The 144,179-nt window shown below is 45.9% G+C and overlaps 1 protein-coding gene across 2 annotated transcripts; it reads right to left on the bottom strand.

Moving 5' to 3' along the window:
* Nucleotides 1-690: 690 nt before the first annotated feature.
* CDK8 (cyclin dependent kinase 8) lies at nucleotides 691-55,722 on the bottom strand. 2 transcript variants are annotated; one of them, XM_077298310.1, is made up of 13 exons: nucleotides 55,420-55,722; nucleotides 32,886-32,961; nucleotides 29,208-29,318; nucleotides 23,499-23,639; nucleotides 11,735-11,792; nucleotides 10,597-10,728; nucleotides 7,596-7,739; nucleotides 6,292-6,361; nucleotides 5,407-5,479; nucleotides 4,516-4,613; nucleotides 3,769-3,847; nucleotides 3,402-3,560; nucleotides 691-1,952 (listed from the first exon to the last, which is right to left on the bottom strand). In XM_077298310.1, exons 1-13 carry the CDS (start codon nucleotides 55,545-55,547, stop codon nucleotides 1,827-1,829), a joined length of 1,395 nt encoding a protein of 464 aa, XP_077154425.1. In that variant the 5' UTR covers nucleotides 55,548-55,722; the 3' UTR covers nucleotides 691-1,826. The 2 variants fall into 2 exon arrangements, with proteins under 2 accessions (XP_077154425.1, XP_077154426.1); XM_077298311.1 differs by having other exon boundaries at nucleotides 55,530-55,691.
* Between the last annotated feature and the right edge of the window lie 88,457 nt (nucleotides 55,723-144,179).

Consider the following 144,179-nt stretch of genomic DNA (forward strand, 5'->3'; position numbering starts at 1 on the left):
TGTTATCCGCCATTCTTGGGTGCTAACTGAGTATCTTCGGCGAGCCCAAAAAATATGTTCGAGTCCCAGCGGCTGCATATCTCATGGCTTTTCGACAGCCGCAACACATGCAGGGACTGCCTGTTAGCTATGCAATCTCTGTATGTGTTGCGGCTGTCAAACAGGACGCCAGACATGCAGTTGCAGGGACTCGAACATATTTTTCGAGCATGCCGAAGATACTCAGATAACACCTTACACACACTTTTGAGATTAAAAAAAAATTCATGTTTAAAAGCAATTTCTAGGACTTCAATATTAAAATGAGATTGAGGGGCTTTTTTTCTCTTAGTGAAATTAAGGGATCGTTTGGCTTGAAATGATTGTAATTCAGTTTAAACTTTTGCACTGGTTGCTTTCTTTAGGACTTGTGCACACCAGCGTATTATACGGATATACGCTGTCCAAAGTCAAATAGGACAGCACATTGATCAATGCAATAGGATGGTGCCTAAATGTGCCTGGTCAGGAACAGGGCGACACCGATCCTTACCGCAGGTCATCAATATTAGAGAAGTCTGGGTGTGACACTGATGTGAGCGTTCTGTCCAGCGCTGCAAACTAAACTACTTTGTGATAAACACACAAATAATCCTTTTATTTTATGAAAAATAAATTTATTACTTAACACCCTTGCTTTAACAATGTTGATTTTTCTTTTTTTTAAATCAGAATACTTGTCTTTCATGTAAAATAGTTTGATACAGTACATTATAGGTTACAGTTGGTTTTCCTTGTAAATTCTAAGGCTTTCCTACCCCCATGTCTTCCGCTGTAACAATATTCACCCCAAAATAAGGTGCCGACTAAATAAAAACAAATAGGAACTGATTTGAAATCCACTACACCAAGCCAGCCGAGAGAGATCCGAACAGACGCAGCGTCTGAACACGAGCAATTTTCACGCTCCTTGTTTTGGCTTTAGAAAAAAAAAAAAAAAATTATATAAAATTAATTGCATGCTCGCAAGTCATCAACAGGAAAATAACTAGGACAATTGATTTTTTATTTTTTTATTTTTTAAATTTTTATTTTTGCTTGTTTGCTGGAGCAAACGGATTCAAATCAGTTTCAGACACTTTACTATCGTATAGCAGCTTTAATACCAGTCAAGTTAAGAAGTTATTCAAAAAGAGTCAGGTTATCATCTTTGGGAGGCTTGTGTTGAAAATGAAGGAAAAAAAAAAAAAAAAAAGTTTAAAAATGGGAGCAATATGTAACAAAATTGCTGGTTAAAAAATAAAAAAAACAACAACTGATCACCGTGATAATGTGGATCATCACACAGAGTATACAATGCAAACGGAAAATGTAAAGGTATGATGATCTGGAGAAGTTTGTTCCAGCTTTGTGCGTTGATGATGATGGTGGTAATTATTTCGAAAAGAAAAAAAAGAAAAAATTGGTCAATTCATAATATTCTTACTGTCACCACATACAATAACGAAAAAAAAACAAAAACCTTTTTGTTCCAAGCATACTTCACAGCTTCACCTGCTAGCATCACTGAAAGAAATGCATTGGTCGATTTAAACCATTTTCAAGTATACTATGGAAGTAGCAAATTCACAATATCGACTGTGCTAAGATTTGCGCGCTCGCGCATCGGCCCTACATTCGGCGACATGTTGTGTAACGTGGCTTCTGGACATTTTTTAATATATTTTTTTTTCTAAGGTGTAAATGTACAGTACATTCCAAAGCCAGGCTCCAGGCAGGTGGCTACCAGCTCAGTCCTGTCGGCCCAAGCAACAGTGCATTGACGTTTCCTGGGGTCTGGGTACGGCTCAGTACCGATGAGTCTGATGGGAGTATTGTGGAGGCTGCTGGGAGGTAGTCGAATAGCCCATGCTGCTCTGAGGTTGTGATGTGCTTGGTCCAGGGTTTGGATAGGCAGCATGTGGATTGGAACGCTAAAGAGAAAGAAAGGTTTAAAAAAATTTTTTTATCTGGTTTATATACATTTTTTTCTTTTACAAAAAAAGTTGTTTTTTTCCTCCTTCAGCATTTTCTCATGTGTTTGTTTTTCCTCCAAAATATATTGTTCCAAGGTATTAGTTTAAAAAGGAGGAAAATAGAAAATGAACAAACCGTATGATGATGTTTTTTTGTGCTCCCCCCACTTCAACTTAGCCTTATTGTGTGAAATACGCTTATGTTGGCCTAAGTTCACACTTGCGTATGGCTGGTCTGCGGATGGCTGCATACGTCCTCCCTACTTCTTCCGCATGCGTCCTGTGTACCCATCTTTAACACTGTATGCGGATGCGGCGTTTTGACGTGCCTGCCGAAAAGTTGCGTTCCCGTGCAGTCGGCGGGCACATCAAAACACCACATCCACATACAACGCATGTCCCTGCGTACCCAATTTTAAAGATAGGTACGCAGGACGCATGCGGAAGTAGGCGGAGCTTAAGTGAGGATGTACGCAGGCATTCGCAGACCAGCCACACGCAAGTGTGAACTTAGCCTAACTGAACTGACCGGGGGTCTCCAGATATGAATCCACAGCCAGAGGGCGCAGTGAGAACGTTGTATAAAACAGAGAGATCGGACCACAGTGCACGGGCTGGCCGGTGAGGCTCCTGGCCCGAGCGTGACCGCTGCATAGCAATACATGACGACTGGGTCGGAAGAGACGCCGATCAGTCCGAGCACCGCATCTCAATCTGATTTATATGTCCGTCTGACAGGGCAGTGAGTTTGGGGAGGAAGACCCACTGCCAGACCAAGCATTGCTGTCAGTACACAAATCATGAAATCGCGGTAGGAATCTGGCTTTTTTTTCCCCCATAGGCTCTGCTCTAGGACATACAAAATGTCTGAATAATAAAATCACAATCCAAAAACACAAGATGCGCATAAAAAAAATGAAAATGAATGCTACTGTCCTAGTATAAACAGAAAAACAGACTAGAAGGGAAAAAAATAAAAATTAAAAATAAGTAAAAAGTCAGATCCAGCACCAGAGGAAAGTATAGGTGTTATTTTTTAATGGAGAAACAGGTTAAAACTGAGAAATGTGGCACAAAATCGTTTGCGAAAACTAGGTCATACATGTTCCTAATTGTCACTATCCTGTGCTTGACGATAATTGCTGCAGCAGGAGCCTCCCCCCATCAGTAGGACAGACTGTTAAACCTTGCCCCCTTAGCCAAGCTTCACCTTCTACCATTTCACAGGCATACATAGAGCATCATTTCTACAAGACCATTTGTCAGTTTGCAGAATGTACGCCATAATCCTGAGACAGTGGGGGTCTACATGACAATTTCCACTAGAAAAACAAACACTGTAGTAGGCAGACCCTTCTATTCCACGTGTGAGTACGACCCAAGAAGGGAGAGCTGCAGAGCCGTTACCTGATAGTCTGAGGTCATGATGAGACCACCTGAGGTAGTGGTAGGGGGAACAACCCTCACTTTCTTCAGCGGTGGCCCTTGTGCGTGGCTGTTATCTTGGTTTCCTGGGTGCCCGGTGCCATTTGTATGGTTATTGCCTTGCTGCTGCTGTTGATTTTTCTATAGGGATTTAAAACAGAGAATTATTATAGCGAAGGAGGAAAAAAAAAAAAAAAAAGTATAGTTCGTGGCGAAAACTCTGCGGAGAATCACTGACACTTTACAGTATTTATTAGTTGTAAACACATGTGCCGAGTTTTTCGGTGGGTTTATGAGTATGGATGCATTGGTGTCCTCAGTAGAGTGCTGGCATTTCCATGAAACGTACCTTGTCCCCCTTATCATCAGGCTCCTCTTCGGTGAGGAACTCCCTCTTTGGGTACGGAATTTGGCAGCCTGCAAACACACTGCAGCAGAACAACTGGTCAATGCCACATTAGATGGGTTATCGGGGTTGTCTTATTATAAAAAGCCCCGTCCATGTGTCCTAATCCCAACTTTACAGTGGAAACCTCCCCCCACCCCCCGTCACTTGATATCCTACCCAAGGTTCACAGACCCCGCTAACAGTGGCTCAGCTGGCTACACATTTCCCCCATCAGTTGCTACAAGCTTAATCCAGTAATAAAGAGGCTGATCACACCTAGATCATGGAGAGGGGTAGTCATGGGAAATCAAACCCCTCATTAGTTAGGAGGTCTTCCCATTTATAAAGCGATGGTATACTGCTAGGATAATCCATTACTTTATAACCAATGGGGGTCTGGATTCTGGGCCTCCCACCTATACTGAGAATAAAGGGTGGGTGGTGAGCGCCGCTGTAGTGCTTCGCTCCGTCACCATTTTCCCCTGCAGCATGGCCCAATAAAGGAGAACTATTCAAGCTGCCATTATTCCCCCCACCTTCCTATATCTTACCGGAGAATCGGACCCTAGAAACAAGACTAGAGCAGAATACGAATTACTGGTTGGTGGATGCGGAGATCTGGGCATCGTGTATATACCGCCATTACCTGCCACAGTGAAGCATGCACTATACGGAGAGAAGAAAATGGGCTGATGTCGAGTCACTTACTCTGATGTAGGGAGAGGGTCTTCTAGAAAATATGGATCCTGCATAGCTTGCTCAGAGGAAATTCGTTTTATCGGGTCCATTGTCAGCAATTTCTGAAGCTTTGAAAATAAACAACATCTCACTATGCTTCACCGACCTACAATCCCCCTGCAAACCTGCCTGTACTCTGCCTAACCTGTGTCCTTTACACAGAGCGTAAAAAAAGCCGTGACCCCAAGATACAGAGCAGTACTAGAAGACATTTTAGGGAATTTTCCCAGACCTGCATCTGACGCACAGAGCAGCAAAGCAAAACAAAGGAGTATACTTTTTATTTTAAGTTACGGTAGTTTTCTGTGAATAATGGCATATAGGAACCCAGGCTTAAAAGGGTTGTCCACTCCTGTAATACTGATCTACTACAGTCACCAATCAGCGGTTCTTGGTGCCGCCGGATGTGATCAGCGGATGACACCAGTTGTGCAGCGCCATCAACTGCACAGTGGCCACGACTGGTACTGCACATCGAATAAATGTGATTGGATCTGCAGTACTCGCCGTGGCCACTACACAGTTAATGGCGCTGTGCTGCCCTGCTAAGTAACCGATCACACACGGCCGGCGGCGGCACAGAGCAGTTGATCGGTGGGTGTGCCGGGTGGGTGTGCCGGGTGTCTCACCCGCTCCGATCTGATATTTATGACCTAACTTGAGGATAGGCCATCAATATACTGTAATTAGTACACAGACCCCTATAAGCACATGGTGCTTTGTAAACCCCATGATACAAACTTCACCTGTCAGCGTAGGTCAATTAGATCTGAAACAGTCAGAAGGGGCTCATTTATACAATATCTTCTAAGGAAAGACCCCCCCTTCAATGGGAACATATCAAGCCAATATAACACTTACCAGGTGGAATGTTTTGCTGTCTGGCTTAACTTTATGCTTCTCCATATATTTAATAAGGCTGCAGTTGGTATAACTGAAACATTAACAGTGTAAGTGGTCATTACCATCTGTATCAGGAAAACATGCAGAAATGCCCGGACCACCCATACACATAGCACAACATGTACAAGGGCAGAAGAGAGACTGGCCTCCTCTGCCATGTCTGGCAGGCCCATATACCATGACTGGAGCAGGCACAACTATGTCGCACTTAATACGGGGCCCTGTTCTCAGGATCACTGTCAGACCCCCAGGGGTTAATCCATAGGACTACAACTCTGGGCATTACCTTTTAAAAGGGAATCTGTCAGCAGCTATTTGCCAGCTAATCTGAGAGCATCATGATCCAGAGACCCAGATTGCAGCGATGTATCACTTACTGGGCTGCTTGCTGCAGTTTGTTTTTTAATAGAATCACTATTAATAAATCTCCTGCTTATTAAATAGAGGACTCCGTGTCTTGTGCCATGCAAGTCATCCTGTGGTGTAACACTGCCCCCAATATGGATCGGCAGCATCCTGTGTACACTGTGCATAGGCAGAAAGATGTCAGAGGTGTGGGCGAAGTTATACACAGCTCAGCATTCAGAGAACTGGTAGAGAAAACAGGGATTTTTAGTAAAACTGCACCAAGCAGTCCAGTAACTGACATCACTGGAATCAGGGTCTCAGCCCCTACATCCTACTGCTCGCTGATTAAGTAGCAAAATCCTAATGATAGATTCCTTTTAAATCGGTGTTGGATGCAGTGAATATGACTGAGTGTACCACAAACATACGATACGCAATGTACAGTAAACTGGAAAGCAAAAAAAAAATAAAAAAAATTACTATATACCAACTTACGTGTTTCTGCGAAAATCCTTCATAAGTGTAGAGTGTTCAGGCATCTTCTTGATGTCTTCCCAGTCTTTTTCTGAAAAAAGTCACCCAGCATATTACAATATAACCAGGAACTTCATACTTTAAAGACCACACGATTCAACTGTGAAATTGCAACACTGGGAAGGGAAAGTGGCGCAGTTCTGGAATTCTCACGAAGAACAGACATGTTACTGATATGCAAGTGATAAAAAAAGAAAAAAATGGAAACCTTATCAAAACACCCAGATTTATTCAGTATAAATATTCTGCACCACGTGCAGAAATCCTGGCACTTACAGCCTCAACTGCCATCACTGAGGTCATTAATGGCTGTCTGTGGAATGTTCTGTCTCACTGAATGCACTTGGACAAGTCATCAAGATCCGCTGCTGGCAGCTTCCTTTGTAATTGATGACCAACGACGTCCCAGAAGTGCTCAATGGGACACAGGTCAGGAGACGCTGCAGGCCATGGTAGCGCGTTCAGGTCATGTAGACAGCTCACAGTAGCACAAGCAACATGCGGCCTGGTGTTTTCGTGTTGAAAAATGGCTCCTGGGATACTTTGGAGAAATGGTCGTACCACTGGTTCTACGACCAAATCCATGCAATGCTGAGCTGTTCGTGTACGTGGAATGAACACTAGAGGGGTCCGGCTACGGTATATTATACCACCACACATCATAATTCTAATAATCAGACCGATGTTTTGTTCCCTCATGAAGGCGTCTTCATAGCGTTGCCCATGTGGTCTCCAGATGGAGCCAAGAGGCTGGAATGGAGCAATGGACGTCTGTCCTCTTCAGCTTCTGGGAGCAGACTGCGTGATTTAAAGTGTGCCAACGTGGCCTGCAGCATCTCCGGGCTTGTCTCACATCTACGTGAAAATCGGTCAGCATCATTGAGAAGCTGCCAGTGGTGGATCTTGATGATTTCTATGGTGGCAGAAGATTCCTCAGAGAACCATTAATAACCTCACTGAAAGCAGCCAATTTGTGTAGGTGCGGGGATTTCTGAATGTGGCGCTCACACTGGTTATTGACTAAATTGAGAACTTTTGAGATTTTATTTCCATCTTTTCATCATTTGCATATTATTAACATGTCTATCCTTCCTGATATTTCCATAATTCCACGCCTTTTCCTTCTGGGTGTTGCAGTACTAATGCTGTGGAGCGTATATTCTTCTTGTGTCACGCTTGTACACATCAGTAAGCCGTCAGACGTGTAACGTTCACAGTATCACAATATCAGATCATGGATGAGCGATACAGTCCAGAAGCCGTACCTGCAGGGAACCCCATCACATTAAATATTCTATCTAGCTGGTCGTGGTGGTAAGGATTACTAGTCTTTATATCTTCTTGACGACAATGAAAAATTGGTTCAGATGTTAGAAGTTCTGCAAATATACATCCTATAGCCCATATATCTGCGGAGAGGGAAAAAAAACAGCAAAAATTCATAAAAAGCAGAGTACATGCCGGCCACTCACATAAATGCCAAATAAATGAGAGAAACTGAGGGGTTAATACGATATCAGTGCATGTATCAGGCCTGGAGTCCACAGATGGCAGACTAGATACACTGTAGCAAAACCTCAGCTGTGTGAAGCATTTCATCTTTACATATTCTCAACCTCCGAGTGTTTCCAGTCACATACAACAGGCAGAAGTCTCAAATGGAATCTGTCAGCAGGAAATCACACCCCAAACTCTGTATGTGCATGTAGCTCCTTCCAAAGAGGAGTGCAGCAATACCTTTACATGGCCAGTCCGTCCCTCTGCTGAGGAATCAGTGTTGGAATTAATAAGCAAATGAGGCTGAAGAGCTATGGTAGATCTGAAGCCTCCGTCACTCCAGCTCTACACCCCACCCAGTGCCAGTTCCTACGATAAGGATAAGAACGCTGTAAAACGCTGTAAATGAGAAACATGTGGATAAGGGTTCGTTTATTATACTACGCGTTTTGACACCGATCTCCACTTATCACTACACCAATTCTTTTATTTTTGCTTCTTCTCCCTTTCTCCACTACTTCGCTCTCAATAATTTTTTTCATACATCTCTCAATTTCTGTCATTACCAACATTACGGTTAGGTTTCTTCACCCATTCTCGTCCCATCCCATTCTCCTTTGTGTTATCGGTTCACACGCACATTTCAGGATTTACATACTTCTACGTGTCGGTATGTTTTATCTGTGCTTTTCTTCCAAAAAACAAAAAACCAGACACTGGTATGGTGTCGAAATGCGTAGTGTAATTAAAAACCAAAAACACATTATCCACATTTTTCTCAGTAGGAGACTTTCCAGTCTAACTTTAGGCTGTGTGCACACGTTCAGGATTTTTCGCTATAAAAACGAGATAAAACCGCGAAAAAAACGCATCCATTAAGCATCCTATTATTAGAGTGCAATCTGCATTTTTTGTGCACATGTTGCGTTTTTGCAGTGTGCATGCGCTGGAGCTCCTTGACCTTTCCCGGCGCCTGCGCACTGCAGAACTTTATACTCAGAAGTACGCCTGCGCAGGAGCGCGATGCTGGGGAGATGGTGTGGATAACGTAGGGACAGGTCATCCACATGGAGCAAGAAGAAGGGAGGCATCGGACCAGGATCAGCGTCACCCCTCGGACCGCCCCGCAGGTGAGTATAAGAAAAGCTCTTTTTCTTGTCTTACAGGTGGGGTTGGGGGCAGATGTATAGCATTATCGAATTCTGTATATCAGCCCTGAAAGGTGGCGGCCATAACTCACATCTGCCCAACCTGGTGACGGGTTCCCTTTAAAGGTAAACACTATATTAATGAGAAACGTTCAAGGAAATCTCAAATCTATTAAATGTAACCAACAATAATGTAATATTCATGAAATGCATCGTTTAGAATTTGCATTTTGACATTTCAAAGATGATGATAATTAAGGAGGAAATTCCCCAAGAAAAGAAACGCGAGGATTCTTCTGACCTTTTGAGTTTTTGCTTGGCAGAATCTCTGTGTGGCAACAACGAAAACCGAAGCAAAGTAATCACAGTCATTAGTGAAGATTAAAGTGAGCCCACCCTTCAAATACGCACCTAAGTGTATAGAAATGGCCGTCTGTACGGCGATCAGTAGGGAAAACGGTCTAAGGGACAGGCCCAATACTTCTCACAGCTCAGGCTTTCCTACCTGGTCTAGAAAATACGCTATAAGGAACTGTTCACATTTCTATCCTGACTTTCCATTTCTTCTGTTACGATTGCTTTTCACAAAGTATCGGACTCAAATCCAGTCTGCTTACCTAACACAGATACTACTGTAACAAACTGTCAGCTGTAAATAGTACTATGAAGGGGAAACTCAAAATAAGAGAAATTTTATGTCATCAATCAGCAGGTTTTTGAAATGTAATCTAACAGCAGCATGATGTAGAGACAGAGACCCTGATTCCAGAGATGTGTCACTTAGTTTACTGGGTGCAGAGTTTTCTCTGTTGCAGATCTCTGAATGCTGAGCCTTTATAACCCCGCCCACAGCACAGCCTTCTGTCAATATAGTGTACACAAAGCGGCCAATCAGTGGTGGGGCGTGGCTGGACCAGGAGGCAGGAGACACCTAGTCCTCTAGTGATAATCTCCTGCTGATAAACACTTTTTTTATAACAAAAAAAAACACAGCAGAGCGCACACAGTATGTGAGGGGTCCAGTCATGGCACTGATGCCGCTTCTACACCCAGAAGTGAAGACGAAAGCAGCTTCAGAGGGAAAGAGGTGGAATCAGTTTCTTTCTTCTCCTGTCTCCAGTGCAGACCTACTGTGAAGCACTGAAGACAGGAGAGGACACAACTGATCAAATTCAGAACATATGCCGGTGTTTCGTATGACAGAAATGCTACTTAGCCCCTGGCTGGACCAGCCAGAAGAGGCGCCAAATTCTTAAGTGGTGCACACCTCCTAAGGAAATTGGCGCCTTCTGCTCCAGCAAGTCTGATGTAGCGAGAGTCCTGATGAATCGGCCCCTAAGTATTAAATAAGTTCCGGAACTTACTTTGCCTTGTGAATGCTGGTGATGGATGCACCTTGGACTCAGTGGATGTCCTACCGTCATCCATCTTTGCAGAACAGTATTGGCTATTCGGTGTAAGACAGTCACCATATGTAAGACTTTATTTTTTTTATATGTCAACCAGTTTATTTCTGTCCCCCCAAATATCACACACAGTTGTCCAAATGTGCACAAAGACTAATACAGTGAAAGATCTGCTATGTGAATGATGTTAGCCCACCACCGTCTTCTCTACTCACCAATAGCTTTGGTATAATGTCGGGCCCCGAGGAGCAGCTCCGGAGCTCGATACCAGAATGTAACAACTACGGGATCTAAATCAGCTAAAGGCTTTAAAGGTGAATTAAATAATCGGGCGAATCCCATGTCCGCTGAAAAGAGAAAAGGAATCGTGTGTTAAGAAGCAGCAGATTACACCACTCATTCGCTCCTACTTGTGCATTGCTTTTTGTGGATTTTAGATGCACACTAATCAGACCCAGCCTTGAGGTCCTTGTGTTGGCTCTTCCTAAGAGATTTCTAACAATTACAGTCAGATACCATCAATGCCACTTTAAAAAGGTCAGACCGACAGGTTCCATTTAAAGATGGAAAACGGATTTTATTTAGGGTTACCTTTAATTAATAAAATTGCACTAAGCTCAGGTTGGCAATTTTCAGATCCCCTGATCGTCAGCCTGATACTTTTCTTCCCCTTTCAGTAATATAGGTTGGATGTGAGCTCTGTGTGTATCCAAGGTGCTGCGGTTTGAATTCGCTCTCATCAGCACAGCTTCTAACCTGCACCTACTTCATGTGCTTTCCTCCATTTCTATAGCCTGTTTACCCTCACTGAGACTGTAGATGCTTTCTTCTTTCTCCGCTGTAGATCTGAGTACAACCCCCTACCTGCTGCGATCTCTAACAAAGAGTAGGCCGATGGGTGCACACAGCTGCCAGAATCAGGAGTTCTGATGGATTGCTAATATTTTGCAAAAAAGCACTGAACTAGATGAAGGACTTGAATTGTTTCTAGCAATTGGATGCTGCAAAATGTGAGAAAAGTTGTTTAAACGTTGTAATTAAAAAAGAGAAAAAAAAATTAAAAACAAAAACCTTCTGTGCAAAGGTGTACTAAGCTCAGACTAACCCCGTAGGCACTCCCTGCTAACCAGGAGAGCATGAGAAACTGCAATAACCCCCAGGCCGTGCCCTTTATAAATTCTGTATCGTGACATTCACACACGTCAGTAATCCAGTTATTAATAGCAGAGCTTTGCTATCAGTGTGACAGTCCAGTAATCTGATAAATGGATATACTAGGGTACAAAGGAAAAGCTATTCCCTACAAAGTCTCCTTGGTCATTTTCAGGTATGAAACAAGACTTTTTTACAAACCTATTTTTACTCGTCCTCGTTCCGGACCTTCACCCATGACTAAAATATTAGCGGGTTTCTGTGTAAGAGAAGGAGAACATGACACGATCAGTGCTGCAGGTAGAGAGCACAAACGAGCAGATTTCTACTACAATAACTCCAGCATTTCTCGCATTATGACATATGATACAATTAGAGTCATGTGTGCAGGGATCGTCTCCCGAAGAGTCATGAAGTCACAAATCATTACAGTCCTGACATGCCAGAGTAAGGAGGCTTTTAGGCCACACAATGCACCTCTGGCTTATAAAAGTCTCCTTACAGTCTCGCATGTTGTCACTCCTTGCGGAGAGTGACATGCCAGTGTTAACCCCTTTACAGCCAGAGCTTTTTTCGGTTTTGTGTTTTCGTTTTTATCTCCCCTCCTTCCCAGAGCCACAACTTTTTTTTTTATTTTTCCATCAATATTGCCATGTGAGGGCTTTTTTTTTGCGGGACGAGTTGTACTTTTGAACGACACCATTGGTTTTACCATGTCGTGTACTAGAAAACAGGAACAAAATTCCAAGTGCGGTGAAATTGCAAAAAAAGTACAATCCCACACTTGTTTTTTTGTTTGGCTTTTTTGCTAGGTTCACTAAATGCTAAAACTGACCTGCCACTATGATTCTCCAGGTCATTACGAGTTCATAGACACCAAACATGTCTAGGTTCTTTTTTATCTAAGTGGTGAAAAAAACATTTCAATAAATAAAAAAAATTTGTGCAATTTTCCGAGACCCGTAGCGTCTCCATTTTTCGTGATCGGGGGTTGGGCGAGGGATTATTTTGTGTGGGCCGAGCTGACATTTTTAATGATACTATTGTGGTGCAGATACGTTATTTTGATCGCCCGTTATTGCATTTAAATGCAATGTCGCGGCGACAAACAAGTAATTGTCGTTTTGACTTTTTCTTGCTACGCCGTTTAGCAATCAGGTTAATCCTTTTTTTTATTGATAGATCAGGTGATTCTGAACACGGCGATAACAAATATGTGTAGGTTTGATATTTTTTTCTAACTTTTATTTTGAATGGGGCAAAAGGGGGGTGATTTAAACTATATTTTTTTTTTTCATATTTTTAAAACTTTTTTTTTTTAAATTTTGGCATGCTTTAATAGCCTCCATGGGAGGTTAGAAGCTCAGATCGCACAGGGTGGCGCTCACAGCAATCTGGCAGCAACAACCATAGAGGTCTCAAGGAGACCTCTGGTTGCCATGCGGACCCCAGATCACGTGACTGGGGTCACTGGTGCGTACATTTCCGGTCGGATGGCCGGAAGCGCTTGTTAAATGCTGCTGTCAGAGTTTGACAGCGGCATTTAACTAGTTAATAGGCGCGGGCGGATCGCAATCCCGCCAGAGCCTATTGCGGGCGCATGTCAGCTGTTCAAAACAGCTGACATGTTCCAGCTTTGATGCAGGCTCACCACTGGAGCCCGCACCAAAGCGGGGGTTCTGCTATCAGACGTATTATCCCGTCCAATGGCAGAAAGGGGTTAAGGAGACTTCTACACCAGAGGAGCATTGTGACATGCCAGTGTAAGGAGACCTATAGGCCACTTCTCATACAGCCAAATCAGAGCTTTGCATTGAAGAAGGGAAACACCCTGAATCCTGTTTCTGCAAATTGAAATTCCGGTTTCACTTTTATCTCAAGTCATATGGCTCGTTAAAGGGTCGATACTGACTTTTAAGATTGCTACATTAAATATGTGGAGCTAGAGTTCAAGTCCTCCTCTCTGAAAAGACAAACAAAAAAAAAAAAAAAATCACAAATGACAAGGCCAGCAATGCTTGCTTCATTGCACGCGTGTTGCATGCCGCATGTGACATATTCTTGCCGGTGGCAGTCGATCAAGCCATTAGGGTGGACTCTACATGACTGTGGGAGACCGTGACAGCCCACTGGACTCTTGCATTTAAAAACATTTTTCCATCAAGTAGAACGCTATGGTGCAGATTTTTGCCTGTGTAGGAGATGAGAGGTTCACGTTAATCTAACATCTTTAAGCTTCTACACCTGCAAAAACATTTAAAATTACAGGACAAGTATTGGTGAACTACCACAAAAATCCTGGGAACAGGGAAACCAAGATTCCCTACAGGTAAATGCTGAATCTCTGAACGTCAAAAGCCAAGGTTTCCCAATAGGCCAATGACAGTTTATATATGGACTCTTTCACTGATGGGTGCGAGAGCTGCCCATCTGTATAACAGACCGACCAGACAAATGATTGCTGCGATTGGACACAATTGGTCCATCGGACGGACCACATGCTGCTATGAACAAGCCTTTAGAGGTGAGTGGTGTCAAAAAAGGTACACCACCTTTTATTTATCCCTATACAGAAATAACATGGCCGTCCAGTTTACTTGAACTGGCACTTCATTGGCCGGCTTAAAGAGAACCTGTCAACAGGTCAAAAGTGGACAAAATTTGGTATTTTAATCCCTCTGCTCCCCTGAGGGTTTTATTTTTTTTTAGATTTCAAATAAGTCACAGGGTTCCATAAATGTGGGCTTTTTTATTTTTTATTTAGCGCTAATTTCTATGGCCTTTACTATATGGATTGCTTCACAGGATCCTCAGGGGCGTGTCTTTAGGCTGCTCTGCATAACAACCCTTTGGTAAAAAGCAGTGAAAAAAAAACAAAAAGTAGCACTAACAAGAAAGACCCTACTATCTGAAACAATGTCAGATTGTAAAAAAATAAAAAATAAAAAGAATGCTCAAGGGAGGAGGAATAAAATAAGAGCAAAAACTGCACTTGACCTGGCGACAGATCCTTCAATGAAATGCAAGAAATAAGAAAAAAAAATAAAAAAAATCATTAACCCTTCACATAAATGGGGCACGGCAATAGCCAACCATAGTGCCAGTTACAGATGCATATGGTGTAACTCCTATGGACAATTATGATAAAAAAAACAACTTAAACCAACTATACGTTATGGAATAAGTCGGCCCCTAATATGATCTTTTCTTGCTCCCACATTAGTAAAGATTAGGGAATATACAAGTTCCATAAAACTACCAAGTGCATAAAAATAAAATTGCCACATACAAAAGTCTGACCTGATATGAAGCACAGGTGCAGCTCAAGTGCTCAACCCTAAATCACAAGGCCAAGTACTCCAGCACCACAACCAGAGGCAATAAGCCGCTCCACTGCTAAATCGGATTCATTCTCAGTACCAAGATAGCAGCACATGGTCTGAGCGGGGTCTTACGGTCGCACAGGTCGGCACCGCTGCGAGTCCCATCTGCCCATGGGTGGGAGAGGTGGCATGTCTGGTTAGCCTTGTGGAGGGTCTTACAGGCTAGCTACTCATCGCTGGCAACGCAGAAAGAACAGATTGTCTGATGATCATACAACAAAACTAAATATAATAAACAAAATAAAGTACTGAAAACACCAAGGTGCGGGACGTTACATCAGTGAAGTATCTCATTTACCAAATTTAACACATTAAATACTTTTGAGCAATATGGAATTCTTATTTTCAGAAGCATTATACAGATGATCGATGAACTGGGCAAATATTTAAAGAGGTTCTCTGCGGAAATACAAAAAGATTGTGAATTCTTTAAATACTTTAGCAAATCAAACTTTATTCTATGAAAATCAAAGTAGAACATTAAAATGGCCGCCATACTGTTATCCTGACAGAAACCTTCCTAGAATGTTAATAGCCCAGGTGCCTGTGAGCATGTGCAGTAGATGCTCTGCCCCGTCCCTTCATGTGATCAGGAAGTTTTGCTATCAGTACATAGTGATATAATACTGGAGATACCAGGGGTGCTGAAGTAAGAGGCTGCTCACACTGCTGTATCCTGTCTATCTGATCTAATGCTGGAGATATCAGGGGTGCTGAGGTAAGAAGAGGCTGCTTACACTGCTGTATCCGGTTCATCTGATCTAATACTGGAGATACCAGGGGTGCTGGGGTAAGAAGAGGCTGCTCACACTGCTGTATTCTGTCTATCTGATCTAATACTGGAGATACCAGGGGTGCTGAGGTAAGAAGAGGCTGCTTACACTGCTGTATCCTGTCTATCTGATCTAATACTGGAGATATCAGGGGTGCTGGGGTAAGAAGAGGCTGCTTACACTGCTGTATCCGGTCCATCTGATCTAATACTGGAGATACCAGGGGCGATGGGGTAAGAAGAGGCTGCTCACACTGCTGTTCACCATGTCTATCCAATCTAATACTGGAGAAACCAGGGGTGCTGAGGTAAGAAGAGGCTGCTTACACTGCTGTATCCTGTCTATCTGATCTAATACTGGAGATACTAGGGGCGATGAGGTAAGAAGAGGCTGCTCACACTGTTCACCATGTCTATCCAATCTAATACTGGAGACACCAGGGGTGCTGAGGTAATATGGGCTGCTCCACTGCTGTCCACCATGTCTATCTGATCTAATGCTGGAGATACCAGGGGTGCTGAGGTAAGAAGAGGCTGCTCACATTGCTGTATCCTGTCTATCTGATCTAATACTGGAGAAACCAGGGGTGCTGAGGTAATATGGGCTGCTCACACTGCTGTCCACCACGTCTATCCAATCTAATACTGGAGAAACCAGGGGTGCTGAGGTAAGAAGAGGCTGCTCACACTGCTGTCCACCATGTCTATCTGATCTAATGCTGGAGATACCAGGGGTGCTGAGGTAAGAAGAGGTTGCTCACATTGCTGTATCCTGTCTATCTGATACCAGGGGTTCTGAGGTAATGGGCTGCCCACACTGCTCTCTACCCTGTTTATCTGATCTAATACTGGCGATACCAGGGTGCTGATTTAGGAAGAGGCTGCTCACATTTCTGTCCACCCTGGTGATCTGGGTTTGCTAGAATCTAGCAGATTTGAAATGCCAATGCTTTTTGCTGCATGGTGCTCACTGCATGCTTTGTAGCAGTCAAAAAAAGCCTACAGAAGTGTACAGAGTCATAGGCTTTGTTGGCAGCTGGAGGTTCAACCTGCTTCTGCAGGACAGCAGGAACTTTATCCCAGCGCCACTAATTTACCATGCTGCAAGTTTAAATCCCAGGACAAAAAGCCGTACATTTAAGACACTTGGTTGTTATTGAGATAATTTTTCTCTTTTTAGAACATTTGCAGAACTCTACAGACATGTTGATGCCAGATTAAATTATTATTTTTTTTTTACATCTTGTTTAGCAAGGGTGCGATTTTCATTTCAGTCTAATATGCATGAGGACCTTACGTTGCAGATTTCAACGGAGTCAGCCGACAGTAATGGTTATGGATGGCGGTCTCTGATAACTGATCATCTGGGAAGTTGTCGATTGGCATCTCCGATTTCAGATTGCAGTCATTTGGGGGGAAAGTAACAATTTAGCTGTTCTTCAAGCAACTTTTGTTATTTTTCTACGGAAAGCATTGTGTACAAAATTCAGAAACAATTAGGAACATTTTTACCACTGGTTCAAACTTATGAAAACAACCTCAGATAAGAAAGAAGCATCGATTGGGGGCCCCCCGCATCCCCCAAAACCAGTCACCCCATTCTCATCTTCAATCTTTAGGTGCCAATAAATGCGTTCCATTCAGATGAACAGGCGGTAAGAACAAGGAGCGTCATTGAAAGTTTGTTAATTTCTTCATTTCAACGTAATAGAACATCACATGAGTGGCCACCTCAGCGTGGGTCTCGGACCTCACAAGAGAAAAATGGCTTCTAAATACCATGCTTCAGAGACGATTTATATACATGGGAACTTATTTTATCATGCACATTTTCCAATACAAAATTCTCAAACCAAGCCAACACATTGCAATGCACCCAAGAAAATAATACAAAGCAGGCAGTAAATATGTCCATTATGTACGGCGTATACATGCCAAATGAATAACAGGCCACTCCGATGCCCCCACTCCTTTTCCCAATATGCCAGAACTTGCTCTTCTTGAGGTCTCAACGTTTTAAGTGACCTAATTTTCTTGGAATTTTCTACAAATTACCATCTCACAGGAATCTGGAGAGGATAATCAAGCCACATTGCTTACACAGACTGAATACTAATTTGCAAGGACCCCTCCTGAAATTTAAAAAAAAATAAAAAAAATCAGAAGAGTGAATTGCTGGGTCCGTAGACATCCCAAACTGCTCCTAAAGCAGAATCCACCCAGAAAAAGCACTATTCTCATCAATGGGCTGTGTATTGTAAGGATGCTGAGTAATTGGAGCTGAGCTGCAATGTCGGACGTCGGCCATAAACACGAGTGGCATTATTTCAGGTTTTTTTTTTGTTTTTGTTTTTTTTTTTACAGTTCTTGCTCCGGCTATTGAGCCATCACTTCTCAGCATTTCATTATCATCAAGGACAGCATTACAGACAGGCAACACCAATGTATAAATACCAGGTTTCACCATAGGTGAGGTCACAGCTCACCTCCTCCACTCTCTCTGCACGATGACCTCTGCACAGGTAACAGAGCATGCCTACACTTTGCTAGAAGGTCAACGGTTCCATTTCAGTTTGTATATTAAAGAGAATCTGTCACCTCATTTTCCGTATATGAGCTGCGACCACCGCCATCAGGGGCTTATCTACAGCATTCTGTAATGCTGTAGATAAGCCCCCAATGTAACCGGATAAGAAAAACAAGTTAGATTATACTCACCCGGGGGAGGCGGCCCGGTCCGATGGGCGTCGCGGTCCGGCACCTCCAATCTTCATGCGATGACGTCCTCTTCCTTGGATCTGTTGCGGCTCCTGCGCAGGCGTACTGATTTGCCATGTTGAGGGCAGCGTAAAATACTGCAGTGCGCAGGTGCTGGGCGCCACTGACCTTTCCCGACTCATCTCTAATTATCATCACTGTCCCCATTGGGGCTCACAATCTACATTCCCTATCTGTATGGTCTTTGGAATGTGGGAGGAAACCGGAGAACCTGGAGGAAACCCAGCAAACACGGAGAGAACATACAGAATACTTGCAAATGTTCTTGCTGGCATTTGAGCTCAGGACCCCAGCGTTGCAAGCAACAGTTGCATGGGGAAAATGCAGACTACTGGCAGATTGAGAAATCTCATGCATGTGACAGGTTACCTTTATAAAAAAAAAAAAAAAAACTGACCGGAGGCTACAGACACGAGCTGAAGATCCGCACTTCACATGTGGTGGCAGAAATCGTTTTAACAGTAAGCAATGAGAAAATGCAGGTAAGATAAGAATAAAAGGTTAGGTGGGCGTCCCGCTGGGTGGTTCCCAGTCGATGAACAGAGGGGCTTCCACTTAACAAGGACACGGGGTGATTAAGACAACAGGGGCGCCGGCTCTGCAGAGGGTACTGCTGTGCAGCAAGGCACATGGAGGCCTCCGCTCGCTCGCTGTAATCTAGTGACAGTGGGGAGCTATTGATTGTGGCTTTGTAAACTGGGACACATTGAAGAGACTTGGCACAACGAGATCTGCAGCAAATATGGATGATGGGATCCAATTGTGAGCTGCAAACCGGTCTGCACACAAGCCAGGGCTGTAATCAGCGCGCGAAAATAAATGTGCCGCTTAACGCAGATCACACGTGCGCTTCTCTTTCCCGATCATGTCCCAAACATGATCCATTACATAACTGATGTAAAGGGAAGAAGGGACTTATGGGGTCCATCATGTGTCAGATTATTTATCCATTTATATACAGGCTCAGAATAAAGAGAATCAGCCGATAGTATAAGACAACTCCCTACTGGAGGCGCAGCGATCTCCACTGACCGCTGCATGGAGGGCATGGAAGCCATCAACCGAGCGCTGTGCCCATCTCCTCCGATAGAGAAGCAAAACCCTAAGAGTGCAGAAGACGGACTCTCACTTCCCAGCTCTGTATATGGATTAGCTTTTTTTTTCCTTTTTACAAGTTTTAAAATGTATGAATACTATGCAGTCTTTAATAGCTCAATCGTATAAGGTCCAATGAGCGATCACATTTCTCAGGGCTTCATTACAGTAATCTACAGGGAATTTGGGAAACTACCACCACTGACATGTAAAAAGTTTGAGGAAATAATTGGCACCCATTAAAATATGCTCCGTGTAATGTCACACTTTCCATATAGCAGTGACAGTGTGCTCTATAGTGTGGACTGGGATAAGTGATCTGGACCTCACCGTCTGACCCCAGGTGATCAGCAGAACCTGTTACAAAATGTATTATCCAGATGGCTCAACCCATTCACCAGGACTAACTTAATATCTTTCGGATAAAAAAAAAAAATGGCCTCAAACACTCACAGGCTGGGATGGACAAGTCCATGTAAAGGCTGTGAGGCCAGGAGAGGTTTGGCCATTTGTTGTTAATGCTCTAGAGAACACCATTAATTAAGAATTAGACCTCATTTCCACAAGTACATTAAACCATTGGCCTCTTTATAATATTTTTGTGTCGCTTCAGCATTTCCATATGTATTTACCGTATAGATTCTACTTCCACGTTGCACATAAGTGCAAAATGAATGAAGAGGTGAACCGTCAGACTATTTATTTTTATTAGCTTCCAAGAAACCATCCTGCGGGCAGTGTATGAACAGCGGAGGTCAGCAGCTTGCCAGAGGGCAGTTATGCACGAGTACATTAACATAAAACTAAATAAAATAAAAAGAGAGCGAGAAAAGGGAGAGAGAGCGCAAAACAAAAAAAATAAAGGGAACACAAACAACACAATGTAACGCCAAGTCAATCACGTCTGTGAGATCAAACCATCCCATTGTGAATCAATTTCTCCTGCTGTTGTGCAAATGAAACAGACAACAGGTAGAAATGATCAGCAATTAGCAAGAGGAGTGGTTCAGCAGGGGGTGACCACAGACCATTTTTTTTGTTCTCATCCTGTTTGGCTGCTTTGTTCACTTTTGCATTTTGTCATTGCTAGAGGTACAGTAGCATGAGGCGGTGTGTACAACCCACAGAAGTGGCTCAGGTAGTGCAGCTTATCGAGAATGGCACATCAATAGGAGGCAACAAGGGCAGCTGTGTGACAGTACAGCATCCAGAGCATGGAACAGAAACCAGGAGACAGGCCAGTACACCAGGAGATGTGGAGGGGGCCATAGGAAGGCAACAACCCAGCAGCGGGACCGTTACCTCCTCTTGTGCAAGGAGGAGCAGTGCCAGAGCCCTGCAAAATGACCCCCAGCAGGCCACTAACATCCATGTGTCTGCTCACACTGTCAGAAACAGGCTATGAGGGTGGTATGAGGGCCAGACATCCGCAAATGGGTGTGTTGCTTACAGCCCAACACCTTGCAGGCAGATTGGCATTTGTCAGAGAACACAAAGATTGGCAGACTTGACAATGGCGCCTGTGCTCTTCACAGATGAGAGCAGGTTCACACTGAGCACATGTGACAGACGTGACAGAGTCTAAAGACGCTGTGGAGAACGTTCTTCTGCTGATCCAATCCTCCAGCATGACCAGTTTGGCAGTGAGTCAGTAATTGTGTGGGGTGGCTTTTCTTTGGAGGGCCGCACAGCCCTCCATGTGCTCGCCAGAGGTACCCTGACTGCCATTACTTGCCAGGATGAGATCCTCAGACCCCATTGAGAGACCATATGCTGGTGCACTGGGCCCTGGGTTCCTAATGCAGGACAATGCCAGACCTCATGTGGCTGGAGTGTGTCAGCAGTTCCTGCATGGTGAAGGTATTGAAGTTATTGACTGGCCCGCCCGTTCCCCAGACCTGAATCCGATTGAACACATCAGGGACATCATGTCTCTTTCCACCTACCAAAGTGGTCACGTTGCACCACAGACTGTCCAGCAGTTGGCCGATGCTTTAGTCCAGGTCTGGGAGGAGATCCCTAAGGAGACCATTTGCCGCCTCATCAGGAGCATGCTCTGGTGTTGTAGGGAGATTATACAGGCACATGGAGGCCACACACACTACTGAGCATCTTTTTCTTGTCTTGAAGCATTTCCACTGAAGTTGGATTAGCCTGTAATTTGATTTTCCACTTTGATTTTGAGTATCATTCCAACTCCAGACCTCCATGGGACATTAATTTTGATTTACATTGACTATCTTTGTTTTATTGCTCGCAATACATTCCACTATGTAATCAATAAAGATTTGCAACTGGAATATTTCAATCAGTGACATCTAGGATGTGGAATATTAGTGTTCCCTTTATTTTTTTTTTAGCAGTGTATATTACCCTCTGCAAAGCAGAGCATATAATCTACTGATAGATCTGTGACCTATGTATAATTTATGTACGTTTTGCAGCTGATTTTCCATCCTGTGTGGATGTACCCTAAAAGGTGCCTTCCTACCAAAAGCATTTAACCTACAGTTGATAAAGGTTAGACAATAAATAAATAGATCTTAGACCTGATGAGGCTTCTACATTTGTTTTGAAAATCCACGTCAGAATGACTTTATAACCCTTGTTGATTAACTCAATCTCCACCCACCTGGCCTGATAGTCAGGTTCTCAGTGTCCCTCCTACCTGCTGAGTCATCACACTGCTCAGTACAAGCAGCAGCTGTCAGATTGGGTGAGCAAAACCTGAACACACTTTCATGAGATATCTGGTTCCTTACCTGAACTCAAAATTCTCATTTTGCCAACAGGATTATAAGGCTATTCTAACATGGATTTTCAAAGTAAGTTTGCCAGCCTCATCAGGTCTAAAAAAAAAATCCATTTAAATCTATGCAGTATGTGATGTGAAACGTGGTGACAAATACCCTTTAAACCTAAATATAAGTTTAATAATTAGGTCTTCGACCCCACTTTCTTAGGACTTTTACTTTAACTGACATTGTCATCAAGGGGTGAAGACTTACTATAGACTTATCCCCATGCTTGCCAATACTGGCCCTATGTGACCACCCCAGAACAAATATTACCCAACAGCTATTAATTTCAAGGATTTTTCCCCTCTGATCGTTTAGAAAACATTCCACACGTACTTGAAATCGCAAAAGCACTTAGAAATGTTTGGATAACATCTCAGAATCAGGTCAAATCTAAAAACTTTATTATTATGAAGAGTTAATTCTGCATAATTTATTTTATCCTTCTCTTGGGGGATTAAAAAAGTTCAGTATAAAAAAAGACTAAGCCCTGCTTAAGAAATTGTGGCCACTAGGGGGCACGCTATTTACATCACTAGAATAGGGAGGGCCGCTACTGCACATGGCGTTGTTGAGGATATATATAAGAAATATATAAGATGGCTGAAATCTGATGAGGCTGGTGTACTTGCATTGAAAAAAATCTAAAATTAGAGTACCACTATAGTCCTGATATTAAGATTAGCATTTTATGAATATGGCTAGAGATGGACTTTAAAAAAAAAAAAAAAATGCTCATTTTAACATTACTTAGGAAAATCTTTCACAAAGGATTCTACAGCTGTTCTGACATGGATTTTTAAAGTAAATACATCAGCTTAATTTTGCATTGTGTAATATGATGACAGATGAATCATTAAAAAGGTAGATTAAAACTCAAAAAGCCTTTAGACTATTTGTAAGTAGCAAAAGATATTAAAAAAAAATTTCTTCCCAAAAATCATCTGAAATCTGTTTGGAAACACAAGGCACCAGACCCTCCAGTAACCTTATTACTAGTTATTGGCATGACCTAAAAAGGTAGTTTCCTTCCAATAATACAGGAAAACTCTATAAATTGGCCACACTTGCTTCATGCAAGGAATGATTAGAGCCGAGATACAACCCCTACTAGCAGAGTATGCGGCTGACCAACTTACCAAGTCTCTGTGTAACACCCAGTTGGCGTGCAGGTAGTGAATCCCGTCTAGGATCTGATACAGTAGTGACTTCACCATTCCCCGAGGTAACTGCACTGGCTTCTTGTTGGCTTTCGACGCTCTGTGAAATTTGATTATGTGCTGAAAGAAGCAAAAACACATTTGGCACTGAGACGAGACATGGGAAAGGCAATTTCCATTCAGTTGTGCAGTCTCTGACTTTCCTGGAACCTTCTCTGCATGAACCTGCGGCTGAAGGTCAGAGAGCAGTAATAAAAGGAAGCAAAGACCACCTGTATGGCCAACTGGTGGGAAGAAAAAAAAAAACAACACAAAAACAGACACGGCTGATGACAGATAAGATGTCCAGCGACTTGTGACAGCCGGGAACACCCTACAGAGAGTCTTCACCCGCCAGCACTGCGTCACATTTATTCCCGACATACTTACCAACATTTACATTTGGGGCCAACCACCTAAGAAAGCCCCAAAAAAAGGCCTTTGCTTTGTGCACGTTTGCATAACCTTGTCCCTTTTACAGTCCAAATTACAGGGCTATCCTGCCAACCAACATGGTAATTAGTATTAAGAGGCTCTTGGAGGAAGCAGGTGTTGATGGCATGATAGTGATCCGGTGGGGGGCATATCCTATGCAGACCCCGGGGAGGCTCAAGGCTGGTCCCTCTAGATGGATGTCTGTAAACGGGTTAACACAACACCCATTATCGCGTTCTTAGACGTTCTAGAAGCAAGAACATCTTAATATCAGAGTCCTTCCGCCATGAAGTGCCCTAAGCTTCTGGAAGTAAATCCTCCAAAACCCCTCTGCTGTGACAGCTATGGTGGTCTCCTGTGTCATTCGATGTGCCATCCATGGGACCAATATAGGGGTGCCTCAAGAAGAGAGGAGGAGGTCATACTAAAAGAAGCTCCAAGCCCTTCACCGATTAAGGAACGCCCAGTGGAGACTTGAGGGAACGGATTAAGACTTAATCAGTTATGCCACTACTATGGACATCTATGTTTAGAGAGAACCTAAACTTTTGGATAATATTTTATATGTTGCAGGCCCATTGATTCTATGCAGAACGTTGGGAAAACTGGGTCCTGAGACCTCCACAGTTGGCTCAAAAGACTCCATACAAGGGCTCCGACAAAGACAGTGTGTGTGTGTGTGTGTGTGTGTGTGACTGTTTCCAACAGTTGGAGTCTCAGACATAGCCAAAAGTACCAAACAAAATAATGCAGCACACTGGAGTCTGTCAGACTCATTGGTCTCTGTCTGTGACTAGTCCAGCGACATTGTTAATTGTGCTCTTCTGCCTATACAATGCAAAGGACAGACCAAATAAGCAACCTTGAGGTGAACCAAGCCAAAAACTGGTTTCCGAGTCATACATTTGGCACTGACAGCATTTTTAAAGTTTGTTTTTATTTTATTTATTTTTTTAATCCAGGGCAAGGCAAGGGGAGAAAGGAATAAATTCCAGCACCAAAGGAAATATATTAGTGGTTTAAAAAAAATAATTCCATTTTATTGGTGAAGCTTACTTCATTAAAAAAGTATGTCGAGAAAAAACAATGAGAAACGCAAATAAACCTTATGTGTTTCGGCCTATAGCAACTACAACCATCTAGTGCTATTTTTATGGTCTTTACAAGGGGGCGTGGCTCACAGGATCCTCTGGGGCGGGTCTAGGCTGCTCAGCATAATTCCCCGTGAGCACTGCCCCCTTGGCAAAGGTCATATAATTAGTCACTAAATAAAATATCCCACATCTCAAACTATACAGCAGATTTAAAAAAAAAAAAAGAAAAACACTTTTACTAGCAGAAGGAATAAAATAAAGGCAAAAATTGGCCACTTTTGATCTGGTGACATGTCCGCTTTAAAATGCTAAGCTTTTATGTTATATATTTGTCAATAGGGTGGAGCTAAAGAGCTCCCTGGTACAAGGTGAAATCAGCTCTAAATGACAGCCTTTGTAGAATTAGCTTTTGCCTTTGCACCTATTCTGCCCTCAATGCAGAAAAAGTGCTGACATTATTGGCAGTAGTTAAATCTACAAGTCACATTTGCTAACTCTCTCCCTTCATAATACGCTAAGAGGAAAAGAGAGAGAGCAGCTAAAATGCAGTTTCTGAATTGGACACCTGATTGTGCCGGACACAAAAGCTTGCATTTAGGAGGCAGAAGTGGCAAAGAGTCCTTTCTACTTGTAGCCGAGGCCGGTGAAAGGCGAGATGCTGGAACCTTGCCGGCTCTGGAGTGCACTTTCTCAGAATCCCAGCCAGGTCCGGAAGCCTGGCCGTGGCGTCGTGCGGTACAGTGGATCAGTATACTTCTCCTGAAAGGAGAGCCCCGGCCCATTGAGTTCATTCTATGACCCGCTCCACTATCTTTTCTTTGGTATGAAAAAAAAACAGGAGCCAAAAAAAAAAAAAAAAAAAAAAGAAGGAATAAACTCTTCCCAAGACTAAATGGAAAGTGGATTAAAACCTGGAATCGAACCAGAGAGGCCGAGCAGCGGGGCGATTCTCAGGGCTTAGCATTGTGCAGACACCTGTAATAACACCGCTCCGGCCACACATGTCACCAATTAGCCCAGAGCTGTCAATCAAATCACACACCTCTTAAACTTAGGAGTGCGAGATCCGGAAGAGATTTATAAAACAAATCTCATTACACCGCCAAGTGCATCATAAGGCGGCAACAGGCTACAGCAGAGGCCGTTACATTCAGGCATATACACGCCGTCTTCTATGCAGCGGCCGCAGACCTTCTGCATTCTGATGGAGCAACTGCGAACCTGTGTGGGCAAATATACCCAGAGGAGGCCATACACAGCAGAGAAGGATTGGGATGGTTGAACAAGCACTGAATTAATTAAATAAGTAGATAATTCCAGCAACTGCAATTGAAAAAGTTTTTTGTTTTTTTTTTAAATGTTTTTAAAATTGAAGGAGTGATCACATTTTTAAGAAACCGCCTAAGCGCTTCAAGCCCAAGCTGGGCCCTCAGTGACTGAATGAACGAATTAATCACCGGCGAGCGATTGTGCCACTGATTAAGCCATTCAGATTTTAGTCTATAGCAGCCAATTTAGTGCAATCTGGCCAAACAAGCGCAATGACATCAGACAACAAATGATCAACAGGACAATACTCTTTCAATAAAAAATAAATAAATAAAACAAAAAAAAAAAAATACCACTAACATCATTTTACAAGATGCCAGTCTGTTCAGCTATAAACGCTAGGACATAACAGATGATTATTTTGGTTATCGAGAAAAAGCATATATAAAACATTTTGTATTATAGAATATAAAGTGTGTGTGTGTGTGTGTGTGTGTGTGTGTGTGTGTGTGTGTGTGTGTGTGTGTGTGTGTGTGTGTGTGTTAGATAGACACATATATATATATATATATATATATATATACACATACATATACATACATACATTTTACACACACTGCTCAAAAAAAAAAAAAATAAAGGGAACACTTCAACAACAGAATATAACTCCAAGTGAGTCAAACTTTATTGAGATCAAACTGTCCACTTAGGATGCAACACTGATTGACAATCAATTTCACATGATGTTGTGCAAATGGAATAGACAACAGATGGAAATTATTAGCAATTATCAAGACACCCTCAATAAAGGAGTGGTTCTGCAGGTGGGAACCGCAGACCCCATCTCAGTACCAATGCTTTCTGGCTGATGTTTTGGTCACTTTTGAATGTTAGTTGTGCTTTCACACTCGTGGTAGCCTGAGACGGACTCTACAACCCACACAAATGGCTCAGCAAGTGCAGCTCATCCAGGATGGCACATCAATGCGAGCTGTGGCAAGAAGGTTTGCTGAGTCTGTCAGCGTAGTGTCCAGAGGCTGGAGGCACTACCAGGAGACAGGTCAGTACACCAGGAGACATGGAGGGGGCTGTAGGAGAGCAACAATGCAGCAGCAGGACCGCTACCTCAGCCTTTGTGCAAGAGGGAATAGGAGGAGCACTGCCAGAGTCCTGCAAAATGAACTCCAGCAGGCCCCAAATGTGCATGTGTCTGCTCAAACGGTTAGAAACAGATTCCATGAGGATGGTCTGAGTGCCCGACGTCCACAGATGGGCTTGTGCTCACAGCCGAACACGTGCAGGCATTTGCCACAGAACACCAGGATTGGCAAATTCGCCACTGGCGCCCTGTGCTCTTCACAGATGAAAGCAGGTTCACCTTGAACACATGTGACAGACGTGACAGAGTTTGGAGACGCTGTGGAGAGCGATCTGCTACCTTCAACATCCTTCAGCATGACCGGTTTGGCAGTGGGTCAGTAATGGTGTGGGGTGGCATTTCTTTGGAGGGCCGCACAGCCCTCCATGTGCTCGCCAGAGGTAGCCTGACTGCCATTAGGTACAGAGATGAGATCCTCAGACCCCTTGTGAGACCATATGCTGGTACGGGTTGGCCCTGGGTTCCTCCTAATGCAGGACAATGCCAGACCTCCTGTGGCTGGAGTTTGTCAGCAAGACGAAGGCAATGAAGCTATGGACTAGCCCGCCCGTTGCCCAGCCCTGAATCCGATTGAGCACATCTGGGACATCATGTCTCGCTCCATCCATCGCCACGTTGCACCACAGACTGTCCAGGAGTTGGCGGATGCTTTAGTCCAGGTCTGGGAGTTGATCCCTCAGGAGACCACCGGCCGCCTCATCAGGAGCATGCCCAGGGTTGGAGGGAGATCATACAGGCACGTGGATGCCACACACTACTGAGCATCATTTCCTTGTCTTGAGGCATTTCCACTGAAGATGTATGAGCCTGTAACTTAATTTTCCACTTTGATTTTGAGCATCATTCCAAATCCAGACTTCCGTGGGATATTAGTTATGATTTATGTTGATCATTTTTAGGTTTTATTGTTCTCAACACATTCCACTATGTAATGAAGATTTACAACTGGAATATTTAATTTAGTGACATCTAGGATGTGGGATTTTAGGGTCCCCCTTATTTTTTTGAGCAGTGTGTGTGTGTGTGTGTGTGTGTGTGTGTGTGTGTGTGCGTGCGTGCGTGCGTGCGTGCGTGCGTGCGTGTGTGTGCGTCCATCTGTCCGTGTAAATAACCAAAACAATCATCTGTTATGTCCTAACTAGTGATGAGCGAGTGTACTCGTTGCTCAGGTTTTCCTGAGCACGCTCGGGTGACCTCCAAGTATTTGTTAGTGTTCGGAGATTAAGTTTTCATCGCAGCAGCTGAATAATTTAAAGCTATTAGCCAGCTTGATTACATGTGGGGATTCCCTAGCAACCAGACAACCCCCACATGTACTCAGCCTGGCTAGTAGCTGTAAATCATTCAACTGAGGCGATGAAAACGAAATCTCCGAACACTAACAAATACTCGAAGGACACCCGAGCATGCTCGGGAAAACCTGAGCAACGAGTATACTCGCTCATCACTAGTCCTAACATTTATAGCTGAACAGACTGGCATCTTCTAAAATGAGGTTGGTAGGAATTTTTTTTGGAGTACGAAAGTCCGTTTTCTCATTGAACAGTCTTCAAAACGTAAAAAAAAAAAAAAAGTACTTTTGGAAACATTGGAATCTGTTAGCTTCCCGACTCTGCGCCAGTTTTTAGAAATCTCCATCGGCTTCATTTTATACAGTTTTCACCGAAGAACAGAAATGCGCGGCGCTCTTACCCATAGGTCGTGCTCTGCAAAATCAAATAGAAGATACACCTTTCTGTCCGCGTGGGAGAGGAACACTTTTTGCAGCGAAATGACATTCGGATGTTTCAGCTCTCGTAGAAGCTACAAAATAAAAAGTAAATACTGCTGCGGGGTGAAATGTGGATGGACACAAGTCATGTAAAACAGTGAAAAAACAGGATTCTAATTTAAAAAGGTGTTTTAAAGGGATCTGAACTATGGGGACCCCCACTGATCCGAAGACTAAAGGGGCTGCAGCAACGATTTAGCAGTGTGCCAGCTCCCATATTCTTCCCTGCACCGGTGGGGAAAGGGCTCCGAAATGATCACTCAGGATTGCAGGACATCCCACTGATCATAAAGAATCGGTCAATGGGAATATTCTTTAAAAGAAAAGCTCCAGGAACTAAATATTACAGAAGTTCCCCTCTACATTGCCAAACCACTGCACTGGAGGGAGGAAAATCCAAAAATGGTTCTTGGAGCTGGGAATATACCGTATATATAAATCCCACAGAACAAGTCTGCAGGTAACACTACGATTTCACTACAGAAACTTGTTGCAGGTTTTTACTGCTCGAGAAGATGAAATTAAAAAAAAAAAAAAAAAGTTTCACAATTTGCAAAAATTATCTGAGTTTTCATTAACTAATGGATATTTCTTTATTAATTTCTTTTCAGTTTTGAGCTAATGATATGCCTGTGCTCTGGGGCGGCCTGTGGGGTCTTCATGTGGTGCCCTGATTAGGTATTCACCAGTATGGCTGCTCACAGCTGTCTGATCCATCACGGACCTGCCGCCTAGCTTACATAATGAAAAAAATACATACATTTAAATATAAATATAATATATTATCTCTCTCTCTTGGGAAAAGAGACCTGCGCTGCAGCTTGTTTGCAAATGTAATGACTTATACACAAATTTAACGCAAAACTGAAAATAAAGAAAAAACAACCACAAGACGGATTTCATCCCCAGGTATTATTGCAATCAGTATAAGGCCGGGGACACACTTAACGTATAAAAAAACGGTCCGTTTTTCACGGCCGAGAATCGCACAAATGTTTCAAAAACAGTGATCCGTGTGCAGTGCGAGGATGCGATTTCCTCGCATCAAATGATCCGTGTGACATCTGTGTGACATCCGTATGCCGAGATTTTCTCGCAAGCTTGCAAAACCGACATCTAATGGATTTATGTGCTCAAATGTTCGGGAAAACATATATACAGTATATATACAGTATATATACATATATATATATATACATATATATATACATATACATATACATATACATATACACATACATATACACATACATATATTTACTTCAGCGCGATCTATGTGAAAAGCCGGTAATTCAATTGCCGGCTTTTCATTTCTCCTTCACAAACCCGACAGGATATGAGACATGATTACATACAGTAAACCATCTCATATCCCCCTTTTTTTTTGCATATTCCACACTACTAATGTTAGTAGTGTGTATGTGCAAAATTTCAGCGCTGTAGCTGCTGAAATAAAGGGTTAAATGGCGGAAAAAATTGGCGTGGGCTCCCGCGCAATTTTCTCCGCCAGAGCGGTAAAGCCAGTGACTGAGGGCAGATATTAATAGCCAGGAGAGGGTCCATGGTTATTGGCCCCCCCGTGGCTAAAAACATCTGCCCCCAGCCACCCCAGAAAAGGCACATCTGGAAGATGCGCCTATTCTGGCACTTGGCCACTCTCTTCCCACTCCCTGTAGCGGTGGGATATGGGGTAATGAAGGGTTAATGCCACCTTGCTATTGGAAGGTGACATTAAGCCAGATTAATAATGGAGAGGCGTCAATTATGACACCTATCCATTATTAATCCAATTGTTTGAAAGGGTTAAAAAACACACACACACATGATTTAAAAGGATTTTAATGAAATAAACACAGCGGTTGTTTTAATATTTTATTGTTCTCTCAATCCATTTGCAATCCCTCGCTTGGATAAAATAATAAAAGCACAAGATACATACCCTCAGGTGAACCGTCACGTCCCACGCGGTAATCCATCTGAAGGGGTTAATTATTTTACAGCCATGAGCTGTGCTAATGCACTCGCTCGTGGTTGTAATCCCCGGGTTAATGAAGGAAAGCTGAGTGATCTGTACTCACATTGAGTTGCGGTGAGGCGCCCTCTGGTGGATGAACTCATGAACTGCAGCCTTGGAAAAGTTCCCACGCTCGAGTTCATATGAGTTCATCCACCAGGGGGCGCCTCACCGCAACTCAATGTGAGTACAGATCACTCAGCTTTCCTTCATTAACCCGGGGATTACAACCACGAGCGAGTGCATTAGCACAGCTCATGGCTGTAAAATAATTAACCCCCTTCAGATGGATTACCGCGTGGGACGTGACGGTTCACCTGAGGGTATGTATCTTGTGCTTTTATTATTTTATCCAAGCGAGGGATTGCAAATGGATTGAGAGAACAATAAAATATTAAAACAACCGCTGTGTTTATTTCATTAAAATCCTTTTAAATCATGTGTGTGTGTTTTTTAACCCTTTCAAACAATTGGATTAATAATGGATAGGTGTCATAATTGACGCCTCTCCATTATTAATCTGGCTTAATGTCACCTTCCAATAGCAAGGTGGCATTAACCCTTCATTACCCCATATCCCACCGCTACAGGGAGTGGGAAGAGAGTGGCCAAGTGCCAGAATAGGCGCATCTTCCAGATGTGCCTTTTCTGGGGTGGCTGGGGGCAGATGTTTTTAGCCACGGGGGGGGGGGCCAATAACCATGGACCCTCTCTAGGCTATTAATATCTGCCCTCAGTCACTGGCTTTACCATTCTGGCGGAGAAAATTGCGCGGGAGCCCACGCCAATTTTTTCCGCCATTTAACCCTTTATTTTAGCAGCTACAGCGCTGAAATTTTGCACATACACACTACTAACATTAGTAGTGTGGAATATGCAAAAAAAGGGGATATGAGATGGTTTACTGTATGTAAACCATGTCTCATATCCTGTCGGGTTTGTGCAGGAGGAATGAAAAGCCGGCAATTGAATTACCGGCTTTTCAATAGAACACCGCTGCGTATTTCTCGCAATGCACACGCATGGTCCGTGTGGAATCCGATTTTTTCTCGCACCCATAGACTTGCATTGGCAAGTCTCGGCCGAGATACGCTGACAATCGCAGCATGCTGCGAGTTCCCTCGGATCCGAAATACGGTGGAGAAAAAAAATCGGATGATGGGAGCTGCACCATAGATTAACATTGGGCCGAGTGCTATGCGATTTTTTATCGCATAGCACTCGTCCGTATTACGGTCTAGTGTGACCCCGGCCTAACGGCCCAGACCTGACACTGTAGGGTACGGAGCACAATCCTGCTGACAGGTCCCTTTAAGCTCGCTTCCCTAGTAGCAATCATTATGCAATGTGGCCTAGAAACACGTGCAGTTCACAGCAATAACGTCATGTGCAGGTTTGTGGCATATTGTGGGGTGCTGCTGTACTGGGCTGCAAACACCACAGGAAACCCAGCATCAAAGCACGACACCCGGTAAAGCACTGACGGCGCAGCTCTAGCATATAACAACAATGACAACACACAAGGGGACGTGCCGGAAAGTGACCACAATAAAGGAGCGCGGACGCCACCCACGATTGTGCTTACCGCGATCTCTCGGCACGCAGACATAGATATCCCAGTACCTTCTATTTGTTTCAGCGCATAATCTCGATCATCTTTCCTAAAACAAGGTAAAAGCAGGACAGGATTAGAGCGGCGGCTACAAATCAGTCAGGACACGACCAAATAAAAAATGTCATCTGTGAACAAGCGATGGATCACAGAGGTTCTTCTCCAGGACAGACATCAGAATCTAGAAGTATACAATCCCGGATTTATCCATCAATCCATTCATCCACCCTTAGGATGGGCCGTCTATACATGACCGGTGGTCCCACACCCGGCACCTATCAGCTGATTGCATACATACAGAGCCATCTTTGGAGACATTTCCACCCTGCATTCAAACAAATGCAGTTATATGGAGTCGGACGAACACTCCCTGAATTTCCCTTTTTAAGGGAATCGGACACCACGTTTTTGCAATGTAATCAGAGCAGCATTATGTAGGGGCAGAGACCCAGATTCCAGCAATGTGCCACTTGTTGGGCTGGGTGCTGTCATTCTGATACAATCACAGTTCTATCTGATTCCGGTCTAGCAGTGCTCTGAATGCCGAGCTCTGTATAATCCCGCCCACAGCACTGATTGGCAGCTTTCTGTGTACACTGTGTATAGGCAGAAAGATGACAATGTGTGGGAAGGGTTAGACAGAGCAGATTTTTTAGGAGGCAGGAGACACCTAGTCCTGCAGTGATAATTTCCTGCTGATAAAATGCTCATTGTATTGAAATAAAAACACAGCCTGGTAAGTGACATATTACTGGAATCAGGCTCTCAGCCCCTACATCATGCTGCTCTCAGAATACATAGACAATACTGCTGACAGATTCCCTTTTAAAAGGGAACCTGTCAGCACAGAATGACTGTTCAAACCAAGTACAGTCGCTTGATGCATCATGGCGGGATCAATTATTTAACTGCACTTTCTACCTTCTTGCTTTCTCCTCCCCCCTCTTTGATGGACAGCTTTGGCTTCATGGATCCAGAGAAGGGCAGAGACCGTGGGAAAATAAATAAGTGGAAGGGCTAACGTGAGGACTGAGCGCCTGTGCTTGGTTTGGACAGTCATTCTGTGCTGACAAACTCCCTTTAACACGATCGAGTACTTAGTACCAAATATAATACATGAATTTATATCTATTTTTAATACACTTCCATATAAAAAGGATTACTACCCAGGCAGTGTTTAGGCCCACTAATCAGAGTCCTGGAAGCCGAGGATGTGGCCCGGCTCTCTATACACAGGCTCCATTATTTCTACGAGACGCCCTTGTATTGGAACAACCACTACAGCGGAGAAGGTACCAGGTGGACAGAAGAGTGCAGCACACGGCATAAATTGGTTTGATTAAACCACAAAAAATATATGTCGAACGCAAACACTAAATACTGGCAAGTGCACGCCGCCATGTACACGAGGTCTAACACAGGTCTGCATCTGGGAGAAAATAACAGTGCCACACCTGTACACAGGTGGGTCCCAGTATTGCAGCTTCTCTAAATTCACATTGTGTATGGTTACAATTACTTTAAGTGCTTGTAAAAACCAGGGTTCTGGGGTCAGTAAGCCAAACCTCAGACTCCTTGATTTCCCTGACTTCCGACCCCACAGCACTGCCGCACTACTGAGCATGTAAATAAATGCACCCTGACGAAGCTGGGGGTGAAACGCGCATAGGGGCCATTGGACCGGGCTACACACATATTCCCAGTTGGACATCACTAGATATAAGTACAGTCCACCTCCATAAGTAGATACAGGTCTCCTTAGGACAGTCATATGATCGACTAGGGCACTCATTTATTTACCGCCATGTGTTTTCCCTGTATACTATGGGTGTATTGGTCAGTCTTTTTAGGAGAACCCTGCTTTACTATTTAGTTATTTTTATCTTTGTATTAATTAAAGATGTATATTTTATGAGACTACTGCATTCATCTTCCATGTGCTGGCATCATGTACATAATGAATCTGCTGGGAAGGCGAAACACACTGCCTCTATCCAAAGCAGGGGCCTCAAACTCAGCTAGGTAAATGGGCCGCACAGAAAAAAAGTCTGAATTTGATGGGCCGCATTATTTGCGGGAGGAGATGACGCTTTCAGGGATACCATTTTTTTTTTACTCTACCTTAAAAAAATAAAATATTAACATTCTTGGGGTGGTTTTTTAATGGTATTCATTGTATGAGTTATGGCACGGTTTAATAGCCTGTGGGTCATTAAGGATGAGGCAACGCCAAACGTATTATTTGGTTTCATTTTTACATAAAATAGCTGTGTTAGCAGCCACAATCCAGAACTAGAAGCTGACGGCTATTGAACGCAGGTGAATCGGGATGTGATCATGTGATCACTGAACCGTGTGGATTCACCGCATTCAATACATTTCTATTGATGTAATTTCTCTTGCAGAGACTAGAATGCCCGCAAGATAGACATGCTGCAGTCTGGAGAGACAGGCCACATGTCAGTCTCCGCGGGTGTTCCGCTGGCGTCTGTGGACGAATAGTGGGCATGAGTCAAACCTGCAGCAATTTTTGATCATGGGCACATACATATTCCAGGCAAAATATTTTTCATACTTTGAAGACTTTTAATAGACAAAAAAACCTTCAAAACAATTTTTTTGTCCCACAATTGGCCCCATTCAGTAATTATGTGTTACAATCGGCTCCATATAGCAATTCTGGCCAACATCCCCCATGCTGGGCCCCTGCCTGTAATGTCCCCCACATTGGGCCCCCTTCCTGTAATAATGTCCCCCTTCCTGTAATAAGGTCCCCCCACGCTGGGCCCCCTTCTTGCAATAATGTCCCCCCCACGCTGGGCCCCCTTCCTGTAATAATGTCCCCCCCACGCTGGGCCCCCTTCCTATAATAATGTCCTCCCACGTTGGGCCCCCCTTCCTGTAATAATGTCCCCCCATGCTAGGCCCCCTTCCTGTAATAATGTCCCCCCCATGCTGAGCCCCTTTCTGTAATAATGTCCCCCCCATGCTGAGCCCCTTTCTGTAATGATGTCCCCCCCATGCTGGGCCCCCTTCCTGTAATAATGTCCCCCCATGCTAGGCCCCCTTCCTGTAATAATGTCCCCCCCATGCTGGGCCCCCTTCCTGTAATAATGTCCCCCCCATGCTGTGCCCCTTTCTGTAATAATGTCCCCCCCATGCTGGGCCCCCTTCCTGTAATAATGTCCCCCCATGCTGGGCCCCCTTCCTGTAATAATGTCCCCCCATGCTAGGCCCCCTTCCTGTAATAATGTCCCCCCATGCTAGGCCCCCTTCCTGTAATAATGTCCCCCCCATGCTCAGCTCCTTCCTGTAATAATGTCCCCCCATGCTGGGCCCCTTCATGTAATAAAGGAAAATACCTTAGTAACTGGCCCAAGGAGGTGTAAAAAAATAAAATAAAATTTTTTAAAAAATGATACCTTTGTCTCGATGCTGCTCCCCTGTGCTCAGCAGCCCCCACTATGTTTAATCTGGTCATTCAACTCAACTGGAAGGTGGGCTCGGGAGAAATACCTGTGAGCTGAAGGTGCAAACAGCCATTCTGATAATATAATACACCACTAAATATTGTTTTGACGGCAGAAAATAAATGCAGTAAAAACGATGTGCACACGCTCAGGATGCAGTAGCAGTAAGAACGCTGCGGTTTTATTTGGAAAAAAAAAAAAAAAAAAAAGCTGAAAGCTGCAATGCTGCAGATAGGAAACCGCTACAAATCTGCAAGGAAATAAGCAGCGTGTGCCTGAGATTACAGAAATCCCCTTCACTATGTCGGTAAAATAAAGTGTTTTGGTTTTTTTAAAGGCACAAATATAGGGTGTGAACATACTCTTGTTGTTTTTGATAGTGTGAGTCCTGTTCACACAGGAAGATAGATGATGAGAAAGATTTTTCAGCCGCCACAAACTTGCAAGGACCCTCCACCAATGTGCAGCTCTTCAGTGATCAAACTGCCTTCTTCACTTTCATCCACTACAGTTTCTATAGCCGACCATTGTGTCAAACCCTCAATGTTGCCAATTATTGGGTGCTTTTTGAAAAGAGCTTGAACAGCACATCTGGAAACCCCAGTCCTTGCTGATACACTATAACTACCTTGTGTCTTGCTCCTGTACTCATTCTTGCCATTGTGTGTTATCTGTGACATGAAACTGTCTTCCACAACCTCACCATTTGGCTGTTCCTCACCCAGTTTTAAGCCTCCTACACCTGTTTTACTTAACCTACATATAAGTGATCATACACCTGACTATCCTACAAAATCCACGGCTTTGTACGGCTATGTGCACACGTCACGATTTGCAGAAATTTCCTGAACAAAACCGGACTTTTTCCCCGCAGGGAATCCACATGTGTTTTTCGTGCAAATTTTTCGCGTTTTTTTCCGGAGCTTCCCAATGCATTAAATAGCGGAAAATTCGCAAAAAAATCCGCAAAATTAATGAACATGCTGCGTTTTTCTCCGCGATGCGTTTTATTCACGGAAAAAAAACGCAACATATGCACAAAAATAGCGGATTGCATTCTATTTAATAGGATGCGTTTATTGCGCGGTTTTAATCGCAAAAAAACGTGAACAATCCGGAATGTGTGCACACAGCCTTACAAGTGGATCTAGAAGAATTGCTGCTGTGTTGAAGGAAAAGGGCGGTCACACCAAATGTTGGAAAGATTTACATTTCACTTTTACTCGTTTTTAGGTTATGTGCAGGGCTGGCCCGAGAGATTACAGTGCCCTAGGCGAAACTATTTTGTTGTGCCCCTACTACTTTTAACATACCTCCCAACTTTTGAAGATGGGAAAGAGGGACAGTTTGCGGCTACGCCTCTAACCACACCCATTCATAACTAGCCACACCCATATCCACGTCCCAACCACACCCATTTAGCACTGCTGATCACACTGTTTCATAAAGAATAATTATAAACAAAAAAATATGGCCACACAGTGCTCCATACGGTATAATGGCCACACATGATGCTCCATACTGTATAATGGCCACACATGATGCTCCATACTGTATAATGGCCACACATGATGCTCCATACTGTATAATGGCCGCACATAGCTACTCCTACACACGCGGCTGCGCTCCGTACACAGCGCTCCGCACACCTCGTACACACGCGGCTCCGCTCCGTACACATTTAGCTCCGCTCCATACACCTCATACACACACGACTCTGCTCCGTACACCTCATACACACACGGCTCCGCCCCATACACCTCATACACATTCAGCTCCGCTCCATACACCCTTTGCCTTTTGAAAAGATTTTTTATAATTTTTTTCTATTCTTTCTCTGGCGCCCCCTTACGGTCGGCGCCCTAGGCGGCCGCCTAGTTCGCCTATACGTTCGGGCCGGCCCTGGCTATGTGCCCACTTTGGAGAAATGCTGCAGAAATGTCCGCAGCATTTCCGCAACTCCCTGCCGCGGGTAAAACGCATGCCAAATTTGAATGCGTTATCCCGCAAAACTCAAGCGTTTTTAGCTTGCAGAATGCTTGCGCTTTACAAGCGATTTGAAGCATCAATTGGAAAAGTGAATGACAGGTTGGTCACACTTGTCAAACATAGTTCTTGACAAGTGTGACCAACTTTTTACTATTGATGCTGCCTATGCAGCATCAATAGTAAAAGACAGAATGTTAAAAATAATTTAAAAAAAAATTAAAAATATGGTTATTCTCACCTTCCGGCAGCCCCCGATCTCCTCAGCGGCGCTCCCGGTACGTTCCGTTCCCAGGGATGCTTTGCACGAAGGACCTTTGACGTCACGGTTGTGTGACCGCGTCGTCATCTCAGGTGATTCGCGCAATGCATCCCTGGGAACGGAAGCCGCCGCCTGCACCGCTGAGAGGCAGGAGGACTCCTGGGGCCATCAAAAGGTAAGTATATCCCTATTTTTTATTTTCTTTTTTTTTTTTTTTTTACAGGAATACAGTACCCAGGGCCTAAAGTGAGCGTTTAAATGCAATCCTATGGTGGAGGAATCGCCTTGATTCCGCAGAAATAATGAACATGCTGCTGATTTTACCGCTATGCGATTCCGCAGCGGGAAAATCCACAGCATGGGCACAGCAACTGCGGAATCCCATAGGATTGCATGAGAATGCGTTTTGTAAGCGTTTAAGCGTTTCCGCTGCGGCAGAAACGCATAAAAAACCCAACGTGGGCACACAGCCTTACTTTATTTTCAATAATTAACAAAATGCAAACTATTGACACTTCTTTTTCTAGCGTTGTTACATTGCAGCATTTTTCATACACCGACGTTTGCACAGCGCTGTACATCATTAACGAATTAACAATTGGTAGTAAATTACCAGATCCAATGAGCGTGGAATCAAGCCAATCCCGGGGACCGGTCAATTTTCAATATTTTTCATTCGCCCAAATAAATCGACCAACGACCCAATACTTTCTCTTTCTCAAGGTACAGATGAGACAACAGGGCACAAAATCATGTTAGTAAGATCCCTGAAGGCTCCGCAGCTCTGCCTTTATCAGAGCCAGCAGACCTGACAACCTGCCACACTGATAATAAACACTGCAGTCATTATTACTTATCAGTCTGCCGGATACACACACAACCCTACACTTATCAGGACTGCAAAATCCATCCCTGGTGCCCTGCACCGTTCTCAGACTACTGGTCAGGATATCGGTATATGCAATGCTTACATTGTGAACCCCGGATACAAAACATCAATACAGGCAGAGAAAGGAAAAAAGATACATCGCAATCTTGCAATTTTCACAATGACCACAGGGGCTTTACTTAGACTCCTACTTCCTGTCCGTCAAGAAGACTTTTCAGCAGGCTCCTTATCAGAGGCAGGATTACACTGAAAGGCAACGCCTCTATACACAGTGGATAGCGTATTGGTAGCGCATGATCCACCAATCGCAACAGATGTCACAGCGGACCCTGCCCCTCTCCTGTCCCAATGACCTTTGCACACGCTTATTAGATGCTTCAATGCAAAAAGATAGAGTCGGGATCTGACCATTGCAGCTAATTAATTTGTGGATTTCCTGAAATAAACAGGAAATTAATAGTAAAAAAAAAAAAACAAGTACCAAGTTTTTATTTTTTAAAAAAGCTTGTGATATGGAAAAAAATAAATAAATAAATAAAAGACTGCCAATAGTAAAAAAAAGATAATTTAGCACAAAAAAAAAAAAAGACAAATAAGGTAATTTTCTGATGACACAATTCCTTTAAAAAGGGGTAGTCAGCTCAATTACGCACTGGGAGGGGAGAGAGCCGCCCAATACCTGCCGACTGTGCGTGCACCCTGGCAGGCATCTGCGCCGCTCGCCTCCCGATGTACAAGTGACGGGCACCAACCACTGATGTGATCCCAACAAACTAGACTTGACAAGTGGTTAAAGTCAGAAGGCAATATATTCATCCTTGGCAATGAAAGGGTACCCCAACAAGGAGTTGTGAGATCACAGAGGGGCGTCCGCTGTTCAGTATAATCTTATGGGTACAGTGGAGACGAGGTCCCTCGGGAGGACTTGTCCCGTCCCATCCTCTATTACACAGACTAACCTTTGATGTAGATGGGCAGTGTGCGCACCTAGATTACCTGCATTTCAGAAAGAGCCATCATGTAAGTGTTCCTGAGACAACACTCTCGGGACACGATGATTATTCTGCATTTTTCACGTTTAATTTTCAGTTCTAGGTAAGCGAGTGGATGGAGACTAGCCGATATGTCGTCTCCCGTACATAAACAGGAGAGCAGGAATCCCTTATTGCCATGTAGCGCTTTCAGATAAGGTCCCTGTAGGGAAAGGGGCACATTATAAATCCCTTTTATCAGCTCTTTGCCTCTCATTGCACTGTCAGCTCTGCTGTACTGCCCTTCCTCTCACACTGACTGTCCAGAGGAGAGCAACTTTTGAGCACATCAGACATAAGCGTGATTACAGATCCAGACAGGCAGTGGGGGAAAAGGGGCACTACAGAGGAGGTGACAGTGTCATGAGATGAGGAGAGATGATTGAAGGGTTTGTAATGTAACACAGCTAAACTCCGCTGTACTGGCCCCAACCTCCACAGGGACCTTAACTGAAAGGAGCGAGTCACCGGGGAGTTAAACCAGGAGATCAGAGCTGTATCCATTACATCTCATACACTGAAAAACCTAAACAATGGCAGGGACGTATTCTTAACTCTTTGGGTGCCAAATATTTTGATTGCTAATATCGCTGCAACAAATACGTGAAATAGTAAGAAAAAAAAAAAGCAGATTTCACCTTAAGCAAGCTGAATACTGCCTCTTTACCACCTCCTGTTGCCTTCCTAGTAACCTCAGGAACATGAAGCAATTGGCAGCCTTTTCTTAGCTTGAATGAGCCAAAAGTCCTCTAAAAAAGCACTACCTGCCAGAGAGAAGAGACCCTGAATGCTTTATCTTCCTACATAACCAAAGTGATCTAAAGATACCTGCAACATTAAGGGTACCGTCTCACAGTGGCACTTTGGTCGCTACGACGATACGATCCGTGATGTTCCAGCGATATCCATACGATCTCGCTGTGTCTGACACGCTACTGCGATCAGGGACCCCGCTGAGAATCGTACGTCGTAGCAGATCGTTTGGAACTTTCTTTCGTCGCTGGATCACCCGCTGTCATCGCTGGATCGGTGTGTGTGACACCGATCCAGCGATGTGTTCGCTTGTAACCAGGGTAAACATCGGGTTACTAAGCGCAGGGCCGCGCTTAGTAACCCGATGTTTACCCTGGTTACCATTGTAAATGTAAAAAAAAAAAACAACACTACATACTTACATTCCGGTGCCCGTCACGTCCCTCGCCGGCGACTTTCCGCACTGACTGAGTGCTGGCCGTAAAGTAAAAGCAGAGCACAGCGGTGACATCACCGCTGTGCTTTACGGCCGGCACTGACACAGTCAGTGCGGGAAGCAGACGGCGAGGGACCTGACGGACATCGGAATGTGAGTATGTAGTGTTTTTTTTTTTTTACATTTACTGCGCTTAGTAACCCGATGTTTACCCTGGTTACCCAGGGACTTCAGCATCGTTGGTCGCTGGAGAGCTGTCTGTGTGACAGCTCTCCAGCGACCACACAACGACTTACCAACGATCACAGCCAGGTCGTATCGCTGGTCGTGATCGTTGGTAAATAGTTTAGTGTAACGGTACCCTTAGGCTATGTGCACACGTTCAGGAATATCTGCAGAATTTTCCTGAACGAAATCGGACTTTTTCCGCAGGAAATCCGCGCGCGTTTTTTGCGCGTTTTTTTCAGGAGCTTCCCAATGCAATAATATAGCGGCAAAAACGCGCAAAAATCTGCAAAATTAATGAACATGCTGCATTTTTTCGTAGAAAAAAAAAATGCAGCATGTGCACAAAAATTGCGGAACGCATTGAACTGATGAGATGCTTAATGTAAGGTTTTTTTAGCGTTTTTTTCCTGCTGAAAACAGCCGAAAAATTTGAAAAATCCTGAATGTGTGCACATAGTCTTAAAGTCATGAAAGAGGGACAGTAAAAATAGACATCAGTGCGTCCATAGCAGACATCCGGTTATAATGTCTCCTCATTACTGGTCAGAAATCAAGGCTGAAATCGCCCTGCAAAGCTGAAGGCATATCTGTGCTTTACGCAATGATGAGACATCTGTCCCACAAACTTCCTGCCCAGAAGATGACAGACAGGTCGGGGTAAGATCAGCCTGGAGATCCGTCTGGGTCAGACTCCAATCAGCTTTTCTACTTTAGATTAAAAGGGTTTACCATGGAATAAAAACATATTTTAAGCAGTCTGAGCCCTTTAAAAAAATATAGAAAGTAGTCATACTTGTAACACTCATTTCAATGCTTACCGCTAGTTCCAAATCCCCCAAAATTGTAAATGCCCTTGTTAGATAATCAATGGCTAAGGAGGGTCATTTATTGGTTGAGTGGGCATTTTCCATCCATTTCCAGTGTGTGTTGAGATTAGACCAGGAACTAGACCACTGTAGGGACTGGGCAAGCGTCAGAATAGTAGCAGGAGGGGATCATAGAGATACCCCCCCACTTAGGAAGAGTTCCGAGCAATACCCACCATAGGTGTGCTCCCAGAAATTTCCCCAGTGGTCAAAGCAGCAACTCCCTTCCCCAGCTGATTACTGAAGAGTCCATTTCCCATTACACCCTCCTACAGAAATGCTCCTTCTCCTGGCAGAAAACACTATCTAAAAATGGCCAATTCCCAGCGGGATGTCCACATGGTGCAATCCCAAAAAATTATAATAAACTCCGAAAAATTGCAGACAAATTTTAGCCCAAGCCTCCAACCTCCACATCCCTGTGGCCGTTCCAATTTCCTGTAATGCCAAGCGCAGTGAAAACTGATGAAACATCTCCCTCATGTTCTTGCTCCTTGTAATCGGCCTAGTAAGAGTAGTTTGTTGACAGTCTACAGGAAAGGGCAGAGCTAAGCCGGCCTGTTATGGCCCTAGAAGCTCTAGTGTGGTCCTCTGCCTTAGCAAATACTAATGAGCAACAGCCATGTCCTACCAGCAGTGACCGTGAACCAGCAGAGTCCTATGGGCCATCAGGCTTTATTTCAGGCCAGGAATTGCAGCCATAACATTGACCGAAAAATACCTCCACCACACGGTCATCTGAATCTCGCCTTACCAGAAATACCCGTGTGGTAGCAGAGTCAGTAGGTCAAAGCCCGGAGTGGAACACAGAAGACGTTTCATGGACAAATAATCACTCCTAGCTCTCCTCTTGGTGTTGGCCAACTGTTTCTTCAGACTTCCACCCCCCCAAACGTATCTACAGTTGGACACGAGATCGATCAGAGTCCAAGATCTTCTAATCTTCTACATACATAGCGCAAGAGATGAAAGTACTCGTTTTCTTTAAAGTAACATAAACCAGATTATTTATAAATAATTAAAAGCCAACTGCGGCAGATATTTTTACCCAAATTGTTATTTTTTTCTATATGTGATTATGGTGGTGGTAATCCTGCTAGACCATGATAGCCGGGAGATGTTCACTGACTTTTTGCATGATGTTGTATACAAAGGTATGATAGGCGCATCAGCTGTTGTGTACAGTGTTATTTATTATAGTTATCTGTCATTGTTGTCCTGCCTGTAATGATGAGACTTCAGAAAAGTCACCTTTACATAACAGAAAATGTCAATCTATTATGGGGCTCAAAATTCAAAGTTTGTCTATATAGAATCTTGCATGAATTTGAACAAAAGTCCATTCTCTGTGGACTTACTTTCTTTAATATGGAGACCTGAAATCCAATCTACTAGTTAATTATTTGTCACAATCTTGGCATGAAAATGCAGATATTTTAGAGTTTTTATAGTCAAAGTCCAAAAATGACATCCTGACAGATGCACTCTTGCATCAGCGCATTTTTAACCCCCAACGCAGCGTTTATTATTTAAGGGAACATTTGACACATTATTCAGGTCGCCTCGACCACAGGTAGTTTGACTCGGAGCCCGGCTGCGACATTCCAAACATTAGGGGTTTTCTACAGACACACACGTGCTTCTCACTAAGGCCGGGTTCACATTAGCACATGTGTGCACAGCGTATACCTGCGTACTGATCCACATGCGTCTTGCATACATATATTTAACATTGTGTACGCAGGGACATGCGTTTCCATCAGTTCGCATGCGGATGCGTTTGCATGCGTCGTTTAGTGGTGTGCGGCGAATGCAACATGTTGCATTTTTTGAGGCATCAATTATGCACAGGCATACGCATGAGTGCATCAAAACAACGCATTACTGTCTATGGGAACGCACTGGTGCACAAAGAAAAGCGATACGCATGTCCAATTCAGACTGTGCATGTCCTGGAAATTATTTCACCACGTCCACCATGCACATAAACAACGCAAACGCATGCCAAAACGCATGCACACGCAGATCATTAGATCATCAAAAAGTTAATTAATTTCAGTTCTTCAATACAAAAAGTGAAACTCATTATATAGTCATTACAAAGAGTGATCTATTTCATGTGTTTATTTCTGTTAATGTTGATGATTATGGCTTACAGCCAATGAAAACCCAAAAGTCATTATCTCATAACACCAGCTTGAAAAATGATTTTAAAATCTGAAATGTTGGCCTACTGAAATGTATGTTCAGTAAATGCACTCAATACTTGGTCAGGGCTTCTTCTGCATCAATTACTGCATCACTGCGGCGTGGAGGTGATCAGCCTGTGGCACTGCTGAGGTGTTATGGAAGCCCAGGTTGCTTTGATAGCAGCCTTCAGCTCGTCTGCATTGTTGGGTCTGGTGTCTCATCTTCCTCATGACAATAGATTCTCTATGGAGTTAAGGTCAGGCGAGTTTGCTGCCAATCAAGCACATGTACTTTTGGCAGTGTGGACAGGTGTCAAGTCCTGCTGGAGGATGAAATTTCCATCTCCAAAAAGCTTGTCGGCAGAGGGAGGATGACATGGCTCCCCAAACCATCACCGATTGTGGACACTTAACACTAGACCTCCAGCAGCTTGGATTGTGGCCTCTCCACTCTTCCTCCAGACTCTGGGACCTTGATTTCCAAATTAAATACAAAATTTACTTTCACCTGAAAACATCTTGGACCACTGAGCAACAATCCAGTTCTTTTTCTCCTTGGCCCAGGTAAGATGCTTCCCACGTTGTCTATTGGCCATGAGTGGCTTCATACAAGGAATGTGACACTTGTGGCCCATGTCCTGGGTGTGTGTGTGTGTGTGTGTGTGTGTGTGTGTGTGTGTGTGTGTGTGTGTGTGTGTGTGTGTGTGTGTGTGTGTGTGTGTGTGTGTGTGTGTGTGTGTGTGTGGTGGCGGCTCTTGAAGCAATGACTCCAGCAGCAGTCCACTCCTTGTGAATCTCCCCCAAATTTTTGAATTGCCTTTTCTTAATCCTTTCAAGGCTGCGGTTATCCCGGTTGCTTGTGCACTGTTTTTCTACCACACTTTTTCCTTCCACTCAATTTTCCATTAATATGCTTGGATACAGCACTCTGAACAGCCAGTTTCTTTACCAATAACCTTTTGTGGCTTACCCTCCTTGTGGAGTGTGTCAATGACTGCCTTCTGGACATCTGTCAAGTCAGCTGTCTTCCCCATGATTGTGGAGCCTACTAAAACAGACTAAGACGTCTCCAAGCTCCTGACCTGAACACCCATGGTCAGTCTGTAGCAGCCTTAGAAACACACTGGGCCTAAAGAAGAGTGGAACATGCGTAATATTTCTACCTGGAGCGTAGAGGACGTCCAACAGTAGATAGCCTCTTTACTGTCAATCAAGTGGTGGAGGCTGGGACCAGACAGGCAGAAGGGGAGCACGGGACCGGGACGGGAACTTTGCATATTGATAGCAAGACCAGTTTTGTCTTCTACAGTTGTGAACGCCTGGCGTGCACAGGACCATTAGTTATAATGTAACATCGGGTCACGGACCACATACTAGGACCACTCAGGAGGGCAGGCCTCTGGCTCATACTAGGGTGCGTCTATGGCCTGTAATGTGTGCACTGACATTCTCTACTACACAGATTCACAGATTCTGTGTCTGGCTGAGCTATTTACAGCGCAGACGATGAGAATGAGAGTCATACACCCAAGAGGGGAACAAAACAACGGGAAGAGGATGCCCAAAGGGATCACACAAAGACGAAGCGTCAACTGGGAGCAGTCTGTCCCTGCTGCCTCAAAGAATGGAGATCAGGCCGTCCTGCAGCACCATCACCACTAGGGGCGCACCATGTTCGGTCTCCCATTCACTGGCAAGCCATAACATTAAAACCAGTAAAGAACGCCAATCATAGAATGGTATCTGTCAAGGGGTAGAATATTTTCGGCAGTAAGACGATCTCATGGAAGAAGGGGGAAATGGGAACCACCAAGTTGTGAATCTGGATGCCTGGGTCAGAGCATCTCGATAACAGCAGATCTTGTAGAAGTACCTATGGTGCAGAGGACCACCAGTAATGTGCAATAGGGTTATGGGTGCCTAAGGGTGATTGTTGATCAAGGAGGTGAAGACCAAGTTGTCTGGTTTGATCCCACAGAGGAGTCTACTGAAAAACAAGCTGATGAAAAAGATAATCCTGGCTTCATTGGTGCTGTCTGACATAGGGATATTGAAGACCATCAATACCAGATTGGTGGTGGTCTGACAACCGGGACCACCACCATTCAGCTGTTATCTCTTGGACAGAGCCAGAAGAGCACAGAGGCCCATGCCAATAACGTCAGCTCTGCTCCTATTCAGCTGATCGGTGGTGGTGCCGGGAGTCAGACCCTCAACCACCTGACATTCATGATTTTCTTAAGGATAAGGCATGAATATCACTTGCATGGACAACTCCTTTAACATTGATCAGTGTATTCTGTGCAGCAGTTTTCTTTCGCTTATGTGCCTCCTTTCATCCCACCACAGTTTACACTTTCCTGCATAGCGGAAACCCAAAAATTGCAAACTGTTATACTTTCCTACATTAAAAGGAAAAAAACAAACAAACACTGTATACAGACACATACTATCCTGCTGACACCCAAAAGGACACTTAGGTCCCATGGGCCTGATGAAGAACAAAGACTACATCCGATGCATGCAGATTTCCCAGAGTATTCCAACGTGTACAACTGAATGTGGTCCGAGCACAGCGGCATCTTGTAGACTACCCACACAATATTATTTCACAGGATCTTCCTTATAGGACTTTAAGCTATGCTCGCTTTCTTTAAAAAGGGAATTTGTCAGCAAGACCACCCCCTGCCAAACCTCAAATATGGACATGAAAGTCTTTGAAATGTAACTCTATTGACACTTTTATATCTTCTATCTGTTGCTGCAGTCCTGAGTCATTAGCATTTCATTCCTGAGTAAATGAGGTGACAGCACTTCTTGAGCCTGTGCCTCCCTTCCCAGCACCAGCCTCTTTCGTTTGACAGCTCACAGATTTCCTTGCCTGCCCCCCAACGCCATCAATCAGGCTAAAGAGAGGGTGGTCCTCCGCAGGGGCTGCCCGAAAAAGCAAAGCACGGCGCTGGGCAGCCCCATAAGGAATGAATACAGCAAAGGTCGAGCCTGTGCACTGCGACTCCATATTAACGGGGGAAGTATCAGCACAGGTCCGAGCAGTTAGATCCCCACCAATCAGTACGTTATCTATCCCATCCCCTGCTTACTGTCACCAGACCACCCATCTAAAGCCATTAGCGCTCACACGTCTGGCTGCACTGACAAATTAGGGTAATAAAACATAAAAGATACGAACAGCCGAAATACGCTACCAGGAACCACAGCCCCAAATCATTATACAGTCACGTCTTCCTGTTTCATCCCTGATTTTACTGTCAGAATGTGAACAAAAAAACTACAGTTGTTGCCCACACATGGGGTCTGCTATTAGCATTAAAGGGGGTGTCCAGGTTGGGGAAAAAAAAAAAAAAAAAACACACAACCTATAAATATGTTTGGGTTGACATATGGTGAAGTTCTCCTGACCCGAATTAAAGAGCCTCACGTGCATATGCGGCCCCGCCAGGACACACGCACACACGCGGCCCCGCCAGGACACACGCGGCCCCGCCAGGACACACGCGGCCCCGCCAGGACACACGCGGCCCCGCCAGGACACACGCGGCCCCGCCAGGACACACGCGGCCCCGCCAGGACACACGCGGCCCCGCCAGGACACACGCGGCCCCGCCAGGACACACGCGGCCCCGCCAGGACACACGCGGCCCCGCCAGGACACACGCGGCCCCGCCAGGACACACGCGGCCCCGCCAGGACACACGCGGCCCCGCCAGGACACACGCGGCCCCGCCAGGACACACGCGGCCCCGCCAGGACACACGCGGCCCCGCCAGGACACACGCGGCCCCGCCAGGACACACGCGGCCCCGCCAGGACACACGCGGCCCCGCCAGGACACACGCGGCCCCGCCAGGACACACGCGGCCCCGCCAGGACACACGCGGCCCCGCCAGGACACACGCGGCCCCGCCAGGACACACGCGGCCCCGCCAGGACACACGCGGCCCCGCCAGGACACACGCGGCCCCGCCAGGACACACGCGGCCCCGCCAGGACACACGCGGCCCCGCCAGGACACACGCGGCCCCGCCAGGACACACGCGGCCCCGCCAGGACACACGCGGCCCCGCCAGGACACACGCGGCCCCGCCAGGACACACGCGGCCCCGCCAGGACACACGCACACACGCGGCCTCGCCAGGACACCTGGATTCAAACTGGTACCGTGAATGTCAAATGTGTGATACTGCCACCTGATGAAGACGGAGCTGTTCAGTCGAAACGCGTTGTGGATTTCAATAAACAAAGAAACTTTTAATCCTTTCATCTGTGTCCTGTGCGCTCCCATGTGACCGGAGTATCTTGCAACTCAAATGTGTGAACCCGGCTTAACAAGCAAATTAACATAGGTGTCAATCTCCAGATTTCAGTGCCGGTTCCAGAAGCTCTATTTTAAAGTTGTGTTTGCCACAGGCAAGATCTTTTGTAATGGCACGTCTTCAGATCTGAGTGTGAATGGGCTGACTGACTGCTTCTTTTAACAGCTAGGCCAGTCCCCTTCTCTGTCACAATGCACAGACCAGAGGCTATTGAAATGAGCAGTTATCCAGCCCCCTTCACCAACGGCTCTGATGATGCATGAAGTCCAAAACTGCTGTCCTGACCAAACGCGGAGCTGACGATAACTTCAGATAAATGAAGTACCGTATATGAGTAATTTGGACACCATATTATAAAGGTTCCCTAGAAGAAGGACAATAAAGATTAAGAATCCTCTGATTTTTTTTTTAGCCGTCAGCCATCTATGGAAATCTCCTGCATCACCTACGGCTCCTGTATTGCAGCTCCATACAAGACTGAGCCATGACTATGACATGTGCATGGACTTTATCACAGACTCGTTAAAAGTCTATGAAAAATGTATCCAAAAAGTGGAGAATATACAATTGCACCCACCACGTATCCCTAGTGCTGGCATAAGGGGCCCACTTGCTAGCTCTGTGGAGTATATAGGGGGCATCCTTCCTGGGGTCCTACCCTTATGACTGCATTTCATGCTGGAACACAGATGAAGACATCCATTGTGAAACTCTATCGCCATTCATATGGCCGAGAATTCTACTGCTTCAATAAGTGACAGCTGAAAAAGGTTCTGCACAAAATCCCGATGGGACACAGGAACTAGCCTCACCAAAACTGGAAACTAATGACATCCGAGTGTCAGCTACAAAAGAAAACATGGTCACCAAGAAAAATGACAAAAGAAGTTTTAAAAAAAAAATGCTTGACATTTTTGGAAGGTTTTTCAAGAAACCGATTAAAAAAAAAAAAAAAAAAAAAACCACCATATGAAGAGGCCTGCAACAAGAATGGTTGAAGTTCCTGGGAACTGCCACTATGTGGCGCAATCTGCCTCTCCGGCAATGTACCGTATATACTCGAGTATAAGCCGAGATTTTCAGCCCACTTTTTTGGGCTGAAATTGCCCCTCTCGGCTTATACTCGAGTCATAACGGGTGTCGGCAGGGGAGGGGGAGCTGTCTAAAAATACTCACCTAGTCCAGGCGCGGTCCCTGCTTCCCCGGCGCCGGCGGCAGCAGCTTCAGCTTCTTCCTGTACTCAGCGGTCACATGGTCCCGCTCATTGCAGTAAATGAATATTCGGCTCCACCTCCCATAGGGGTGGAGCCGCATATTCATTACTGTAATCAGCGGTACCATGTGACCGCTGAGTACAGGATGAAGCGCTGTGGCGTCGGGGAAGCAGGATCTACACAGCGGCAGAACCAGGTGAGTATACGGGGAGGGGAGCGCAGCGCTGCGCGATAGTCACCTGCTCCTCGTTCCGGGTGCCGATCTGTCTCCAGCAGTGACGCTGAGGTCAGAGGGCGCGGTGACGTGGTCAGTGCACGCCCTCTGCTGAACGTCAGTGCTGGAGACAGTGACTATTGAAAGTGCCGGGGGCCTGAGCGACGGAGAGGTGAGTATGTGATTTTTTTTATCGCAGCAAATGGGGCAAGTGTCTGTATGGAGCATCTATGGGGCCATAACGTTCCTGCAGCACTATATAGGGCCATAACGTTCCTGCAGCACTATATGGGGGCCATAACATTCCTGCAGCACTATGGTGGCCATAACATTCCTGCAGCACTATATGGGGGCCATAACATTCCTGCAGCACTATATGGGGCCATAACATTCCTGCAGCACTATATGGGGCCATAACGTTTCTGCAGCACTATATAGGGGCATAATGTTTGTGCAGCACTATATGGGGCAAGTGTCTGTATGGGGCCATAATTAACGTTTGTAGGGCACTACGGCATATGGGGCAAGTGTCTGTATGGAGCATCTTATAGGGAGGGCCATAACGTTTGTGCAGCACTATAAGGGGCAAATATCTTTATAGAGCATCTTATGGGGCCATAATCAGCATTTGTGCAGCATTATATTGGGCAAATGTGTCTATTGAGCATCTTATGGGGCCTTTATTAACCTTTATGCAGGATTATATGGGGCATATTTTAATATGGAACATCTTATGGGGCCATAATGAACAGTATGGAGCATTATATGGGGTTCCTGATTCAATATGGATATTCAAAGACACTTAACCTACTGATGTCTCAATTAATTTTACTTTTATTGGTATCTATTTTTACTTTTGACATTTACCGGTAGCTGCTGCATTTTCCCCCCTAGGCTTATACTCGAGTCAATAAGTTTTCCCAGTTTTTTGTGGCAAAATTAGGGGGGGTCGGCTTATACCTGGGTCGGCTTATACTCGAGTATATACAGTATCCTGGAGCAATCCACATTAGGCCACGTTCAGTCTGAGTGAATTGGTCGTAGACTGAAAAGCCCCATCAGCAGGTATCGGAGAAAAAATAAAGAAAAAAAATCAGCAAAGTTCAGGATTTTCAGTGCTCAGCGTACCCTTGGAGGAGCCAATCATTTCTATACACCTTCCCACCTGTTTGTTTTCTATCTCTGCCTTTAGAAAAGGAAAATACACACGGCACTCGAGGTTCCTATGTGGTGCTCAAGTCGGGTTTCCAGCCCGTAAGTCCAATAATCAAAATAAACTTGGCACTCAGGAGAATGTTTGCAAGATGATTATTCCATTTTATTTGTGCATCCAGTTAAAGAATAAAGGTTTTCGGTCCACACATCAGACCTTCATCAGAAATTCCTTCTTATCAAAACTGGAAAAACTGCACGTAGATGTATCAGTGCCAAATAGGCCTGCTTTGGGTGCCCCGGGACCAAACGGAGAGAGGCAAAAACGCCTCTGTATTCCTGAGGAGACTGTGCTGGGTGCTGGCGCCAAAACCGCCACTATGGATGGCGCTTATAATGCCAGCTACGTGGCGTGGATGCAGAGGGATGCAGAGGTTCCCGGAGACCGCCGGCGGTCTCCGGGAACCTCTGCATCCACGCCACGTAGCTGGCATTATAAGCCTGTTATATGACCTGTTGGCGGCCCTCGAGGAATGCAGTTTGGCACCTCTGCTCAACAGTGCAGACAAAGTACACCGGTACCGCGGCGTGAAGACAAGAAGAGGACGTCATCATAAGAAGATGGGAGGCCCCGGACCGGGACACCCATGGGACCGGGACCGCAGCGGGACCTCCCCTGGGTGAGTATAATCTAACCTCTTTTTCTCATCTTTCAGGATACATCAGGGGCTTATCTACAGCATTACAGAATGCTGTAGATAAGCCCCCGATGCTGGTGGGCTTAGCTCATCTTCGATTTTGGGGGTGACAGGTTCCCTTTAATGTTGATGATTATGGCTCACAGCTAATGAAAACCCAAAAGTCATTATCTCAGTAAATTAGAACAAAAAACACCTGCAAAGGCATCCTAAGTGTTTTAAAAGGTCCCTTAGTCTGTTTCGGTAGCTCCACAATCATGGGGAAGACTGCTGACTTGACAGATGTCCAGAAGGCAGTCATTGACACACTCCACAAGGAGGATAAGCCACAAAAGGTCATTGCTAAAGAAGCTCGCTGTTCACAGAGTGCGGTATCCAAGCATATTAATGGAAAGTTGAATGGTAGAAGAAGGTGCGCAAGCAACCAGGATAACCGCAGCCTTGAAAGGATTGTTAAGAAAAGGCCATTCACAAATTTGGTGGAGATCCACAAGGAGTGGACTGCTGCTGGAGTCATTGCTTCAAGAGCCACCACACACAGACGTATCCAGGACATGGGCTACAAGTGTCGCGTTCCTTGTGTCAAGCCACTCATGACCAATAGACAACGCCAGAAGCGTCTTACCTGGACCAAGGAGAAAAAGAACTGGACTGTTGCTCAGTGGTCCAAAGTGTTTTCAGTTAAAAGTAAATTTTGAATTTCATTTGGAAATAAAGGTCCCAGAGTCTGGATGAAGAGTGGAGAGGCCACAATCCAAGCTGCTTGAGGTCTAGTGTGAAGTTTCCACAATCAGTGACGGTTTGGGGAGCCATGTCATCTGCTGGTGTAGGTCCACTGTGTTTTATCAACACCAAAGTCAGCGCAACCGTCTTCCAGGAATTGTTTGAGCATTTCTGGCTTCCCTCTGCCGACAAGCTTTTTGGAGATGGAAATTTCATTCTCCAGCAGGACTTGGCACCTCTCTACACAAAAAGTACCAATACCTGGTTTAAAAACAACAGCATCACTGTGCTTGATTGGCAGCAAACTCGCCTGACTTTAACTCTAGAGAATTTATGGGGTATTGTCAAGAGGAAGATGACAGACACCAGACTCAACAATGCAGACGAGCTGAAGGCTGCTATCAAAGCAACCTGGGCTTCCATAACACCTCAGCAGTGACACAGGCTGATCGCCTCCATGCCACATTGATGCAGTAATTCATGCAAAATAGAGCCCCAACCAAGTATTGAGTGCATTTACTGAACATACATTTCAGTAGGCCAACATTTCAGATTTTAAGATCATTTTTCAAGCTGGTGTTCTAAAGTATTCTAATTTACTGCGATAATGACTTTTGGGTTTTCATTGACTGTAAGCCATAATCATCAACATTAACAGAAATAAACACTTGAATAGATCAGTCGGTTTGTAAGGACCCTATAATATATGAGATTCACTTTTTGTATTGAACTGAAATAAACAATTTAATCGCCTTTATAACACAGATTGTACGTTCTAAATATGTAACAACTGTTGTGCTGAGTTATACATATTTTTTTTTTCTGTGCTTTATCTTTAAAAAAAAAAAAAAAAAAAAAAAAGGGTGTTCTCTAGTGATGAGCGAGTGTACTCGTTGCTCGGGTTTTCCTGAGCACGCTCAGGTGATCTCCGAGTATCTGTAACTGCTCGGAGATTAAGTTTTCATCGCCTCAGCAGCTGGGTGATTTGTGGCTACTAGACAGCTTGAACACATGTGGGAATTCCCTAGCAACCAGGCAACCCCCACATGTACTCAGGCTGGCTAGTAGCTGTAAGTCATTCAGCTGTGGTGATGAAAACTAAATCTCCGAACACTCACAAATACTCGGAGATCACCCGAGCATGCTCGGGAAAATGTGGGCAACGAGTATACTCGCTCATCACTAGTGTTCTCCCAACCGGGACTCCCTTTTATTACCACTGGACAGGAGGCCCCGGATTCTCCCCACCTCCCAGCATCCCTGGCTCCTCTTGACACTTACAGGTGCATCTCACAAAAGTAGAATATCATCAAAAGGTTATTTATTTTTTACATTTTTACCATAAACACTAATGTAACTAAAGACACAAACTGATGAGCAGTACGGGAAGGGATTTCCTGGACCCCATATGGGACGGCTCAGCTCCCAGCAGTCTACTAATGCCACACTTTACACACACACACACATCTGGCCTTTCCACACTCTCCAGATCCAATGATGAATTTATACTTGTCTGTCTGCAACGCTGAAGTCACAAGAACAGTGCTGCAGCCAATCAGTGAGCTCGGCGGCTCAAGTGATCTACCCCTGCAGAGCCGATGATTGGCTGCAGTGCTGTCAGCACAAGAACGCGCGCAGCTCAGCAGCCTGTTTACACCACACCATGACGTTACATCGCTAATTATGGGGTGTAAAAGCCCCCTATGCTCCAACTCTGGTGGTCCCAACACTCATGCACTGGCAGGACCACCGATGAGGCGGAGAGTTTACAGGGATTATCCCATTCGCTACCCATAAAAGTGACTGTAGCGGCGGTCACACACCCGGGCGCTCGCTGTCGGACCCCGGCCGTCATACACCCATCACCCATCCTGGGGATGTCGCTATGGTGACAGCCCCTCTACCAGCTGACTAACAGCTATTGTGTCACACACATTCCCTTTAAGAGCGCCGTCCGCCGCTGTAAGCCTTCCCCATGGTACACAGCCGTGGCCCCTGCGGTCCGGGGGCCATAGTGGGGCCCCATCCCCCAGCTGTCCGCCCGGGCCCGCGCACCACTCACCCATCTTTCCTCTTGGCTTTGAACACATGCCCGTATGTGCCTCTTCCAACTTTACAGCCCTCGTACTCAAACAGGTCCTCCACCCGCTCCCGCTCCCCCGTCAGCTTCACCTTGAAGTCATAGTCCATCGTGAGCCGGGAACATGCAGCGCTGTGATATCCGGGCGGGGAGAGGCGGCTGCTCGGTCCGCAGCCCTGAACGCTCCAGCAGCCGGTCTCCCTCCCTCCCTCACGCACACAGCAGACAGACGCCGCTGCCGCAAACACTGTCGTAAAGACGGACGCTCCGCCTATTCGCAGCGAGTAATCGCAAAGCCACGCCCATTTCCAAGGAGTAAGCGACTGGCCCCGCCCGTCAGCGTGTAGGCTCCTCCCCCTGATTCACAGCGAGGAAGCGGAGACCGTCAGTGATAAGCCCCGCCCACTGCGCAGCGCGGAAGCGGCTGGAGGAGCCTGAGCTATAACGATAAGAGATGCGTCTGCGGCGGAGATTATTGCAACGATCGATCGCATCTGCCCTTACGGTTTATACAGGTGACCGTGCAAGGCCTGTGGTTATAGTGACAGCCGTCCTGTCAGAGGGACCATTCTCTGTACGGGAGGGACCATTCTCTGTACGGGAGGGACCATTCTCTACAGGGGGGACCATTCTCTGTACGGGAGGGACCATTCTCTACAGGAGGGACCATTCTCTGTACGGGAGGGACCATTCTCTACAGGGGGGACCATTCTCTGTACGGGAGGGACCATTCTCTACAGGGGGGACCATTCTCTGTACGGGAGGGACATTCTCTGTACGGGAGGGACCATTCTCTACAGGAGGGACCATTCTCTACAGGAGGGACCATTCTCTACAGGAGGGACCATTCTCTGTACGGGAGGGACCATTCTCTACAGGGGGGACCATTCCCTGCACAGGAGGGACCATTCTCTGCACGGAGGACCATTCTCTGTACGGGAGGAACCATTCTCTACAGGGGGGACCATTCCCTGCACAGGAGGGACCATTCTGTGCACGGGGGGGGGACCATTCTCTGCACGGGAGGGACATTCTCTGTACAGGAGGGACCATTCTCTGCACGGGAGGGACATTCTCTGTACAGGAGGGACCATTCTGTGCACGGGGGGACCATTCTTTGCATGGCAGGGTTGTACCAATCTCTGCATGGGAGGCACCAGTCTCTTACACGGGAGGGAACATTCTCTGTACGGGAGGAACCATTCTCTGCACGGGGGGACCATTCTTTACACTGCAGGGTTGTACCAATCTCTGTACGGGAGGGACCAATCTCTATGGAGGGACCATTCTCTGCACGGGGGGAACCATTCTTTGCTCAGAGGGACCATTCTCTGCACGGGAGGGACAATTTTCTGTGCGGAAGGACCACTCTCTGCACGGGAGGGACAATTTTCTGTGCGGAAGGACCACTCTCTGTACGGGACGGACCATTCTCTGAATGGGAGGGACCATTCTCTGCATGGAGTGACCGTTCTGTACGGGAGGGACCATTCCCTGCTCAGGAGGGACCAATCTCTGTACGGGACGGACCATTCTCTGCACGGGGGGGACCATTCTCTGCATGGAGTGACCGTGCTGTACGGGAGGGACAATTCTTTGCATGGGAAGGACAATTTTCTGTACGGGAGGGACCATTCCCTGCTCGGGAGGGACCATTCTCTGCACAGGAGAGACTTTTCTCTGTATGGAAGGACCATTCTCTGCACAGTAGGAACCATTCTCTGTAAAAACAAAAAACACTGGCGCTCCTAAATAGAAATGAAAATTTATTGAGGAAAAACAGGTAGTCCTTTGTGTAGAATGCTGCTGGTGATTGGCACAAGTTCTGTGTACACCTGTCAAAAAAAGTGGGTTACTAGTAGGAGTAATATTCACCTGCGCTAAATACAATAGGGTGAATATCTGATTTCCACATTTTCACCCTATTGTAGTTAGCGCAGGTGAATATTACTCCTACTAGGAACCATTCTCTGTGCGGGGGGGAGGTGGCTCCATGGTAATGTGGCCCCGGATGAGATCACTGGGCTCGTTTTCTGTTTCCCAGGATCTATAACTTTCTTGTATGTCCGCTATGTCATCAACATACTGAGGCAGGGAGGGATCATTCTCTGCACGGGGGGCACCATTCTCTGCATGGGAGGGACCATTCTCCGCACGGAGGGGACCACTCTCTGCACAAGAGGAAACATTCTCTGCACGGGAGGGACCATTCTTTGCATGGCAGGGTTGTACCAATCTCTGCACGGGAGGGACCATTCTCTGCACAGGAGGCACCATTCTCTGCACGGGGGGACCATTCTCTGCATGGGAGGTACCATTCTTTGCATGGCAGGGTTGTACCAATCTCTGTACGGGAGGGACCAATCTCTATGGAGGGACCATTCTCTGCACGGGGGGAACCATTCTTTGCTCGGAGGGACCAATCTCTGTACAGGAGGGACCATTCTCTGCATGGGGGGAACCATTCTTTGCTCGGAGGGACCAATCTCTGTACGGGAGGGACCATTCTCTCATGGGAGGGACCATTCTCGGCATGGAGTGACCATTCTGTACGGGAGGGACCATTCCCTGCAAGGGAGGGACCATTCTCTGCATGTGAAGGACCATTTTCTGTGCGGAGGGACTATTGTCTGCACGGGAGGGACCATTCTCTGCACGGGAGATACCTTTTTCTGTATGGAAGGACCAATCTCTGCAGGGGGGACCATTCTCTGCACGGGAAGGACCATTCTCTGTACGGGAGGGACCATTCTCTACGGGAGGGACCATTCTCTGTACGGGAGGGACCATTCCCTGCAAGGGAGGGACCATTCTCTGCACGGGAGATACCTTTTTCTGTATGGAAGGACCAATCTCTGCAGGGGGGACCATTCTCTGCACGGGATGGACCATTCTCTGTACGGGAGGGACCATTCTCTACGGGAGGGACCATTCTCTGTACGGGAGGGACCATTCTTGGATGGACCATTCTCTTTACAGGAGGGACCATTCTTTGCACGGGTCTGACCATTCTGTGCAGTGGGGACCATTCTCTGCACGGGAGGGACATTCTCTGCATGGGAGTGAACATTCTCTGTACGGGATGGACCGTTCTCTGCACGGGAGGGAACATTCTCTGTACGGGAGGGAACATTCTCTGTACGGGATGGACCATTCTCTACACGGGAGGGACCATTCTCTGTACAGGAGGGACCATTCTCTGTACGGGATGGACCATTCTCTGTACGGGATGGACCATTCTCTGTACGGGATGGACCATTCTCTACACGGGAGGGACCATTCTCTACATGGGAGGGACCATTCTCTGTACGGGATGGACCATTCTCTGTACGGGAGGGAGCATTCTCTACACGGGAGGGAGCATTCTCTGTATGGGATGGACCATTCTCTACACGGGAGGGACCATTCTCTGTACGGGATGGACCATTCTCTACACGGGAGGGACCATTCTCTGTACAGGAGGGACCATTCTCTACACGGGAGGGAGCATTCTCTGTACGGGATGGACCATTCTCTACACGGGAGGGACCATTCTCTACATGGGAGGGACCATACTCTGTACGGGATGGACCATTCTCTGTACGGGAGGGAGCATTCTCTGTACGGGAGGGAGCATTCTCTGTACAGGAGGGAGCATTCTCTGTACGGGATGGACCATTCTCTACACGGGAGGGACCATTCTCTACATGGGAGGGACCATTCTCTGTACGGGATGGACCATTCTCTGTACGGGAGGGAGCATTCTCTGTACGGGATGGACCATTCTCTACACGGGAGGGACCATTCTCTACATGGGAGGGACCATTCTTTGCACGGGATGGACCATTCTCTGCAGTGGGGACCATTCTCTGCACGGGAGAGACATTCTCTGCACGGGAGGGACCATTCTCTGTACAGTAGGGACCATTCTCTGTACGGGAGGGACCATTCTGTGTGCGGGGGGGAGGTGGCTCCATAGTAATGTGGCCCCGGATGAGATCACTGGGCTCCTTTTCTGTTTCCCAGGATCTATAACTTTCTTGTATGTTCGCTGTGCCGTCACCACACTGCGGCAATGACATTTTCTCTCATTTTATTCTCATTTATTGAAGGCACAGTGACCAAATAACTGCGATTCTGGACACTTTTTTTCCTTTTTAGTGATCTCCTTATGGCATAAATCTTGATATTTCTCCATTTACTTTTTTTATTACCTTTTTTTTCTCTCTAGATTGATTCTGTTCACATTGTGGGAAAAAAATCGAATAATGTGAACATATTTACTTTTTGAATGTGTTTTTGGGGGATAAGACCCTGCGATCACTTGACCGGACCTGTAATACTGCAGTCATGCTCTTCTATGCAGGTTAGGGGAGGGCCATGCAATACTAGGACATATTATTACTATGGGACTAAGAGCTACCCACCGGCCTGTTGTGCCCGGCACTGATCTCTGCCGGCACAGAGTGGCCAGACCGGGGTTAACCTCGTGGAGTAGAACAGGCAGGTAGTTGCCTCTGTTAGGAACTACCTGCATGTTCATTTTTAGGCCCATAGAAAAAGTTCTGGACAACCCCTTTAATAGGTGTACACACATGGCACATGGGGACCCCACAGCCGCCAGTGACAATCATGTTATGGGGGCCTGTTAACCTCAGGAGGGAAACCCACCACTTCCATTTTCAAACCTTTAGCTCATGTTCACACAGTTGTTTGAGGCATCCAGGAACGACGCGTTTTTCAAGCAGAAACGTCTTCAGGAAACAGTTTGTTTTTAGGAGGAGATTTTCTTCTGAAGGGAATATTCACACAGTGCGGTATGGTGTTAACCTAAAGAAAACACCACTAATAAAAGTGAGGCGTACCCCTGGACCGAACTACAAAACCAAAACAAAATTGGATCTCAATCGGTGTCCATCCGGGCCGAAACAGATAGTAATACTATAACATAAGAGTAATGTGGCCCGTCAGGGATGAGAGAGACACCAAAGTCATAAAGGGCGAGATTTAACAAGAAATAATACAGATTATTAGTACAATAATAGTCTTAACAAGCCTAGAAAAGAAGAAAAAATGGGATAAAGAGAGAAAAACGACTAAAACATGTGGAAATAGATGGAAAAAATTCCATATCAGAACCACAGACAAAAAGATCCCTCATGAGATGGAATCTCCCGTTTTCCAGGACACTATATGGTAAAACCTATGGTGTTGTTCAAAAGTGCAATTCGTCCGTCCAAAAACGAGAAAACGAGCCCTCACATGGCCATATGGACATCCGAAGCATGTTTGGTTCTCTAGTCTCTTCCCCACCTATGTCCCCCCCCCAGGGCCGGTTTTAGGAAAACTGGGGCCCTAGGCAAAGTTTAAAATGGGGCCCCAAATGCTAACATATTGCACATCACACAGAAGCATTTCTGTTGTATTTACCTGCGCTGATCTCAGGACGCTAAATGAGTTTGATCGACAATATTAAAATCGTTCAACTCTTGTTTCCCGGCCTCTTTACACCGTCTGAGAAAGAATGATGGGAACAGAACAATCACTAATAGATCACTAACAGATCACCATACAGAATCATGTTATCAGCAGCACATCTACAGTTTACACCGGCGATGTGCTGCTGAGAACAAGGATTTCTGTTCTGCCATAAACAATCCAACTAGATGAATATGCAGCATTTTGCTTGTTTAGTATAATACACACCATAGTCCTCCATATATTATAATGTGCACCACAGTCCTCCATATTATAAAATGCACACCGCATAGTCCTCCATATAATATAATATGCCCCATAGTCCTCCATATAGTGTAATACACTTCCCATAGTCCTCCATATAATATAATACACTCCTCATAGTCCTCCATATATTAAAATACACTGCTCAGTCCTCCATATAGTATAATCCACCACCATAGTCATCCATGTAGTACAATTCACTTCCCATAGTATAATGCACCCCATAGTTCTTCATATAGTATAACGTATTCCCCATAGTCCTCGATACAGTATAATACAGCCCGCATATAGTATAATGCAGCCTCCCCATAGAGCATAATGCAGCTACCCCACAGAGTATAATTGTATAATGCAACAACCCCACAGAGTATAATGTAACCCCCCATACAATATAAGGCCTCTTTCACACGTCAGTGTCTCCGGTACGTGTACTGACAGTTTTCTCACGTACCGGAGACACTGACACACGTAGACCCATTAGAATCTATGTGTTTCTGCACATGTGCGTGTTTTCACACGGACCGTGTGTCCGTGTGCAAAACACGTAGACATGTCCATTTTTTACCGGCAGCACGTACAGCAATACGTCCTGCACACGGAGAACAGTGTGCACTCTCCTCCGTGTGCACGTACCGCCCGCAGGAGAGACAGCGCTACAGTAAGCGCTGTCCCCCCGCTGTGGTGCTGAAGGCGGCATTCATCTCTTCTCCCCCGCAAGAGAGAAGAGATAAAAGATCAAGTTTTTGTTATTTTATGTGAAAAATAAAGTTAGCATGTGACCCCCGCCTCCCCCCCCAGTGCGCCGCCCGGCCGCTTGCAGAAAAAATACTCACCTAGCTCCCGCGATGTCTCCTCTCTCCTCTCAGCGCAGGCAGCTTCTCCTGTGTGAGCGGTCACGTGGGACCGCTCATTAGAGTGAGGAATATGCGCATAATCCTCACTGTAATGAGCGATCCCACGTGACCGCTCACACAGGAGAAGCTGCCAGCGCTGAGAGGAGACATCGCAGGAGCTGGGTGAGTATTTCTCTGCATCTGCAAGGGGCCGGGCTGGGGATGGGAGGACACCAGCAAAGTTTATTTTTAACAAAAAAGTAGAAAATAATGATCTTTCATCTCTTCTCTCCAGCAAACGCAGGGGGAGAAGAGATGAATGCAGCCTTAAGCACCACACATGGGGGACAGCGCTTAGTGTAGCGCTGTCTCCTGCACGGTCCGTGTGGTCCTCAGGCGGCACACGGATGCTGTGCCGCACGTGTGCCACACTGATGTGCCACGTGAGCACACGGACACGGATAACTCCGGTACCGATTTCTCCGGTACCGGAATTATCTGGACGTGTGAAAGGGGCCTAATGCAGCCCCCCTTATATAGTATAATGTAGCCCCCTCATAGAGTATGATGCAATCACACCTCATAGAATATAAATATAATACAGCCCCCCATAGAATATAATGTAGCCCCATCAAAGAGTATGATGCAATCGTCCCTCATAAAATCTTATACAGCCCCCATAGAATATAATGTAGCCCCCTCATAGAATGTAATACAGACAACCTCCACATAGTATATAATGTAGCCCTCCATAGAATATAATGTACCCCCATAGTATATAACATATAACACAGCCTCCCCCATAGAATATAATGTACCCCCATAGTATATAACACAGCCACATAGTATATAACACAGCCTCCCCCATAGAATATAATACACCCCCCATAGTGTATAACACAGCCTCCCCCATAGAATATAATATACCCCAATAGTATATAACACAGCCTCCCACATAGAATATAATATACCCCCAATAGTATATAACACAGCCTCCCCTATAGAATATACCCCCAATAGTGTATAACAGCATCCCCCATAGAATATAATATACCCCCATAGTATATAACACAGCCTCCCCCATAGAATATAACACAGCCTCATAGTATATAGCACAGCCCACATAGTATACAACAGAGCCTTCATAGTATATAACAGCCCGCATTGTATATAGCACAGACCTCATAGTATATAATACAGCCCGCATAGTATATAACACAGCCCGCATAGTATATCGCACAGCCAACATAGTATATAGCATAGCCCTCATAGTAGATAACACAGCCCGCATAGTATATAGCACAGCCCGCATAGAATATAACAGCCCGCATAGTATATAACACAGCCCGCATAGTATATAACACAGCCCGCATAGTATATAGCACAGCCCTCAGTATATAACAGCCCGCATAGTATATAGCACAGCCCGCATAGTATATATAGCACAGCCCACATAGTTTATAACACAGCCCGCATAGTATATAGCACAGCCCGCATAGTATATAGCACAGCCCACATAGTATATAGCACAGCCCTCAGTATATAACAGCCCGCATAGTATATAGCACAGCCCGCAGAGTTTATATAGCACAGCCCACATAGTTTATAACACAGCCCGCATAGTATGTAGCACAGCCCGCAAAGTATATCGCACAGCTCTCATAGTATATAGCACAGCCCGCATAGTATATAACACAGCCCTCATAGTATATAGCACAGCCCGCATAGTATATAGCACAGCCCACATAGTATATAGCACAGCCCACATAGTATATAACACAGCCCTCATAGTATAAAGCACAGCCCGCATAGTATATAACACAGCCCGCATAGTATATCGCATTTTCAGACACAGCATTTTTTGATCGCTTTCTATTCCGATTTTTTTGGTGCGGAATGAACAAAAATCATCAATTCAGGATTTTTTTTGTGTTTTTTTATGCTGTCCATTGTATGGTAAAAGTGATAAGGCGGCTTTAGTCTTCGAGTCAGTACGATTAAAGCAATACCACATTTATAAAATTTGTTTATGTTTTGGCGCTTTTACACAAAAACGTTTTAGAATTTTTTTTTATTTTTGCATTGCTTTATTCTGAGAGCTATAACTTTTTTATTTCTCCACTGATGGAGCTGTGTGGCGGCTTATTATTTGTGGGACAAGGTGACGTTTTCAGCAATATTTTTATTTCCACTCAACTTTTTGATCGCGTTCTGTTCGGCGGTATGATGGTAGGGCATAGTTTTTTGACTTGTTTTTATTTTTTTTTTACAATGCTTACTGAAGGGGTTACGTAACTAGTGTGACAGTTTTTTTAGCTTGGGTAATTCCTGATGTGGTGATATAAGATGTGTGTACTTTGTTATTTACAAAAATGTGGTGTAATATTTTTAGAAAAAAATTTTGTTCCATAATTTTTGATTTTTTTTAAAAAAGTATTTTAAATTTTTTTTTTTTAGCTTAGTCCTTCTATGAGATTTTTCTTAGTCTGATCACTCGGAGTGTCGAACAGCAGGGAGAGAGAGCCCTCTCCCAGCCTCTCAATCTGCTGCAATCGCGGCAATTAGGTGGCTAAACAACCAGGGGCGCTGCGGGTACCGCCACTGGCAGTGACGGCCGGGGCTTGGCTATCACGTACGTGGAACTCCCAGTGGCGATCGCACGGGCATAGCTCCTGTGCCGCACATTATTGCCATGACGTATACCTATACGTCAAAGGTCGGGAACACCTACCCAACCATGCCGTATGGGTACGTCAAAGGTCATAAAAGTTTTAGGGGTCACTCAACACTTGTGTATAAATCGAACGAATGCAATGTGATAAAAAAAATCGGATTGCACTCGGACCAATGTTATTTAGTGAGGCAGTGCAGATCTGCGTATTATTTCTCAGCTGTATTTGGCATGAGAAATTAAATCGCAGCATGCCGAGATGTCACTCTGAAATCAGACATTGTGAGAAAAAAAAAATTGCATGCCACACAGACCATCAGAATGGCACCCGATTTTTATGGATACATTACCGTCCTGTAACATAGGAAACTGTAAATGGCCCTGGAAAAGATTAATACCTGCTGAGGAAAACAGTTTCCACATGGACAGCACATGGATGACAAATGGAAAAAAAATCGTCCCACTCTCCTGGATGAAAATGAGACCGATTATTTAGACGCAAATTTGAGTGAACCCTTATACTAACCTTTGGTGCCATTTGAGTAGTGTCGGCACTGCCTCTCCGGGGATCGCGTCACATTATTATGTCACGCTATCCCTGTGGCCTATCAGTACTGGCTTCACTTTTCCTTTCCTACGGACCAGAGGCGTAGCTAGGGTTTTGGTCCGGGGGGGGCGAAGGTAACCTTGATTACAACTGGGTGACGCACCCTAATAGTGGAGGAGAACCTCAGCAGATGACATTGCTATTACTGCAGATAATCTCTATATAATGACCAACATGGATATTACCACCATATGGTCAGTGGTAGATACCAGTCCTACAGAACAGATAAGAGATAACTGCACAGTTACAGATAATGTCTTACCGCTGATGTTCTTTATGATGGAATCGTCACTTTTCCCGTCTTTTCCATCTGGCCCAGACCGACATGACAACTTCTTCCAGCAACGACTCGGCTGCAGAGAATACAACAAAGACACGTTTCACTTCTCATATTCCAGCCCCATCACCATCTCTCCCCAACCTGCACAAACGCCTCATCCTGCCGATACCCCAATACTGAGCCGCTGCTGCCATATGTGTCCCTATTACTGCACCTGATACCCCAATACTGAGCCGCTACCGTATGTGTCCCTATTACTGCACCTGATACCCCAATACTGAGCCGCTGCTGCCATATGTGTCCCTATTACTGCACCTGATACCCCAATACTGAGCCGCTGCCGTATGTGTCCCTATTACTGCCCCTGATATCCCAATACTGAGCCGCTGCTGCCGTATGTGTCCCTATTACTGCACCTGATACCCCAATACTGAGCCGCTGCTGCCGTATGTGACCCTATTACTGCACCTGATACCCCAATACTGAGCCGCTGCCGTATGTGTCCCTATTACTGCCCCTGATATCCCAATACTGAGCCGCTGCTGCCGTATGTGTCCCTATTACTGCACCTGATACCCCAATACTGAGCCGCTGCTGCCGTATGTGACCCTATTACTGCACCTGATACCCCAATACTGAGCCGCTGCCGTATGTGTCCCTATTACTGCCCCTGATATCCCAATACTGAGCCGCTGCTGCCGTATGTGTCCCTATTACTGCACCTGATACCCCAATACTGAGCCGCTGCTGCCGTATGTGACCCTATTACTGCACCTGATACCCCAATACTGAGCCGCTGCCGTATGTGTCCCTATTACTGCCCCTGATATCCCAATACTGAGCCGCTGCTGCCGTATGTGTCCCTATTACTGCACCTGACACCCCAATACTGAGCCGCTGCTGCCGTATGTGTCCCTATTACTGCACCTGATACCCCAATACTGAGCCGCTGCTGCCGTATGTGTCCCTATTACTGCCCCTTATACCCCAATACTGAGCCGCTGCTGCTGTATGTGACCCTATTACTGCACCTGATAACCCAATACTGAGCCGCTGCTACCGTATGTGTCCCTATTACTGCCCCTTATACCCCAATACTGAGCCACTGCTGCCGTATGTGTCCATATTATTGCCCCTTATACCCCAATACTGAGCCGCTGCTGCCGTATGTGTCCCTATTACTGCACCTGATACCCCAATACTGAGCCACTGCTGCCGTATGTGTCCCTATTACTGCCCCTTATACCCCAATACTGAGCCACTGCTGCCGTATGTGTCCATATTATTGCCCCTTATACCCCAATACTGAGCTGCTGCTGCCGTATGTGTCAATATTACTGCATCTGATACCCCAATACTGAGCCGCTGCTGCCGTATATGTCCCCATTACTGCACTGATACCCCAATACCGAGCCGCTGCTGCCGTATGTGTCCCCATTACTGTACCTGATACTCTAATACTGAGCCACTGCTGCCGTATGTGTCCCTATTTCTGAACCTGATACCCCAATACTGAGCCGCTGCTGCCGTATGTGTCCCTATTACTGCACCTGATACCCCAATACTGAGCCGCTGCTGCCGTATGTGTCCCCATTACTGTACCTGATACCCCAATACTGAGCCGCTGCTGCCGTATGTGTCCCTATTATTCCACCTGATACCCCAATACTGAGCTGCTGCTGCCGTATGTGTCCATATTACTGCCCCTGATACCCCAATACTGAGCCGCTGCTGCCATATGTGTCCCTATTACTGCACTGATACCCCAATACCGAGCCGCTGCTGCCGTATATGTCCCCATTACTGCACTGATACCCCAATACCGAGCCGCTGCTGCCGTATGTGTCCCCATTACTGTACCTGATACTCTAATACTGAGCCGCTGCTGCCGTATGTGTCCCTATTTCTGAACCTGATACCCCAATACTGAGCCGCTGCTGCCGTATGTGTCCCTATTACTGCCCCTGATACCCCAATACTGAGCCGCTGCTGCCGTATGTGTCCCCATTACTGTACCTGATACTCTAATACTGAGCCGCTGCTGCCGTATGTGTCCCTAATACTGCCCCTGATACCCCAATACTGAGCCGCTGCTGCCGTATGTGTCCCCATTACTGTACCTGATACTCTAATACTGAGCCGCTGCTGCCGTATGTGTCCCTATTTCTGAACCTGATACCCCAATACTGAGCCGCTGCTGCCGTATGTGTCCCTATTACTGCACCTGATACCCCAATACTGAGCCGCTGCTGCTGTATGTGTCCCTATTACTGCACCTGATACCCCAATACCGAGCCGCTGCTGCCGTATGTGTCCCCATTACTGTACCTGATACTCTAATACTGAGCCGCTGCTGCCGTATGTGTCCCTATTTCTGAACCCGATACCCCAATACTGAGCCGCTGCTGCCGTATGTGTCCCTATTACTGCCCCTGATACCCCAATACTGAGCCGCTGCTGCCGTATGTGTCCCTATTACTGCACCTGATACCCCAATACTGAGCCGCTGCTGCCGTATGTGTCCCTATTACTGCCCCTGATACCCCAATACTGAGCCGCTGCTGCCGTATGTGTCCCTATTACTGCCCCTGATACCCCAATACTGAGCCGCTGCTGCCGTATGTGTCCCTATTACTACCCCTCTTGTGTGGTTCTGTGTGCCCGCTAAATTCTAAGGCACCCCTCTATAATATAGTAATGCCAGGTGCAAGTGCGCTAGAAAACAGTGCCCATATTTTGCCCCCTAAAAAGTAATAATGCCCTGTGTGCCCCTTTGATAGTCACAGTAACCTGAGCTCCCCTATAACAATAAGTGCCCACTTTACATTTAATAAAGTCCCGAGTCTCCCCCTGTACAGCTCCATTATGCACATTATGATTCTCTCATACACAGTATAATGCCCCCTCACTGTATAGTACCCCCCACACAGTATACTGACCCCTTAGTAGCCTCCAAACTGTTTGATGGCTCCAACACTGTAATCCCCACGCTGTATGATGCCCCTCTAGATACCTTCATATAGTATAATGCACCAGATCATCCTCAATATAGTATAATGCACCAGATAGTCCTCAATATAGTATAATGTACCAGATAGTCCTCAATATAGTATAATGCACTCCCCATAGGCCTACTCTATATTGTATAATGCACCCCCCATAGCCAGACTCTATAGCACAAGGCAGCACCCATAGGCAGACTGTAGTATAAGGCAGCACCCCATAGGCAGACCCTGTCGTATAAGGTAGCACCCTGTTGTGAATTCTGTTCTTGGGCTCCCTCCGGTGGTTATAAGTGGTAGCGCTGCTGTCTGTCCTTCACAGCAGTTATCAGGTGTGTCCTGTTATGATCCTAGTGGCAAGGATCGCAGGTCGGACTAGCTAAGTAACTGAACAGACTACTAGCTCTGGGGAAGTGGTAACTAGATTGACCGCAACCTGATCCTATCCGCAAACAACTATAGGCAGCCGTGGAACGTTACCTAAAAAATCCTAGACGTCTCGTCACGGCCTGAGAAACTGACTATTCCTGGAGGGAAAGTAAGTCCTCACTTGCCTCAGTGGAAGACCCCAAAGATATAGAATAGCCCCCCACAAATATTAACGGTGAGTTAAGGGGAAAGCACAAACGCAGAGATGAAATCAGATTTAGCAAATGAGGCCCGCTAATACTAGATAGCAGAAAATAGGAAGGAAACTGTGCGGTCAATAAAAAACCCTATTCAACATATCCACGCAGAGATTGCTCGAGCCCCCGCACCAACTAACGGTGTGGGGGAAGCAACTCCGTACCCCAGAGCTTACTAGCAAAAAGAAATCGCATGTTAGCAAGCTGGACTAGACTCATCATACACAGAAATCATATTGCAGGCAGATGAGCAAAAAATATTCAAACAGAACTTAGCTTATCCTGAAGAGGCAGAAAACGAGATAATCAGGAGTAATCAGAATAGCACTGAATACATTGACAGCCGGCAACAAGTGGAAATGAAGCAGAGCTAAATAGGAGCCTGCCTGGTGAATAACGAGGCAGCTGATCCAGCAGACCCGCAGGATAATAAACCAAACCACCAGGGGGAGCCAAAAAACCAAAGTCACACAATACCATCTGTGACCACAAGAGGGAGCCTGAAAACGGAGTTCACAACAGTGTCCACTCTGGACTGGGCTATTTAGTCTGGCCTCACCCTTTAGTCAGTGCCAGTTGTCCATTGTATTCTGGAGGATTCACATCCCTTCATGGTTTCTCCTGCTTCCTGGTCTTTTCACCAAGATAAGTTCTGCTTGTTTGCAGCCCACATGTTGTGGGCCTCATTGTTCAGTGCATTTCATGTTTTTTCTTGTCCAGCTTAATCTGTGTAAGGATTTATGCAGTCAAGCTGGAATCTCTGGAGAGGCAGATATACCCTCCATATCTTTAGTTAGATGTGGAGTTTTTTGTATGTTCTGTGGTGGATATTCCCTAGTATTTCAATACTGACCGCATAGTTCTCTGTCCTATCTTTCCTATTTAGCTAGATTGGCCTCCTTTGCTAAATCCTGTTTTCAGCCTGTGTATGTTTTTCCTCTCCTCTCACAGTCAATATTTGTGGGGGGCTGCCTATCCTTTGGGAATTTTCTCTGAGGCGAGATAGTTTTCCCTTTTCTATCTATAGGGTTAATTAGTCCTCCGGCTGTGTCGAGGTGTCTAGGATCAGTAGGTACATCCCACGGCTACTTCTAGTTGCGGTGTTAAGTTCAGGGTCCGCGGTCAGTATAGATACCACCTTCTCCAGAGTACGTCCAATGCTACTCCTGGGCCACCAGATCATAACAGTACAACTGGCCAACAATGAGTTAACCGCATCTCAGAAGAAGGAAAAGAAAGTGCTGAGCCATTTTTTTTTCTGTACTCTGTTGTGGTTTTTTTTCCCTCTTTACATCTGGGTGGTTCAGGAGTTTGGCGCTGACATGGATGTTCAGGGACTTGCTTCTCGTGTGGATCAACTTGCTGCTAGAGTACAGGGTATTTCTGATTATATCGTTCAGACTCCAGCTTTAGAGCCTAGAATTCCAACTCCTGATCTGTTCTTTGGGGACAGGTCTAAATTTCTGAGCTTTAAAAATAACTGTAAACTGTTTTTTGCTCTGAAGCCCCGTTCCTCTGGTGATCCCATCCAGCAGGTTAAAATTGTCGTATCTCTGTTGCGTGGCGACCCCCAGGATTGGGCATTTGCCCTGGAACCTGGGAATCCGGCGTTGCTTAATGTAGACACCTTTTTTCAGGCGCTTGGGTTATTGTATGATGAACCTAACTCTGTAGAGCATGCTGAGAAAACCTTGTTGGCCCTGTGTCAGGGTCAAGAAGCGGCAGAATCATATTGCCAGAAATTTAGAAAATGGTCTGTGCTGACTAAATGGAATGAGGATGCTTTGGCGGCAATTTTCAGAAAGGGTCTTTCTGAATCCGTTAAAGATGTTATGGTGGGGGTCCCCACGCCTGCTGGTTTGAGTGATTCTATGTCTCTGGCCATTCAAATTGATCGGCGCTTGCGTGAGCGCAGAGTTGTGCACACTATGGCATTGTCTTCCGAGCGGAGTCCTGAGCCTAGGCAGTGTGATAGGATTGTGTCTAGAGCTGAACGACAAGGATTCAGACGTCAGAATGGGTTGTGTTTTTACTGCGGCGATTCTGCTCATGTTATTTCTGATTGCCCTAAGCGTGTCAAGAGAATCGCTAGTTCTGTTACCATCAGTACTGTACAACCTAAATTTCTGTTATCTGTGACCCTGATCTGCTCATTATCGTCATTTTCTGTCATGGCATTTGTGGATTCAGGCGCCGCTTTAAATTTAGTGGACTTAGAATTTGCCAGACGTTGTGGGTTTCCCTTACAGCCTTTGCAGAGTCCTATCCCTTTGAGGGGCATTGATGCTACACCATTGGCTAAAAATAAACCTCAGTTTTGGACACAGTTAACCATGTGCGTGGCGCCAGCCCATCAGGAAGATTGTCGTTTTCTGGTGTTGCATAATCTGCATGATGTTATTGTGCTGGGGTTTCCATGGTTACAGGTGCATAATCCGGTGTTGGATTGGAAATCTATGTCTGTGACTAGTTGCGGTTGTCAGGGGGTTCATGATGACGTTTCTTTGATGTCAATTTCCTCCTCCCCCTCTTCTGAAGTTCCTGAGTTTTTGTCAGATTTCCAGGATGTTTTTGATGAGCCCAAGTCCAGTTCCCTTCCACCACATAGGGACTGTGATTGTGCTATTGACTTGATTCCAGGCTGTAAGTTCCCTAAGGGCCGACTTTTCAACCTGTCTGTGCCAGAACATGCCGCAATGCGGAGTTATGTTAAGGAGTCTTTGGAGAAGGGGCATATTCGGCCATCTTCTTCTCCATTGGGAGCAGGTTTCTTTTTTGTTGCCAAGAAGGATGGCTCCTTGAGACCCTGTATTGATTATCGCCTCTTGAATAAGATCACGGTCAAATTCCAATACCCTTTGCCTTTGCTCTCTGATTTGTTTGCCAGGATTAAGGGGGCTAGTTGGTTTACTAAGATTGACCTTCGAGGGGCATATAATCTTGTTCGTATTAAGCAGGGCGACGAATGGAAAACTGCGTTCAATACGCCCGAGGGCCATTTTGAATATCTTGTGATGCCATTCGGACTCTCTAATGCTCCATCTGTGTTTCAGTCCTTCATGCATGATATATTTCGGAATTATCTTGATAAATTCATGATTGTATATTTGGATGATATTTTGATTTTTTCGGATGATTGGGAGTCTCATGTAAAACAAGTCAGGATGGTATTTCAGATCCTTCGTGATAATGCCTTGTTTGTGAAGGGGTCTAAGTGCCTCTTTGGAGTACAGAAGGTTTCTTTTTTGGGCTTCATTTTTTCTCCCTCATCTATAGAAATGGATCCGGTTAAGGTTCAGGCCATTCATGATTGGATCCAGCCCACATCCGTGAAGAGCCTTCAGAAATTTTTGGGCTTTGCTAATTTTTATCGCCGTTTCATTGCCAACTTCTCCAGTGTGGTTAAACCCCTGACCGATTTGACGAGGAAGGGCGCTGATGTAGCTAATTGGTCCTCTGAGGCCGTTTCTGCCTTTCAGGAGCTTAAACGCCGATTTACTTCTGCCCCTGTGTTGCGTCAGCCGGATGTTTCTCTTCCTTTTCAGGTTGAGGTTGACGCTTCTGAGATTGGGGCAAGGGCTGTTTTGTCTCAGAGGAATTCTGATGGTTCCTTGATGAAACCATGTGCCTTCTTCTCTCGAAAATTTTCGCCTGCGGAACGCAATTATGATGTCGGTAATCGTGAGTTGTTGGCTATGAAGTGGGCATTTGAGGAGTGGTGACATTGGCTTGAGGGGGCTAAACATCGTATTGTGGTCTTGACCGATCATAAGAATCTGATTTACCTCGAGTCTGCCAAACGGCTGAATCCTAGACAGGCCCGATGGTCCCTGTTTTTCTCCCGTTTTGATTTTGTTGTCTCGTATCTTCCGGGTTCTAAGAATGTTAAGGCTGATGCCCTCTCTAGGAGTTTTTTGCCTGATTCCCCTGGGGTCCTTGAGCCGGTCGGCATTCTGAAGGAGGGGGTGATTCTTTCTGCCATCTCCCCTGATTTACGACGGGTTCTTCAGGAATTTCAGGCTGATAAACCTGACCGCTGTCCAGTGGGGAAACTGTTTGTTCCTGATAGATGGACTAGCAAAGTGATTTCTGAGGTTCACTGTTCTGTGTTGGCTGGCCATCCTGGGATTTTTGGTACCAGAGATTTGGTTAGTAGGTCATTTTGGTGGCCTTCTTTGTCACGGGATGTGCGCTCCTTTGTGCAGTCCTGTGGGACTTGTGCGCGGGCCAAACCTTGCTGCTCACGCGCCAGTGGGTTGCTTTTGCCTTTGCCGGTCCCTGAGAGGCCTTGGACGCATATTTCTATGGATTTTATTTCAGATCTTCCGGTTTCCCAGAGGATGTCGGTTATCTGGGTGGTTTGTGACCGGTTTTCTAAGATGGTTCATTTGGTACCTTTGTCTAAATTACCTTCCTCTTCTGAGTTGGTTCCGTTGTTTTTTCAGCATGTGGTTCGTTTGCATGGTATTCCGGAGAATATTGTGTCCGATAGAGGTTCCCAGTTTGTTTCCAGGTTTTGGCGGGCCTTTTGTGCTAGGCTGGGCATTGATTTGTCGTTTTCTTCCGCATTTCATCCTCAGACAAATGGCGAAACCGAGCGAACTAACCAGACTTTGGAAACTTATTTGAGATGCTTTGTGTCTGCCGATCAGGGTGATTGGGTGGCTTTCTTGCCATTGGCCGAGTTTGCCCTTAATAATCGGGCTAGTTCTGCTACCTTGGTTTCACCTTTTTTTTGTAATTCTGGGTTTCATCCTCGTTTTTCTTCGGGGCAGGTTGAGCCTTCTGATTGTCCTGGGGTGGACTCCGTGGTTGACAGGTTGCAGCAAATTTGGGCTCATGTTGTGGAGAATTTGGTCTTGTCTCAGGAGGAGGCTCAGCGTTTTGCTAACCGTCGGCGGCGTGTGGGTTCCCGGCTTCGGGTTGGGGATTTGGTCTGGTTGTCTTCCCGTCATGTTCCTATGAAGGTTTCTTCCCCTAAGTTCAAGCCTCGGTTTATTGGTCCTTATAGGATTTCTGAGATTATCAATCCAGTGTCTTTTCGTTTGGCCCTTCCAGCCTCTTTTTCCATCCACAATGTTTTTCACAGATCTTTGTTGCGGAAATATGTGGTACCCGTCGTTCCCTCTGTTGATCCTCCTGCCCCGGTGTTGATTGATGGGGAGTTGGAGTATGTTGTTGAGAAGATCTTGGATTCTCGTTTTTCAAGGCGGAGGCTTCAGTATCTTGTTAAGTGGAAGGGTTATGGCCAGGAGGATAATTCTTGGGTTGTTGCCTCTGATGTTCATGCTGACGATTTGGTTCGTGCCTTCCATTTGGCTCGTCCTGATCGGCCTGGGGGCTCTGGTGAGGGTTCGGTGACCCCTCCTCAAGGGGGGGAGGACTGTTGTGAATTCTGTTCTTGGGCTCCCTCCGGTGGTTATAAGTGGTAGCGCTGCTGTCTGTCCTTCACAGCAGTTATCAGGTGTGTCCACTCTGGACTGGGCTATTTAGTCTGGCCTCACCCTTTAGTCAGTGCCAGTTGTCCATTGTATTGTGGAGGATTCACATCCCTTCATGGTTTCTCCTGCTTCCTGGTCTTTTCACCAAGATAAGTTCTGCTTGTTTGCAGCCCACATGTTGTGGGCCTCATTGTTCAGTGCATTTCATGTTTTTTCTTGTCCAGCTTAATCTGTGTAAGGATTTATGCAGTCAAGCTGGAATCTCTGGAGAGGCAGATATACCCTCCATATCTTTAGTTAGATGTGGAGTTTTTTGTATTTTCTGTGGTGGATATTCCCTAGTATTTTAATACTGACCGCATAGTTCTCTGTCCTATCTTTCCTATTTAGCTAGATTGGCCTCCTTTGCTAAATCCTGTTTTCAGCCTGTGTATGTTTTTCCTCTCCTCTCACAGTCAATATTTGTGGGGAGCTGCCTATCCTTTGGGAATTTTCTCTGAGGCGAGATAGTTTTCCCTTTTCTATCTATAGGGTTAATTAGTCCTCCGGCTGTGTCGAGGTGTCTAGGATCAGTAGGTACATCCCACGGCTACTTCTAGTTGCGGTGTTAAGTTCAGGGTCCGCGGTCAGTATAGATACCACCTTCTCCAGAGTATGTCCAATGCTACTCCTGGGCCACCAGATCATAACAGCACCCCGCAGGCAGACCCTGTAATATAAACCCGCACCCCTATAGGCAGACCCTGTAGTATAAGACAGCACCCCTATAGGTAGACCCTGTACTATAAGGCAGCACCCCCATAGGCAGACCCTGTACTATAAGGCAGCACCCCTATAGGCAGACCCTGTAGTATAAGACAGCACCCCCATAGGCAGACCCTGAACTATAAGGCAGCGCCCCTATAGGCTGATTATAAGGCAACACCTCCATAGGCAGACCCTGTAGTATAAGGCAGCACCCCCATAGGCAGACCCTGTACTATAAGGCAGCACCCCCATAGGCAGACCCTGTACTATAAGGCAGCACCCCCATAGGCAGACCCTGTAGTATTAGGCAGACCCCCCCATAGGCAGACCCTGTAGTATTAGGCAGACCCCCCCATAGGCAGACCCTGTAGTATTAGGCAGACCCCCCCATAGGCAGACCCTGTAGTATTAGGCAGACCCTGTAGTATTAGGCAGACCCCCCATAGGCAGACCCTGTAGTATAAGACAGCACCCCCCATAGGCAGATTCTGTCAGATTCTGTAGTATAAGGCAGCACTCCTTAAAAAAATAATTAAATACCTCTCTTCTTCATGGTTCCTGCGATGCTCTGAGCGCCTGCTCGTCTCCTGACAGCAGGCGCCAGGCAGTGACTCATCGCGCCATCTGTCAGCATCGCCGACGTCAGACGCTGACAGGAGGATGATGGGGTAAGGAGCGCAGTGCTCCTTCCCTCATCATTGCGGTCAGCTGTATCGGCTACATGCCAATACAGCTGACCCTGCGATGACAGGCAGGGGGCCCACTGCTGGCATCGGGTCCCCCCGCCTGCTCAGGGGCCCCATAGCGGCAGAGCAAGGAGATCGATTCTCTCTGCTCTGCCGCTGAAGGTAACTATCGGCGCGCTGCGCACGCCGATACAGTTACAGTAGCGTGGCTCCGGGTGGGCCCCCTGAAAGCGGGGGCTGGGGCGCCTGCACCCTCTGCCCTCCCGCCAGCTACGCTACTGCTACGGACATAATTGACATCCACAGGAAGTGAGATGTGCAGCTGTTCTCTCACTTCCTTAGGAGGTCTGGATTTGTCCTAAGGAAAGGAAAGTGAAGCCAGCGCTGATTGGCTGCAGGGATCACATGACATAACAATAACAAGCAAGGCCCGGGAGAGCAAGTGCCGACAACAGGTTAGTATAAGTGTAATAAATTTACTGGGTGAAAGCACAGGGATACAGAAGGGGTTGTCCGAGTAGTAGACATCCTCTTAAGGTGTGTAACAGCTATAAGGATACCAATGTGTGAGTTATATAACCAAACTACTAATATGTATTTGACATTACATACTGCTCCTAGAATCTGGGGAATACTTTCACATCACAGCATAACCCCAAGTCATTTACACTCAGGGAGACCAGTTAGGAGCAGAAATGATTGTGAATCAATGTGATAACAGGAGCGCTGGAGGGGAGCAGCAAGACAACCCCCAAAAAGAGAATGGTTGTGCAGATGGTGTATACATAGAATTACTCTCTCCTTATCCATCCTGATTCTTTTCTAGTGTTGCCATTTTCTGGCGTCTTTGTTACGACTGGTAACGGTAGCTCGAAGGCTCTCACATCAATGCGTGCCATCATGAGAAGATTTGACCTGTCGTCCAGGACGGTCTCGAGAGCATCGAGCAGATACCAGGTCACAGGCCGTCACACAAGGAGAGCCGGACAGGGCTGTAGAGCGCCTTCAACCCAACAGTAGGACCGATGTCCATCTCTTTATGCAAGGGGGAACAGAAGTGGGCTACTGGTCAAAACGTTTTCTCCAGTGGGCTACTGGTCAAAACGTTCCTTAAACTTGTTAGGAACAGACTTCATGAGAGTCCTGTAGTAGGACCTCTGCTCACAGCCCAGCATCACGCACATAGCTGGATTGGTATTCGTTAGATCCAGAATTTGTAAGTCTCTTCACAGATGAGAGTAGTTTCACACTGAGCACATGTGACGTGAGACTAATATTCACCACGGCGTCATCCAGCGTGACCAGTTTGGTGATGGTCTGAGGAGACATAGTCTTGGAGGCTCCCTCAAACTTCCGTGTCATAGGCAATGGTGCCCTGATGTCCGTTCTGAACCAGGATGAACTTGTCAGCCATTGTCAGACCTTACGCTGGTGCAGAAGTTTCAGTCTAATTGCTTTCGAGCTTTGACTTGACGCCGCTCCTCGCCAGATGTTACCTAACCAACGTACCCAGCTATTTTCTATCATCAGCACTAGATCTGGATAATATATCAAGAACAAAGCTGTTTTATAAATCATCAATCATTTGCCTTCAGTGCCTCTGTATTCTCTGCAGGATTTCATCGTTCTTTTATGTTTCAATCCAAATGTCTGTTTCACAGAGAAGAAAGCCACAGGTGCACTGTTATCTGCCATAGAGAAACTCGTACAAAGGACGCTCTGTACAAGTCCACAATAGGAACACGCTTCCCAAATAAACACATACTTGTTACAGCACCAGAATTTCTTCCTTTGATCTTTTTTCTAAAATAACATTTTGCCATGTTGTGAATTACTTGTCCTCCATCACAGTATGGCAGTCTGTTGGTGTAGCATTAGTTTTGGAGCCACTTGGTTTAGTTCTGTTTTGACTCTCAGCAAACATCTGGATGAATATTTTTGGGCCAAAAAAATGCAAGGGGGAAAAAATAGCGTTAAAAGGACACTTTTTGTGAAAGACCTCCTCGAAAATGTAAGCCGCTGATGTGAAAATTGTCATGTAATGCTAATTTTGCTCCATTGTAGCTGCTGTAGGAGGTCATAATTATTCAGGCACGGCTACGTAGATACTGCTGTCAGTCACTCAGTGATGTAGACAAAAGTGGCAGAGAATTACATTAAGGGCTGATTCACATTGCAGTAATAAAAATGCCTTAAAACATTCTCTCTCATTATTCTGGCATTTGGCAAATATTAATAATTATGGTAATCCTAACTGACCTAAAACGGGAAAGGTTTATTCTGATTTCATGCATATGTGTCTTTTTATATAGTATATATTACCAAGAAAAAAGCAGTCATAAGTCCAAAATATATGAAAGTACAAACAACTTTATTAATATTAACAGGCATAAAATAGCAGGTGGGAAATCCCCTGTGCCAAACTCAGCACATACAATGGGACAGGTGCAGGTGCATGTGGCCGTACCTATCAAACAACAGTGCTAATAATCAACGTTAGAAATATAGAAGGAGGTATTGAAAATAAGTAATAACCAGCAGCACTGACATTTATGGTGCCTAGTTTACATGTTACTGCGTTAGGCTAGTTTCACATTTGCGTTTAAAAACGCAGCGTTTTTAACGCAAACGCATGTGGTGAAAAAACGCATGTAAACGCGTGCAAACGCTGCGTTTTTTAGACGCATGCGTTTTTGCATGCAGAAAAAAAAACGCGGCGTTTTTCCGCGTTTACATGCGTTTTTTCCTGCGTTTGCGTTTTTGAAACGCATGCTGAGAAGTGTGTGACAGCTGCCAATCATCAAAATCATCTAGAAAACCCAATATAAATAGAAAAAGCTATATTTACTTCAGCGCAATATATGTGAAAAGCCGGTAATTCAATTGCCGGCTTTTCATTTCTCCTGCCTAAAAACCCGACATGATATCAGACATGGTTTACATACAGTAAACCATGTCATATCCCCCTTTTTTTTGCATATTCCACACTACTAATGTTAGTAGTGTGTATGTGCAAAATTTCAGCGCTGTAGCTATTAAATTTAAGGGTTAAATCGCGGAAAAAATTGGCGTGGGCTCCCGTGCAATTTTCTCCGCTAGAGTGGTAAAGCCAGTGACTGAGGGCAGATATTAATAGCCTAGAGAGGGTCCATGGTTATTGCCCCCCCTGGCTAAAAACATCTGCCCCCAGCCACCCCAGAAAAGGCACATCTGGAAGATGCGCCTATTCTGGCACTTGGCCACTCTTCCCACTCCCGTGTAGCGGTGGGATATGGGGTAATGAAGGGTTAATGTCACCTTGCTATTGTAAGGTGACATTAAGCCAGTTAATAATGGAGAGGCGTCAATTATGACACCTATCCATTATTAATCCAATTGTATGAAATGGTTAAAAAAAACACAATATTGCAAAGTATTTTAATGAAATAAACACACAGGTTGTTGTAATATTTTATTTCTCTCTCAATCCACCTGAAGACCCTCGATCTGTAACAAATTAAAAATAATAAACCAACAATAGACATACCTTCCGTAGATCTGTGACGTCCCACGATGTAAATCCATCTGAAGGGGTTAAAATATTTTACAGGCAGGAGCTCTGCTATAGTGCAGCTGTGCTCGTGCCTGTAAACCCCGGAGAATTAAGGTAATGTAGGTCAATGACCTATAGTTACCTTCAGTCGCGGTGATGCGCCCTCTGCTGGATGTCCTCATGAACTGGAGCCTGGGAACTTTTTCCCACGCTTGACGTCATATGAGGACATCCAGCAGAGGGCGCATCACCGCGACTGAAGGTAACTATAGGTCATTGACCTACATTACCTTAATTCTCCGGGGTTTACAGGCACGAGCACAGCTGCACTATAGCAGAGCTCCTGCCTGTAAAATATTTTAACCCCTTCAGATGGATTTACATCGTGGGACGTCACAGATCTACGGAAGGTATGTCTATTGTTGGTTTATTATTTTTAATTTGTTACAGATCGATGGTCTTCAGGTGGATTGAGAGAGAAATAAAATATTACAACAACCTGTGTGTTTCATTAAAATACTTTTTAATGTGTGTGTGTTTTTTAACCCTTTCATACAATTGGATTAATAATGGATAGCTGTCATAATTGACGCCTCTCCATTATTAATCTGGCTTAATGTCACCTTACAATAGCAAGGTGACATTAACCCTTCATTACCCCATATCCCACCACTACACGGGAGTGGGAAGAGAGTGGCCAAGTGCCAGAATAGGCGCATCTTCCAGATGTGCCTTTTCTGGGGTGGCTGGGGGCAGATGTTTTTAGCCAGGGGGGGCCAATAACCATGGACCCTCTCTAGGCTATAAATATCTGCCCTCAGTCACTGGCTTTACCACTCTGGCGGAGAAAATTGCGCGGGAGCCCACGCCAATTTTTTCCGCGATTTAACCCTTAAAATTAATAGCTACAGCGCCAAAATTTTGCACATACACACTACTAACATTAATAGTGTGGAATATGCAAAAAAAAGGTGGATATGATGGATATGACATGGTTTACTGTATGTAAACCATGTCTCGGTTTACTGTATGTAAACCATGTCTCATATCATGTCGGGTTTAGGCAGGAGAAATAAAAAGCCGGCAATTGAATTACCGGCTTTAGGGGTAGGGGTAGGGTTAGGGTTTGGATCCCTTTATCACCTTTATGGTGGGGGGTGGCTTATCAGTGTGTAGTCTTGTTTTTTTCTATAAAAACGCATGCGTTTTAACGCAAACAAACGCATGTGCTCATAAAAGCATGCGTTTACATAGACAGCAATACATTTTTTTTCCGCAAAAAAACGCATGCTTTTTTTGCGGCAAAAAAACGCCTCTAGAAATTACTACATGTTGCATTTCTGCAACCAAACGCAAGCATGGAAAAAAACGCATGCGTTGTCAAACGTGGCAAAACGCATGCAAAAAAAAAACGCATGCGTTTTTAATGTTAAACATGGAAAAAACGCATGCGTTTTTTTGCGGAAAAACGCTGTGAAACCAGCCTTAGATATACACACCAATAGGCAAAATGTCAAAGGCACACAGCTCCCGTCCACCCCGAAGCGCGTTTCGGCTTTTCAGCAGTTGGTCTGGTATGGTCCTGTCCAGTCATTTGATTACTGAGGCTAATTAATTTACAAATGGGGATATTATACTATTGACTGGCATGTTTTCCATTGAGTACTTCTGGTTGATCTTTTTATATAGTGTATGGAAACTTCTGGTTTCAACTGTACAAACAATAAATTCAGTACAAGGTAAGACAGTCTATATAGTGAGGGTCCTGCTGCTCACAAGCTTATAATCTGCAAGGAAGGACACAATAGGTGAAAAGTTCTTGTTACTTCAGGTCCAGCAATTGTAATAAATAGGGATTTTCATAGAAAGCTGCATGATCCGGTCATCAGACAGTGTGTGTAAGTGCAATTATCAGGTGCAGTTATCGTGTGCATGGAGGGTGTGAAGATAAATAGGAGGGAGCAGATTCTGAATAATGTTTAGAAGGAGGGAACGGAAGAATTAGGTTACTGAGTTCAGGTAATAGGCTTGTTTAATGAGATGTGTTTTTAAAGCATGAGTTCTAGGTATCAGTCGGATTGTCTGGGGTAGTGCATTTCAGAGAACTGGCGCAGCACGGGAGAAGTCTTGGAGACGGAGGTGCAAGGTTCGGATTATAGAGGATGTTAGTCTTAGATCAGTTGAGGAACAGAAGGCACATGTAGGGCGAGAGACAGAAATGGAGGAGGTACAGGGTGGTGCAGAACTGTGAGAGCTTTGTGGATGAGAGAGATGAGCTTATATTGTATTCTGTAGCTAATGGGTGACTAGTATAATGACTGGCAAAAGGTGGAGGCTTCTGTGAAGCGGCTGGACAGAAATACAACCCTGACTGCCGATGGATTGGAGAGGAGAAAGTTTGCTTAGAGGAAGACCGATCAGAAGAGTTGCAGTAGTTCAGACAAGAATGAAGGAGAGGGACAGTAAAAGTTTTATCAGTTTCAAAGGTGAGAAAAGGTCATATACTGCAGATGTTTTTAAGATGCAGGTGACATGAGTGAGTAAGCAACTGGATATAGGGAATATAGAAAAGTTCTGTCTCAAATATGATCCCAGGACAGCAGGAGTGCTGCTTGGGAGTTATGGTTGAACCATCCAAGGTAATTTCGATGTCAGGTAGAGTTAGGTTAGTGGAGGAAACACAACAAGTTCAGTTTTGGAGAGATTCAGTTTCAAATGGAGGACATGATGTTAGAGACAGCGGACAGACAATATTTGGTATTTTGTATTAGGGTGGGGGTGATGTCAGGGTAAAAAGTGTATAATTGGGTGTCATCAGCATAGAGATGATACTGGAACCCAAATCTACTGATTGTCCCATGGAGCAATATATAGTGAGAAGAGAAGGGGGCCTAGGAGTGAGCCTTGAGGAACCCTGGTAGTAAGGGGACAAGGAGAGGAGTAAGAGCCGGCAAAAGATACAGAGAAGGAGCGGTCAGAGAGGTAGGAGGAGAACCAGGAGAGAACGGTGTCCTTGAGCCTGATACAGAAGAGCATAGTGAGGAGGAGCTGGTGATCCACAGTGTCAAATGCAGCAGAGAGATGCAGGAGAATCAGCAGGGAGCAGTGACCATTAGCTTTAGCTGTTAATAAATCGTTAGCGACTTTAATGAGGGCAGTTTCAGTAGAGTGTAAAGAGCAGAAACCGGATTGTAGAGGGTCAAGAGGAAAGCGATCTGAGAGATAGCGGATTAGACAGGAGTGGGCCAAGCATTCCAAGAGTTTAGAAATGAAGGGAAGATTAGAGAGGTCTGTAGTTAGCAGTGCAGTTCTGGTCGAGGGATTGTTTTTAAGTAAAGTGGTTATAAGAGGAGGAAAAGATACCAAAAGAAAGAGATATATAATTTTAGTTAGGTGAGTGGTGACAACCGGTGAGAGAGACTGCTAAAGATATGAGGAAATAGGGTCACTGTTGCAGGTTGTAGGCCGAGAAGAAGCGAGGAGCTGGGTAACTTCTCAAAGATGGAAAGTGAGCTTGAAGAGCGGCAGGGAAGGGGATCCAGACACTGAGGAGATTGGGCAGAAATGTCCTGATCCTGAGAATCTGCGCTTTAGGGCTGAGTAGAGAGTGTAAGGAAAAATAAATTTGTTTTGGATGGTTAGCTAGTGAAGTGATGAAGGTGGTGAAGTAGGATTGTTTGGCCATACGAAGGGCAGAGTTAAAAGTTTTGAGCATGAACTTATAGTGGATGAAATCCTCTGCTAAAAGCGATTTTCTCCACTGACACAGTGCATCTTGAGCAACGCTGAAGACGTGTTTGCATCATGTGACAGGGCTGCCATCATCTGTGTCGGGCCTTTCTGTGTGTAGCGGGTGCTGCCTCAATCAGGGCAATTTGCGATGTATTATTGTAGTGTGACAATGCTAAGTCTGGAGAGGAATGGGAGCCAAAGATGAGTGTAGATTGTCATTAGGCTGCTGGGTATTAATGATACTTGTATTCCTATAAGTGGGGGTGTCCCAGGTGAAGAGATAGTTCTTGACAGAGAAGGAAAGAAGGTTGTGGTCAGAGCGCAGGAGAGACGAGTTAGTAGTCGTGTCCGGGAGAAGATCAAGTTCAGAGTATTCCCGTCTTCATTAGTATGAGAGTCAGTAAACTGTGAGAGGCTGAATAAGGAAGTTCGAGCAAGTATATGAGACGCAGATTGGGAGAGGGGATCATCGACGTAGATATTAAAGTCTCCCTTGATGAGAGTGGGAATGTCACATGAGAGAAAGTGAGGAAACCAGGTGGCAAAGTGATCCTAGAACGGACTGAAAGAGTCTGGAGGGCGATACACCACTGCCACTCGAAAGGGGGAATGGTTAGAAAAGTAACGGTGTGGACGTCAAAGGAAGGAAACATTAGTGAGGTTACCGGGGGGGGGGCTATGTTAACCTGTAAAGCACATTGTGATGAAAGGAGCAGACCAACACCTCCACCTTGTCTGTTCTCTGATCTGGTAGTGTGCAAAAATTTCAGCCTGTCAAATGAAAGAGCAGCACTGCGGTGGTGTCCTCCTGCTGGATCCAGGTTTCTGTAAGAGCCAGAGGATTAAGGGAATTATAAAGGAAAAAATTGTGAATGTAAGTTAGTTTGTTACACGTGGACCGTGCGTTCCAGAGGGCACAATTAAAAGAGTTAGGATAGAGCATGTACTGACTGTTAATAAGATTAGCAGGGTTTCTATATACAGCTGGAAAAGAGTTATGGATACTAGAGGAGGGAGGCCAGAGTTGGGGGAGATGTCGCCAGCGACTAGGAGAAAAAAAGAAAGAGCAGGTGGTGCAATGATTTGTATAAACATTTTGAGTGTTGTATGGTGGTAGTGGATGGTTTGGAGTGGGTGAGAAATGTCAATAAAGCCTCAGAGTTATACATAGGACACGGGAGAAGAGAGGGGCTGATATGGAGAGAGTGCACAGAATGTGTTGGAGGGTGGGAGAGTTGAGACAAAGCAGAAGTTAAAACATATATGACCAATATATAATGCAGTACAACTGACAAAGAAGCATGTTTGTTTGGATATCTGGTGCAGGTTACCTGTCTCCTGCCCAACTGCCATGTATAACTGCAGATACACTTAAAAATATATTGCACACGTGCTATCCCTAGCCAGAGTGCGACAGTCTTCAAAGGAAAAGCGAGCACTCACCATCCGCTTAATATCCAGTCTTTATTATGATATGTAGTCAAAAGCAGGAACAGTCAGGGAGAAACGTGATTCCACAAGACGACGGCCGTTTCGCGCTGCCGCGCTTCCACGGGTCTTGATGCACACTGTGGGCAGGCGGAGTCCTTTTAACGTTATCCGCCCTTAGGTTACCACCCTCCAACAGCGTCATCACAAAATCCTACTTATCAAGTAAAACACCATGATAAAACATAAATTTAAAAAAATACATGAAAGAGACAACGTGTGAATATACAAAATGTAAGTTTACACAAATAAGTACAACACTACATCACAAAAATACCGACATATCCAGTCTCTCATTTAACCCTAAAGGACCCGTAGCATTATCCCGCATGATCCACGTTCCTTCCCTTCTTAGTAGTATCCTATTATGGTCCCCTCCCTGTTTAGGTAAAGAAACCCTTTCCAATCCGACAAACCGCAACACAGACGCATCACCCCCATGTTGTGCACGCATGTGAGTAATTAATCGAGGGACACCCTTCCCAGTACTGATTGATTTAAAGTGTTCCCTAAATCTCACAAAGAGGGGCCTGATGGTTTTCCCGATATAATAAAAACCACAAGGGCAAAATAATGCAAGGGTGTGTGTGGTTCTACACTATATAAAGTCTCGTACTCTGTGAACATAAGGGCCTATCTTTATTACTTTATTAGTCATATGATACAATAATTGCAGTGGCCACATTTAAAGTTGCCTTGTGGTGTCCCTGCTTGTAGCCAATGAGCCCTTTTAGTGTCAGTGTGATTGGGTACCAGAACGTCTTTCAGGTTTCTTCCTCGGCGGCACGCGAACAGGGGACCCCTACTGGCCGGCTGTGATAAATCAGGATCTTTTTCTAATATGTACCAGCTTTTCCTGACTGCTGATCTTATTAAAGAATCCATGGGGCCAAAAGTGAAACTAAAGGTGAATCTTTTATGCGTTTTATCAGTATGCTTTTTTGTAATCTGTTGAGTCTGATCTGGTTCGTCAACCTTTGCTAAAGCCTTATCTAATATAGAACGAGGATAACCCCTATCTCTGAACCTGTTATATAGCCCTCTTGACTACTGTTCACACGTTTCACCCTCAAAAATTGGCTGAAAGGGAGTGAATTCTTGGTATAATGTGGATGTGCACTCTTATAATGTAATAAGGAGTTTGTGGCTGAGGTTTTCCGAAAAATCTCTGTATGTAACATACCGCTCTCAGCACTAACTTTGACATCCAAAAACTCCAAATTTAGCCCTCCGAATACTGAGGTAAATTTCATGTTCATTGTATTTATCTGTCCCAAATACTCAACAAACTGTTGAAAAGCAATTTGATCGCCATCCCAGATTATGAACACATCGTCCACAAATCTGAGGTATAGTTTTATATATCTCAAATATGGGTTCTCATCCGCATAAATATATCTATTTTTAAAAACCGCCAGAAATAAATTGGTTCATGTGCGTGCGATGGGCGTACCCATGGCGGTACCTTCTGTTTGGCGAAACCATTTAGAGTCAATACAAAACGCAAACCATCACAAATAAAATTGATCGTTTTATCATCTGTGTCTGTGTGGGTAAGAATTTCTTTTACTGCTTCCACTGCCAACTGTTGCGGTATGCGAGTGTATAAGCTCTCTACGTCTATGGAAGTTAATAAAAAACTCTCTTGCCATGTAAATCCCCTTAATACCTCCAAAAAATGTTTTGTATCCTTAATATGAGAAGGAATATCAGGGAGCAATGGGTGAAGTAACCAGCCAGAGTGCGTTTGTGTTATGTGATACTTCCAAGTGCATCTGTATAAGGCCTAAACAGCTTCACCATTTTTTTAAAGCCTTATCACCTTGCATACTAAAAATCCTACAACTTTCTAATACACTTTCTATTTCAATGCCATATCATTTTCACTTTTTAGAGTGATGTAGAATAACAAATTGTATTGTGGTACCGTGTTAGCCAGAAAAATCGATGTGAATATTTTTCTGCCCAATGATGACTATCACTCCTAGAATACTTCTGTCATCATTGGGCAGAAAAATATTCACATCACTTTTTAGAGTGAAATTGCAGCACACTCCAAATAGATTCCATCAGTGAAAAAAAAATCAGTCATCAGCACTGCCCCATAGAATAACATTGGTCCGAGAGCTAAGCGATAAAAAATCAGATGACACTCATCCAAATTATACGGTGGTGTGAGCGAGTCCCAATGGCATTTATCCCATTATTGTTTATGATCAGATCCTTCTTGTTTGTCCTGCCATCTGCTGAGTTTGTTATGCACTTCATAAACTCATTATAATCACTACGGACCTTGAATGTTGTTTTATTTGGAGACGAATACAGATGTGACCGATGTTTTAACTCCCGTGTTTATAAATTCCAGTGATTTTTGCATTGTTTTTACTCAGCTCTGGTACAAAACAAATGTTTCCAAAGTTAGGAGGTTGTGCATATTTAACAGATGTCCCCATTACATCTAGATTTACAACAGGTTTCCAAACTTGTCACAAGGAATTACACCATCAACGTGAAATAGGCTTCATAGAGAACGGAGGCCTCTTGTAGTTATGGGATGATTTTACTTTTGCGCATACAAACATTCAGGACAGTTTATAAACATAATTCAGTCTACGTGCAGAACATCTTTTTTTTTCAAGATATTGGTTCGCTATTCCTTAGGCTAAGTTCACACAAGCGTTTTAATAAAAAGTCTGATTTTCAAGTAGAAATGATTTTTCATCTGTATTGTCATCCTTTTGTCCATTTTTGCATCCTTTTGTCCATTTGTTGCATACATATGGTTTCCATTTTTATACATCAGCAGCTTTTTAACATTTATAAGACCAAATACAGTTTCTTACATTCATAATGGCAATGTATCTCATAAAAATCGGATGCTATGCGGTATGGGATTCAATTTTTTTCTACAGACATAGATTTTAATGGGTGAGTCTAATCCGAATTACGGTAGACACTAGTGCACACTGCGATGTTTTTTTTCATCTGGACATTTAGTCCGTGTAACTGTCATCGGAACTGTCCTATAGAATAACACGGGTCCTAGTGTTGTCTGTGTGAGGCTCATTTTTCCTTAGACCGAAAATACAATCATGTGAACAAAACCTAATGCCGGGGTTAGAAAACTCGGATTATTTTCATTCATATTGTCATCTGTGTGTCCATATTTAGCATATGGCATCTAATTTTATATGTGAACAATTTAAAATGGACATGATCATACAGTTTCTTAGGTTAATAATGGTAATGTATCCATAGAAATCGGATGCTACACAAATAGGGGATCCAATTTTTGTTTTTTTACACACCCATAGACTTGGAGACCCAGAGTGGAGGGAGAGATTCGTCCCACTACCATCCTACAGATCTCTCCAAAAATAAAAGCCCATGTCAGGTTTTCTTAAATCTGACTTGGTCAAATAGTTTGACCAAATCCACACTCTCTTTTATTTTTCATTGTAATAACAGCTGTGGCTATAATGACAATACACTCCAGAAGTTCATTATGCTTCAATGCACATCCTGGAGGACACACTATGACCCTCGTATATGATTCCCCTCACTGCCACACAATCAGGACCAGTGTTAAGGGCAGGCAAACTAGGCAGTTACCTAGGCCCCCCCATTCCACCAGTGTCCCTCAAAATAAGTGGCCTCTATGAGGCTGCATTATACTCTATGAGGCTGCTTTATACCGGTGACCAGAAAAATGCCCACAGGAAAATTGCCCACAGGAAAATTGCCCACATGAAAAATGCACACAGGAAAAATGCCCACAGGAAAATTGCCCACACGGAAAATTCCCCACACGGAAAATTCCCCACATTGAAAATTCCCCACACGGAAAATTCCCCACACGGAAAATTCCCCGTGTGGGGAATTTTCCGTGTGGGCAATTTTCCTGTGGGCATTTTTCCTGTATGCATTTTTCCTGTGTGCATTTTTCATGTGGGCAATTTTCCTGTGGGCATTTTTCAGGGAACCCTGCCCTGTATATCATGTCTGCCGCGCCTACCTGTGTAACACTAATTTCTTCCAGAGCATATCTGTATACCACATGCCCATCAGCACCTGCCTGAATGGGTATCAGTCATGCCCACCTGCCTGCCTGTTTATCAGCCGTGCCTGCCTGTACACAGCCGTACCAGCCAGCAGTTGCCAAGTCTACCATTCCTGGCCGTACCTGCCTCCTGCCCCTTGGGATTCAACTGCCATCCACCCGAGATGAACCCTGGTGTAGCACCTGCTCTTGCCTCCCTCATCCCTCCTCGGATTGTGGTATCGCCAGCCACCGTGCATCTGAGGTCAGACTTGGTGAGGCACCTCGTCACACCCCTCCAGGCTCTCCTCGGATCATGCCACAGTGGTTCTAACACCCCGTCTGTAACAATTATTCTATATGAGGCCTCAACCCTACTATACCCTCAACCTACTGTCTCCTTCCCCATAATCCTGTAGAATGTAAGCCTGGAAGGGCAGGGTCCTCACCCCTCTGTATCAGTCTGTCATTGTTAGTTTGTTTACTGTAAGTGATATCTGTAACTTGTATATAACCCCTTCTCATGTACAGCACCATGGAATCAATGGTGCTATATAAATAAATAATAATAATGAGGCAGCATTATACTGAGGCTGCATTATACCCTATGGGGCTGCATTATACAGAGGCTGCATAATACTCTTTAGGGCTGCATTATACTCCATGGGGCTGTATTATACTCTATGACACTGCATTATATGGTGCTGCATTATTTTGAAACTGCATTATACTCTATGGGGCTGCATTATACTGAGGCTGCATTATACTCTATGATGCTGCATTATACTATATTTGGCTGCTTTATACTGAGGCTTCATTATACTCTATGGGGCTGCATTGTATTCTATGGGGCCACATTGTACTCTATTGAGGACTATGGGGAGTGCATTGTACTATAAGTACTATATTGGGCTGCATTATACTATATGGGGGCTGCATTACACTCTATCAAGGACTACGGGGATGCATTATACTGTATGGAAGCCTATGGGGTGCATTATACTGTATTTAGGACTATGGGAATTGCATTATACTGTCTAGAGGACTATGAGAGCATTATACTATATTGAGGACTATGGGCTGTGCATTATACTGTATGGAGGACTATGGCTAGTGTATTATACTATGTGGAGGACTATGGTGTGTGTGTAACACAGGTAATTGGATGAAGTGAAAGAGGCACAGAGCAAGGGTTAACGGAGGAAAACAATTGTTTGATTTAATCGTTACAGGGATAAATCAGATTAACGCTAGGGATTACAAAAAGAACGGAGCAACTTTAGGTGGCAGTTTATATGTAAGTCAATTTCACTTAGCGTGTGTCGGGCGCCTGTCACTTCCTCTGGATTGAATGCTGGCTGCCATCTGAGATCGGTGCTGATGTCATCCGGGTTCCACGCCTAATCGGTCTTCTCTCTTCTGGAGGCAGCGGGCAGTCACTGGTCTGACCCGCTGAGCCCCTAGTCTGTCACACTGCTTTGCAGCCAAGAGTATTTCACAGCAGTCTCCCGCTCTGCATGCACTCCTCTGCACGCCCGACGACGTTTCTGAGTAGTTTCTGCACTCGACCCTTATCGCTGCCACGCGGCCTTTCGTTACTCGCCGCGCGACGCCGGACCTCACTATCACTTTGCTCTGGCAGGAACCACTTTTCTCCTCCCAAGCAAAACCTCTTATACTCTCCTGGCTCACCACGCCCCCTCTACGCAGGTCATGGGTCCCTTCCGTCTTCAATTTCCTTCCCCTCTGCAACAACAGGCTCGGTCCCAGATGCCCTGTCAGCACCCACAGCCCGGTTCCCTGCTTTACACGTGCATTGTACTATATAGAGGATTATGTGGTATATTATGCTATATGGAGGACTGTGTGGAGTGAATTATACTGTATGGAGGACTATAGGGAGTGCATTATATTATATGGAGGACTATGGGGAGTGCATTATATTATATGGAGGACTATCGGGTGCATTATACTGTATGGAGGACTATGGGGAGTGCATTATATTATATGGAAGACTATGGGGTGCATTATACTATGTGAAGGACTATGGGGTGATTATACTAGACAAGCAAAATGCTGCATATTCATCGAGTGATTGAATTGTTTATGCCGGAACATCATTGTTCTCAGCAGCACATCACCCAGTGAATATTGCAGATACGCTGCTGATAACAGGATACTGTATGAAAACAAATTGATCTACTAGTGATCGTGCTGTGCTCCTCATTCTTCCTCAGCCGGTGTTGATCTCGCTTGCTTAACGGCCTGAACTCAGGGCATGTAAATACAGCCGAAATGTTTTTGTGTAATGGAGCAATATGTTAGCATTTGGGGCCCCACTTTGCCCAGGGCCCCATTTTGTTTAAAACCAGCCCTGCTCACAATATATACATACAGTATAAACATTATCAATCTACGGTATATATTCTCTGATGTTGAAGCAAATTAATCCAAAGCACAACTTGATGGAAACCTCAAGTACGGTGCACGGTGGCTCAGTCATTAGCGCTGTTGCTTTATATTTTTGAAGTCTTGGGTTCAAATCCCACCAATTGCAATATCTGCAAGGAGTTTGTACGTTCTCCCCATGTTTTTGTGGGTTGCTCCAGTTTCCTTCTACACTCCAAAGACATACTGATAGGGAATATAGATTGTGAGCCCCAATGGGGACAGTGTCGACAAGGTCTGTAAAGTGCTGTGGAATTAATGGTGCTAATAAACCTGTCACCTTAGAAAACCCTATTTACCTGAAGATGTAGCATTAATCAGCAGGTAATTTGCGTTACAATGCTGTCTTGCTGCCGTACTGAAAACATGGCTACTGGGAGAAAAGTAACTTATTTCTTCCCTGGAGCCACTGGCTTTCAGTCATGAGGGCATGCACAGTCACCGCTCTCTATACTGTGAGCAGTGACTGTAAGCACGAACCAACACTTTGATTGACAGTAATCGCTACTTGCACGCCCCAATGATTGAAAAACGGCAGCTCACAAGCGTAAATAAATTAGTTTTCTCCAGGTGACCTGGTAGCATTAACCCTATATACTGTATGTAGGTGACAGGTTCCCTTTAACCCCTTCCCGACCTGTGACACAGCGTATGCGTCATGAAAGTCGGTGCCAATCCGACCTGTGACGCATATGCTGTGTCACAGAATGATCGCGTCCCTGCAGATCGGGTGAAAGGGTTAACTCCCATTTTACCCGATCTGCAGAGACAGGGGGAGTGGTACTTCAGCCCAGGGGGGGTGGTTTCACCCCCCACCGTGGCTACGATCGCTCTGATTGGCTGTTGAAAGTGAAACTGCCAATCAGAGCGATTTGTAATATTTCACCTATGAAAATGGTGAAATATTACAATCCAGCCATGGCCGATGCTGCAATAGCATCTGCCATAGCTGGAGACCCCGATCTGCCCCCACCCCACCCCACCGATCGCCTCCCCAGTCGTCCTTTTTGCCCCGATCTCCGTTCCGCTCCCCTCCTCCCTCCTGTCGGCTCCCCGGTCCTCCTGTCCGCTCCCCAGGTCCTCCGATCCCCCCCCCGTGTTCCGGTCCCACCCCCCCATACTTACCTAGCTCCGATGTCCCTCCCGGTGTCCGGCCGTCTTCATGGGCGCCGCCATCTTGGAAAATGGCGGGCGCATGCGCAGTGCGCCCACCGAATCTGCTAGCCGGCAGATTCGTTCCTGCACATTTTGGTCGCTGTGATAAGTTCTATCACAGCGATCAAAATAAAAAAAATAGTAAATAAATCCCCCCCTTTATCACCCCCATAGGTAGGGACAATAATAAAATACAGAAAATATAATTATTTTTGTTTTTCCATTAGGGTTAGGGTTAGGGTTAGGGGTACAGTTAGGGGTACGGTTAGGGGTAGGGTTAGGGGTAGGGTTAGGGGTAGGGTTGCACTTAGGGTTGCACTTAGGGTTGCACTTAGGGCTAGGGTTGCACTTAGGGTTGCACTTAGGGTTGCACTTAGGGCTAGGGTTGCACTTAGGGTTGCACTTAGGGTTGCACTTAGGGCTAGGGTTGCACTTAGGGTTGCACTTAGGGTTGCACTTAGGGCTAGGGTTGCACTTAGGGTTGCACTTAGGGCTAGGGTTGCACTTAGGGTTGCACTTAGGGTTAGGGTTGCACTTAGGGTTGCACTTAGGGCTAGGGTTGCACTTAGGGCTAGGGTTGCACTTAGGGCTAGGGTTGCACTTAGGGCTAGGGATGCACTTAGGGCTAGGATTGCACTTAGGGCTAGGGTTGCACTTAGGGCTAGGGTTGCACTTAGGGCTAGGGTTGCACTTAGGGCTAGGGTTAGAATTAGGGTTAGAATTAGGGTTAGAATTAGGGTTAGGGTTGGAATTAGGGTTAGAATTAGGCTATGTGCACACGGTGCGGATTTGGCTGCGGATCCGCAGCGGATTGGTCGCTGCGGATTCGTATCAGTTTTCCATCACGTTTACAGTACCACGTAAACCTATGGAAAACCAAATCCGCTGTGCCCATGGTGCGGAAAATACAGCGCGGAAACGCTGCGTTGTATTTTCCACAGCATGTCAATTCTTTGGAGCGTTTTACACCTGCTCCATAATAGGAATCCGCAAGTGAAATCCACACAAAAAACACTGGAAATCCGCGGTAAATCCGCAGGTAAAGCGCAGTGCGTTTTACCTGCAGATTTTTCAAAATCTGCGGAAAAATCCACACAAATCCGCAACGTGAGCACATAGCCTTAGGGTTAGGGTTGGAATTAGGGGTAAGACTAGGGTTAGGGGTGTGTTGGGGTTAGGGTTGTGGTTAGGGTTGGGATTAGAGTTAGGGGTGTGTTGGGGTTAGTGTTGGAGTTAGAATTGAGGGGTTTCCACTTTTTAGGCACATCAGGGGGTCTCCAAACGCGACACGGCGCCACCATTGATTCCAGCCAATCTTGCGTTGAAAAAGTAAAATGGTGCTCTCTCCCTTCCGAGCCCCGACGTGTGCCCAAACAGTGGTTTACCCCCACATATGGGGTACCAGCGTACTCAGGAGAAACTGATCAACAACTTTTGGGGTCCAATTTCTCCTGTAACCCTTGGGAAAATAAAAAATTGCGGGCTAAAAAATTATTTTTGAGGAAAGAAAAATTATTTTTTATTTTCATGGCTCTGCGTTATAAACTTCTGTGAAGCACTTGGGGGTTCAAAGTGCTCACCACACATCTAGATTAGTTCCTTGGGAGGTCTAGTTTCCAAAATGGGGTCACTTATGGGGAAGCTCCAATGTTTAGGCACACAGGGGCTCTCCAAACGCGACATGGTGTCCGCTAATGATTGGAGCAAAATTTCTCCTGTTACCCTTGGGAAAATAAAAAATTCTGGGCTAAAAATCATTTTTGAGGAAAGAAAAACTATTTTTTATTTTCACGGCTCTGCATTATAAACATCTGTGAAGCACTTGTTGGTTTAAAGTGCTCACTATGCATCTAGATAAGTTCCTTGGGGGGTCTCCTTTCCAAAATGGGGTCACTTGTGGGGAAGCTCCAATGTTTAGGCACACAGGGGCTCTCCAAACGCGACATGGTGTCCGCAAACGATGGAGATAATTTTTCATTCAAAAAGTCAAATGGCGCTCCTTCCCTTCCGAGACTTACCATGTGCCCAAACAGTGGTTTACCCCCACATATGAGGTATCAGTGTACTCAGGAGAAATTGCCCAACAAATTTTAGGATCCATTTTATCCTGTTGCCCATGTGAAAATTAAAAAATTGAGGCTAAAATAATTTTTTTGTGAAAAAAAGTACTTTTTCATTTTTACAGATCAATTTGTGAAGCACCTGGGGGTTTAAAGTGCTCACTATGCATCTAGATAAGTTCCTTGGGGCGTCTAGTTTCCAAAATGGGGTCACTTGTGGGGGAGCTCCAATGTTTAGGCATACGGGGGCTCTCCAAACGCGACATGGTGTCCGCTAAAGATTGGAGCCAATTTTTCATTCAAAAAGTCAAATGGCGCTCCTTCCCTTCCGAGTTCTGCCGTGCGCCCAAACAGTGGTTTACCCCCACATATGAGGTATCAGCGTACTCAGAACAAATTGGACAACAACTTTCGTGGTCCAGTTTCTCCTTTTACCCTTGGGAAAATAAAACAAATTTCGCTAAAAGATCATTTTTGTGACTAAAAAGTTAAATGTTCATTTTTTCCTTCCATGTTGCTTCTGCCGCTGTGAAACACCTGAAGGGTTAATAAACTTCTTGAATGTGGTTTTGAGCACCTTGAGGGGTGCAGTTTTTAGAATGGTGTCACTTTTGGGTATTTTCAGCCATATAGAACCCTCAAATTGACTTCAAATGTGAGGTGGTCCCTAAAAAAAATGGTTTTGTAAATTTTGTTGTAAAAATGAGAAATCACTGGTCAAATTTTAACCCTTATAACTTCCTAGCAAAAAAAAAATGTTGTTTCCAAAATTGTGCTGATGTAAAGTAGACATGTGGGAAACGTTATTTATTAACTATTTTGTGTGACATAACTCTCTGGTTTAACAGAATAAAAATTCAAAATGTGAAAATTGCAAAATTTTCAAAATTTTCGCCAAATTTCCATTTTTTTCACAAATAAACGCAGAAATTATCGACCTAAATTTACCACTAACATGAAGCCCAATATGTCACGAAAAAACAATCTCAGAATCGCTACGATCCGTTGAAGCGTTCCCGAGTTATTACCTCATAAAGGGACACTGGTCAGAATTGCAAAAAACGGCAAGGTCATTAGGGCCAAAATAGGCTGGGTCATGAAGGGGTTAATGGCTTCACTGCTGAAATTTAGAATGATATATAAATACACAAGGATGCTCAAGAAACCCCGTCTGATATAATATTTTGAGACACTGTCTCCCCTCTTTTGACGATTAGTGCCAGTCTCTTGGGCTCATTGGCGCTTGCAGTGAGTGCTCCGACAAGCCCGATCAGCATCAATAATCCCCCCAGTGACTGCATGTCTGTCTGCAATCATATCTATGACACAGAGATAAACAGCGAGGCGGTGTACTGTGTGTGATGGCTATGACAGATGACTAGACACTCAGTGCAGAAGCAATCAGCGCGAGCTCGATGAGAGGGCTGATTACCGCCTGATTTAACTCTAGAAGTATAAACTAGCGCAGATTGTCTGCCCTTGGTCACACTGGGCTCTAGGTTCATGATAAGAACATTGTCTGGAAAAGAAGTCAAATAAAAAAGACTTTTAAAAAAGTAACAAGCCCTAGGTTAGGATATGGTAGTGGATTAAAAAAAATATTATTTTTTTTCCCTAGAAACAGCGCCACTCCTGTCCATTGGCAGTCCAGAGCTCAGCCATATTCACTGTGTAATCCTGAGCATCCTATTTAATTCTAACCCAATCTAGTTATGTAGAGACTTCTGTTTTCTGTCTGTAAGGCCGGCTTCACACTCGGCGTAAGACAATACGGTCCGTTTTTTACGTCCGTACTACGGCCGTAATACGGAGAAATGTTCCCAAAATATTGATCCGTAGTCAGGGTGTTTCAGCGTATTTTGCGCATGGCATCCTCCGTATGTAATCCGTATGGCATCCGTACTGCGATATTTTCGCGCAGGCTTGCAAAACCGACATCTAATGGATTTATGTGCTCAAATGTTAGGGAAAACATATATACAGTATATATATATATATATATATATATATATATATATATATATATATATATATGTCATTGAGACACATATATATATATTCTGTATTTAGATTTCATTCAGCGCGATAGCTGTGAAAAGCCGGTAATTCAATTGCCGGCTTTTCATTTCTCCTGCACAAACCCGACAGGATATGAGACATGGTTACATACAGTAAACCATCTCATATCCCCCTTTTTTTTGCATATTCCACACTACTAATGTTAGTAGTGTGTATGTGCAAAATTTGGCCGCTGTAGCTGCTAAAATAAAGGGTTAAATGGCGGAAAAAATTGGCGTGGGCTCCCGCGCAATTTTCTCCGCCAGAATGGTAAAGCCAGTGACTGAGGGCAGATATTAATAGCCAGGAGAGGGTCCATGGTTATTGGCCCCCCCGTGGCTAAAAACATCTGCCCCCAGCCACCCCAGAAAAGGCACATCTGGAAGATGCGCCTATTCTGGCACTTGGCCACTCTCTTCCCACTCCCTGTAGCGGTGGGATATGGGGTAATGAAGGGTTAATGCCACCTTGCTATTGTAAGGTGACATTAAGCCAGATTAATAATGGAGAGGCGTCAATTATGACACCTATCCATTATTAATCCAATTGTAGGAAAGGGTTAAAAAACACACACACGTTATTAAAAAGTATTTTAATGAAATAAAGACAGCGGTTGTTGTAATAATTTATTGTTCTCTCAATCCATCAGGAACACCCTCGCTTGGAAAAATAATAAACGCACAAGATACATACCTTCTGATGTCAGATCACGTCCAACGATGTAATCCATCTGAAGGGGTTAACTAATATTACAGGCAGGAGCCCTGCTAAATGCAGCGGTGCTCGTGTCTGTAATCCCCGGCGAATGAATGAAATGTAGGTCATTGACCTACATTTCCTTCAGTCGCGGTGATGCGCCCCCTGGTGGATGTCCTCATATGACCTGGAGCGTGGGAAAAAGTTCCCAGGCTGCAGTTCATGAGAACATCCACCAGAGGGCGCATCACCGCGACTCAATGTAAGTACAGATCTAGCTTTCCTTTCAGCACCCGGGGATTACAGACACGAGCGAGTGGTTTATCGCAGCTCGTGCCTGTAATATTAGTTAACCCCTACATGATCTGACATCAGAAGGTATGTATCTTGTGCGTTTATTAGTGCCAGAATAGGCGCATCTTCCAGATGTGCCTTTTCTGGGGTGGTTGGGGGCAGATGTTTGTAGCCAGGGGGGGCCAATAACCATGGACCCTCTCTAGGCTATTAATATCTGCCCTCAGTCACTGGCTTTACCATTCTGGCGGAGAAAATTGCGCGGGAGCCCACGCCAATTTTTTCCGCCATTTAACCCTTTATTTTAGCAGCTACAGCGCTGAAATTTTGCACATACACACTACTAACATTAGTAGTGTGGAATATGCAAAAAAAAGGGGATATGAGATGGTTTACTGTATGTAAACCATGTCTCATATCATGTCGGGTTTAGGCAGGAGAAGTGAAAAGCCGGCAATTGAATTACCGACTTTTCACTAACAGCGCTGCGTATTTCTCGCAAGTCACACTGCTGGTCCGTGTGGAATCCATATTTTTCTCGCCCCCATAGACTTTCATTGGCGATTTTTTTGCGCAATACGGTGACAAACGCAGCATGCTGCGATTTTGTAGGGCCGTAGAAAGCCGTATAATACTGAACCGTAATATACGGCTAATAGGAGCAGCCCCATTGAGAATAATTGTGCCGTTTATTTTGCGAGTTTTACGGACGTAGTTTATGCGCTCATACGTCCGTAAAACTCGCTAGTGTGAGGCCGGCCTAATACCTGACCAGGTACAAAAAAATCCCACCCATTATATAAAGCCCAACCTTTCTATTAACCCTTTACCTTACATAAAGCTTGACCCTTATATAAACCCCACATTAGTTATTTGACACAGAAAAAAAATGACTGACATGGAGATTCCTTTTTTTGTGTTAACTGTGCTGTTTTTTGCCTCGTCAGGCCCAAGTGATTTTTTGTCTTATCTTTCTTTTTGTTTTTGTGACTTTTGCAACAAAATGTCTGTGTGAACACAAAGTCTTTTAAACTCAGACGAACCCGATGAGTTTTTCAAACAGAAGTCACTTCAGAAAACTCTTTGTTTTTTTTTTTTAGATTTCTAAAAGTGTTGTTACTTTGGTCGATTCCTGAGTGTTTTCACTGATTTTATGTCCTTTTAATGTCTTTTCAGGTCGTTTTTTTTTTCAATCTATTGAATTATGAAAAAACTATTAGCATATTTTTTTTTTTAAGCAAAATTATCCAACAAATGTCCTCTCCTCCTCCGGGCGTCTTCTAAACTTTTACCATTGATTTCTATTGTAGAGTACAGAATGTCTTCCCCGCAAGAAAATACCAGAAGAACGGATATAGAGATGAAAAAAAAAAAAAAACACGGTCTTGACGAGCGCTGCCAGAACAGATGAGATCAAAGATATAAAAGGAATCTACGCGTTTTAGATGAAGGAACCAGATCGGCCCCGAAATGCGTAGACTGAACGATTCCTTTTTCATCTTTCGTTCCAGAAGTGATCATCAAGACTGCGTTTTATCTTCGTCTCTTCGCCTCGTGAGTCCTGCCATTGAACTCCAGGGCTTCGCAGACGGAGCGTCAGCCGTTGGAGGTAGAGCAATCTCACCCTTCTCAGTGTTCTTTGACTTCTTTGACATTGAGTTTTATAGAACTTTTTCTTGATCACATTCGGAAATCATTGCAAGATAGTTTTTGGACCAACCACATGGATTCATCAAAGGCTGTTGAGGGGACATCCTCCGATTTTACCATAGTGTTCCACAACAGGTTCTGTCTTCTGACATGGAGACACAAAGCCACCAACACACCACGATGATGAGATCCTCCATTACTATATTCTCTACTATTTGCTCTACAATCACTATACTTCTTCATGGGACAGAGGAGGAAACATGGACAATTGTTGTTATCGGTGCTCATTTCACGCCACTATTAAAGTTTATTTGTTGTTGATTACCCTATTGCTCAGTAATTTATACTACTTTATTGACTTCTATCAGAAAGGTTATATAGAACCTTCAGTCAAATCATCCATTTATTACTCTATTTGACAATGACATTATGTGTTTTTCTAATCTGGAAAATGTTAATAAAAGCATTCTTAAAAAAAAAGTGACCTATCTATTCTTCTGGCATCTTCCGCTCATAAGACGCTCTGTACTTTACGGCTATGTGCACACTTTGCGGATTTTGCTGCGGATCCGCAACCGTTTTCTCATGAGTTTACAGTACAATGTAAACCTATGGGAAACAAAAAACGCTGTGCACATGCTGCGGAAAAAACCGCGCAGAAACGCAGCGGATTACATTCCGCAGCATGTCACTTCTTTTCTGCAGATTTTCACCTGCTCCAATAGGAAAATGCAGATGAAAACCGCAGAAGAATCCGCAGTAAAAACCGTGATAAATCGGCAGTAAAAACCGCGACGGGTTTTCACTGCGGATTTTGGAATTCCGCTGCGGAAAAATCCGCAGTGGAATCCGCAAAGTGTGCACATAGCCTACAAGTCAATGGGAAAACTCAAAGGGCGTGATTTGCCATCACTTTTAAAAAAATAAATAAATAAATAAACAAGCTAGCGGTTTACATGGAAAAAATGTCTGAAAAAGTCTCAGAAAGCGGAAAAAAAAAAGAAAAAAAACCCACGACACAATATGCTTTAGGCCGGTTTCACACGTCAGTGGCTCCGGTACGTGAGGTGACAGTTTCCTCACGTACCGGAGACACTGACACACGTAGACCCATTAAAATCAATGCATCTGTTCAGATGTCATTGATTTTTTGCGGACCGTGTCTCCGTGTGCCAAACACGGAGACATGTCAGTGTTCGTGGGAGCGCACGTATTACACGGACCCATTAAAGTCAATGGGTCCGTGTAAAACACGCACCTCACACGGACATTCTCCGTCTGGGGTCCGTGTGCGTGCAGGAGACAGCGCTACAGTAAGCGCTGTCCCCCCCACATGGTGCTGAAGCCGCCATTCATATGTTCCCTGCAACAGCGTTTGCTGCAGAGAAAATATGAATAATAGTGTTTAAAATAAAGATCTATGTGTCCGCCGCCCCCCCCCCCCGTCCTGAAAATACTCACCCGCTCCCACGTTGGCTGTCACTCCTTCCTCTCTGCCCCGCGCCTCCTACTGTATGCGGTCACGTGGGGCCGATCATTTACAATCATGAATAGTCGGCTCCGCCCCTATGGGAGGTGGAGCCACATATTCATGACTGTAAATGATCGGCCCCACGTGACCGCATACAGTAGAAGCCGCGGCCAGACCAGGAAGCAGCGAGGGAGCGGGTAAGTATTTTCTGAAGAGCGGGGGGGGGGAGGGGGGCGCACAGGGGGTGGGGGGGCGGCGGACACATAGATCTTTATTTTAAACACTATTATTCATATTTTCTCTGCAGCAAACGCTGCTGCAGGGAACATATGAATCGCGGCTTCAGCATGATGCAGAGTGGGTACCACACGCTCCGTGTGGTACCCACTCGCCATACGGGCGGCACACGTGTGCCGCACGTATGGCCTCCGTGAGTTCCGAGGCACACGGACACGGATAACTCCGGTACCGATTTATTCCGGTACCGGAATTATCTGGATGTGTGGGACAGCGCTTAGAAAAAAAAAGATCCAGGGTTTCCCAAAGAGTCTTCTGCTTGAAAAACTGTGTGTTCACCTGAGTGTAAAAGATTTTTGAAGAGATTTGCAATTTTGAGGAGGATTTTGGAATGTTTCCGCACAAAAAAAACTCAGCAAAAAGGCTCGGTGTGAACAATACCCTAAACCCTTCAAAAACTCAGTAAAAAAGGAGTGTTTCCTGAAGTGGATTGTGCTTGAAAAACTTGCCATTTAAAAAAAAAAAAAACAATAAAAAACGGTGTGACTAAGCCTATGTTGACTTTTTTTGTGCTGTTTTTTAATGCAAATTTTAAGCTGCATTTCACAGTAGCAGCAAAGGCTATAAGATTTCAGAGATCTCCTGCACACACATTGCTTTGGTTTTTTTTTTATCCCTGACTGAACTGGAAAACTGCTGCGTTTTTGCAAACTGCGGCAAGTCACTTTCAGCGTTTTTACAGCATTTTTTCACCAATAGTAAGCGAAGGGTAAGTGCAAAAAACAGAACGAAGTTGCATCATGTTTTTTTGGGTGCACTAAACTTTATCAGCACGCACAAGAGACAAATGTACCTGATAAAAACAGAGCAAAAAACACAGCAAAACCTGCTTCTTTATTGCTGAGAGAGCAGGTTTTGCCTGCAGCAAAAACGAATCGTGTGAAAATAGCCTTACAGCGACTATTCAGTACACTGACAGACTCAGACTGCCAGTCCAGGCTTGATATGACAATCTCTTTTTTTTTTTTCCTGGACAACTTTCCTCAAAATCACAGGTAGAAGACATTTTTACAGGCACATTGAAATACAATAATGAATCAATATTGCACAATTTTTTTTTATGAACACGTTAGCAATGCATCAATTACTGCGCCATGTAAAATTACAGTCACAACAATCTGCATGAGCTCCTAGCGCTTCAGTATCATCAGACACATCCATTTCTCCCCTGGATCCTGGAAAAAAGTCCCTTATTTCTATAGAGCATGGATCCAACTAAAAAGGATACTTCTGCCATCTAGTGGATATAATGAGTATTGCATTTAAATTACATATATTGTAATTAATCTGAGCAATAGACATAGTAAATTAAATAAGGATGGACTGTAACAATGTAAGTCTTTACAGTTGTTTCCAAAATATTTGCAGTAGTGCAATTATAAAAGCATTGTTTTTTTTGTTTTACGTACATGGATGTCAACTTAGTTACCAGTTAATCAGTGGGGTCCATCTGCCAGGATCTCCACTGATCATGTGTTTCAAGTCTCCTGGTTGGAAGTGTCCAGGCTCCATTGCTGCTGCATTCAAATGTTATTTTTTAATTACTATAAAATGTCAGTATTAGCTGCTGCGTTGTCCTTGTCTAATACTGTTTCTGTCCTAAAAGGCCTCTTAGTATCCTTGTGCCTGAGCATTGACTTGGATTAGGAGCCCTCACAGAGGCAGGTCACATTCAGCAGCAGGTCACAGGCAGCGGCAGGTCACAGGCAGCAGCATGTCACATGTAATGGCAGGTCACAGGCAGCGGCAGGTCACAGACAGCAGTATGTCACATTCAGCAGCAGGTCACAGGGAGCAGCAGGTTACAGGCAGCGGCAGGTCACATGTAATGGCAGATCACAGGCAGCAGCAGGTCACAGGCAGCAGCAGGTCACATGTAATGGCAGGTCACAGGCAGCGGCAGGTCACAGGCAGCGGCAGGTCACAGGCAGCAGCAGGTCACAGGCAGCAGCAGGTCACATGTAATGGCAGGTCACTGGCAGCGGCAGGTCACAGGAAGCAGCAGGTCACAGGCAGCGGCAGGTCACAGGCAGCAGCAGGTCACAGGCAGCAGCAGGTCACATGTAATGGCAGGTCACTGGCAGCGGCAGGTCACAGGCAGCGGCAGGTCACAGGCAGCGGCAGGTCAGGTTGCATTATACTCTGAGGGGGGCTGTATTATACTCTAACGGAGGCTGCATTATACTCTGGGGGGACTACATCATACTCTATGAGGGGGTCTGCATTATCCCCCGAGGGGGCTACATTATACTCCGAGGGGGCTGCATTATACTCTATGAGGGGACTACATTTATAGTGTGTGAATAAGGAGGGTTCATTATCTGGCTTCCCCCTCCTCATACCCTCTCACCGCTAAGCTCTGCTCATTTATATCGTCAACTCTGGCATTTGATATGGCACTTAGTGGTATTCAGCTCCTTTAGGGAGCATGTTGCCACCTTACTGTTCCGGCTGAAGTTTACCTGGTGTATACCACTAGTCACTTTGATACATACTGGATTATGGGGTTTCCCTGGGGTGATCTGGGTGGATTTTGTCTTTTGCATTTGATTGTTATTATTATGTGATATAATATGGTATTTTTAACTTTTATATTGATTAATTAAGTTATCTTTTTTATCAAATTAAACTTCATCGATGCTCCTTTTTCCTCCTTATTCAAACTTATTGTTTGGATTCAGATACTCGGGGGTGAGGGCGTTACTTTCTGCCACGATCCCGGCTCTATAATATACATTTGGGACTTTTGTTATCATTATAGTGTGTGTGGGGCTGCATTATACTCTATGAGGGGGCTACATTATACTCTATTAGGGGCTACATTATAGTGTGTGTGGGGCTGCATTATACTCTATGAGGGGGCTACATTATACCGTGTGTGTAGCTGCATTATATTCTATGAGGGGGCTGCTGTTATGATCCGGTGACCTTGGAGCCGCATGAAACTTTCTCTGGAGACGGTGGAACCTGTACTGACCGCAAATCCTGAACTAACACCGCAACTAGAAGTAGCCGTGGGGTGTGCCTAACAAACCCTAGACACCTCGACACAGCCGGAGGACTAAATACCCCTATAGGTGGAAATAGGAATGCTACCTTGCCTCAGAGCAGACCCCCAAAGGATAGGCAGCCCCCCACGAATATTGACTGTGAGTAGGAGAAGAATAGACACACACAGGTAGAAAACAGGATTTAGCAAAAGAGGCCACTCTAGCTAAATAGGAGGGGATAGGACAGATTACTAGGCGGTCAGTATTAAAACCCTTCCAAAAATATCCACAGCAGATAATACAAAAAGTTCCACAATCTAACTAAAGACATGGAATGTATATCTGCCACTCCAGAGAATCCAACAAGACTGAGAAAATACTGACACAATCTAAGCTGGACAAGAAAACACAAGGAATAGCACTGAATTGTGAAGCACACCGCATGTGTGCCACAGGAAAAAAAAAAAACAGATACTTATCTTTGCTGATTTGGCAGAAAGGCAGGAGGAACCAGGAGAGGTCCAACACCTCCCAACAACAATTGACAATTGGCAAGGACTAATGAATCCTGCACACCGAAATACCCCAGTCAGAACTGCAATCAGCAGACACACCTGACCAGGACTGCAACCCAGGGACAACTGCATTACCACCTACTACCACCGGAGGGAGCCCAAAAGCAGAATTCACAACAGTACCCCCCCCTTGAGGAGGGGTCACCGAACCCTCACCAGACCCCCCAGGCCAATCAGGACGAGCCAGATGAAAGGCACGGACCAAATCAGCAGCATGGACATCAGAAGCAAAAACCCAAGAATTATCCTCCTGGCCATAACCCTTCCATTTGACAAGGTACTGAAGCCTCCGCCTCGAAAAACGAGAATCCAAAATCTTCTCAACCACATACTCCAACTCCCCATCAACCAAAACAGGGGCCGGAGGATCAACAGAGGGAACAACGGGCACCACATATTTTCGCAATAAAGATCTATGGAAGACATTATGGATAGCAAAAGAGGCCGGAAGTGCCAATCGAAAAGACACCGGATTAATAATCTCAGAAATCCTATAAGGACCAATAAACCGAGGCTTAAACTTAGGGGAAGAGACCTTCAAAGGAACATGACGGGAAGACAACCAAACCAAATCCCCAACCCGAAGCCGGGAACCAACACACCGACGATGGTTAGCAAAACGTTGAGCCTCCTCCTGAGACAACACCAAATTGTCCACCACATGAGCCCAAATCTGCTGCAACCTGTCAACCACAGAATCCACACCAGGACAGTCAGAAGGCTCAACCTGCCCAGAAGAAAAACGAGGATGAAAACCAAAATTACAAAAAAAAGGCGAAACCAAAGTAGCCGAACTAGCCCGGTAATTAAGGGCAAACTCGGCCAATGGCAAAAAGGCCACCCAATCATCCTGATCGGCAGACACAAAGTATCTCAAATAAGTCTCCAAAGTCTGATTAGTTCGCTCGGTCTGGCCATTTGTCTGAGGATGAAATGCAGAAGAAAAAGACAAATCAATGCCCAGCCTAGCACAAAAGGCCCGCCAAAACCTAGAAACAAACTGGGAACCTCTGTCGGGCACAATATTCTCCGGAATACCATGCAAACGAACCACATGCTGAAAAAACAACGGAACCAACTCTGAAGAGGAAGGCAATTTAGGCAAAGGCACCAAATGAACCATCTTAGAAAACCGGTCACAAACAACCCAGATAACCGACATCCTCTGGGAAACCGGAAGATCAGAAATAAAATCCATAGAAATATGCGTCCAGGGCCTCTCAGGGACCGGCAATGGCAAAAGTAACCCACTAGCACGGGAACAACAAGGCTTGGCCCGCGCACAAGTCCCACAGGACTGCACAAAAGAACGCACATCACGTGACAACGAAGGCCACCAAAAGGACCTACCAACCAAATCTCTGGTACCAAAAATACCAGGATGACCAGCCAACACAGAACAGTGAACCTCAGAAATCACTCTACTAGTCCATCTGTCAGGAACAAACAATTTCCCCACTGGACAACGATCAGGTCTATCAGCCTGAAATTCCTGAAGAACCCGCCGTAAATCAGGGGAAATGGCAGAAAGGACCACCCCTTCTTTCAGAATGCCGACCGGTTCAAGGACCTCAGGAGAATCAGGCAAAAAACTCCTAGAAAGGGCATCAGCCTTAATATTCTTAGAACTCGGAAAATACGAAACCACGAAATCAAAACTGGAAAAAAACAAGGACCATCGAGCCTGTCTAGGACTCAGCCGTTTGGCAGACTCGAGGTAAATCAAATTCTTATGATCGGTCAGGACCACAATACGGTGCTTAGCTCCCTCAAGCCAATGTCGCCACTCCTCAAACGCCCACTTTATAGCCAACAACTCCCGATTGCCGACATCATAATTGCGTTCAGCAGGCGAAAACTTGTGGGAGAAGAAGGCACACGGTTTCATCAAAGAACCACAGAATCCCTCTGAGACAAAACGGCCCCTGCCCCAATCTCAGAAGCGTCAACCTCAACCTGAAACGGAAGAGAAACATCTGGTTGGCGCAACACCGGAGCAGAAGTAAATCGGGGTTTAAGCTCCTGAAAGGCAGAGAGAGCCGCAGAGGACCAATTCGCCACATCAGCGCCTTTTTTCGTCAAATCAGTCAAGGGTTTAACCACGCTGGAGAAGTTAGCAATGAAACGGCGATAAAAATTTGCAAAACCCAAAAATTTCTGAAGGCTCTTAACAGATGTGGGTTGAATCCAATCATGAATGGCCTGAACCTTAACCGGATCCATCTCCATAGATGAGGGAGAAAAAATAAAGCCCAAAAAAGAAACCTTCTGCACCCCAAAGAGACACTTAGACCCCTTCACAAACAAAGCATTGTCACGAAGGATCTGAAATACCATCCTGACCTGTTCCACATGAGACTCCCAATCATCGGAAAAAATCTAAATATCGTCCAAATATACAATCAAGAATTTATCAATATAAGTCCGGAAGATATCATGCATGAAGGATTGAAAAACAGATGGAGCGTTAGTGAGCCCGAATGGCATCACAAGGTATTCAAAATGGCCTTCGGGCGTATTAAACGCAGTTTTCCATTCATCACCCTGCTTAATACGAACAAGATTATATGCCCCCCGAAGGTCAATCTTCGTAAACCAACTAGCCCCCTTAATCCTAGCAAACAAATCGAAAAGCAAAGGTAAAGGGTATTGAAACTTGACCGTGATCTTATTCAAGAGGCGATAACCAATACAAGGTCTCAAGGAGCCATCCTTCTTAGCAACAAAAAAAAACCTGCTCCCAACGGTGAAGAAGATGGCCGAATATGCCCTTTCTCCAAAGACTCCTTAACATAACTCCGCATGGCGGTATGTTCAGGCACAGACAGGTTGAAAAGTCGGCCCTTAGGAAACTTACTGCCTGGAATCAAGTCAATCGCACAATCACAGTCCCTGTGCGGTGGAAGGGAACTGGACTTGGGCTCATTGAATACATCCTGAAAATCAGACAAAAACTCTGGAATTTCAGAAGAGGAAAAAGAGGAGATTGACATCAAAGGGACATCATTATGAACCCCCTGACAACCCCAACTAGTCACAAACATAGATTTCCAATCCAACACAGGATTATGTACCTGCAACCACGGGAAACCCAGCACGATAACATCATGCAAATTATGCAACACCAGAAATCGACAATCTTCCTGATGGGCTGGCGCCATGTGCATGGTCACCTGTGTCCAAAACTGGGGCTTATTTTTAGCCAAAGGCGTAGCATCAATCCCCCTTAAAGGAATAGGGTTCTGCAAAGGCTGCAAGGGAAAACCACAACGCCTGGCAAACTCAAAATCCATTAAGTTCAAGGCGGAGCCTGAATCCACAAACGCCATGACAGAAAATAATGACAATGAGCAGATCAAGGACACCGATAACAGAAATTTAGGTTGTACAGTACTGATAGTAAATGAACTAGCGATCCTTTTTGTCCGCTTAGGGCAATCAGAAATAACATGAGAAGCGTCGCCACAATAATAACACAACCTATTCTGACGTCTGAATCCTTGTCGTTCCGTTCTAGACAAAATCCTATCATACTGCATTGGCTCAGGACTTTGCTCTAAGGACGACGCCACAGTGCGCACAGTTTGACGCTCCCGCAAGCGCCGATCAATCTGAATGGCCAGAGACATAGAATCACTCAGACCGGAAGGCGTGGGAAACCCCACCATAAAATCTTTAATGGATTCAGAAAGACCCTTTCTGAAAATTGCCGCCAAAGCATCATCATTCCATTTAGTCAACACAGACCATTTTCTAAATTTCTGACAATACAATTCTGCCACCTCTTGACCCTGAGACAGGGCCAACAAGGTTTTCTCCGCTTGATCCACAGAATTCGGTTCATCATATAATAATCCTAAAGCCTGAAAAAAGGAATCTACATTAAGCAAGGCCGGATTCCCAGATTCCAGGGAAAATGCCCAATCCTGAGGATCGCCACGCAGCAGGGAGATGACAATTTTAACCCGCTGAATGGAATCACTGGAGGATCGCGGCAAAAAACAGTTTACAATTGTTTTTAAAACCCCAAAATTTGGACCTATCACCAAAAAACAAATCAGGAGTAGGAATCTTCGGCTCTAAAGCAGGAGTCTGAACAATATAATCAGAAATACCCTGTACCCTAGCAGCAAGCTGGTCTACACGAGAAGCTAATTCCTGAACATCCATGCTGGCACAAGACTCCTCAGCCACCCATAGATAAAGAGGGAAGAAAAGACAAAACAGACTGCAGAAAAAAAATGGCTCAACACCTTTCTTCCCTTCTTCTGAGATGCATTTAACTCATTATTGCCCAGTTGTACTGTTATGATCCGGTGACCTTGGAGCCGCATGAATCTTTCTCTGGAGACGGTGGAACCTGTACTGACCGCAAATCCTGAACTAACACCGCAACTAGAAGTAGCCGTGGGGTGTGCCTAACAAACCCTAGACACCTCGACACAGCCGGAAGACTAAATACCCCTATAGGTGGAAATAAGAATGCTACCTTGCCTCAGAGCAGACTCCCATAGGATAGGCAGCCCCCCACAAATAATGACTGTGAGTAGGAGAAGAATAGACACACACAGGTAGAAAACAGGATTTAGCAAAAGAGGCCACTCTAGCTAAATAGGAGAGGATAAGACAGATTACTAGGCGGTCAGTATTAAAACCCTTCCAAAAATATCCACAGCAGATAATACAAAAAGTTCCACAATCTAACTAAAGACATGGAATGTATATCTGCCACTCCAGAGAATCCAACAAGACTGAGAAAATACTGACACAATCTAAGCTGGACAAGAAAACACAAGGAATAGCACTGAATTGTGAAGCACACCGCATGTGTGCCACAGGAAAAAAAACACCAGACACTTATCTTTGCTGATTTGGCAGAAAGGCAGGAGGAACCAGGAGAGGTCCAACACCTCCCAACAACAATTGACAACTGGCAAGGACTAATGAATCCTGCACACCTAAATACCCCAGTCTGAACTGCAATCAGCAGACACACCTGACCAGGACTGCAACCCAGGGACAACTGCATTAACACCTACTACCACCGGAGGGAGGCCAAAAGCAGAATTCACAACAGGCTGCATTATACTTTGAGGGGGCTACATTATAGTGTGTGTGAGGCTGCATTATACTCTATGAGGGGGCTGCATTATACTCTGAGGGGGCTGCATTTTACTCTGATGAGGGTTGCATTATACTCTGAGGGGGCTGCATTATACTCTGAGGGGCTGCATTATACTCTGTGAGGGGGCTGCATTATATTCTGTGAGGGAGGCTGCAATATAATCTGTGAGGGGCTGAATTATACTCTATGAAGGGGCTGCAGTATACTCTGAGGGTGGCTGCAGTATACTCTGAGGGGGGCTGCATTATACTATGAGGTAGGCTACATTATACTCTAAGGGGGGCTGCAGTATACTCTAAGGGGGGCTGTATTATATTCTATGAGGGGTGCTGAAGTAAACTCTGAGGGGGTCTGCATTATACTTTGAGGTGGGCTACAGCATACTCTAAGGGGGGCTGCAGTATACTCTGAGGGGGCTGCATTATATTCTATGAGGGGGCTACATTATACTCTGAGGGGGCTACAGTATACTCTAAGGGGGGCTGCAGTATACTCTGAAGAGTGCTGCATTAAACTCTGAAGGGCTGCATTATATTCTGTGAGGGGGCTGCATTATACTCTAAGATGGGATTGCAGTATACTCTGCAGGGGACTGCAGTATACTCTGAGGGGGCTTCATTATACTCTGAGGGGGTCTGCATTATACTATGAGGTGGGCTACAGTATAGTCTAAGGGGGGCTGCATTATATTCTATGAGGGGGCTGCATTATACTCTGAGGGGGGCTGCAGTATACTCTATCAAGGACCATTGAGAGTGCAATATACTATACTGTATGTACTATATAGGACCTGCATTATACTGTATCGAGGACTATCTGTCCCCATCATGCTTCCTCAGCCGATGTAAAGAAACTCGGGAACAAGCGTCGAGCTGCTTCAATATTGTCGATCACGCTGATTTAACGGCCTGAACTCAGAGCATGTAAATACAACAGAAATGTTTCTGTCTGATGGTGCAATATTTGAGCATTTGGGGCCCCACTTTAAACTTTTTCCCAGGGCCCCACTTTGTCTAAAACCAGCCTCAAAAGGGGGTGCTATTAGGTACTAACAATGCAGGGTGCTCAAACTTTTGCATCTGCTCATTTTCATTTTTACCATTTTTAAAATGTAAAAGATGGAAAAAAAATTTTTTTTTGCTTAAATACAAAGGAAATGTGTCATCTTTAAATTTAGCCTTTTTAGAGATCATTTCATCTTCAACTTGCTTAACTGTTGACAATAGCAGTAATTTTGACCAGGGGTGCCCAAACGTTTACATGACATTGTATCCTTCTTCCAACAGCAAACTTTACAGTTGGCACAGACCAGTCAGGCAGGTAACAATCTCCTGGCATTCACCATCCCAGACTTGTCCATAAGATGCCAGATAGAGAAGTGTGATCCATGACTCCACAGAACACATTTCTACTGCTTCAGAGTTCAGTGATGGCAGCTTTACATCACTCTGACACTTGTCATTGTGCTTGGTGATGTAAGGCTGTCTGCAGTCGCTTGGCCATGAAACTCCTGTTGCACAGTTTTTGTGCTGATGTTAATACCAGAGGAGGTTTGGAATGTGCAGATCAGGAGTCAGCAGAGCGTTGATGACTTTTAGGCACTTTGCTCCTTGGCACTCGGTGACCCCACTCTATAATGTTATATGGTCTTCACTTTGTGGGTGAATTGCTGCTGTTCCTTCCACTTTTCAGTTAGCTCACTCACAGGAGATGAGGGAATATTTTAGGTGGGAAGAAATGTCATTATCTGACTATTACAGGACCGTTCTGCTATCAGTGATCACTTTACCACCAGACATTGTATCACACGTTAGTAATTCAGACGGCATGGCAAGGGGTTAAATGCCTGGCCATTGGACTGAATGAATATCCTAAATTACATTAGGATGTGTGTCCCAATATTTTTCTCCATATAGCGTGTATGTATCTACAGAACCGATCATGTCACTTCCCCTTGTCTTTCATTAGTGTAAACCAGAAGAAAACTGACCCAACAGACGTCTTGAGGAAATGTTCCCATCATAACATAAAAATTAATTTATTAAAACGTAGTTTGCAAATTTCTAAAAAAAAACACACATTTCTCTATAATGACAAGCACAAGAGCCTAATAGACTCATCACCATTCATTTACCAACCTTAGAAAGCATAAGGGTGACAGCTGCGGTGGTGTCTCCATGTTTGTATTATCCGCACATCACATAACTCATCCATTGACGTCTTCCCCCTCACCCTGAGTGACAAGTAACGTCTATTGAGCCTCCATATGTGGCAGTGACAGGTGAGCACACAATGGAGGGGCCTCCTGGCTCTTTTGTTTTTTAGGTTTCCCTTTATGTTTGCAGTCATACACCACAGGAAATGTTATTTATGGTCCATACTAAAATGGATTCTGTATATATACCGTATATATATGTAGCGCCCCCACCGCCGCAGGGCCGAGGGGTACCCGGTACCGGGCCTCTGAGTCTCTGCTCCGGGGTTGTCACGGTGGCTAGGCCCGGTCCGTGACCCCGCTGGTGGGGAGGCGACGTACAGTGAATGATAGATGTGGATAGTGTGGTGGTGCGGTGCAGTAAATAACGAGGACACCAGGTTGCAGTCTCTTTACCTCTTTACTGAAGATCTCTGGGTCCTCAGTCCAGATCCCGGATAACCAGGCTGCGCAAGTCCGGCCGGTCCAATGGCACCTCCAGAGTTCTCTTTGCAGGTGGAAATCTGTGCCTTCCTTCTAGCGCTATGTGTTGCGGTCCTTCCCTGCTGTGCTTACGGAAAGTCCCCACAACTGTTGTGTCTGTTTCTTAAGTTCCCTCACAACACGATTAGATGATGTTCTGCTAATCCTCCGTCCCTCCCTGATGTTACGGTTAGGACGGCACCCGTTTGACGGGTAGGCTCGGAGCTCTTCCGGGATCCTAGAGTCGCCCCTCTCCACAAGTTGCCCCCCAAGACTGCATAGGTGATTTAGGTGAGACAGCCCGCCTGAGACTGACTGTCCTGTCATAGGTTCGAAGTATTGCTTGAAGCTGTATATAGAAATACTTCCTTCGGCGTTCCGGCCACCGGTTGTTTGCGCCTCAGTAGGATGTTGCCTCGATCTTACAGCACGACCCCTACTGGTATTCTCCTTCTTGCTTTGATCTCGTTTCTCACTCAGCACAATCTATCTCGCTTCTAATCTTTCCTTGGGCACCGCCGCTATACTGTGCAGGCACGGTCCCGTTACGTTCTTTCCTGTAGCCAGGCCTCTGTCAGGATCCCACCCCTGACAGGGACCCTACCGAATCTTCCCCTACAACACCCTCTGCCACAGGGTGTTGCCTGGTTCCAACCCAGTCAGCTTTCTCGCTAACTTCCTGCCTGACCCCCAGTTTTACCAGTATGTGAGGAGTGGCCTAATGAATAGAACCCTTAGCTCCCCCTGGAGGCCCGGCTGTGAAATGTATTGGTGTCTGTGATATCTGATCAGATGAACTCCTTCAGTGCCATCAGACGTACCATAGCTCCCCTTAGTGGCGGAGCCACAGTACTGCAATGACCAGGACTCTGGGGCGCTGCACTCCCCCCCGGTTAAATCCAGTACTCCGGGACTGGGAAGAAAACAACAATACAGGTTAGCAAAAAGACATACAATTTGTTGTGCAATAACAATAAGCATATTTAAATAGAGCTTCCCTTTATGGGAGGTGAGGACACTTGAACGTTACAAACATGGTTAAATATCATAGCAACATGCTATAAGTAACTCTTCTTACCCAACCGGGTATTCTACTTAGTACAAATTCTTGAACAATAACATTGCCTTTAAGGAAGTACACTCTGAATCCGCTAAAGACCTTCTTATAATCATATTATAAGGCAATTTAACTTTTACATTCTCCTTCTTTAAATCTGCAGGACCGTCTGTCCTAACGGCTCCAGACCTACTGCCTCTCCTTTCTTTACAGGACCGCCCCTTTCAGCCCGAGCCTTCTGTCTTTTCAACTACTATACACAGTATAGAACAAAACATTTTTCTTTCAGTTTAAGAGCACTGAGCCATCTCTATATGGCTCCTAAGAGGACTCACCAACTAACCCCTACGGGTTCACTTTCTGTCCTCATTTTCTATCAACATTACCAAACATTAAACTTCCATCATTACTTTTCATACTGACAGGTATGCAGGACACTATGTCTACCCCTACGGGCCTACTGCATCTTTCTTCTAGCTTTCACTTTCTACCAAAGAACATTATCAGCATTTCTTTACAATTAACTAGTTGGATACATATAACTTTTACATGTAAGCATTATCATCACTTTCTCTTGTCAGGACATTATTGCTATCTGTCTGTCTTAAAGCAATACTGTTCCTTTAAGTGCAACACGTGAACATCCCCTTTAAGTGGGGACCATGTCTTTATGAGGTAGCATATCTTCTCAGGCTACCAGTCCATACTCAGCAAAGGCTCCGGTGCGGTATCTTCGCAAAGAGTCTCTCTTTAAGTAAAACCAGTAGGGTGCACCTTTAAGAAGGTGCAAACTATTTACAAAAAGTTTGTATCATGCACTGTTCATGATTGCGGCAGTTCTGGAAACTTTTGCAAAACTTGGAAAAAGTAAACAAAACAATAGGGATCCCGGGTCAACAAAGGGATCCCTTTAAGAGTTAACCCTAAATGGGTTTAGCAGCAAAACAGTAGTAACAGTTAAGCAAGGAACTATTTACATTCTCGTGGTATCGAGGTTTATTCTCATAGTAAATCACAAGACATCAGCCGAAAGTGGACACCTTCCGACTGTGCAGGCTTCAATCCTTGATCCATGGCTGATGTCGCACCAGTGTCACTGGTGGATCTCCCCGGTGCAGTCAGACCACCTGATGTCTGAACCTGAAGGCGGACTTTAGCTGCCAGCTCAGTTGCTGCAATAAGACATACGGCGGCAATGTTGGTAAGATCTGTCACATCCGGTTCCATCATGGTTGAAGCAACAGATGTCACTCTCCCAAGTTCACAGCGGCGAACGTTCCGGGCGTACCATCCGTATGCATTCCGATGACGGGTGTAGGTCACCTGATCCCCCTTTTGCAATGGGTCACCATCTCGGCTGCAGCAGGGAGTTTTCACGTTGCAACTGGCAACGAAAACGTCAGTGGGTAGCCCCGGTTCCAGTATGGAACCCCATCCCCTCTTCGGGTGGAAGGCTAACACAGTTCCCCGCTTCACCACGTCCTCCTCACCACACGCAAGTGGTGATTGTTGTACTCTCGGCGAGTCAGTCAGTTCTGCCTCTTTTTGTCTTTTCCAATGTAGAATCAAGCATTGTTTGTATTGTTCCCAGGTAAGCACAGCAAGGGTGAACCCTTCCTCCCGAGCCCCATCTGGCCCAATCCGGGGGGTGTCCCACTGGAGGATCACCCCGTCTGGGCCCATGTCTATGGGTTCTCCCATCCTAGTCGGCAGCGGCGGTACCAGCTTCCCCATGGCGTCGGGGGGTAACACCACTAGTTCCGCCGAGAGAAGCCGGCTCTTACTGGGGTGAAGGTCGGTCACGGGGGCGGGATCGAGCGGGGGAGCAAGGGCGTCTTCCATACCTGCGCCTGATGTGATTCCACCGATGTCGATCCGGTCCACTAACGAGGACGCTGGAGTCGGCTGCAGCCCGGACCGCGGCTCCTCCAATGCGGTCTCCGGATGCGGCTCCGCCCTCCATGGTTCCTCCTCCGCTGGCTCCGAGGTCGGGCTGGGTAGGCTCAGCTCCGCTGCCGGTTCCAAGGAATTCAGGTCCTTCCGCTGCGGTGGACGTGGGTCCGCCTCTGGTGGATGAGGGCAAGCCGGGATTGCTCCTTCCTCGTTCAGGCACTTCTTGTTCATCATCGCTGTCTGATAGTCGGTGGCAGTGCATGCACCTGGCTCCGCCATTTCTCCGGGGTCGAGCTTCTCTGTCACCCGCTTCCCGCCGTTGCAAATCAAGGGGTGGTCCTCTGCTTTGAGGCAGGTCCTCGCTTTGCAGTAAGAGGCGCAGGGGGCGGTCGCCGCTTCTGGCGCCACTTTGGTAGTCTCCTCCCATGGCACGCTCTCCTTCTTCTTTGGTGTAGCAATGGCGGCGATTTTTGGCGGGAACTTCTGGCGGCAAACGGCAATACACAGTCTCTCAATAAAGCACAGTCCAAGCACAGTAAATCACAGTTCCAAGGCACACATGACCTGATTCTTCAGGCTTAAGTAAATCCTGTTCGTGACGCCAAGTTGTAGCGCCCCCACCGCCGCAGGGCCGAGGGGTACCCGGTACCGGGCCTCTGAGTCTCTGCTCCGGGGTTGTCACGGTGGCTAGGCCCGGTCCGTGACCCCGCTGGTGGGGAGGCGACGTACAGTGAATGATAGATGTGGATAGTGTGGTGGTGCGGTGCAGTAAATAACGAGGACACCAGGTTGCAGTCTCTTTACCTCTTTACTGAAGATCTCTGGGTCCTCAGTCCGGATCCCGGATAACCAGGCTGCGCAAGTCCGGCCGGTCCAATGGCACCTCCAGAGTTCTCTTTGCAGGTGGAAATCTGTGCCTTCCTTCTAGCGCTATGTGTTGCGGTCCTTCCCTGCTGTGCTTACGGAAAGTCCCCACAACTGTTGTGTCTGTTTCTTAAGTTCCCTCACAACACGATTAGATGATGTTCTGCTAATCCTCCGTCCCTCCCTGATGTTACGGTTAGGACGGCACCCGTTTGACGGGTAGGCTCGGAGCTCTTCCGGGACCCTAGAGTCGCCCCTCTCCACAAGTTGCCCCCCAAGACTGCATAGGTGATTTAGGTGAGACAGCCCGCCTGAGACTGACTGTCCTGCCGTAGGTTCGAAGTATTGCTTGAAGCTGTATATAGAAATACTTCCTTCGGCGTTCCGGCCACCGGTTGTTTGCACCTCAGTAGGATGTTGCCTCGATCTTACAGCACGACCCCTACTGGTATTCTCCTTCTTGCTTTGATCTCGTTTCTCACTCAGCACAACCTATCTCGCTTCTAATCCTTCCTTGGGCACCGCCGCTATACTGTGCAGGCACGGTCCCGTTACGTTCTTTCCTGTAGCCAGGCCTCTGTCAGGATCCCACCCCTGACAGGGACCCTACCGAATCTTCCCCTACAACACCCTCTGCCACAGGGTGTTGCCTGGTTCCAACCCAGTCAGCTTTCTCGCTAACTTCCTGCCTGACCCCCAGTTTTACCAGTATGTGAGGAGTGGCCTAATGAATAGAACCCTTAGCTCCCCCTGGAGGCCCGGCTGTGAAATGTATTGGTGTCTGTGATACCTGATCAGATGAACTCCTTCAGTGCCATCAGACGTACCATAGCTCCCCTTAGTGGCGGAGCCACAGTACTGCAACGACCAGGACTCTGGGGCGCTGCATATATATAATATAGCGTATAGTCTACCCATAATCTACATTAATATTAGCGTGTGGTCTATTGCACAACTCCCTACAGAGCCCCCAAGCCATCACAGCTCCCGTAATGTAACATAACAGCTCATCATAGGATGCAGTTTGTTTAAGCAATTATACAACATTAGATGGTGGCCCAATTCTAACGCATCGGGTATTCTAGAATATGCATGTCCACGTATTATATTGCCCAGCCACGTAGTATATTGCCCAGCCACGTAGTATATTGCCCAGCCACGTAGTATATTGCCCAGTTACGTAGTATATTGCCCAGCAACGTAGTATATTGCCCAGCCACATAGTATATTGCCCAGTTACGTAGTATATTGCCCAGTGACATAGTATACAGCACAGAGCCACGTAGTATATTGCCCAGCGACGTAGTATATTGCCCAGCGACGTAGTATATTGCCCAGCCACATAGTATATTGCACAGCCCACGTAGTATATTGCCCAGCCACGTAGTATATTGCCCAGCCACGTAGTATATTGCACAGCCTAAGTAGTATATTGCCCACGTAGTATATTGCCCAGCAACGTAGTATATTGCCCAGCCACATAGTATATTGCCCAGTTACGTAGTATATTGCCCAGCAACGTAGTATATTGCCCAGCCACATAGTATATTGCCCAGTTACGCAGTATATTGCCCAGTGACGTAGTATACAGCACAGAGCCACGTAGTATATTGCCCAGCGACGTAGTATATTGCCCATCCACGTAGTATATTGCCCAGCCACGTAGTATATTGCCCAGCCACGTAGTATATTGCACAGCCCATGTAGTATATTGCCCAGCCACGTAGTATATTGCCCAGTTACGTAGTATATTGCCCAGCAACATAGTATATTGCCCAGCCACATAGTATATTGCCCAGTTACGTAGTATATTGCCCAGTGACATAGTATACAGCACAGAGCCACGTAGTATATTGCACAGCGACGTAGTATACAGCACAGAGCCACGTAGTATATTGCCCAGCGACGTAGTATATTGCCCAGCCACGTAGTATATTGCCCAGCGACGTAGTATATTGCCCAGCCACGTAGTATATTGCCCAGCCACTGTTGTGAATTAGACTTTTTTGGCTCCCTCTAGTGGTTACTAGTGATATGACTCTTGGATTTCCTTCCCTCTGTCTGCACCCAGCTGGGTCGTTACTTCAGGGGTGTTGCTATATAAACCTCCTGGAACCTTAGTCCAGTGCCTGGCATCGGTGTTATCAGACACATTCTGTTTGCTCCTGTTTGCTGGTCCTGGTTCGTGTTAAATTAAGCTAAGTCTTGCTTCTTTGTTTTTTGGGTTATTTGTTTGTTATCATTTTTGTCCAGCTTGTACTAAATGTGATTCCTGACCTTGCTGGAAGCTCTAGGGGGCTGGTGTTCTCCCCCCGGGCCGTTAGACGGTTCGGGGGTTCTTGAATTTCCAGTGTGGATATTTTTGATAGGATTTTTTGCTGACCATATAAGTTATCTTTCTATATTCTGCTATTAGCTAGTGGGCCTCTCTTTGCTAAATTCCTAGCTCATTCTTGTGTTTGTCTTTTCCTCTTACCTCACCGTTATTATTTGTGGGGGGCTTCTATCCAACTTTTTGGGGTATTTCCTCTGGAGGCAAGAAAGGTCTTTTCCCTTCTAGGGGTAGTTAGCTCTCCGGCTGGCGCGAGACGTCTAGGATCAACGTAGGAACGTTCCCCGGCTGCTGGTATTTGTGGTGCTAGGATTAGTTATATGGTCAGCCCAGTTACCACTGCCCTATGAGCTGGTTTTCTGTATTTACTGACTTAGCGTTATTCCTGAGACCCTCTGCCATTGGGGTCATAACAGTATGCCAGGCCAATATTGAATGTTTAAAGCATTGCAGAAGTGGGATAATAAGAAAGGAAATTCTGAGTTTTTTTTTTTTTTTTTTTCCTTCCTTCCTTCTCTTCCTCCCCTTTACCTTTGAGTGGCGTGTGCTTGCTGCAGACATGAATGTGCAGACCTTGATTACAAGTGTTGACCAGCTGGCAGCTCGTGTGCAGGGTATACAAGATTTTGTTACCAGTAGTCCTATGTCTGAACCTAAAATACCTATTCCGGAATTGTTTTCTGGAGATCGATTTAGGTTTAGGAATTTCAAGAATAATTGTAAATTGTTTCTTTCTCTGAGACCCCGTTCATCTGGAGATTCTGCTCAGCAAGTTAAAATTGTTATTTCTTTTTTACGGGGCGACCCTCAGGATTGGGCTTTCTCGCTAGGGCCAGGAGATCCGGCATTGGCGAATATTGATGCGTTTTTTCTGGCGCTCGGATTGCTTTACGAGGAACCCAATCTTGAAATTCAGGCAGAAAAAGCCTTGCTGGCTATTTCTCAGGGTCAGGATGAAGCTGAAGTGTATTGCCAAAAATTTCAGAAATGGTCCGTGCTTACTCAGTGGAATGAGTGTGCTCTGGCCGCAAATTTCAGAAATGGCCTTTCTGAAGCCATTAAGAATGTGATGGTGGGTTTCCCCATTCCTACAAGTCTGAATGATTCTATGGTGCTTGCTATTCAAATTGACCGGCGTTTGCGGGAGCGCAAAACCGCTAATCCTCTGGTGGTGTTGTCTGAACAAACACCTGATTTAATGCAATGTGATAGAATTCAGACTAGAAATGAACGGAAAAATCATAGACGTCAGAATGGGTTGTGTTTTTACTGTGGTGATTCTACACATGTTATATCAGCATGCTCTAAACGCCTAACAAGGGTTGTTAGTCCTGTCGCCATTGGTAATTTGCAACCTAAATTTATTTTGTCTGTGACTTTAATTTGCTCTTTGTCTTCTTACCCTGTTATGGCGTTTGTGGATTCAGGTGCCGCCCTGAGTCTTATGGATCTGTCATTTGCCAAGCGCTGTGGTTTTGTTCTTGAACCGTTAGTAAATCCTATTCCTCTTAGAGGTATTGATGCTACGCCATTGGCGGAAAATAAACCGCAGTTTTGGACGCAGGTGACCATGTGCATGACTCCTGAACATCGGGAGGTGATTCGTTTTCTTGTTCTGCATAAAATGCATGATTTGGTCGTTTTGGGTCTGCCATGGTTACAGACCCACAATCCAGTCCTGGATTGGAAGGCAATGTCTGTGTCAAGTTGGGGCTGTCAGGGAATTCATGCTGATTCCCCGCCGGTGTCTATTGCTTCCTCTACTCCTTCGGAAGTTCCTGAGTATTTGTCTGATTATCAGGATGTATTCAGTGAGTCCAGATCCAGTGCTCTGCCTCCTCATAGGGACTGTGACTGCGCCATAGATTTGATTCCAGGTAGTAAATTTCCTAAGGGAAGATTATTTAATCTGTCAGTACCTGAGCATGCCGCAATGCGTTCATATATCAAGGAGTCTCTGGAGAAGGGGCATATCCGTCCATCCTCTTCCCCTCTTGGTGCGGGATTCTTTTTTGTGGCTAAGAAGGACGGATCTTTGAGACCTTGTATTGACTATCGGCTACTGAATAAAATCACTGTAAAATTTCAGTATCCTTTGCCTCTCTTGTCGGACTTGTTTGCCCGGATTAAGGGTGCCAAGTGGTTCACCAAGATAGATCTTCGTGGTGCATACAACCTTGTGCGCATTAAGCAAGGTGATGAATGGAAGACTGCATTTAATACGCCCGAAGGTCATTTTGAGTACTTGGTGATGCCTTTTGGGCTTTCTAATGCTCCCTCAGTATTTCAGTCCTTTATGCATGATATTTTCCGGAAGTATCTGGATAAATTTGTGATTGTTTATCTGGACGATATTCTGGTTTTCTCAGAAGATTGGGACTCACATGTGGAGCAGGTCAGGATGGTGTTTCAGGTTTTGCGTGAGAATGCCTTGTTTGTTAAAGGCTCAAAGTGTCTCTTTGGAGTACAGAAAGTTCCCTTTTTGGGGTTTATTTTTTCCCCTTCTGCTGTGGAGATGGACCCAGTCAAGGTCCGAGCTATTCATGAGTGGACTCAACCCACGTCAGTTAAGAGTCTTCAGAAGTTCTTGGGTTTTGCTAACTTCTACCGTCGTTTTATCACTAATTTTTCTAGCGTTGTTAAACCTTTGACAGATATGACCAAGAAAGGTTCTGATGTTGCTAACTGGGCTCCTGCAGCCGTGGAGGCGTTCCAGGAGTTGAAGCGCCGGTTTACTTCGGCGCCTGTTTTGTGCCAGCCTGATGTCTCACTTCCCTTTCAGGTCGAGGTGGATGCTTCTGAGATTGGGGCAGGGGCCGTTTTGTCACAGAGAGGCCCTGGTTGCTCGGTAATGAGACCATGTGCTTTCTTCTCTAGGAAGTTTTCGCCTGCTGAGCGGAATTATGATGTGGGCAATCGGGAATTACTGGCCATGAAGTGGGCATTTGAGGAGTGGCGTCATTGGCTCGAGGGTGCTAAGCATCGTGTGGTGGTCTTGACTGATCACAAAAATTTGATGTATCTCCAGTCTGCTAAACGCTTGAATCCTAGACAGGCCCGCTGGTCATTGTTTTTCTCCCGTTTTGACTTTGTGGTCTCGTATTTACCAGGTTCAAAGAATGTGAAAGCTGATGCTCTTTCAAGGAGCTTTGTGCCTGACTCTCCTGGAGTCACAGAACCTGTTGGTATTCTTAAAGAAGGAGTTATTTTGTCAGCCATTTCTCCTGATTTGCGACGTGTGTTGCAGAGATTTCAAGCTGGTAGACCTGACTCTTGTCCACCTGACAGACTGTTTGTTCCTGATAAGTGGACCAGCAGAGTCATTTCCGAGGTTCATTCCTCGGTGTTGGCAGGTCATCCGGGAATTTTTGGCACCAGAGATCTGGTGGCTAGGTCATTTTGGTGGCCTTCCTTGTCACGGGATGTACGGTCATTTGTGCAGTCCTGTGGGACTTGTGCTCGAGCTAAGCCTTGCTGTTCCCGTGCCAGCGGGTTGCTCTTGCCCTTGCCTGTCCCGAAGAGGCCTTGGACACATATTTCCATGGATTTCATTTCTGATCTCCCGGTGTCTCGGGGTATGTCTGTCATCTGGGTGGTATGTGATCGCTTTTCAAAAATGGTCCATTTGGTGCCTTTGCCTAAGCTGCCTTCCTCTTCCGATCTGGTTCCTGTGTTCCTTCAGAATGTGGTTCATTTGCACGGCATTCCTGAGAATATTGTGTCTGACAGAGGATCCCAGTTTGTTTCCAGGTTCTGGCGATCCTTTTTTGCTAGGATGGGCATTGATTTATCGTTCTCGTCTGCCTTTCATCCTCAGACTAATGGACAAACTGAGCGAACTAATCAGACTCTGGAAGCTTACTTGAGGTGTTTTGTTTCGGCAGATCAGGATGATTGGGTGACCTTCTTGCCGTTGGCTGAGTTTGCCCTAAATAATCGGGCTAGTTCCGCTACTTTGGTTTCGCCATTTTTCTGCAACTCTGGTTTCCATCCTCGTTTTTCCTCGGGACATGTGGAGCCTTCTGACTGTCCTGGAGTAGATTCTGTGGTGGATAGGTTGCAGCATATCTGGAATCATGTGGTGGACAACTTGAAGTTGTCACAGGAGAAGGCTCAGCGTTTTGCCAACCGCCGCCGCGGTGTGGGTCCCCGACTTCGTGTTGGGGATTTGGTGTGGCTGTCTTCTCGATTTGTTCCTATGAAGGTCTCCTCTCCTAAATTTAAGCCTCGCTTCATCGGTCCTTACAAGATATTGGAAATCCTTAATCCTGTGTCCTTTCGCTTGGATCTTTGTCATGATCTCAATGGCAAGCGATCATAGCATCAGCATATATAGGAACTAGCTCTTGGAAGATGGAAACTGAGCTGACCATGAACTAAACCTAACGCACAACTAGCAGTGGCCGGGTAGCATGCCTACGTTGATTCTAGATGCCCAGCACCAGCCGGAGGACTAAATAATGCTAGCAGAGGAAAATATAAGTCCTAGCTCACCTCTAGAGAAATACCCCGAAAGGAGACAGAGGCCCCCCACATGTATTGGCGGTGAATAAAGATGAAATAACAAACGTAGTATGAAAATAGGCTTAGCAAATTTGAGGTCCACTTACTACATAGCAGAAGACAGAAAGGACACTTTCATGGTCAGCTGAAAACCCTATCAAAACACCATCCAGAAATTACTTTAAAACTCTGGCATTAACTCATAACACCAGAGTGGCAATTCCTGTTCACAAGAGCTTTCCAGACACAGTAACGAAACTACAGCTGTGAACTGGAACAAAAATGCAAAAACAAACATGGACAAGAGTCCAACTTATCTAGTAGTTGTCTAGGAGCAGGAACAAGCACAGAGAGGCTTCTGATAACATTGTTGACCGGCAAGCAACTAACAGAGCAGCAAGGTTATATAGCGACTCCCACATCTTGATGGGAACAGGTGAACAGAGAAGATGAAGACACCAGTTCAATTCCACCAGTAGCCACCGGGGGAGCCCAGAATCCAATTTCACAACAGTACCCCCCCCTCAAGGAGGGGGCACCGAACCCTCACCAGAACCACCAGGGCGATCAGGATGGGCCCTATGAAAGGCACGAACCAGATCAGAGGCATGAACATCAGATGCATTCACCCAAGAATTATCCTCCTGGCCGTATCCCTTCCACTTGACCAGATACTGGAGTCTCCGTCTGGAAACACGAGAGTCTAAGATTTTCTCCACAACGTACTCCAACTCACCCTCAACCAACACCGGAGCAGGAGGCTCAACGGAAGGCACAACCGGTACCTCATACCTGCGCAATAATGACCGATGAAAAACGTTATGAATAGAAAAGGATGCAGGGAGGTCCAAACGGAAGGAAACAGGGTTAAGAATCTCCAATATCTTATACGGGCCGATAAACCGAGGCTTAAACTTAGGAGAAGAGACCCTCATAGGGACAAAACGAGAAGACAACCACACCAAATCCCCAACACAAAGCCGAGGACCAACACGACGGTGGCGGTTGGCAAAAAGCTGAGTCTTCTCCTGGGACAACCTCAAATTGTCCACCACCTGCCCCCAGATCCGATGCAATCTCTCCACCACAGCATCCACTCCAGGACAATCCGAAGATTCCACCTGACCAGAGGAAAATCGAGGATGAAACCCCGAATTACAGAAAAACGGGGACACCAAAGTGGCAGAGCTGGCCCGATTATTGAGAGCGAACTCCGCCAATGGCAAAAAAGCAACCCAATCATCCTGGTCAGCAGACACAAAACACCTCAGATATGTCTCCAGGGTCTGATTAATCCGCTCGGTCTGGCCATTCGTCTGAGGATGGAAAGCGGACGAAAAAGATAAATCTATGCCCATCCTAGCACAGAATGCCCGCCAAAATCTAGACACGAATTGGGTCCCTCTGTCAGAAACGATATTCTCAGGAATACCATGCAAACGAACAACATTTTGAAAAAACAGAGGAACCAACTCGGAAGAAGAAGGCAACTTGGGCAGAGGAACCAAATGGACCATCTTAGAGAAACGGTCACACACCACCCAGATGACAGACATCTTCTGAGAAACAGGCAGATCTGAAATAAAATCCATCGAGATGTGCGTCCAAGGCCTCTTAGGAATAGGCAAGGGCAACAACAATCCACTAGCCCGAGAACAACAAGGCTTGGCCCGAGCACAAACGTCACAAGACTGCACAAAGCCTCGCACATCTCGTGACAGGGAAGGCCACCAGAAGGACCTTGCCACCAAATCCCTGGTACCAAAAATGCCAGGATGACCTGCCAACGCAGAAGAATGAACCTCAGAGATGACTCTACTGGTCCAATCATCAGGAACAAACAGTTTATCAGGTGGGCAACGATCAGGTCTATCCGCCTGAAACTCCTGCAAGGCCCGCCGCAGGTCTGGAGAAACGGCTGACAATACCACTCCATCCTTAAGGATACCTGTGGGCTCAGAGTTACCAGGCGAGTCAGGCTCAAAACTCCTAGAAAGGGCATCCGCCTTAACATTCTTAGAACCCGGTAGGTATGACACCACAAAATTAAACCGAGAGAAAAATAATGACCAGCGCGCCTGTCTAGGATTCAGGCGCCTGGCGGTCTCAAGATAAATCAAATTTTTGTGGTCAGTCAATACCACCACCTGATGTCTGGCCCCCTCAAGCCAATGGCGCCACTCCTCAAAAGCCCACTTCATGGCCAAAAGCTCCCGATTCCCAACATCATAATTCCGCTCAGCGGGCGAAAATTTACGGGAAAAGAAGGCACAAGGCCTCATCACGGAGCAGTCAGAACTTTTCTGCGACAACACTGCCCCAGCTCCGATCTCAGAAGCGTCGACCTCAACCTGAAAAGGTAGAGCAACATCAGGCTGACGCAACACAGGGGCAGAGGAAAAACGGCGCTTAAGCTCCCGAAAGGCCTCCACAGCATCAGGGGACCAATCAGCAACATCAGCACCCTTCTTAGTCAAATCGGTCAATGGCTTAGCAATATCCGAAAAACCAGCAATAAATCGACGATAAAAGTTAGCAAAGCCCAAAAATTTCTGAAGACTCTTAAGAGAAGAGGGCTGCGTCCAATCACAAATAGCTTGAACCTTGACAGGATCCATTTCAATGGAAGAGGGGGAAAAAATATATCCCAAAAAGGAAATCCTCTGTACCCCAAAAACACACTTAGAACCCTTCACACACAAAGAATTAGACCGCAAAACCTGAAAAACCCTCCTGACTTGCTGGACATGAGAGTCCCAGTCATCCGAAAAAATCAGAATATCATCCAGATACACAATCATAAATTTATCCAAATAATCGCGAAAAATATCATGCATAAAGGACTGGAAAACTGACGGAGCATTTGAAAGACCAAAAGGCATCACTAAATACTCAAAGTGGCCCTCGGGCGTATTAAATGCGGTTTTCCACTCATCCCCCTGCCTGATTCGCACCAAATTATACGCCCCACGAAGGTCAATCTTAGAGAACCACTTGGCCCCCTTTATGCGAGCAAACAAATCAGTCAGCAACGGCAATGGGTATTGATATTTAACAGTGATTTTATTCAAAAGCCGATAATCAATACATGGTCTCAAAGAGCCGTCTTTTTTTGACACAAAGAAAAAACCGGCTCCTAAGGGAGATGACGATGGACGAATATGTCCCTTTTCCAAGGACTCCTTTATATATTCACGCATAGCAGCATGTTCAGGCACAGACAGATTAAATAAACGACCCTTTGGGTATTTACTACCCGGAATTAAATCTATGGCACAATCGCACTCTCGGTGCGGAGGTAACGAACCAAGCTTGGATTCTTCAAAGACGTCACGATAGTCAGACAGGAACTCAGGAATTTCAGAGGGAATAGATGATGAAATGGAAACCACAGGTACATCCCCATGAGCCCCCTTACATCCCCAGCTCAACACAGACATAGCTCTCCAGTCGAGGACTGGGTTGTGAGATTGCAGCCAAGGCAATCCTAGCACCAAATCATCATGTAGATTATACAGCACCAGAAAGCGAATAATCTCCTGGTGATCCGGATTAATACGCATAGTTACTTGTGTCCAGTATTGTGGTTTATTATTAGCCAATGGGGTGGAGTCAATCCCCTTCAGAGGAATAGGAGTCTCCAAAGGCTCTAAATCATACCCACAGCGTTTGGCCAAGGACCAATCCATAAGACTCAAAGCGGCGCCAGAGTCGACATAGGCGTCCGTGGTAATAGATGACAAAGAGCAAATCAGGGTCACAGATAGAATAAACTTAGACGGTAAGGTGCAAATGGAAACAGATTTACCAAGCTTTTTAGTGCGCTTAGAGCATGCTGATATAACATGAGTAGAATCACCACAATAGAAACACAACCCATTTTTCCGTCTAAAATTCTGCCGCTCACTTCGGGACAGAATTCTATCACACTGCATACTCTCTGGCGATTTCTCAGTGGACACCGCCAGATGGTGCACTGGTTTGCGCTCCCGCAAACGCCTATCGATCTGAATAGCCATTGTCATGGACTCATTCAGACCCGCAGGCACAGGGAACCCCACCATAACATCCTTAATGGCATCAGAGAGACCCTCTCTGAAAGTCGCCGCCAGGGCGCACTCATTCCACTGAGTAAGCACAGACCATTTACGGAATCTTTGGCAGTAAATTTCCGCTTCATCTTGCCCCTGAGATAGGGACATCAAAGTTTTTTCTGCCTGAAGCTCCAAATGAGGTTCGTCATAAAGCAACCCCAAGGCCAGAAAAAACGCATCCACATTGAGCAACGCAGGATCCCCTGGTGTCAATGAAAAAGCCCAGTCTTGAGGGTCGCCCCGGAGCAAGGAAATCACAATCCTGACCTGCTGTGCAGGATCTCCGGCAGAGCGAGATTTCAGGGACAAAAATAATTTGCAATTATTTCGAAAATTCTGAAACCCAGATCTATTCCCCGAGAAAAATTCCGGCAAAGGAATTCTCGGCTCAGATACAGGTGCATGACAAACAAAGTCTTGCAAATTTTGTACCTTCGTGGCGAGATTATTCAAACCTGCAGTTACACTCTGAAGATCCATTACAAACAGGTGGACACAGAGCCATTCAAAGGGAGAAAAAAAAAAAATATCAGCAGACTACTTATTTCTCTCCTTTCTCAGCCAAGGATTTTAACCCTTTAGTGGGCCGGTCAAACTCTCATGATCTCAATGGCAAGCGATCATAGCATCAGCATATATAGGAACTAGCTCTTGGAAGATGGAAACTGAGCTGACCATGAACTAAACCTAACGCACAACTAGCAGTGGCCGGGTAGCATGCCTACGTTGATTCTAGATGCCCAGCACCAGCCGGAGGACTAAATAATGCTAGCAGAGGAAAATATAAGTCCTAGCTCACCTCTAGAGAAATACCCCGAAAGGAGACAGAGGCCCCCCACATGTATTGGCGGTGAATAAAGATGAAATAACAAACGTAGTATGAAAATAGGCTTAGCAAATTTGAGGTCCACTTACTACATAGCAGAAGACAGAAAGGACACTTTCATGGTCAGCTGAAAACCCTATCAAAACACCATCCAGAAATTACTTTAAAACTCTGGCATTAACTCATAACACCAGAGTGGCAATTCCTGTTCACAAGAGCTTTCCAGACACAGTAACGAAACTACAGCTGTGAACTGGAACAAAAATGCAAAAACAAACATGGACAAGAGTCCAACTTATCTAGTAGTTGTCTAGGAGCAGGAACAAGCACAGAGAGGCTTCTGATAACATTGTTGACCGGCAAGCAACTAACAGAGCAGCAAGGTTATATAGCGACTCCCACATCTTGATGGGAACAGGTGAACAGAGAAGATGAAGACACCAGTTCAATTCCACCAGTAGCCACCGGGGGAGCCCAGAATCCAATTTCACAACAGATCTTCCGGTTTCGTTTGCCATTCACAAAGTGTTCCATAGGTCTTTGTTACGACGCTACGTTGTGCCTGTGGTTCCTTCTGCTGAGCCTCCTGCTCCGGTGTTGGTTGAGGGCGAGTTGGAGTACGTGGTGGAGAAGATCTTGGATTCTCGTCTCTCCAGGCGGAGGCTTCAGTATTTGGTCAAGTGGAAGGGTTATGGTCAGGAGGATAATTCCTGGGTGGTTGCCTCTGATGTGCATGCGGCTGATTTGGTTCGTGCCTTTCACGCTGCTCATCCTGATCGCCCTGGTGGTCTTGGTGAGGGTTCGGTGACCCCTCCTTAAGGGGGGGGTACTGTTGTGAATTAGACTTTTTTGGCTCCCTCTAGTGGTTACTAGTGATATGACTCTGGGATTTCCTTCCCTCTGTCTGCACCCAGCTGGGTCGTTACTTCAGGGGTGTTGCTATATAAACCTCCTGGAACCTTAGTCCAGTGCCTGGCATCGGTGTTATCAGACACATTCTGTTTGCTCCTGTTTGCTGGTCCTGGTTCGTGTTAAATTAAGCTAAGTCTTGCTTCTTTGTTTTTTGGGTTATTTGTTTGTTATCATTTTTGTCCAGCTTGTACTAAATGTGATTCCTGACCTTGCTGGAAGCTCTAGGGGGCTGGTGTTCTCCCCCCGGGCCGTTAGACGGTTCGGGGGTTCTTGAATTTCCAGTGTGGATATTTTTGATAGGATTTTTTGCTGACCATATAAGTTATCTTTCTATATTCTGCTATTAGCTAGTGGGCCTCTCTTTGCTAAATTCCTAGCTCATTCTTGTGTTTGTCTTTTCCTCTTACCTCACCGTTATTATTTGTGGGGGGCTTCTATCCAACTTTTTGGGGTATTTCCTCTGGAGGCAAGAAAGGTCTTTCTTTTCCCTTCTAGGGGTAGTTAGCTCTCCGGCTGGCGCGAGACGTCTAGGATCAACGTAGGAACGTTCCCCGGCTGCTGGTATTTGTGGTGCTAGGATTAGTTATATGGTCAGCCCAGTTACCACTGCCCTATGAGCTGGTTTTCTGTATTTACTGACTTAGCGTTATTCCTGAGACCCTCTGCCATTGGGGTCATAACAGCCACGTAGTATATTGCCCAGTTACGTAGTATATTGCCCAGTGATATAGTATATTGCCCAGCCACGTAGTATATTGCCCAGTTACGCAGTATATTGCCCAGTGATGTAGTATACAGCACAGAGCCACGTAGTATATTGCACAGTGACGTAGTATATTGCCCAGTTAAGCAGTATATTGCCCAGTGACATAGTATATGTCATGCGGGTACTGGGTAGACTACAGCTGATTACCCGGGGCCCCTGCGATATCCCTCAGACTAGGGAAAACCCTGTCTGTCCCTCTCACCAGAATTTACACTGATGGTGTGCTTGTCTGGGCCGCCAGGCCTGACCCTGACTCCTGTTTCAGTCCTATGCTGAAACCTCCACCCGCCACCCAGTGATTAGACCACAAACCAACCCCTACAGAAAGCACAGACAGGGAAAACTAAAAACGCACCACGCCGCAGACACACAGGAAAATACTATAATGTGCACAGGGCAAAACAAATACAAATATAGGAAGGAGAAATATGACACAGGATAATACACCACCAGATACAATATTTCTTCTCCTAGACCACCACTCCAGACCGAGATCACCAGGCACAAGACACAAGCTATAATCGGCGACGCCCAAAGTCCAGAAAGACTATTTAAAGGCCACGGGCGTGACCCAGCCTCCAACCCGATTACCAGCCAGATTAACCCCGAACAACCTGGATAAAGTCTAGCCGGCGCCACTGAGCGTATAGTGGCCGAATGTGGAATTACCGCTGTCTGTCGGACGCCCTAGTGTGAATAGCATCCAACATGACAGTACCCCGCCTTCTACGAGGGACCCCAGGGCCCTCACGACTTATAGGACCCGGCTTGTCTGGATGGTGGCGGTGAAACATACTGACCAGCCGGTCCGCATGTATGTCCGAAGCTGGTACCCAGGACCTCTCCTCCGGCCCATAACCACGCCAGTGTACCAGGTACTGTAATGTGCGGCGCACTATATGAGAATCGACCACCTTGGAGACTTCAAACTCCAAATTGCCATCCACCACGACTGGAGGTGGCATCGGCGCCGCGTCCACAGAACCCACCACCTTCTTTAAAAGAGATCTGTGAAACACGTTGTGTATCTTATATACCGTAGGAAGCTCCAATCGGTAGGCTACGGGGTTAATGATGGCGGCGACCCTAAATGGACCAATAGACCTTGGACCCAATTTCAGGGATGGTACTTTGAGTTTTATGTTTTTTTGTGGACAACCACACCCATCACCCACACTCAGGTCCGGACCTGGCACACGTCTACTGTCAGCCACTCGTTTGTACCTTGCACCCACGCTCAGCAAGCGCTGTTTCACTCTCCTCCAAACGGATGACAGTTGTGCTCCTAGCTGGTCCTCCTCCGGAACGCCAGCAGAGCCAATCTGACGCAGAGTACAAAATTGACGATGGTGCCCGTAGACACAAAAGAACGGGGACTCCCCAGAGGATTCCTGGCGGTGATTATTAATGGCAAACTCAGCCAAAGGAAGGAACGTCGACCACTCCTCCTGGTTGTCAGAAACAAAGCAGCGTAAGTACTGCTCTAAATTCTGGTTCATACACTCGGTCTGACCATTTGACTGAGGATGAAACGCCGAAGAATGCGACAACTTGATCCCCAGCCGTGAGCAAAATGCTTTCCAAAACTTTGCCACAAACTGAGACCCCCTATCAGAAACGATGTCAGACGGAACCCCATGAAGTCTGACCACTTCCTGCACAAAAACCTGAGCCAAAGTCTTTGCGTTAGGCAATGAAGGTAAGGACACAAAGTGCGACATCTTTGAGAACCGATCAACAACCACCAAGATGACCGTGTTCCCAGCTGAGGAGGGTAGGTCTGTAATAAAATCCATGGAGATCTCCGTCCATGGCCTACTGGGTACCCCTAGAGGATGTAAAGAGCCAGCAGGACGGGAGCGAGGCTTCTTAGCCCTAGCACACGTGGTACATGCTGATACGTACGAGACCACGTCCTGTCGGATTTTGGGCCACCAAAACCGACGCGACACCAACTCCAAGGTACCCCTAACCCCTGGATGGCCAGCCAGAACAGTATCATGATGCTCACCCAACACCTTTAGGCGAAGATGGAGCGGTACAAATGATTTGTTAATGGGAAGCTCTGGTGGTACTTCCTCCTGAGCCTCGGCAATCTCAGCCTCAACCTCTGTCGTGAGAGCCGAGACCACTACACCCTTTTGGAGGATGGGTACCGGATCTTCCCGAGGTTCTCCCCCTGGAAAACACCTGGATAAGGCATCTGCCTTAGTGTTCTTAGACCCCGGTCGGTACGTAACAAAAAAGTTGAATCGCGTGAAGAACAACACCCAGCGAGCCTGCCTGGGGGACAAACGCTTGGCTGACTCTAAATAAAGCAGATTTTTATGGTCGGTGATAACTGTAACCTGGTGAACCGACCCCTCCGAGAAGTGTCGCCATTCCTCAAAAGCGAACTTGATAGCCAACAACTCCCTGTTTCCGATATCGTAGTTACGTTCGGCGGGCGACAGCTTCTTGGAAAAGTAGGCACATGGACGCAACTCGCTCAAGGATGAGCCTTGTGACAGCACCGCCCCCACTCCAACCTCAGACGCATCAACTTCCACGGTAAATGGTTTTGATACGTCCGGTTGCACCAGAATGGGGGCCGAAGCAAAACTGTTCTTCAGAAATTCGAATGCGCGCACAGCAGCCTCAGGCCAGGAGGAGAAATTGGTACCCTTTTTCGTCATGTCAGTAAGCGGTTTAGCAATGGTAGAAAAATCTTTGATGCATTTTCTATAATAATTAGAGAATCCAAGGAACCGCTGGAGTGCTTTTAGGTTATCAGGGCGTTCCCAATGCAGCACCGCTTACACCTTAGCGGCGTCCATTTTAAACCCTGAAGCAGACACAACATAACCCAAGAAAGGCAACTCCTGAACCTAAAAAACACATTTCTCCAGTTTTGCATAGAGCTTATGCAGCGCCCCCACTGCCGCAGGGCCGAGGGGTACCCGGTACCGGGCCTCTGAGTCTCTGCTCTGGGGTTGTCACGGTGGCTAGGCCCGGTCCGTGACCCTGCTGAGGGGCGCCCCAAATAATAGGTGTGGATGGTGGTAGTGGTGGTAGTGGTGCGGTGCAGTAAATAACGAGGACACCAGGTTGCAGTCTCTTTACCTCTTTACTGAAGGCTTCTGGGTCCTCAGTCCGGAATACGGTTAACCGGGCTGCGCAAGTCCGGCCGGTCCGATGGCACCTTCAGAGTTCCCGTTGCAGGTGGAAATCTGTGCCTACCTTCTAGCGCTTGTGTGTTGTGGTCCTCCCCTGCTGTGCTTACGGGATAGTCCCCACAACTGTTGTGTCTGTTCCTCGTGTTCCCTCACAACAACTCGATTCTGATGTTCTTCTTATTCTCGTCCCCCAGATCTTATGGTAGGACGCACCCGTATGACGGGAAGGCTCGGAGCTCTTCCGGGACCCTAGAGTCGCCCCTCTCCAAAGGTTGCCCCCTATGTCTGCGTAGGTGATGTAGGTGAGACAGCCAGCCTATAGCTCTCTGTCCTGCCGTTGGTTTGAAGTAATGCTTAGAGCTCTGTACTTCCTCGGCGTTCCGGCCACCGGTTATTTACGCCTCAGTAGGATGTTGCCTCGGTCTAACAGCACGACTCCGACTGGTATTTCTCCCTGTTGCGTTGATCTCGTTTCTCACTCAGCACAATAAATCTCGCTTCTTGTCCTTTCTTAGGGCACCGCCGCTATGAAGTGCAGGCGCGGTCCCGTAGCTTTCTTCTCTGATTGCCAGGCCTCTGTCAGGATCCCACCCCTGACAGGGACCCTACCGAATCTTCCCCTACAACACCCTCTGCCACAAGGTGTTGCCTGGTTCCAACCCAGTCAGCTTCTCCCTAACTTCCTGCCTAACCCCCAGTTTTACCAGACTGTGAGGAGTGGCCTAATGAATAGTACCCTTAGCTCCCCCTGGAGGCCAGACTGTGAAATGTATTGGTGTATGTGATACCTGGTCAGATGAACTACTTCAGTGCCATCAGACGTACCATAGCCCCCCTTAGCGGCGGAGCCACAGTACTGCAACGACCAGGACTCTGGGGCGCTGCACTCCCCCTCGGTTAAATCCAGTACTCCTGGACTGGGAAGAAAACAACAATACATGTCAGCAAAAAGACATACAATTTTGAAAATGCAAGTACAAGTCAACTTCTTAACAGAGCTTCCCTTTATGGGAGGTGAGGACACTTGAACGTTACAAACATGGTTAAATACTTTTAAATAACTTTACTACAAATAACTTTCCTTACCCAACCGGGTATTCTATTAAGTGCAAAATTTTTGAACACTAATCCAACGTTGCCTTTAAGGACGTACCTGCTAAATCCACTAAAGACCTTCTTATATCACATATAAGGTTACTGAACATTTTTACATTCTCCTACTTTAAGTCTGCAGGACCGCCTGTCCTATCTGCTCCAGACCTACTGCCTCTCCTTTCTGTTACAGTACCACCCTTTTCCGCCCGGGCCTACTGTCCTTCCACTACTATACACAGTATAGAACATATCATTTTACTTTCAGTTTAAGATCACTGAGCCATCTCTATATGGCTCCTAAGAGGACTCACTAACTAACCCCGTACGGGTTCACTTTCTGTCCTCATTCTCTAACACATTATCAAACATTTCTTACAATCAACTAGTCGGCTACATATAACTTCTTCATATTAGCATCATTACTTTTTCTTTCAAGACATTATTGCCATCTAACCATCTTAAGGCAACACTATACATAAGTGCAAGATGTGAACATCCCCTTTAAGAGGGGACCAAGTCTCTACGAGGTAGTGCAACTTCTCAAGCCGCAAGTCCGTATGCAGCAAGGACTCCAGTGCAAGTTCCAAGAACCGTATCTTCGCAAAGAGTCCGTCTTTTATATAAAACCAGTAGAGAGCACCTTTAAGAAGGTGCAAACTATATACAAGGAGTTTGTATCATGCATTGTTCATGATTCAGCAGTTCTTGATAACTGGTGCAAAACGTAGAAAACAGACAAAAACAATAGGGATCCCGGGTCAACAAAGTGATCCCTTTAAGAGTTAACCCTGAACGGGTTTTAGCAGCAACATAGCAGAGGAAAACAACGAACTATTTACAATCATTAAAGCATTTTTGCTTACTCTGATGGTGGCTCTGTGCAGGGGGTGGTCTTCTGTCCCCGGCCGATGCCATGTCTGTGCTGGTGGTTGGTCTTTCAGGTGCCATCAGATCAGCCGGTGTCTGGATTTGGAGGCTGATCCTGCTTGCAAGTTCGTTGGCTGCTACAAGGCGGACGGTGGTGATAGTAACGAGATCTGTCAAAACTGGATCAATCGGGGTCGCAACAATAGGTGACGCTACCTCAGGCTCACACCGGTGGACGTTCCGAGCGCACCATCCTTGTGCATTCCGGTGGCGAGTGTAGGTCACCTGATCCCCCCTCTGCAATGGGTCACCATCTCGACTGCAGCAGGGAGTTTTTACGTTGTAACTAGTAACGAAGACGTCAGTTGGTAGTCCCGGTTCCTGTATGGAGCCCCAACCCCTCTTCGGGTGGAAGGCTAGCACAGTCCCCCACTTTACCACGTCTTTCCTGTTGTGCGCAGGCTTCCTGCGTTGCGGTTTCGACATATCAGGTTGTTCTGTTTCGTCTTGGTTTTTCCAGTGTTGGATCAGACATTGTTTATACTGTTCCCAAGTGAGCACAGCAAGGGTGAGGCTCTCCCCCGGAGCTCCATCCGGCTCGTTCCAGGGGGTGTCCCACCGGAGGATCACCCCGTCTGGGCCCACATCTATGGGTTCCCCCATCTTGGTCGGTAAGGGAGGTACCAGCTTCCCCATCACTTCGGGGGTGAGGACCACCCGTTCCACCGTAAAGGCGCGGTTATTGTTGCTGGGGTAAGGAGCGGTCACAGGAGCGGGATCGGACAGGGGAACCGGATCGGTCGGGAGAGCAGAATCGGCCGGGGGAGTAGGGGTGCCGTCCATACCTGCGCCTGATGTGATTCCACCGATGTCGATCTGTTCCGTTGACGAGGACACTGGAATCGGCTGCAGCCCGGACTGCGGCTCTTCCGGAGCGGCCTCTTGATGTGGCTCCGCCCTCCATGGCTCCGTGGCTGGGATAGGTAGGCTCGGCTCCTCCACTGGCGGCTCCAAGGAGTTCAGGTCCTTCACCGGCGGTGGACGCGAGTCCGCCTCTGATGGGTGAGGGCAAGCCGGGATCACCTCGCCGTTGCTCGGGCACTTGCTGCTCATCGTTGCTGTCTGGCATTCGGCGGCAACGCATGCACCTGGCTCCGCCATTTCTCCGAGGTCGAGCTCCTTCTTCATCTCGTTTCCGCCGTTGCAAATCAGGGGGCGGTTCTCTCTGCTGCTGGGCAAGTCGTCATCCCGCAGCAGAAGTCGGAGGGGGCGGTCGCTACTCCTGGAGCCACTTTGGTAGTCTCCTCCCATGGCACGCCCTCCTTCTCCCTCTGCGCTCTCTGTGGCGCTGCAGTGGCGGCGGGTTTTGGCGGGAACTTTTGGCGGCAAGTAGCAACACACAGTCTTTGCAATAAGTCACAGTCCAAGTATAATAAATCACAGTTCCAAGGCACACATGACCTGATTCTTCAGGCTTAAGTAGATCCTGTTCGTGACGCCAAGTTTGCAGCGCCCCCACTGCCGCAGGGCCAAGGGGTACCCGGTACCGGGCCTCTGAGTCTCTGCTCTGGGGTTGTCACGGTGGCTAGGCCCGGTCCGTGACCCTGCTGAGGGGCGCCCCAAATAATAGGTGTGGATGGTGGTAGTGGTGCGGTGCAGTAAATAACGAGGACACCAGGTTGCAGTCTCTTTACCTCTTTACTGAAGGCTTCTGGGTCCTCAGTCCGGAATACGGTTAACTGGGCTGCGCAAGTCCGGCCGGTCCGATGGCACCTTCAGAGTTCCCGTTGCAGGTGGAAATCTGTGCCTACCTTCTAGCGCTTGTGTGTTGTGGTCCTCCCCTGCTGTGCTTACGGGATAGTCCCCGCAACTGTTGTGTCTGTTCCTTGTGTTCCCTCACAACAACTCGATTCTGATGTTCTTCTTATTCTCGTCCCCCAGATCTTATGGTAGGACGCACCCGTATGACGGGAAGGCTCGGAGCTCTTCCGGGACCCTAGAGTCGCCCCTCTCCAAAGGTTGCCCCCTATGTCTGCGTAGGTGATGTAGGTGAGACAGCCAGCCTATAGCTCTCTGTCCTGCCGTTGGTTTGAAGTAATGCTTAGAGCTCTGTACTTCCTCGGCGTTCCGGCCACCGGTTATTTACGCCTCAGTAGGATGTTGCCTCGGTCTAACAGCACGACTCCTACTGGTATTTCTCCCTGTTGCGTTGATCTCGTTTCTCACTCAGCACAATAAATCTCGCTTCTTGTCCTTTCTTAGGGCACCGCCGCTATGAAGTGCAGGCGCGGTCCCGTAGCTTTCTTCTCTGATTGCCAGGCCTCTGTCAGGATCCCACCCCTGACAGGGACCCTACCGAATCTTCCCCTACAACACCCTCTGCCACAAGGTGTTGCCTGGTTCCAACCCAGTCAGCTTCTCCCTAACTTCCTGCCTAACCCCCAGTTTTACCAGACTGTGAGGAGTGGCCTAATGAATAGTACCCTTAGCTCCCCCTGGAGGCCAGACTGTGAAATGTATTGGTGTATGTGATACCTGGTCAGATGAACTCCTTCAGTGCCATCAGACGTACCATAGCCCCCCTTAGCGGTAGAGCCACAGTACTGCAACGACCAGGACTCTGGGGCGCTGCACTTATTTTCTCTGAGTAGCTGTAACACCTGCCTCACATGCTCTAAATGAGTATCACGGTCGCATGAATAAATGAGAATGTCATCTAGGTACACAATAACAAATTTCCCCAGAACATGCGAGAACACATCATTTATGAAATGTTGAAATACAGCAGGCGCGTTTGTCAACCCAAACGGCATCACCAAATTTTCAAAATGACCCTCAGGAGTATTAAAAGCCACCTTCCACTCATCACCTTGACAGACTCTTATGAGGTTGTACGCCCCCCTGAGGTCAAGCTTGGAAAACCACTTAGCACCAGCCACCTGAACAAATCAGGTATCAGTGGCATAGGGTATGGATCACGAACCATAATCTGGTTTAACTCCCTGAAATCCAGACACGGGCGTAGTCCGCCATCTTTCTTCTTACCGAAGAAGAACCCCGCTGCCACCGGCGAGGACGAAGGTCTGATGTGCCCTTTGCTCAAACTCTCAGCAATGTAGTCCTTTAAAGCTTGTCTCTTAGGACTAGAGATGTTAAACATCCTAGCTTTCGGCAATTTGGCCCCTGGTTTAAACCTAATAGTACAGTCATAGGGTCGATGTGGTGGCAATTCTGAGCAACCCTTCTCAGAGAACACATCTGCGAAATCCAGCAGTGGCTCAGGAATGCTAGGAGTCAGAGCGGACACACATGTGGCCAGGCAATTCTCCTGGCAGAATACGCTCCACTGAATTATGTCCTGAGTTTTCCAGTCAATCACCGGGTTGTGCATAGATAACCATGGAAAACCCAGAACCATTTGTGCAGGAAGATTATTGAGCACCCTACATGTAACTTGCTCTGAATGTAGGACCCCAATGTGGAGTTTAACCTCAGCCACAAACTCAGTAATCTCCCCCTGTGGGAGTGGAGTAGCATTGATGGTGACCACCCGGATAGGATGAGGCAGTTTTTCGACCATGAACCCGGCCGTGCACGCAAACTCCTCATCAATGAGATTAGTGGCCGACCCACTATCCACAAAAACAGTGATAGCTCTCTGCCAGCGACCATAACTCACGCAGGAAGCATACATTGAGAGACCACCATGGAGGATATGCATAAGCTCAGATTGGCCTCCTCCACACCCTCTGAGCTTAGAAGTTTTCCGCCGTTGCGCTTTCTTAGAAAACAGAGGACAAGCATTAACATAATGCCCTTTTTTACCACAGCAAAAACAGGCTCCCTGCTTCCTGAGCGAGGGGGCTCGATGAGGTGTCACCCCTGCGACTTGCATAGGCTCCGTGGGCTCACCTGCAGCAACCTCACGTGCACCTACGCCCTCCCCCATAAGCGGCATCTCTTGCACCCCCTGACGCAAACGGCGATCAATGCGGACAACAAGACTCATGGCAGACTCTAGAGAAGCAGGAGTCTCATACATCAGGAGGGCTTGTTTAACCCTTCTCGATACCCCATGTACAAACTGACTCCGCAGCGCCGGGTCATTCCATTGTGTGTCCACCGCCCAGCGGCGAAATTCAGAGCAGTAATCCATGGCATCCAAAATGTATTTAGGCCGATTATAATGTCATGCGGGTACTGGGTAGACTACAGCTGATTACCCGGGCCCCTGCGATATCCCTCAGACTAGGGAAAACCCTGTCTGTCCCTCTCCCAGAATTTATACTGATGGTGTGCTTGTCTGGGCCGCCAGGCCTGACCCTGACTCCTGTTTCAGTCCTATGCTGAAACCTCCACCCGCCACCCAGACCACAAACCAACCCCTACAGAAAGCACAGACAGGGAAAACTAAAAACGCACCACGCCGCAGACACACAGGAAAATACTATAATGTGCACAGGGCAAAACAAATACAAATATAGGAAGGAGAAATATGACACAGGATAATACACCACCAGATACGATATTTCTTCTCCTAGACCACCACTCCAGACCGAGATCACCAGGCACAAGACACAAGCTATAATCGGCGACGCCCAAAGTCCAGAAAGACTATTTAAAGGCCACGGGCGTGACCCAGCCTCCAACCCGATTACCAGCTAGATTAACCCCGAACAACCTGGATAAAGTCTAGCCGGCTTCACTGAGCGTATAGTGGCCGAATGTGGAATTACCGCTGTCTGTCGGACGCCCTAGTGTGAATAGCGTCCGACAGTATATTGCCCAGTGACGTAGTATACAGCACAGAGCCACGTAGTATATTGCACAGCGACGTAGTATATTGCCCAGCGACGTAGTATATTGCCCAGCCACGTAGTATATTGGCCAGTCACGTAGTATATTGCCCAGGTACGTAGTATATTGCCCAGCCACGTATGTCACAGGTTAAAAAATAAAAAATAAACATATACTCACCTTCCGAGGGCCCCTTGTAGTTCTGTCACCTGTGTGCAGTGCAAGCGGCAGCTTCCGGTCCCAGGGTGTGATGACGTCGCGGTCACATGACCGTGATGTCATGGCAGGTCCTTCTCACATACCATCCTTGCCACCGGAACCTGCCACTTGCATGTAGCGCTCACCGGAGCGTTGCGAGGAGCGGGAAAGGCGGCGGAAGGTGAGTATATAATGATTTTTTATTTTTTTTTATTATTTTTAACATTAGATGTTTTTACTATTGACGCTGCATAGGCAGCATCAATAGTAAAAACTTGGTCACACAGGGTTAATAGCGGCAGTAACGGAGTGAGTTACCCGCGGCATAACGCTTTCCGTTACCGCTTACATTAACCCTGTGTGAGCGGTGACTGCGGGGAGTATGGAGCGGGCGCCGGGCACTGACTGCAGGGGAGTAGGGAGGGACTAATTGGACTGTGGCCATCACTGATTGGTCGCGGCAGCCATGACAGGCAGCTGACGAGACCAATCAGCGACTTGGATTCCATGACAGACAGAAAGACAGACAGACAGACAGACAGGAGGACAGACAGAAAGACGGAAGTGACCCTTAGACAATTATATAGTAGATAATCAAAAAGTTACACACAGGCAGCAATACATGTACAATAATAGTAAAATATTTTACTTTTGCTGCAAATGTCATAGTCCAAAGACTCCATGTTACAATCCTTTTAGGGTATGTGCACACGTCCGGATTTCTTGCAGAAATTTCCTGAAGAAAACCGGAAATTTTCTGCAATTTTTTTTTTTTGCGTTTTTTATCCGTTTTTTTCGCGTTTTTTTTAGCATTCTGCAAGCGTAATTAGCTTGCAGAATGCTAATGTTTTCCAAGCGATCTGTAGCATCACTTGGAAAACTGACTGACAGGTTGGTCACACTTGTCAAACATAGTGTTTGACAAGTGTGACCAACTTTTTACTATAGATGCAGCCTATGCAGCATCTATAGTAAAAGATAGAATGTTTAAAAATAATTAAAAAAATAAAAAACATGGTTATACTCACCCAGACATCTCCTCAGCGGCGTCCGTTCCTCTTCCTATAGCTGGTGTGTGCACGCAGGACCTTCCATGACGTCGCGGTCATGTGAGCGGTCACGTGAGCGGTCACATGACCGCTCACGACCAATCACAAGACAGTGACGTCATCGGCAGGTCCTTCACCGCACAGCAGCTATAGGAACCGAAGTGGCAGCATGCAGCGGTGAGGCGGGAAGACATCGAGGGTGAGTATAGGACTATTTTTTATTTTAATTCTTTTATTTTTGACCAATTATATGGTGCCCAGTGCGTGGAGGAGAGTCTCCTCTCCTCCACCCTGGGTACCAACCGCACATAATCTGCTTACTTCCCGCATGGTGTGCACAGCCCCATGCGGGAAGTAAGCAGATCAATGGACTCCTAGGTGTGCGGAATCCCCGCAATTCCGCATTTTTAATGAACATGTTGCTTTTTTTTCCGCGATGCGATTTTTTTCGCGGAAAAAATTGCAACATTTGCACAAAAAATGCGGAATACACTGTAAATAATAGGAGGCATATGTTTTTTCGCGTTTTTATCACGTTTTTATAGCGAAAAAACGCGAAAAAAACGCTAAAAATCCTGAACGTGTGCACATGGCCTTAATGTGCAGGTGGACTACAATCTATTGACCTGGACAGGTCATGGATGGGAGGTATGTGTCCCCGAGGTGCCAAGCCTTGATGATGTAGGACCCAGAGAAGCAGACTCCAGCACACTTAGTGCTGATAGGTGTTTTAACCCCTTCCCGACATTTGACGTACTATCCCGTCGAGGTGGGGTGGGCCCGTATGACCGCCGACGGGATAGTACGTCATCACCGATCAGCGGCGCTCACGGGGGGAGCGCGGCCGATCGCGGCCGGGTGTCAGCTGCATATCGCAGCTGACATCCGGCACTATGTGCCAGGAGCGGTCACGGACCGCCCCCGGCACATTAACCCCCGGCACACCGCGATCAAACATGATCGCGGTGTACCGGCGGTATAGGGAAGCATCGCGCAGGGAGGGGGCTCCCTGCGGGCTTCCCTGAGACCCCCGGAGCAACGCGATGTGATCGCGTTGCTCTGAGGGTCTCCTACCTCCCTCCTCGCCGCAGGTCCCGGATCCAAGATGGCCGCGGCATCCGGGTCCTGCAGGGAGGGAGGTGGCTTACCGAGTGTCTGCTCAGAGCAGACACTTGGTAAGCCTGCAGCCCTGCACAGCAGATCGCAGATCTGGCAGAGTGCTGTGCACACTGCCAGATCAATGATCTGTGATGTCCCCCCCTGGGACAAAGTAAAAAAGTTAAAAAAAATTCCCCACATGTGTGTAAAAAAAAAATAAAAAAAATATCCTAAATAAAGAAAAAAAAAAAAAATATTATTCCCATAAATACATTTCTTTAGCTAAATAAAATAAAAAAAGCAATAAAAGTACACATATTTAGTATCGCCACGTCCGTAACGACCCAACCTATAAAACTGCCCCACTAGTTAACCCCTTCAGTAAACACCGTAAGAAAAAAAAAAAAAAACGAGGCAAAAAACAACGCTTTATTATCATACCGCCAAACAAAAAGTGGAATAACACGCGATCAAAAAGACTGATATAAATAACCATGGTACCGCTGAAAACGTCATCTTGTCCCGCAAAAAACGAGCCGCCATACAGCATCATCAGCAAAAAAATAAAAAAGTTATAGTCCTGAGAATAAAGCAATACCAAAATAATTATTTTTTCTATAAAATAGTTTTTATCATATAAAAGCGCCAAAACATAAAAAAAATGATATAAATGAGATATCGCTGTAATCGTACTGACCCGACGAATAAAACTGCTTTATCAATTTTACCAAACGCGGAACGGTATAAACGCCTCCCCCAAAAGAAATTCATGAATAGCTGGTTTTTGATCACTCTGCCTCACAAAAATCGGAATAAAAAGCGATCAAAAAATGTCACATGTCCGAAAATGTTACCAGTAAAAACGTCAACTCGTCCCGTAAAAAACAAGATCTCACATGACTCTCTGGACTCAAATATGGAAAAATTACAGCTCTCAAAATGTGGTAACACAAAAAATATTTTTTGCAATGAAAAGCGTCTTTCAGTGTGTGACAGCTGCCAATCATAAAAATCTGCTAAATAACCCGCTATAAAAGTAAATCAAACCCCCCTTCATCACCCCCTTAGTTAGGGAAAAATAAAAAAATTAAAAAATGTATTTATTTCCATTTTCCCATTAGGGTTAGGGTTAGGGCTAGGGTTGGGGCTAGGGTTGGGGCTACAGTTAGGGTTGGGGCTAAAGATAGGGTTAGGGTTTGGATTACATTTACGGTTGGGAATAGGGTTGGGTGTGTCTGGGTTAGAGGAGTGGTTAGGGTTACTGTTGGGATTAGGGTAAGGGGTGTGTTTGGATTAGGGTTTCAGTTATAATTGGGGGGTTTCCACTGTTTAGGCACATCAGGGGCTCTCCAAACGGGACATGGCATCCGATCTGAATTCCAGACAATTCTGCGTTGAAAAAGGAAAACAGTGCTCCTTCCCTTCAGAGCTCTCCCGTGTGCCCAAACAGGGGTTTACCCCAACATATGGGTTATCAGCGTACTCAGGACAAATTGGACATCATCTTTTGGGGTCCAATTTATCCTGCTACCCTTGGGAAAATACAAAACTGGGGGCCAAAAAATAAGTTTTGTGGGAAAAAAAAGATTTTTTATTTTCACGGCTCTGCGTTGTAAACTGTAGTGAAACACTTGGGGGTTCAAAGTTCTCACAACACATCTAGATAAGTTCCTTGGGGGGTCTAGTTTCCAATATGGGGTCACTTGTGGGGGGTTTGTACTGTTTGGGTACATCAGGGGCTCTGCAAATGCAACGTGACGCCTGCAGACCAATCCATTTAAGTCTGCATTCCAAATGGCGCTCCTTCCCTTCCGAGCTCTGTCATGCGCCCAAACAGTGATTCCCCCCCACATATGGGGTATCAGCGTACTCAGGACAAATTGAACAACAACTTTTGGGGTCCAATTTATCCTGATACCCTTGTGAAAATACAAAACTGGGGGCTAAAAAATCATTTTTGTGAAGAAAAAAAAAAGAATTTTTATTTTCACGGCTCTGCGTTATAAACTGTAGTGAAACACTTGGGGGTTCAAAGTTCTCACAACACATCTAGATAAGTTCCTTGGGGGGTCTAGTTTCCAATATGGGGTCACTTGTGGGGGGTTTGTACTGTTTGGGTACATCAGGGGCTCTGCAAATGCAACGTGACGCCTGCACACCAATCCATTTAAGTCTGCATTCCAAATGGCGCTCCTTCCCTTCCGAGCTCTGTCATGTGCCCAAACAGTGATTCTCCCCCACATATGGGGTATCAGCGTACTCAGGACAAATTGAACAACAACTTTTGGGGTCCAATTTATCCTGATACCCTTGTGAAAATACAAAACTGGGGGCT

Source organism: Ranitomeya variabilis, chromosome 3 (assembly GCF_051348905.1).
Source record: "Ranitomeya variabilis isolate aRanVar5 chromosome 3, aRanVar5.hap1, whole genome shotgun sequence".
Lineage (NCBI taxonomy): Eukaryota > Metazoa > Chordata > Amphibia > Anura > Dendrobatidae > Ranitomeya > Ranitomeya variabilis.

Coding starts and splice junctions, on each gene's coding strand:
- CDK8 (XM_077298310.1), bottom strand. CDS start 55,547: ATGGACTATGACTTCAAGGTGAAGCTGACGGGGGAGCGGGAGCGGGTG. Junction 7,740..10,596: donor ACATTATACCAAAGCTATTG/GTGAGTAGAGAA, acceptor CCCTCTCCGCAG/ATATATGGGCTATAGGATGT. Junction 6,362..7,595: donor TGTGATGGGGTTCCCTGCAG/GTACGGCTTCTG, acceptor GACTTTTTTCAG/AAAAAGACTGGGAAGACATC.